Genomic DNA, 127524 nt, shown 5'->3' on the forward strand with positions numbered 1-127524 from the left:
CTGTGAGTTCAAATCTATTTCGATCCAAAACTTTTTTTCTCAAAACATGTTCGGTATTCTAAATCGAAAGATGTAATATCGAAGTCAATCAAATATAATATATCGAATTCAAAACATTCAATTAAGAATCATACAATATTCTAGGAAGAGGTATATATAACAATAAAACACTATGTTTCAAGTTCATAAATCAAGAATAATTCAATTTAAAAATATTTATAAATGGCTGATAAACCTAGAAAAAAAGTTACATTTCTTATCTTGCGAACACAATCCAACTAACAAATCCAAGTAATTCCAAAAATCCTTCTCAGAGCCTAATAGCCAACAATTATTTTTTCCATTTAAAATTTTATCATAATTATAAAAACCTTAAACTCCAACATTCTCACAGGCAGACCAAGCGCGAGTGCTCGACACCCCACTCGATGAAAATCATCGAATTATGCTCGAGCTAGGGCATAGATGGTTCAACATATATCGGGGCGATCAAATCTAATAATGTTTGGCAGGGGCTAGGATGGGGCTGACACAATGCCCAACAATCCTAGATCAGGTCCCTTCACCAGGGTCAATTCAAAGTCACTGTAAAGAGTCCCTACTGGATCCGACTACCCTAGAGAGAGTAGAGAGAGAAAATTTAATAGAGAGAGAAGTTCCATAGAGAGAATTTAGAGGGAGAAAGATGGAGAAGAAAGAGAATCTCAGTTCAGGTTCAATTAGAGGTCACGAGTCAACCTCATCAATAGCATAGATCAATCTGGATTGTATCTGGTATGAGTCAAGAGAGAGAAAGTCCAATAAGAGAGAGAAAAGAGAAAGAGAGAAGATGGAGGAGAGAGAGAAGAGAGAGAGGTTCTCTCTTCCTCTTCTCCAAAACATGGGATCCACCCCTCTTCTTTCCTTCTTGATCTGACCCAAGGAAGGCCGCGGTGGCTAGAGCTCCGACGACGGCAGGAGGCGGCGAGGCAGGCTCGGCCAACCTCGGCAGCCAGCGGCGGCGAATGTACAAGGTCGGTGGCGAGAGAACATGGGCCGAAATAGAACACCCTATTTCGGATCAATTTCTAGAGATTAACCGGCTCAAAACCATGATAAATCACGGCTAAGCACCAAGAGAGGAAGAGAGGAAGACGAGGAACACTTATCTCAATCTCGGCGAGGATCCGACAACTTCTTCCGACGACAACACGAGAAAGATGATCGACAGAGAAGCTTGGAATCGGGGCTCGATCTCGATGAACTCGAAAGAGGAGGAAGGGGTATTTAAATAGATGATCCCGGCCTTCTGGCCAGTATTAGAATTGTGATGAACTTTCGATTATCACGATAAGGAAGGAGTACTCATCGCGATCGGAAGGGAGGAAGAAGACTTCAGCTGGAGTCTTCCTCCCTATTGCCTCACATGCGTCGCACGTGAGATTGGCCCAAATGTGGGTCGGCTGGTCAAGTGGACTAGGCCCAATCCACCAGGTCTCATAGTATAGATTAGATCAATTCTAATTTTATAGATACACCAAACTCCAATTAGAATATGATATATAGTACAACCCCACAAGACTAATGGAAAACTTCCTGATTAAGTCCAGCTTGGAATGTTGATAGTTATCTATAACGAGGCATTACATGACAAGCATACAAGTGAGAGGCTTTGTGTTCTTCCCCAGCCAACCGACAAGGTCTCATTCCCTTCTACTGCGCCTCTTTGCAACAGCTTGACAATGCTTCCAAAGCAGGAAAGAAACAATCCATAAAAGAAAAAACAAAAAAGAGAAAAAAATCGCACAGTCATACTTTCATCATAAACAAGTACGAGACAGCTCTTGTAATCACATGATCTTACAATCCCCTTTTAATGTAACACATGATTCTAGTTGGATGGCTTTGATCCCATGTGACATAAGATGCTAAAACTTTCACATCTGAAATGGATTTATAATGGAAGTCCATTTAATTATTAGTCTCCAACATTTAAATTGAGTAAGATTATAAATGAAAAAAAACTGGAACAGGATAATGAGAGCAACAATCTAGAGCGGATCCAAGAAGTATCGAAAGAAGATATGCAAGTATGTCCCTCTATAACATACGCTAGTATTTGGCATGCACAGTACACGTGGCCGAATTGATGGAATGAAGTAGGGAGAAAAAATGGATGGTCTTTGAGTCCAAAAGTATCTCTAGGGAAAGTAAGAAGGAAAAAAAGCCATTCTAATATATAACGCTAGCTCTCCCAAACAGTCTTCTGTTGTCAGCTGCTCCACTCGGTTCCCCATCCCACCTCCTTGTTCTATTTTCAACACCAGGTACATGGGATTGCTGAATTTCTTAGAGCGTATAGCTAACAGTTGTATTTTTAAGGTTTCAGACCTTTCCTTTAGCATTTATTATTTATTCAGATAAAACTCAGTATTTTTTCCTGTCTTTCCTTATTTATTTTAAAAAACACATATCTGACATTTTAAATGCAGTAAAAAATAAGATTTTTTGTGGATTAGTCCATGAAATCTTTGACATTTGAAGTTTCAAATCTTTGACATTTGAAATTCCTTCATTTGAAATCCCCGAAATCTTGCACTTGATATAACCCTCAGTTTAAGTTAAATAGATGATAATCAAATATATTGCTTATATCCTCCAAGCAGTGTTATTAATATCTTTTGGATATATTTCATCAAAAAAATATCTTTTGAATTTTTTTCTTTATTCCTCATACTTAATTGATCTTTAATGTATGCTCCTTCGTTGTTGATCCCCTACCGCCAAAAGGTCAAGTCTTGAGCCTCACTTACTGTTAAATCAAAGGCATCTTTGTCCTTCTGCAACTATGGTTAATCTTAACTTGCTCGTAGAATGGGTCTATTTATACAAAACAAGAAAATAAAAATTCTTATAGAAATATAGAAAGATGGGTATCAGTATGCAAATTTCTAAGATTTCAGGGACTAATTTGTCAAAAAAAATTTAAAGAATTTTAGAATTAGGCCTGCAAAGCTTGACTCGGGTCTACCAAGGGTGTTATAGTTATTTTCTTCTCTCCAGTGGAGCTGGACGCATACAGGTGCTGAGAGAGAGAGAGAGAGATTGGGGGGTGTGAAGCAGTGCTATGTGAGATATTTTCCATTATAATGGTACTCGGAGGCTTAACTCCGCCGCCAAATTTTACTTCAAAATAACTTCTAATGCTGAAGTAGAGCTGAGAGTCCAGAGTATCTCAGACGATATCTCTCGTCAATTTTGTGTTTTTCTCGCGGACGCTGTCGCCTGCATTTCCTGTGCCAAGTGCTAGTGTAAGTAGTGCAGTCCAAAACGAAAAGGGGTAGAGTGGAATTAAGAGGCGGAGACACACACAAATACAAGGGGGCGGGAAGCAAGTGAGCGCTTGGTGAGAGAAAAGAGGAGAGAGAGGGAGTGACTTGGGATGCGTGCCTAGTGCGCTAATTTTCGCGCGGTGGGTGGGGAATTTCCCCAAACACCTGGTGAGTGACAGAGAGGGAGGGAAGGGGGGGGGGGGGGGGTCGGGGTTCCTCCCAGCACTTCCGCTGGTGCTGCTTCCCATCCTTGGGAGGATGGCGACAGGGACCCCCGGTCCGGAGAAGCCAGGAACGGGCAGGGGTGATAAGGGGGCGCATCAACAGCCGCGTGCCGGTGAGAAGAACCGGTCCTGGGCGGATGTGGCGAAGGGTCACTCGAAGATGCCGAGCTGGTCCAACCATCAAATCTCACCTGCGGAGCTGGAGAGCCTGAAACGGCGATTCACGGACGCGGTGGACATCCCGTCGGAGAAGATGGAGCTGGCTAGGGCGGCTTGGCGTGATACCGCGGTTATCATGCGTAGCCTGGGGCGCCGGGTTCCGGTGGAATGGATCAGCCGAGAGCTTCGGACGGTAGGGAAACTCGACTACGACGTCGAGGACTTCACGATGGCGGAAGAGACGTTTGCCTTCCGGTTTCGGTGCGAGAAGGATCGGGAGGCTGCCATGGAGGCCGGTCCCTGGCTGGTGGCAGGGCAACTCATGGCGATGGAGCGATGGAAGCCTAATTTCGTGCCGGGGGCCAATAGGCTGAGGCGGGCGGTTATCTGGCTACGGCTTCCGAGCTTGCCGATGGAATATTGGAGGAAGGAACTGATCTGGAGCATTGCGGAGAAGGCAGGCCGGCCTCTGGCGCTGGACAAGGTCACCGACCAAGGCCGGAAAATGGGGTTTGCCCGTGTTAAGGTTGAAATGGATGTCGGCGAACCATTCCGGCCAGGGACTTTCATCCAGGTTGGTGCAGATTCTCATTGGCAGGCTTTTCGCTATGAGAATCTGCCTGGTTTCTGCTATAGGTGTGCCAGGCTGGGGCACGGTGAGGGTGCTTGCCCGTTTCCTCCCACAGATCCGGCGGTGTCCGGCGAACAGGGAGAGTCTTTTCCCCAGGATCAAGAGGCGGAGTTGATGGAGGGGGCCAGGCTGGGTAGCCGGCTGCCCTTCGGCCCCTGGCTGTCTACATCAAAATTGTGGCAGCCGAAGGGGAACAAGGCGAAAGGGAAGCAGGCCGTGGTGCCGGAGGTCGACAGTACGCCGGTGCAGGAGGCTTCCGGGTCGGGGCCAAGGTCCCCTTCAGCTGCGAAGGCCCTCCCCGAGTCGCCCACGGATACGGATGGTTGGCAAAAGCCAACCAAGGTAGCGAGGAGGAGATCGCCGGAGAAGGAAGAGAAGGAAGCGGCGGGCGTGGGGATGGTCACTGAGCCAACTCTAATCGGACCGGAGTCCGGGTTGAACTCGGAGTCTAATCTAATGGGCCGAGCGGAACCTAGGCGGGTCGAGGCGGTCGGGCCGGATCCAGGCCCATCAGCGAAACTTAAGGATGGATTGGGTCAGGCGAGAGCGGGCCAGGCTAGTGCAATTGGGTTGGCCCGTGGAAAGGGGCCAAGCCCAATGAAGCGGTCTCGCAGCCCGCCCAAGTCGTCCAGGGACCCGGGGGCGCGACGGAATGCTCCGGATCATCTCCCTCGGTCAATGTCGTCGTCTTCCTTCGACGATCCGAAGTTCCGACGAAGGGAGGAAAGAAGAAGGCACTTCCGGAGTGCCTCCTTGCCGCCGGTGAGGCCCCCAAGCCGGCCGGCCACGAAGGGTGGCTCTGTAGCTGCGGAAGCTACGGGGTCAGCGGCGGTCGCCTCTACGTCGAGCAGCTCCGGGCCGGTGGTGGTGGAATCGGTTCCTCAGCCGAGGGAGGCTGTGGCTGGTGGCGGCGAGAAGACACCGGCTACAGGGAAGACCCTGGAGGTTGGGTCGATGGAGGGGCTGTCGGCACCGGCAGTGCAGAGTGGAGCAACCGCGGGTCTATTAACAGAGGGGTTGTCAGCTATGGGTGAAGTGGTTTTCTCTGTGCCGATGGAGGCCCCCCTTGGTGTACCAGCGAAGGTGGTGATGAGAGGCATTCCAAGCAGCTCCGGTCAGGGCTCTGGTTCCCCTATTCATACCCACGAGATGGTGGTGGACTTGCTGCGCACTATGATTCAGGGTGGTGGGATGAAGCTCGTGGATGACACAAGGGGTTCACAGAGTGAGGTTAGTCCAAGTCAGGGGCGAGCCTCATCCTTAAACCATATTGATAAATGAAAATCCTAGCTTGGAACTGTAGGGGGGCGGCCAAGCCTTCTTTCTTGACGACGTTCAAGAGATTAGTTCAACTTAACTGTCCCGAGGTTTGTTTTATCTGTGAAACACGAATTTCTGGAGAAGGGCTGCGCCGGGTGTTGCGGAGGTTGGCTGTTGATTGGGAGTCCTTTGTGATCGAGTCTCAGGGCTTGTCCGGAGGTATTGTGATGCTGTGGAGGCGTGGAGTGGCTTCAATTGATGTCTTTTGCAATTGCCAGCAGCAGGTTGTGATGGTCATCTCGGAACCGAATGAACCCCCATGGGTCCTATGTGGGGTCTATGCCAGTACTGATTACCGTACCAGGAGAGTCCTCTGGGGTGAGTTGACATGCTTGTTGGCCCAGGGGGTGCCGACTATGGTAGTGGGTGACTTCAACTGCATCCTTGGCCCCTCTGAGAAACGAGGAGGCAGAGTCTATTCTGATTCAGTGGACAGGAGGGAGTTTCGAGAGTTTCTGGATGCGTCTGGTTTAGTGGATCTTGGGTTTGCCGGACCGCAATTCACATGGTGTAACAATCAAACTGGACGATCGAGAGTATGGGAGCGGCTTGACAGGGCCATTGCCTCCCCGGACTGGATTCAGCGGTTCCCCTCCTACCAGGTTAGTCACCTTGCTCGGATTGCATCAGATCATTGTCCTCTTTTGATCTCTACAGCTTCAAGTTCTAGTTATCATAGTCCTTTTCGCTTTGAGAAATTGTGGTTGTCTTATCCCCAATCTTGGAGAATAGTTAGAGAGGCTTGGGGCTTACCAGTACAGGGAGATGCTATGCAGAGGGTGTCGCGGAGATTGGAGCTCACCGAGCGCCGTCTTCGCAGATGGAATAGGGAGGTAGTGGGTAACATATTCAGGAGACTAGAGGAGGTGGAGGGTAAGATTGCAGATTTTCAGGGGAGGGAGGACCATGAGGGGGAGCTGGAGGAAGGTGAGATGGCGGACTTGCGACGCTATTTGGCGTCACATCATTCCTTGCTGCATCAGCAGGAGACAATTTGGCGGCAGAAGTCGAGGGTCCAGTGGGTCAAGGAGGGTGATAGGAACACTAGCTTCTTCCATCGATCGACGGTTATTAGAAGGCAAAGGAATATGATTCGGTCGTTGAGGGTGGGGGCAGGACAGCGGGTGGTGGAGGACAGTGCAGTGAGACAGGCTCTGTTTGAGTTTTTCAGATCCAGGTGGACGGAGGTAGAGGGGCCCTATGTGATGGATCAGCTTCCCAGGCCGGCAGTCCGGGTTGAGGAGTCAGAAAATGCAGCATTAATCCAGCCAGTGTTAGATAGAGAAGTGCAGGAGGCAGTTTGGGCCCTGGGGGAGGACAAGGCACCAGGTCCGGATGGATTTCCGCCCTTCTTCTTTCGGAGGTATTGGAGTATCATTAGGAGGTCAGTGGTGGAGGCAGTGCAGTTATACTTCTCTCGAGCGATGATGGCAGAGGACTGGCAGGTCACTTATATCACCCTGATTCCGAAGCGTCAGGATGCGGTGGAGCCGGGCCACTATAGGCCCATTAGTTTGTGTACTACTCTGTACAAGGTAGTAGCGAAGATCATGGTTGGGAGAATGAGGGCCTTGTTGCCTAGCATGATTAGTATGGAGCAGGGGGCGTTTGTGGGGGGACGGAGTATATCGGATAATATCTTGCTAGCACAGGAGATGATGGGAGACTTGAAGCGTGCTTCTAGGAGGCGGTGTTTGATGGCTGTGAAATTGGATATGGAGCGTGCTTATGATCGGATCCGCTGGGACTTCCTCAGGCGTGCTTTGGAGAGCTTTGGATTCCATCAGACTTGGATTGACTGGATCCTTGGCTGTGTGCAAGGGCCTAGCTTCTCCATCTTAGTCAATGGTACTCCATCCCCCTTCTTTCGAGCCACTATGGGGCTTCGCCAGGGATGTCCTCTGTCCCCATACCTGTTCATTATTTGCTCTGATGTACTGTCTCGTTGCCTACATGTAGCTTGCGTGGACCAGGGGTTGGCTGCCTATAGCCCAGCCCCTGGTGCCCGGCCCATTTCTCACTTGTTGTTTGCAGACGATTGCTTGCTGCTTGCTAGGGCGAGAGCGAGGGATGCCCGGACCCTTCAGAGAGTGTTGACTGAGTACTGTGCGGCATCTGGACAGAGGATTAATCTACAAAAGTCGTCTATACATTTCAGTCCGAGCACGGAGCGGAGGGTGCGACGGGAGATCAGGGGGATATTGGGGATGCGAGAGCTGGAGGGGGCATTGGTCTATCTTGGAGTCCCGATTACTGGGAAGAGGCTGCGGGTGACAGAGTGCTCCTCATTGGTGCAGAGAGTTCAGAGTAGGCTTGAGGGCTGGAGGGCCTCATCGCTTTCTATGATGGGCAGGCTGACGCTGGTCAGGTCAGTGCTCTGTTCTATGCCGGTTTACATTATGGCTCACACAGTTGTGCCGAAGACGGTGCTGGTGGGGATTGAGCGGCTTATTCGTAGCTTCTTGTGGGGCTCCTTGGGGAGGGGCCACGGGGTGCATCTGGTAGCCTGGGAGAGAGTTTGTCTGCCTCTGAGCGAGGGTGGCCTGGGGGTACAGTCACTCCTGGCGAGGCGAGAGGCACTCCTGGCGAGGCGGGCGGTGCAGTTTGTGCTGGAGCCACAGGGTCTATGGAGTCAGGTCATGATGGCGAGATATGGTCGAGCAGGCCTTGTGGGCCAGGTGGCGGGTAGTCGGAGGTGTTCATTCATGTGGCGGGAGGTTGGGAGATATCTGCCTATGGCTCAGGCACACTCCAGGTGGCTGATTGGTGACGGTCGGACTATTGATGTGATGGAGGACCCCTGGGTGGATGCCCTCCCGCTGAGCTTGTGGCCGACGATGATCAGAGGTGAGAGGGCTGCGGGGCTCCGGGTATGTGATCTCCTCGTGCCAGGGGTGATGGAGTGGGACGAGGACAGACTGGGCCAGTTATTTGGGGAGCACTTAGCGGAGCGGGTTCGGGCTCTTCCCGTTCCTGGATCGGCAGGTCCAGATGTCAGGGTCTGGAGCACTACATGCAGGACCAGAGTTAGAGTGGGTGATGTTGCTCGGGTGCTTCTGCAGGAGTCTGAGCTGGGTAGGGACTGTGCTTGGGTATGGAGGTTTGGTCTACACCAGAGGGTTGCACTATTCCTCTGGAAGGTGGCCTGGGACCGACTGCCGACTAGTTCAGAGCTGAGCCGACGGGGTGTTGGCATTTCCCCCCTGTGTACGCTCTGTGAGGTGGAGGAGTCAGTGGATCATGTTCTCTTTCAGTGTGGTCGGGCGAGGAGGACTTGGAGACTGTCAGGATTACCAGCGGACGCTTGGAGCCGGAGGGAGTGCTTCCTGGAGGAGGTTCGGAGCTGGTCTAGATCCCCACAGATGCGCTTTGCAGCCATCAGAGCGTCATGCATAGCTTATCAGGTTTGGTTGGCCAGGAACGGCCGTATTTTTGATGATATCAGTCTGTCCCCGTGGTTTGTGTTGGAGCGGGCCCGAGCACAGGCTGCGGACTTTTTCCACGCAGATATGGACCATGGACCTTTGATAGTTCGGGACACCTGGGGCTCTCACTCTGCTTCGGCAGCTCCTCATGTGGTGTTTTTCACCTGGGAGCCCCCACCCCCGAGCTTCCTCAAGGTTAATTTTGATGGTTCAGTCCAGGAGGGTGGTAGGAGGGGTGGAGCCGGGTTCGTCATCAGGAGCCCAGGGTCCAGCATGGTGGCAGCTGGAGGCTGTCAGATCTTCGACAGCTCGGTACCAGGGGCAGAGCTGCGTGCGGCTTGGATGGGGTTGCGATTTGCGCGACTTGTCCTTCGGGCGAGCTCCATCATCTTGGAGGGAGACTCGGCCACGGTGATCAGCTGGATCCGGAAGGACTCTCTCAACGAGAGGGGAGTTCATCCATTGCTCCGGGATATATGGTTGATGCTGAGGGAGGGGGTACCATGGCGAGCTGTGCATGTATACCGAGAGGCCAATGGGGCGGCGGACTGGGTGGCGGCGTATGTTGCGAGCCACTCAGGCGGCTCCCTATGGGTTGGTGAGGATGATTTGCCCGGTGCATTTCGGGACATTTTGTATGCTGACTCTTCTAGGTGCATTCGTACCCGTGTAGTATGAATCACCGTTTTTAGCAAAAAAAAAAAAATACAAGGGGGCACAGTATTAATAAATAAATAAATAAATAAATAAATAAAATGGCCCACAAGAAACTAACATTATAATGTAAGTGGTGAATACTTCCTCCATGGTAATGTACTCCGCTCCATCAGGTACCTGACTCAACCTGACCTCAATTGGGCAAGTTTTACCTGACCTGCAGTGGATCAGATGCGGGGATGGATAATGGCGAGATCCAACATGAATCCGAACCAGAGATGTATAACCCTTCATAAATCTTCTCTTCGAGATAAAATTAATACTAATTTGTAACAATTTATTTTTGTAGCTTTATCTAACCTGATCCATCTAGCTTGCTCCGTCAAACTATACCCGCCCCATCTTACCTCGAGGCAAGTAGGGACGGGCACGCATAGTTACCGGCCCATATCCAACCCGTGAAAGCCGGAGCAAAAGTGTATCAGAAATGCACCAAGACCATAAAAATAGGAGGAATAGACAGATGTGGACCGGAGCCCTTGATTATGTTCAACAACCAACATCACAGTTTGCAAGGAGAGGAATTTATGTGGAAGACAAGCAACAACTACCTCCAAGACTGTAGCAGCCCCCACGAACCCAAAAGAGATTCAGGCCCCCGTCCGCCCTCACATGGTGCAATAAAAACAGCACCAGATCTGCCTCTACTTCACTCCCATCGGCAAATGGCAATGGCATCAGCTCCAGTAGAGGTTGGCATGCGAGGGTCAATTGGAAATCTCGTCTCCCAGGAAATTGAGTACTTCAGAAAACTTGATGCCGTTCATAGGGAGAGCTCCCAGAAATCAGAAGCAAAGCTCACAGATGTCCCCTCCACCAGTGGAGGTTCCAGCCATTTCAGTAGGACGACCATGAAGAAGAGGCAGGCAAGTGGAGGAAAATTCCTACCAAGCATCTGTTCTATGGTGGAGGTCACTGATGCCAGCTTGAGAATTGTAGGCAGAAAGGATTAGACAACTTGGCGAAGCTTTTCTTCAGCCATCTGCATTATTATATGTAAAAATTTTCCAGTTTATTGTTGCTTGGATTTCTATATATGTTGAGTATGTCATGGCCCGGCATTGGTACTCAATACCTATCTGGGTTCGTTACTTTGTTTCTTCACCATTACACTGCCGCTGCTGCTGCTGCTGCTGCTGCTAAGTCTGAGATTCTACTTTAGCTGTGATGCTTTAAAAGTAGGAGTCCTGGTCGGATGTAGTAGAGATCAGTGTAGAAAATAAAATTTGTATGTTTTCAATTCCAGTTTTAAAATCATTTCCAACTTTTCTGGCTTGAAGCTCAAGAATAACTGAACAAGAACAACCAATGATTTAAGAATGTGACGATCATACTCGAAAACGGGAAAAACAACATGAATCTGTTTTCAGATGGTGAAACCTAGAAGAATAAAAATTAATGATGGATAGAAGACAAGTGATATTCAAAAAGGAAGGTGTTAAATTTAAAATTTGATGCATCAGAACCCAAAATGGATTTATTTAAGAATGGAAACAAGCTATAATCAAGCAAGCGGTCATGATCATAAGCACAGGAATTCTTTCAAAAAAAGCACCAGAAACAAAGAAAAAAGGAATTTGTATAGGGAATTGTCACTGATAATGGATAGATTAGGTTGATGAAAAATTTTAATTCAAAACCATCTCTCTTCTTCACAAAATCTGCAAATAAATTGGAGGCTCGTGATCCATATGTCCGAATATGCACTGCAATTATTATAAGAGGACCACATAAGCAAAAAAAAAAAAGAGGAGAATATTAATTGCTTCAACTACATAATGTTATTTGTAAATAGTTGGTTGAAGTAGGCAGTAAAAAATATCATCCAGGCACGGTAGAACCCAGTCCCCAGAAGTCATCTTTATGAGAGAAACTGACTTCATGGTAGCATCTAGTCCACATAAGTCCTCATGAAAAGAAATAGACTGCATGGATTTTACTGCCTCGAAGAATACAGAAAAAAGATTCATACAATTTAGCTTGAGCTAACAATACTTTATTATAACAGGAGAAAAAAAGTATACATAAAAAAGGCATGCACAATAAAGGATATCCCATGCTATTATTCAAATCCAGTATTTGAATCCAGCGACGAAGTGACGGAAACACATACTTTCCGAGTTTATTTTTCTTCGTATGCGTTTTTAGTGAGGGTTAGAAGAGAAAAACTAGGAAACTCAAAAATTGCCAATATGGTCTAAACTTCGCCAGCAAATAAAAGGCATACTTCACAAAAAGAAATGGAACATAATGACGGAGCAATGGTAAGCCGAAGATAATGTCCCATCCCATGGCAACCAAAAGACTATGATTAGGGAAGTGAAGATAAAGGATATCTTAAGTCGTCATTTATCTCCAATCTCTTATACATTACTGAGATGAAGGTGATAATAATATCACCACTTTATGAACTATTTTTCACCTCCATCACCATCTTGAAAGTGTTGGCTACAATTTGAAACTACGATCAAATATTTGAGAAGACAGGATAAGAGCACATCAATGAAATGAACCAAATGAGGGACGCTTAGAATAGGATCCGTATGGCACTGACAATTAAGTAATGTACAGGTGCCATGATAGGACGTCATGGAAGTTGCAACATATAAGAGCTGAAATGCCTGTTCATGATGTTGTATATAAAAATATTATGCGGTGTGATAGAGCATAGAAAGAACTGGAAGACTGCTTTGCAAGACAGAAGTAATACCCACAAACAGACCAAAAACAGATCGCCTAATTATCACGATCACACTACCACAATGGTATCTATCTGATCCAAGAAGGTTTGCCAGATAGAACATTGTTTACACTTCAATTTAATCACAGTGTTAAACTATGCAAGTGAGACATGCATTAATATGTAGCAAAATTGCAACAGGAAAATGTGTACTCATTGAAAGTTCCAACATGCACAAAATCGTTCAGCAAATTGTTTTAGTAGGAAGAAGGCGCAGAAGAATGACATATAATTCACAGATCAGTTTAAATACAACTCAAAGCAACATTGAAAAGCGCAGCTCTTGCCAGACTACTTGAGTTTTAGTTTCTGCAGTTCCAATGGTGTCAAAAATTTGGAACTAATTTGAGCAATTTTGACTGAAAATACAAAAAATATTAAGAATTTTTCAGGAAAAGAAAAAGAAAAATAAAATTGGTTAACTAATTAAAATATCATTTCAACGTGTGTGTGTGTGTGTGTATGTGGTTTAGGAACTTTAGCTGTATTCTTTTAGTTTTTTCTCATCAAAACAATAAAAAAAGATTTTTTTAAAGATAAATTGTTCAAAAATTCTAGTTTACAACATACTATATCATTGCACTGTTAGTATATATTAAGAGAAATGTCTAGTGAAATTGGAGCCCTTGAATTACCAAACACTTTTTTCCAAAAATTTACTTTTCCTCGAAAGTGTTTTAGAATCTAATGGTTTGGAATATTAGATTTGTAAAATTACCAAACATTTAAACCAGTTTGGCTTGGGTTTCGCTTTAGTTATGGAATTTTGGACAAAACACCAAATTGTGGATCAAACTATATCTATAAAGGTAAAATCCCTATAAAAAATTTTAAATATAAATTATACTCTAATGCTAAAGTGTTTGTTGATACATACTACACTTGTCTCATATTGTATGCACCATGTAGACCAGAAGATGCTTAAAATTTTCGATTCTTAACCTAATATTGTTATTATGGGGAAATGGTCACTCACCTTGCCCTATCATAGGGCGGAAGAGGAGAGGAGGTATAGTGGGGAAACAAGCACTCACCTTTTTCCCTCTCCGTATAGTGAGGAGAGGGCAGAGGGTCTTAGTGTGACATAGGAGGAAGAAGAAGGGCATGAGAGACAGTGGTGGCGCTCTCGGGAGGGGAGAGAGAGTCGCACGAGGAGGTGGAGGCTGGAGAAGGAAGGAGGTCGGACAAGATTGGAGGTGGAAGAGCATGGAAGCTAGGAAGAGCGAGTGGGAGGGAGACGGAGCGAGAGGGCCAACTAGGTGGGGCCGTTGCAGTGGAAAACCAAGAGAAGGAGAGAGTGTGTGTGAGAGAGAGACTCCCCATAGAGCACGGGACCACTTAAAGCAGTGCCCGCGTTGGGTCCGCCACGGGTCCACTTAAGGTGGTGCCTGTATGATGGCAGCCTGGGTCATGATCCAGTAAAGCTGGGCCATGGGCCTGGGTATGTCCAGGATTGGACATACTAACCCTTTTGCTGCAACACTTGGTCGAACTATAGATTACAAAGGTGGGTCATCGTTGGCAACAGACGAAGGCAATTCAACCAGGTCCTGGCCAAAGACCTAAAATTTGGCCTTTCCCACAAAAATATTTCTTTTGAAGATGAGGAAAGATTGCAGAGAGGGCCCAAGGGATCTTGGAACAAAAAATAGGGCTAAGAATGAGGAAGCTTGAGGGGTTCTCCAAAAGTTGTATATATTTACTTTCCTAAGAATCCTAATGTGGGTGAGGTCATCTCAATACTGTTGAGTTATGAATTAAAATCTGGCTTCTTGAGCCATAACAATTGAGCAGCCTATGGAAAAGATTTGCAGAGATGAAAGTAGGGACCTAAGAGGTTGAAGGTTGTGATAGGAGGACAAATGCACTGTCCAATTTATAGCTAGGTCATGCTCCACACTGAGGTGTAATCTGAAGAAATTTGTACTAGTTACGAGATATCTGGAGATCAAGTTGCAGCAGTTTTCAAGAGGTAACATATACTATGCAGATGCATGGCCACTATAAGGGAGAATATGTGCTTTTGCCTGATTTTTATGCATCTATAGAGATAAATTTAAGATGTGGGAATACCTACATACGTAATTATTTGAAAAGTTGGATGTCGGTATTTTGCACAAAGTACAAACATACTTGATATAAATCACCCTTTCCAACCAACAGCTAGTGGGATGTGGGAGGCATTTTTTGCACCACATCCTAGCTCATGATGGCACCCGGGTGACATGTGCACGCCTAGCCACGTGGTGAGATGGCCAAGATAAACTATTATGAGTAGGTCGAATGGAGACCAATTGTCAGACTTGAGACCAATTAAGCATGATCATTGATTTAATAGAAGATACAAAATTTGGCTATTGTGACAAATATAAGTAGTTGAGTGCAGTTGATGTCAGTTGCCAGAACTATCTAGAGTAGCGGCTAGAAATAGGCTAACACCACTAGAAGTGGACAGTTATTACATCATTTGTCTTCTAGTATAAATAAGAGAATATAATATGAACAAAGATCCTTTAAGTTATTCATACTTTTGCATTTAAATTTCTTGCATTTAGTTTTCCAGTAGACTCTAATTTATGTTAGATGTATGCCCTAACATAGTTTTGTACTTGACTTTATTATTATTGAATAATAAATGGGCATCTTTTTATTCATATTATGTATGTATCTATGAATCGTCCAAGAAATTAATAAGATGATGATACATGTTCTCAGGAGTTGAGAATTTGAACCATGTGTCATTGGTGATTAATTTTTGAATGCTCCTGATCGATGGATCATCACGAGGACGGTGATTGATCCAATGAGATTAGTGCACAGATTGCTTTTTTTTTGGATAGACGAGTCTCGAGTCCACAGTGTAGGGACACTGAAGTGATAGTATAGGTGCTTGTTAGAGAACAAGAGTACTGAGCGTGACCAAAGCAAAAAGTCACTTGGATGTCTATCCACTTGTCAGTGACTTACTTGATGTTGTAGTAGTATGACTGGACCTTTGACCTGCAGTGCTTTAGCTATTCACAGTGAAGTTGCTGTAGTTTGACTGCACATATACATGGTCTCTAGCCATATGAGTCCTTGTGGTGTAGATTGGCTGCAGTAGGTTTACTGTAGGAGTAGGGTATGCACCTACATGGAATCTATCGATCTTGGTAGAAAAGGAGTGATCTTATGTAATTTATAAGACTGAGTTCGTAAGACCTTGGCCAGAGCAATATGTGAAGTGGAAAAGGAGTTTTCCACTCTTGAACTAAAGTCGAATAAATCTTGACATACGACAGACGAAGGGGTTTGACGAGTTATCCATGACCTCCATCTTGTAGGGATCTACGATAGTAGGACTGTATCATACAATAACTACACCTAGAGGTTCATTCATTTCATTCTACTGGGTTGCCACTACATGCTGCTAGGTTTCACTGGTGGATGGTGAGACTCACAGGAATTATTTTGATGGTTAATGATCCTTAGTAAGATGAGTTGGAATTGTTCCAACCCATTGAAAGGAGTTTTCAATGTTGTTGTAATAGAGATCATAATATATCTCACTACCAGACAGAATAGAACCTATGTGGTTACACACATTAGAGGTATGACCGATCCGATGGTTAATCAATTGGTTTAATCCACTAAGAGTTAGTGAGTTGAAGAAGGAATAATTGCAATTGGATTGCAATTTGATTGAATCAGTTGGACTTAATTAATTGGGTTTGATCTTATTAGATAAGGTTCAAGAATCCTACTTGGAGTAGGACTCAAATTATTAGAGTCCTACTTGAAGTTGGATTTCTAAAGTCCTAACTGGATTATGACTAAAATTATATAAGTCCTAATTGGATTAGGACTCCTAGAGTCCTAATTAATTTTGATCTAATAGATAAAGATGACTCCTAATTTGATTAGGATTGAAGAGTTCAATTGAGTCATGATCTGCTGAGTGATTGTTGATCCCCTATTTGATTTTGATGAGCCCAAAACACTTGAGTATATTTGATATTGTACTAATGAATTCAAGTGAGTGTTTCAGGTAAAATACTTTTAAATTTGAAAGAATGCCTTAGAAAATGGTTCAAGAAATTTAAGTTGAGTTTTACTCATGTTTGGAACCATTAAAGCATTTGCCTTGCACGCGAGTCGAATCCTACAATTCTCGAGTCGACCCTGGCACAAGATTACTATCTCGCACTTCCTCGAGTCGACTCCCAGATGAGGCGAGCCGACTCTTACAGGAGAAACAGAGATCTGATTTTCAAGTGTAAAGCGCGAGTCGACTCCAACTGTTCGCGTGACGACTCTTACAGAAAAGTCAGAGAGCAAGTTTTTAAGACACAATACTTGAGTCAACTCTAACTGTTCACAAGCCGACTCTTATAGAAAAAAACAGAGAACGAATTTTTAAGCTACAGTGCGTGAGTCGACTCCTAAAAATTTCGAGCCATCTCCCGCAAATTGAAGCTGCAAAGTAATTTCTTCGGGACAATGCCCGAGTCGACTCCAACTATTCACGAGTCGACTCCTACAGAAAAAGGCCGAGAGCAATTTTGCACAGACCAGAATGCGAGCCGACTCCGGAATTGCTCGAGCCATCTCCTGAAAAATAGCTGATAGTTCACATTTGAAGATGTCGTGGATGAGTCGACTCCCGATTCCTTCGAGTAGGATCGACAGAGAGCCTATGTGTAAAAGTCCGAATTCGAGTCGACTCCAGATTTTCATGAGGCGTTTCTTGTTTCAGCCGAGCCGACTCTAAGACGGGCGAGTCGACTCCGATCCCAATGGATACTTTGTCAGGACGCGCAGTTTTGTGAGAATGGCTCTTTTCTCCTCTCTAACGGCTAGTTTTCGAGGAGATAAGTTATAAAAGGTGGTTCTAAGTATTAACAACAGTGAGAGAGAAAATCCATTGAGAGCATTCAAATCTATCAACCACCAATGAAGAGTTAGAGCCATTCAAAGCGAAAAGAGGAGTTATTGCATCCCAAGCAATTTCAGAGCACTCCTCACATTAAAGGCTCATTGAAGTGATCCTCAACTACTAGCGCATTCAAGAGAGGATTCAGTAAAGGAGAAGCAAAGTCTTCCATCGGCAAAATCTGTTTGAGGGCTTTCTCCTTTACATTTTGTTTATATTGCTATATCTGCTTATCTAGAAGCTTGTAATCTTTAAACTTTATATCTCTGTTATTTGTTACTTGATTCAATCAGGAGATTGAATCAAAAGGTTAAGATTTGTTGGTGAGCCCGCAAACCCAACTGGGTTGTTTATGAGCCGGAAAAACAAACGAAGAGGTTTTAGTTGGTGATCCAGGAAAAACCGATTAGGTTCGTTGTGATTCTATGAAAACAACAAGTTGGGTTGTGAGCTTGTAAAACAACCAGGCTGTAATCTTAAGATTATAGTGAACTCCCAAAAAAAGCTTGGGGAGTGGACGTAGGAGCAAGGGTTGGCTCCAAACCACGATAAAAACTTTATGTTTGTATTGTGATCTATCTTGCTTTACTTCTTTACTGCTTTCTTATAGATTACTCAATTACATTTGCTTAAAATCAAGAAAGCTTTCATTAACCACATTAGATAAAATTTAAAGAATCCAATTTTAATTAGAACCCAATTCACTCCCCTCCTCTTGGGTTGTCTTCTGGGCAACATGATCTAATTGGGTTCTAATTAGATTAGAACTCTTATGGATAGAGATTCAGCCACCTAATCCTTTCTGGAAAAGAATTAGTGCACATAAGAGGAGGGGGGTGCGCCCCTCCTTTCATTTTTCTTTTGTGCAGCACAAGAGGAGGGGCATACACCCCTCCTTATGAGGGTTAGACGTGTGAGCTCCTAATTTTTAGGAGCTCCACACACCTAGGGCTTCCATGATAAAAGGAAAACAAAAGGGGGCCGGCCCCCTGGGTCCTTGTTTTTCTTTGTAGCGTGCGGCCTCCATCCCTCTCCCCTTTCCTTCTTCCATCCGCAAGCAAAGAAGAGAAAAGATGAAGGGCAGCTTCCTCCTCTCCCCGTCTCCCTCTTCTTCCTCTTGAGATCAATCAAAGAGTTAATTGTTCAAGAGAGGATTTCAGCTATCAAAAGCTATCTCTACAAAGGAGCTAGCACCCCAGGGAGATTCAAAAGTTTGAATTGGTTCTCTTCCTCGTGTGGATATCCGTAGAGACCGGACGTATGTGCGGCTTCAAGCGAGCCTTTCAACATTACTACGATCATCAGATTGCGGTGAACATCTACCCGCACAAGGTGAAGATCTGATCTTTCTTATCTAATGCAATTAATCCTAATCTATCTACCAACGGTTTTAAAATATGTTCATGCGATGAACGGATCCGTGCATGCTTCTTCCGTTGCGGATCTAATTTTCTGCGGCATGCATAGTTTCCCAAAAATTTATCCATAGGAGTAGCAATAAAATACATTATAGCCTTGACTACACTCTCTCTTTTCTCTTCCACACAGGTGGTTCAATGATAGTAAAAGTCTTTGAAGGTTTAGATACTTGGACCCATGCTGCTCTCGTCATCATTCTTTCATCATCCCCTTTCAACTAATTCGATATTGGTGGCACACTCATGTATAATTGAGCAATCAAGATTGTTACCCCCTCATCCATCCTTCTCTCTCTCCCAATGGTCGAAAGAGAAGGTGTAAATACTTGCAAAACCTAAAATCATTGGAAACTTCTAAATTAAGCATCATTTCATGTCCCCCTTGTAATCAGTCATGGAAATGTTTGGTGGTGGTCTAATCTCTTATGATAGTGTAGGGTTTGGATTTGTCCTTCAATCTTGTTCCAGCACAACTTCTGATGCATCCATGACATCTTCTATCTTTGATGGTTTTGACACCCCTTATTTCAATATTTTGGGACACTCGATCATAGAAGTTGACATTTTAGTCTCAAGGTCAGGAGACTATAGGGTTAAGCATTTTTTGATTTTGGCCTCCATTAATTCCTATTATGTACTAATAGTTGATGGGATCCACATGCTCAACTCAATTTAGTGGATTTATCTTTTAGGTAAGAAAGGAATATTTATTAATTCTCTAAAACTATATGCATCATTAACTACAACAAAGTATTCTTTTTCCACAAGTTCAGATGAAAATACTCCAACATATTGACAAAAAATATATTGCAAAAGTAATTCTAAAATAACACATTTTTATCATTCAAATATGATGTGTATTTGATGAGTCATGATTCTATAGTCATCAGGAGTGGACTTTCATTGCAGAGATCCTCAAGATAAACATTTGTTGGTTAGTTTAAGCCCTTGGATGCAAAATTGCAGTCCATCTTATTGCTAAAGCACTCACTAGTAGAGAGACCTTCTCACCACCCTTGTCATTGATTATATTATTATTAAGTGTGATGGCTGGATGTTAGTCTCCCTTTTAAGCTATTGGTGGTCTAGTAGTCCATGGTTTTTTCTATAATATTGCAAGATAATTACCATCTAAAAGAAAAGTATGAGGAAGTCATCTTCCAACATGCTTTTCAAGAGTGAATTTGGTTGTTGACATAATAGCAAATAATGGAAGATATGGCGGATGTCATGTAAGGAAAAACATGTACCCTATAAAATATATTTTGTCCTCCATTTTGATATACCTAGGGCACAACAAGACATATATGTAATAGGCTGGTATTTGGTCACCCGCTTTTTTTTATTTTTTTTTATATTCTTCAGAAAACCTTCTATAATTATAGTACATATTTGACATTAATTCTTTGTTTGTTTCATAATTAGAGTACATGTTTAATATTAACCTTCTGTTTGGTACGAAGGAAGGACTGGAGAAGGGATGGATTGAAGGAAGGATGGATAGAAAAGAAAAAATGGATAAGGAAGAGGATGGATGGGAACGATTCTCTCCTTAGTTTGGTATATATAAAAGGAATAAAAGCGATGATGGATGATATTTGTATGATAGTTTTACTAAACTACCTTTTGAAAAGAAAGATTTGGCATGAGTCACTTATCTTTTATCGAAAAGAATTAGTGAGAGGTAATTTTATCAATGTAGAAATCCGCCCCTCATATCTCCATCAAATCCTTTCTTGTATCCTCCTTATTTGAGAGGATGCAAATTCATGGGCCAGGTTGGATAGGCAATCCCTCCTTTTTATCCATCCTTTCTAAGATTTTTTGAATGAAACAGTGGATGGGGCCATCCATTCTTCCAACCCCATCTATCCTCCCTCTCATGACCCCAACCAAATATGGGGTAATTGGTGTACACATTTCTATTATTGCTTCCATCTAGCGATCACAATTTGGATATATTAAGCATATCGAGAAAGATTTGGATATATCAAGAAATTTGGGATGCATTAAGAATAAGTTTCAAACCCCTTAAAGAGCAATGAATGTGTAACAAACTCAATGATATAATCATATTAATGTCTAAGATCCCATAGTAAGCAATATATTTGGTGCTAAATGGATATTGTGGGCATCTAATATAATTTAGTTAGCTAACTTGTCTTGAAAAAGAGGTTCAATAGAGAAGAAAGAAAATATTTATTATTCTCTACTAAGAACCAACCTAAAAATGGGTAAACATGGAAAATAAAACAAGCTTTTTCTATGAAGTTAAAAGCCTTTTGGTTAAAGTGACACGAGAAAACTTTGAAAAACTAACGCGACTCTTGGATGAAAATGAATCTTAATTATTACAATGGAAACTATAAGGGTACATCTCTAACCCACAAGATTCATTTTTTATCTCTAGTCCAAACACACGGTTCCACTTTATTTCTAGAATATCCTTTCAGTAGTTCTCAAAACATCAAGAATCGATCTAGGAGCGCTGGCTTTTACGTGCATTTGCATGTGGTTGACTCCAATGAGAGCTTAAAAAATGCTGGAAAGTTCTCTTTCTAGTATTGTAAGGATTATAGACTTAATCAATGAGTAATAAGCTCTATATTATTCTTTGACACTGGAGCATTTAAGGTTCATCTACTAGATGAGTGAGTTTGAATCCCACATATAGTTTTCAACCCAAGTTCAACATCTCTTTGGCATCATTCTTATTAGAAAATAGACCTTATATTTGTTTATCAAATGAGAGAATAGCTTGTATTATCAATAGCATCATTTTTAAGGTTTATATTGCCAATGACACTTAAATGGCTCGATCAATAAAACCGCACAACCACTATTTCTGGTGGATGCTATTGGCACTTGATTTCTCCTAATGGAGAGGAACTACCTCAAGTTATTGCATCCATTTGTTCCTAGCCAATGCCATATAAATTTAAATATGATTATAAATTTCTATATTAAGAATGAAATAAAGATGTCACATGAATCTCAAAAGGTTCCATGCATGGTACATGTGATCATTAATTTCACTTGGCATTGAAATTGTTAGAAGAGGAAAGCACATGGAATTATTAGATAATATGAATGGAGACAAAAAGATAAAACAGAAGCACAACTTTTCCTAAGAAAAAGGTTAAACATAAATGCAGCGTAGGATATGAAAATAAATAGTTTGTTCATGCATTCCACATTCTTCTTTGTAACACGAGAAAGCAATGTACCTTACCCTAGTCTTATTACAGTTTTAAATAGTTTTTTGAACTATAAAACAACTACTTGAACTTTGAAAAGTAAAAGATGATAGAAGCAAACAAAACCTAAAGGCACCGCTTACAACATGTCCAAGGGAACACGTACCCATGATAATACATCCACTTAACAACATTGATTAGAGAAAAACAAAAGAAAGAGGGGAAAAAAAGAGAGGAAAGATGTGCAGAAGATCAAGACCATTCTACTATCCATCTACTTAATCTAGGAACCCTGTCATCTTGAGAACAACGTTCCTCATTTTAGTGAGATCTCTCCCTTTAAGGGTCCTTCCAACACCTTCAAGCATAGAGAATGATGGTAGTATGTTTCTCGCGACTCTTCTCATCATCAATTCATGAGGAGGAACCTTCTCTTCCTCCTCTTCCTCGCAATATACACCATGATTCCAAGGAGAGCCGTTCTTTCCATGGATATGAGGCCACTCGGGAATTTTGATAGGAGCTGAATTCAACTTCTGACGAGTTCCACTTTCTCCCTTAGTACAGGCATTGGACCTAAGGATCATTCTAGGGGAAGAGGTGCTAAACCTGGAGGTTGAAGCCAAAGAACAAACGTTGGCCAGTTCAAACTTTGGGGCACTTTCCTCTCCGAGCATGTCCCATACCTCTCCTTCTTCAAATTCTTCATCATGAATTTTTCCATCTTTCCAATAGCCACCTGCCATATATATGCAACAATAATAAGATGAATAAAGGAAGAAAAGAAAGTATTTCTTTGAATCTCTCGATTTTCTTCAAAATCCCAATGCTCACGACCTTGAGGTTATCTATCTCTAAGGTAATCATGAGGCCTCCAAATGGACCATTTTATAGCTATCCTGCAAGCCACAAAAGGACAGAGTAAGTTCATCGCAAAAGATAGACTGAGGGTATTTAGAGTAAAATGTTCCCTGCATCTTTTAGTAGGAAGATTTCCGTGGGTGGGGCTGATTTTTCTTTATCAGCCCACAGTAATGGGACATAGGGAATAGAAAAGGATTTCAAGCAAAACTAGTGGGATAGAAAACTTAACATGCTTTATTGAGTAGCACAAGATTGAGATTTGACAATCACGAGACCTAGGATGACATGGTGGGTTTCTCTCTATATTTAGCATGATCACTTTATATTGATATTTGTCTAGTATTAGTTCTTATTATCTATGCAAAAATTATTTTTATATTTTGAAAATTACAATGCTTCTAAAAAAGTCATATCTTTATAGTATATATAATTCTTCTTTGTCGTATTCGTTAACTAATAACGATTCCTGAGATCTAGCGAGTGTATAGGGTGTGCCAAATGTACATGCTACCGACATTCAACGACTTAGGAGCTGCACTTTAGTCCATGCCTAAGGTCGATAAGGATTTAGTCGACTTTAGGTTGACGACACCTGTAGGTGATGCAAATATTGCCCTAAACCAATACATCATTATTAAATACCTAATTGAAGTTTAAACTTAACAAAAGTGATGTACATTGGTCCAGGCCAGTCAACAAGATTCCAGATGAAACCAACATTAAAAAAAAGTACGGAAGAACTTAGATATGAGTTGGGCTTGGGTTGGATAATAAACTTTAAGCTTGAACGAAAATTGAACCGGGCTTGAGTCTAATAGCTGTGTTGGCATTTTTTTCTATCTCGTTTGGGCGAGCACCAAAAAACTTAGAGTCCCAGAAAACTACGTTAGATAGCAGAGAAAGGTACCATCTTCCACAACAACAAGGTTAGTGTGCAGGGCATGCCACCGGTATCTGACCGGTAGAAAAGGTGATGATGAGGATCGAAGAAAGGGTAGAGAGTAGCGTGGGTTCAGGTGCCTTAGCCTTCAAAGACTTTCGTCACCGTCTTATTACTATTCAAAAGTAGATAAGGAGGTGTAGCGCTAGGCTATATATACTAGGAAGCTAAGTTATACCTACTTCTAGGATAAAAGTTAAATTGAAGCTAAGATAAAATATAAAGATTCATTGGATTGATCGTCGAATAGTCCTTATTATAGAGTACAATCATATTATTTATACTCAAATAGAATAACTACCTACTCTGACAGCTATTATCAATATCTGGCTTCCACCTCTGGCAATTTCGGTAGTCGATGCCGATTATCTTTTCACTACTGTACAATCATCAATATTCATTAACTGTCAAACTGATATTCATATTTATCGGCTTATGATCTATCATTTACTTTCTTCAATCGATTTCATTGGCCCTTTTTTCCTTAATCGTTCCCTAGCAAGGTCTTCTATATTTAGGAATACCATTGAGACCGATTCATCCGGCCTTGTAGTTGATCAGTGCTGTCTTGATCATTCGGCTTGCTTATAACAGAACCTTCATTTTTTAACCTATTCCTTCTTAATTGGAATTTATCACGGCTGAACTCTATCAAACTTGTTAAGGGTCACGTGACTTTTATCTATATGACTTCCTCCAACTTGGTCTATGTGGTGCCACATATCACTACTTTCTAGATTGTTGAGATGTGGAGTAAACACTTAATGCAGTTTAGTCTCCTATTTGTATAGATATCTAAGTTCCAAAAAAATGGAGGAGACATAGTTGATTAGCTGAATGAAGATAGAATTAAGACTCTGATTTACTTATTTCTTAAACAATTGAAAAAATGGAGTTGGGAGACACCATTCACATGGGTTCTAGCTGGATGATGACTATAAGATGATGGCAACTTTCCATAGTTGTTGAAGTGAAGGCTCCATATTGACACCTAGGTTAATTTGTTGTTACATGTACTAGCTCTACAATGAGAATATGTCAAATTTGAAACTATATTGTCATGATTAATGATGTTTCTTCTATGCCAAAACTTCATACCAAGGTGTAGTCATTCTATATGAGTTTAACTAACAAGAGTAGTTGAAAATTTGTAGTTTGCTAGGCTGCTCACCAAAAAAGGCATGTGAAGAACCTTTGCTTATTTCACCAAGGTGAAAGGAAAGTAAGAATGCAAAATGATGCAAGTTGATTTTAGTGCATTTTTTAGATGATAACTATGAGGGCCGATTTGGAATTAAATTGAGCAGGCCTAGAGTAGCATCGGCCTAGACAACCAGCACTTGTTCCCTATTCAAGTTAAAGGAGGAGATAAAAGTTGGCTCCTCTCTGAACTCTATTAGAGGCTGAAAAACCCTAGACTCCATGACTATTTAATCCCCTAAACGCCTCCTCATGAATCATAGCCGACCACTCCCTCTCTCTTCTCTCTCTTTACCAGATTTTCTTCTCATGTCGCCACCACTGTTCTTGACAAAAATTGTGGCCCAATCTTTGCTAGAGCCAACGTTCCACTGCCTCCACTTTGTTGATTCTATATCTCCTTAATTGTCCCTATTATGAACCTTCACTGTTAGCCTGTCTCACTAATGATGTTCTTGATTTTCTTCATGACACCTTCCCCTATTTCGTGGTTGCATGATGCTGCCTTTATTTTAAAACAAAGGATCTCACTCCATTACTCTTTCTCTTCCCTCTACAGCCACCTATCTTTATTCTTTGCACCAACATCAGAGCCTTATTCACCGATGAGTGAGCCAAGGCTTCAACTTAAGGCCAAGCCACCACCCATCAGTTAATACCCCTTGTCGGCCCTATTTTTTCTATTTTTCTTTTCCTCCAATCATCTACTATGGCCAGTGCCTTTGCCTATCCTCCGATTGTCACCCATCACTGCCACCATCGAACCTCTGCCCTCTCTTCCTCCCCTTCTCTTGTTCTGTCCCCCTCTTGTTCTCTCCTATTCCCCTATTTTTTCTTTAAAAAAATAACCCCACCCACTCTCTCATGTGTCTCTATTTCTCTCTCATTTTCTCTCATTTCTCTTTCTCTTTTCTCACTTGTTTTTGGGCAAACCTAGTAAAGGGTTTCTTCCACTCTTTTTCTATCTATGTGTTGCCTTTGCTCTGATGGGACTAGTTTAACAATATGGCCGATCATTATCCAGATAGACCAATTCAGACTACTGGACATCACCACTTGGCTAGCCTTATCCTTCATCTATCTCTTCCTCACATTTTTCCATTGTTATCCTTGTTTTCTTTGTAAATCTCCACTAATTGATGGTCTTGGTTTTATGAAGGGGTACGATATCCAGACAATGAGAAGCTTAGCATGGAGCTTTATTTTACGCTTTAGTCCCTTAACTGAGGTAAAACTCTAATCTTCTTATATATTAATGTTGATGAATAGCATAGAGTAGGGGATGGAAAGGATTTTTGGATGATGAACTGAGCTTAGGGACGTGTTCCTAGGTTTGGGCTCTATTACCTAGAGATAAGGCCACTGATTTGCATATATGGGATCGCCATTCTTGGCCTAGAAGGATCTTAAGTTGTGGAATCCTGAGAGGGTCTTGCAATCAAATGGATATTCCATCTCTCTAAAAGTGAAGAAAAGTTGGATCAAAGGAGGTGTCCTTTAGAGTTCTGGAGGGGAGCCTAATATTTTTGAAGTAATTGTTTTAGGTAGTATACAACCCTGCTAAGAGAATTTTTGGATCCTATCAAATATTTAGATCAGTAAATTCCTCTATAATCCTAGTATTTTTCATGAATTCATGTAAACTTTTAGAAAATTTATTTCAAAACTTGTATATTGATCAGCATGCTTTATCCTAGTTTGAAGTAAATATCTTTAATTTAAAAGAATAATCGTTGTGAAATTATACCCTACACAGAGTTACTTATATAATATCTTGAATATAAATATTATTATGCTTGATTTTCCTTGCATAAGATTTGATTTCAAAATATGGATCAAGCATGTAATGAGTTATTTGAGCATAATCATGGGTATGATGATTGATTTGCACAATGGAAATGTTTGAAATAAGATGTTAAACCCTATTTGGAAAATGCATGGACATTTGAAAGAGATATGCTCACTATATTAGTAAGAAAAGCAATTTTGTAGTGGATTTAATGGTTATTCTCTATTAAGTATGATATAGGGCTAGCCAACACGACTGATCATTAGCCACACATATTCAAAAACTAATTTCTTTGGGCCTAGCCAGTCGAGCTAACATGTTTAGAGTTAGTTTTTTTGAGCCTAACTAATTAGGGCTAATCACTAGTATATGCATCTCCTGCATGACCCAAGTCAGTTGCACTAGTACCATGTTCAATATTTGTTGGTGTTCTATCTCTATCAAGGCATGCATGATCTGATCTATAGCTATAGTATTAACTCCATTTCCTGCATCCAAAAGAAGGCATCCTTGGCCTTGCATAAGACCTCCAAGCTATCCACCTCTTCTTGGACCTACAAAAATTGTGGAGCTCCCACCCTCCTATAAAAAAGTTCCTTCACAGCTTATCAATTCTATTAATAATCCATGAGGATGACAAGGAGAAGAGAGATAATACAATGCGAGTTAGATAAGACTACATTAGTAAGAGTGAGTCTACCTCTACTAGAAAGTAAACTGCTTTTTGTCTAGAAAGTTTGCACTCCTATCTGTTAAGAATAGAAAAGCAATCCTCTTTATGAGTCTGGAGATGATAGCCATCTGCAAAACTTGCACATTAGAGGATAACAACTCTCCTCTTTATGCAAACATTAGGCCTCCAATGAAGACCAAATTATTTCATAGAAAAGCTACCAAACTTCCATCATAAAAATTTTCGTTTGATTAGATTATAACCAAGAAAAACTAGATTGGATTTACAAAAATTTACACTTCAATATTTACTAAGTAACAAATATAGGACATCTGTTCAATCCTACTAGTATAAAAAAAAAAAAATTGATTGTTGATTTCCTTCATGTCCACTCAATTTTCTTTAGTTTACATTTCATAAAAAGAGAGAGTTTGGAAAATTAAACAAACAAAGCAGGCTTTGTTGATCTTCAAATGCAACAATATTTTTGCTACATTTCCAAAGGACCAACCTAACAACCTCGGAAACATTTAACTACAGATATGGTAAATAGATCATCAAACACATTTTTCTCTAAAACCTCTTGCAAAGGCCTTAATTTTGGTATAAAAAATGATATGATTTTAGTTGGCCAAAAATAGAACGATAGAGGTTATATTTTGTTGTTGTAACATTGTAGTCAAATGAAAGGTAGATGATAGATATGTGAGATTAAGATATGGAAGTAATTTTACAGCTTTGTTTATGTGAAGGATAATCTTTTTGGCTATTTTCAGTCAGGGGTGGAATGGCTTTGCCAAAGGACACATTTGTGATTGGATGCCACCTTTGTCAATGTCACCTTTGTCATGCCATCTATTTGAGGAAAAAAGAAAAATGATGATATCCAATTTACAATATATAACATTATAATTAAATACTCATAAATGTGTTGATGAATAATCCACAATAGCTTGAGTAATAAATGCCACATATGGCAAAACATATCTATATATCTATATATCTATATCTATATATATGTATGTATATATATGATTACTTGCTAAAGTTCAAGTAAATGGATTCATCTTATTTGAGTGATGATCTTGTGACAAATTTTGATGATACTTTAGATCTTAATATCCCCATATTCTGAGTTAGCTTTGGACTACCATATGTCATGGGCTTATTATTTCCTCAAGCATCCATGAAATACTTAAAAGCTTTGCTTATTGTAGTCATTTATAAGTCAGCCTTCCACTTAAGAATCTAAAATTAGAATCGTTAGAAAGAGAGCAGAAGAGCACACAAGAGAGAAATAGAGAGTTTGGCAAAATGGAGAGTAGAATTCTACTAGAGAACTTTTACGACTCTTTGCTTGGTTGTTTTGGTGAGACCTCGCACCCCCCTCCCCTCTTTATAATCTCTACCATGTATGATGAATGATTGGGCTTATATACAAGTGCCACAAATCTAACAATAGAGATCATTCTGTCTCCATTTAAAAAGCCTAGAAAAATATCTAGTTTTCTTATGTTAGTAACGTCCTCATCATGTCTTCATGAAATACTATAACTACCACCTCTTGTTATCCATCTACATCTTTTCTTTGCTAGCTTTGTCGAGCTAGGGTCATGCCATATGCCATTGCTTGTGCCAGAAATTATCCTCGTTGAGTGCTGCTAGACTAAGTCCTATAGCTAGTCACAATCTTATGATCCACCTTCAATTTAGAAGGAAGCTTTTCCAGTCGCTTCGGCAACATCATATTCTTAAGCTCTTCAAGTACTTTACCTCTCTTCTTAGGAAGCTCCATAGAGTTCTTATTAACACCATCCAAGGTTGTTCTATCAATGCAACAAAGTAGATGGCTTCTACCTCCTTTACTTTTTATGATGGAGAGAAGCTTGCACTAGTCATATTAGCGGTAGAAAAAGTATGGGAAGCTAGGATGGTATGGGCTGCAGCATAAGAAGCTACGGCATCACAGTTCAGTTAGAGACAAAGGCCCCCGCACTCTCTAAAAACAACAACATAACAGAGAGAATTCCCGATGTGGGATAAACGCTAAGTCCAATCCTAATTGCGACTTTGGAAGAACCAAGACTAATGAAAGCAGCGAAGGTAGCACCACATGTAGAACTAGGTTTGGACATTATTGGCACTATGTTATAACCTCTTTCAAATATGCACACTAAGTTTTATTGAGGAAATGACATCATATTACATCATATTGAATTACCTCAGAAACTCTATGCCTACCACTACATCAAAATCATCTAAGAGAACCACCATAGTCAACCTTACAGCTCTAATTGCCTAGATACAACTCCACTCCATGGGCTACACCATCAAGGGCTTGGCTTCAGCATTTACTATCATCATCTAGCCCTTTTCCTTCCGTACTTTGAGCCCAAGCCCCTTTGCCTCATCCATCTTTATGAAGTTATGCCTTGCACCGTGTCAACCATCACACCCGAAACGTGTCACCAACGAATATAAAGTGAAACAATGAATAAACAATAAGTACAATAATTGCTCTTTAATGAGTAGAAGTAAAACTAATAAAGCCTGTTTAGATTTGCTGGAAGAATCTCTTTTTGATATGCAGTGGAGATCTTTCATCAATGTTTTAGAAGTGGTGGTTGTGCTTGTAATTAATGCTTTTCAATATGTGAGGCTCTTTTTTTTTTAATGTGCTCAATCTCTTCTCTCTTTTCTTCTTTATTTTGATTTTGGAAGCCTTTGTATGAAGGAGAGATGCTAGAGGGTAGATTCAAGCCGTTGAAGACTGTTGGAGAGTGGTTGGAATGCATTTTTTTTCATCTATTTGTGCTAAAAAACTGCCCATTATAGGTGATACAGGATAGAAAATCAATGCTAGGCTGAAGCGTTAGGAGGATTATTTGGACGAAGAAATTTCATAAAATCAGGAGTAGATAGCGATGGAGATGGAGTTGATAACTCCTGATGTGAAACAGGTTGTGATCAATAAAAACTGCAGCCGTGGAGCGTTGGATCAAGAGAACGCGCCCAAGAAAGAGTTAAATCAAGTCTAGAGTATTTGTTATGTTTTGACTTTGAATTAAGTCGGGAATTAGTTCCCATGTTTGCTTTGTTTCTGTTTTAAGTTGGGTCAGATTTGATTAGTTTTAATTCTAAATTCTGGTTCAATCTCGGTTGGAGTAGGAGTCCTATTTGTTTGGTTCAAGGGTTAGGGTATGCATAGCCTATATAAGGCGTTGCTAAAGGTCTTGAGTCCTTCTTCTTGATGTTATTTTTCAGCCGTTATAGAATGAAAGAAAGAACCAAAAAACTCTGTTTTGGTTTTCTGAATTTCAGAACCTGTTTCATGCTTTGTTTTGGGATTAGCAAACAAAGTCTTGGCTTGAGATCTTGAGCAACATTGAATCCCCTATTTTGAAGCTTTGATTCTGGTTTATTGCGGAAAGATTTAGCAACAGCAACATCTCTGTTTTAGGTTCTGTTTCTGGTCCTGCAACAACAAAACCAGTTCACGCTTCCTTCCGCATCAATAGGCATGACAAAATAGAGGGATTGATCCTAGAGTCGACTCCTAAAGGAACCAAAAAAAACCCTTCTCTCTCTTTTCCCTATGGCACATTAGGGGTCGACCCTAAGGTTAGTTCCTGGGGCTCGATCCTGGGTCAACTCCTCACCTATGCTAATCACCTTCCAGATGCCAATCTGCTCCTAAGTTTCAGAGTCCATCTATAAGTCGACTCCTAATCATCTAGAAACGACTCTTGATGCCTAAAATTCTTTTAACCCTCTGTTTTGACCTGTGGGCATCCAGAGATCGGCTTCTGGCAAACTAAAGTTGACTCTTATACTGTAGAAGCCTCCGAACGACTTCAAACTTCTTTCTATCTTTAAGAATTCGATCCTTCTCCATACTTCTCTAAGTGTTGAAACTTCTAAAGCTTTCCTGAAAAATAAATTAAACTACTCCAAAACACCCAAGTATAAGTAACCTACTCAATAATTTTATAAGCATCAAATTAGTCCCTTGGGTTAACACTTGGTCACATGCAATTAAACCAAAAATTACAAAGTTCTCAATGGCCCTCCTCTTGGAGAGGACTCCTTGGGGGAACCGTCTCTCTTTAGATTCTTTTGGATGCTCCATGCTACTTTTTAATGTGAGGTCTAAGTTTATCTAGGCTTAAAATGGAGGATCTAGGCTTGGAGATGGTAGAAAAGTGGTTGGATCAAAACTTTTGTGGGTTCTTTCATGGTAGATATAGGATTAGACGGGCTAGAAGAAGGCTACAAGGAGTCATGATACAGGAATCCCCCTGGGACGTCCAATTCTTTAACCTATTTATAAACCAAAGAAAGCTAAAAGAGTTCCACTTCTCCTCTTGGGAGGCAATTTTGGGGGTATGTAGCTAGGATTAGGCCTTTTAAAGGCTTCTTGAAGTCTAAAGCTTTAAATGATGCCAACTTTCATGTTTTGGTAGGTTCCAAAAAGTTGCCATGGATCATGGCTCGTGGAAGATCTATTTCTAGTTTTAAGTGATTTAAGCTGATCAAATTGTCAAATTTAAAAGTTGATAATGACAAGGTTTGGATGTAGAGACAAAATATTTAAACCTTATCAACTAGCCTACTTTGAATTTTCGAAAAATAGGGATGATAGAGAGCTCACATTGGGCCAAAATTTTGTAGGACCAAATTAGATATCTATGAGTATTCATGATCAAAATCTAGCACCAACTAGAGTTCCTTTGACTTATATTCAGATCTGCTCTAATAAGTTCCTCAGTAAGACTAATTTTGGTCTAAATTGATATATTTACTATTTAAATGCTCACAATATGAACCTCATAGAATTAACTCCAAATGGACAACTAAGGTTGAGGAATTACTCTCTAGGGTGCAGGTTTGACAAGGCTTGGTATTTTTAAGAAATTTTAAGACAATTAAGCATGAGATTAAACCTTTGTTACTTTTATAGTCTCATCAGAGCTTTTGGATAATCCATAGTATCCATGAGCTAAGACGGTACCTAGGGTTGTCTATAGCGTATTTTCTTTGAGATCTTATATTTGAACCTTGAAATACCATCCCTCTTACATCTCTCTCTCAATAAATAAATAAATAAATAAATAAATAAATAAATAAATAAAATAAAATGATAGGCATAATGGAGATATTAGTTTCTTCTTTAAAATCAAGTACAATATAGATATTACTATATTACATGGGCTGAAATGAGATAACTCAGAATTGACCAAAATAGTTTTGAATTGATGATGTTGATCCAGCAAAAGCTAATGGCTCTAAAATCATGGCTAGGCTCAACTCTTTTTGCAGGTCAATTTACATGTCTTAAGTGTCAGCTCGACCCATTTACATCCCTACTTACTATATTATATAATTGTATCTTCTATGATTCAATTATTATGTTAGGGACATAGACAATATATGTATCTTCTACTTATTATACATATATATATATATATATATATATATATATATATATATATATATATATATATATATATATCAGATTTTGTACATCAAAGAATTAAAAAAAAAATCATGTAGGATGACTATTGCAACCATACTGAAACCGAGCATCTATTTAACCAAGCCAGGTTTGCGTCAGTCTAGGTTCTTGTATCAAGAGAAAAAAATCCAAATGGAGCACGTTTTGACATGTCTTTAGGCTTCAAAATTATAGGCCCAACCTTTTATTAGGGAAAAATTGAGGGCCTAGGCACGACTTGACTCAACTTAGATGAATTAGGCTAACTGGATTTGGCTCAACCTAAACCAGGCTTAACTAGGGGTGGCAATCGGATCGGATTGGATAAGATACAGATCAGATCAAATATATGATAGATCAAAAATTTATCAACCCAAATTCGATCTAATTATTAAATGGGTTAAAAATCTATATCCAAACCTGACAATTTTCCTAAATAGATAATCTAGCTTGATCTATAATGGATTGAAACAAGTTAAACGAGTTAAGCGGTTAACCATGGCTACCCTTAAGCTTAATTTGTGTGTGTGCATATGTGTGTGTGTGTGTGTGTGTGTGTGTGAGAGAGAGAGAGAGAGAGAGAGAGAGAGGAATGTTCATCAATTAGAGGGGAGGGATCGCGCCCGGTTATTGTTGCTTGTTGTCGTCGGCATATGAGGGAGGGAGGAGGCATCATTTAGAGAAGGGATTTTTTTTTTTTTTTTATCGAGTTAGGCTGGAGTACAAGTTAGCAAGCTAGAATGTAGTTTGATATTTAATTGGGTTTGAACAGCTTGGCCTAGCCTAAGGGGCCAGAATTCTTAGCCACAGCTCGCACAAAACCGAGCCATCTGAGCTAACCAAATTTTGCACACTAATTATTTAGGTTATTTTGCATAAATGTGTATTGACATCTTCAACTTTGCGCAAAGCTATTTTTATTTCTTTTTGCAGTGTCAATCTTTTTTTAGTTCTTCTTACCAACTTACCATACCTCACATAGCGTATAAGGCACAGATCTAGGAAGACCTCTAGATATATTATACTCTACACATACTTAGACTAATAAAATAGACTAATAAATGCATATATTTAGGTTAAGTATATTTAACAGTCTATTCATATTTAAAATGACAGTTGCAATTATTTAAACTATCAAAAACATATGAAACATGCACTTAAAATAATTGATGCATTATAAGCGGTACGTATGGATTGAAAATATATAACCAGTAAATATATATAGTGTTAGGAAAAATTTAAATGCGCACGCGGCCCGAAATTTGGCCGCGTGCGCGTTTGAGAAAAAGGTAACGCCAGCGGGCGTTACGCATTTGAAAACGGATGCGTTTGAAAACGCGTCCGCAAAAGACCAAATTGCTCTTGTAAAAACTCCTATTTAAACCCCTTGATTTCATCTCTTTGTTAATACGAAAAATTTGAGAAAAATAGTGGAAAAAAATTCTGGAAAAAATTCTTCTTCCTCTTAGCCACTTCCAAATTTTGTTTTTACATTTTTATTTAGTTTATTTAGTTCTTTTCATTCCATTCTTTACTGGATCTGCAAGTCTGATCGGGTTCGCTTTGACTTCTTCCGAGACGTGCCGAAAAAGAAGTTGTAGGGTCGTCGTATCTCCGAGAAGGATTGCCGGGAGACCCGTACGTGGGGACAAATACTTCTTTGGGACAGCGTCTACGCGCTTCGACCTATCTTCAATCAGGCTACTTTCTTCTACTTTTGTTTTTAATTTAATATTAGTAGATTTGTAGGATTTGAAATTTTATGATATAAATTTATTAAATGCATAGATTTATTTTGTGCTAGAATAGATCTATTTTGCATTGAAATAGAATTATTTGGATGCCGAATAATATGCATGTATATTATTCCCTTTAAGATTTTCCATTAATTGAATTAATAGATTTATTGTTTATTTATATGATATATTGCTAACAATCCAAAGAAGTATCTCTTTTTATTTTTTGTTAGTAATATATAATTCATTAAATTCTTTATTACAATTGTGGCATATTAGATTTTAATTGCAATAATTGTCTTTGCTAGCACATCATTAATAATAAATTATTCTAAAGAGGTAATAATTTGGTTAACCTTCAAGAGGTTTATTATACCTCCATTTGGACTCCTCAAGGAGTAATTTCCAGATGCCATTCAAACAGAAAATTCGGAAATTGGTTGATACATAATAATTAATCTATTAAATTGACTTATTAGATCTCAATCAATTATTTTAATAAAGGAATAAATCTTATAATTCATTGAATTGACTTATTAGATCTCAATCAATTATTCTAATAAAGAAATAAATCTTTTAATTCATTGAATTGACATCTTAATTACAATAATTAATTTGCTACAAAATTAGTAATTAATTATTCTAATAAGAAAATAAATCAATTCTAATATATATAATTTATTGAATTGATAAATTAGATTTCAATTACAATAATTGTTTTGCTAGAATTAAATTTAGTAATCAATTGTTCGGAAAGATCAAACGAAAAAAATTCAAAAATTAGTTAATCTATTTAAATTTGCATTTAGGTTATTTTAAATATTGAATTTGTGTGATTTCTAGTGGTTATATCCACTAACTAATAGTGTCTAAGAAAAGCTTGTCAAAAAGGCATACGTGCCTAAGAAAGGCTGGTACTTAAGTGAGCCTAGTGCTCCACCACCGATCTGGAGCTGATCTGGCTATTAGTTTTTTTGGATATATCAATTAGACATCCAAAGATCAATATAAATATTAGTGCAATCTTTTGACATAGATTTTTTGCCTTTAATCAGGTTACTGTTTCTATTCTGTAACTCTCACCCTAACCCAAGTCTTGAACTCCATTAGGATTGAAGAGCAACATAGGCTCAGAAATAATACCTCTACTAGACCCAAGAATAATGCATATAATGTAGAGGCTCCTCCTAAGAAAAATCAGAACCGACCCTTCCGTAAGAATTTCAAGAAGAAACCCTACAACCCTAGAAACCCTAACCACCACTACAATGGGAAGCCTATTCAATCCCAGGAGCAGAAGAAGAAGAAAGAGGAAGGTGGTGCTCGTTTCTGTTATGTGTGTGGTCGGACCAACCATTTGTCTCCCCAGTGCTTCTATAAGAAGACTGCACCTCTTCAATCTAAGAAGAAGGGTCCACACACATCCAGTGCTCAAGTCAACATGGTGACTTCCGGCGCTGGCTCCTCTGAGACAGCTTTCAGGTCTGTTTCCTTCACTCCTGAAGTTAACATGACTTTACAAGCACTTGATTGGTGGATTGATACCGGAGCTGGTATTCATATTTGTTCGGATCGCTCCTGGTTTTCTTCTTACCAGATCTCAAGTGGAGGAACTGTGATCATGGCAAACAGCTCGGAGGCGCGTGTGTTAGGAGTAGGACGTGTGGACTTAAAGCTTACATCTGGAAAAGTCCTGTCCTTGCACGGCGTCCAACATGTTCCAGTTGTTAGGAGAAATCTCATTAGTGGTTTCTTGCTTGTCCAGCAAGGCTTTCGTCTTGTTTTTGAGTCCAATAAGGTTGTAATTTCTCATGGTGTAATGTTTATTGGAAAATGATTCCTTAGTGAAGGATTGTTCAAGTTGAATGTAATAGCTCCTTCAATAAATGAAAATCCTTTGATTATGAATATAGAACTTCCTTCTATTTGGCATGGTAGATTAGGTCATGTAAATTATAATTCAATTAAGCAACTTATGAACCTAAACCTAATACCAAAAAGTAATCTCAAGAACCATGAGAAATGTCAAACTTGTGTAGAAGCCAAACTCCCTAGGAAGCCGTTTAAATCTGTTAATAGGGATTCTGATCTATTAGAATTGATCCATAGTGATGGTTGTGACTCTGGTAGAACTTCTAGGGGAGGTAACAAATACTTTATAACATTTATAGATGATCTATCGAAGTTCTGTTACATCTACCTAATTAAAACCAAGGATGAGGTGCTCAGCAAATTTAAAATTTTTAAGATCGAAGCTGAGAACCAACAGGAAAAGAAAATTAAAATCCTTAGATCAGATCGGGGAGGTGAATATACATCAAATGACATAACTCAATTTTGTGAAGATCATGGAATCATTCATGAAGTGACTGCTCCCTATTCTCCCCAATCAAATGGAGTAGCAGAAAGGAAGAATAGGACTTTAATGGATATGGTTAACTCCATGCTTATAAGCTCAGGAGTACCAGAGAATTTGTGGGGGGAAGCTTTAGTTTCAGCCTGTTATATCCTTAATAGGATTCCCTCTAAAAATAATGATCTAACACCATATGATGTTTGAAAACATAGAAAACCTAATCTTAGCTATTTGAAAGTGTGGGGGTGCTTGGCAAAAGTTAAAATACCTGATTTTAAGAGAAAGAAAATAGGGCCTAAAACAGTGGATGCCATATTCATAGGTTATGCAGCCAATAGTAATGCCAATAGATTTCTAGTGATAAATTTAGAAGAAAGTGATATTAGTAACAACACCATCATAGAAGCCAGAGATGCAACATATTTTGAAGACACCTTTCCACTTAAGACTAGAGTAGATAGTGGTATAGCTAGTAGCTCTAGTAGAATAAGGACAAGTGAAGTAGAAGTAGAAGCAGAACCTAGAAGGAGTAAGAGATCCAGGGTAGAGAAAACATTTGGAGATGACTTCTATACTTTTCTTATAGAGGACTCTCCAACTACCTTTGAGGACGCAATGAAATCCTTGGATTCACCTTTTTGGAGAGAAGCTGTGGACAATGAGATGCAGTCAATTATCCAAAATCATACTTGGGAATTGACTAATCTTCCTCCTGGTTGTAAAACTATAGGGTGCAAATGGATCTTTAAGAAGAAACTTAGGCCTGATGGCTCTGTAGATAAATTTAAGGCTAGGTTAGTTGCCAAGGGCTTTACTCAGAGACCTGGGGTAGATTTCTTTGATGTTTATGCACCTGTAGCTAGGATAACTACTATTAGGGTCCTTATAGCATTAGCCTCCATTCATAGATTAGTGATTCATCAGATGGATGTTAAGACAACTTTTCTAAATGGAGACTTAAATGAAGAAATTTATATGGATCAACCAGAGGGATTTAAAACCCCAGGCCAAGAAAATAAAGTTTGCAGACTAGTCAGATCTCTTTATGGTCTTAAACAAGCACCCAAGCAATGGCACTTGAAATTTGATGAAACCATAATGACATTTGGATTTGAAATCAATAGCACAGACGAATATGTATATCATAAGAGAGTTGGACACAAATTTGTGATCTTGTGCCTTTATGTAGATGATATACTGATCTTTGGGACAGATCTTCAGATAATTGATGAAGTAAAACAATTTTTAAGTCATAAGTTTGATATGAAAGACTTGGGACAAGCTGACTTAATTTTAAATACCAAAATAATTAGAAGTGCAAAAAGTATTGAGTTATCCCAAAGTCATTATGTTGACAAGATACTTAATAAATTTAATTATTCCGATTGTCAGCCTGTCTCTACTCCATTTGATCCCTCTACTTATCTTAAGAAGAACTTAGGAACTCCTGTCCTTCAAAGCCTATATGCTCAAATCATAGGCTCACTAGGATTCCTAACAAACTACACCAGGCCAGACATAGCATATGCTGTAAATAGACTTAGTAGATATACTATTAATCCAAATAGAGATCACTGGACAACATTAGAGAGAATTCTTAGGTATCTTAAGGGTACCAAGTCCTATAGTTTGCACTTTAGTGGGTTTCCTGCTGTTCTAGAAGGCTATAGTGATGCCAACTGGATCAGCGATACCTTAGATGTTAAATCCACCACAGGATACGTCTTTCTTCTAGGAGGTGCTGCTGTGTCTTGGAAATCCACCAAACAAACCTTAATATCTAGGAGTACCATGGAGTCCGAACTGATAGCTTTAGACACTACTAGCACTGAGGCTGAGTGGCTCAGAGATCTACTAATAGACATTCCTGTAGATGAGTCACCTTTACCACCTATCTCCTTACATTGTGACTGTAAATCTGCAATAGATAAGTGCAACCAAGAAAATGCCGATGTAAAAATGAACAGGCACTTAAAAGTGCGTCATAAATCATTAAGATATAAATTGAAAAATAATGTTATTGCCTTAAATTTTGTTAAATCAGAAAATAACTTGGCTGATCAGCTTACTAAAGGCTTGTCTAGAACAGTAGTTCTAGAGTCGTCGAGGGGGATGGGGCTTAGCCCATAAAGATAGATCACCACGGTGGGAACCCAACCTTAAAAGGTTCAATGGGTAGAAACAAACCGGAGTGTGACTAAGAGGAGCACTATTTCATGTTTTCCTCATCCCTATGGCACTAGTGCTCATAAAAGCAAGCGGTAGGATGAGTTCGTTTGTATAACTCTTAATGAGTCCGAAATCCAAGAGGCAGGAGCTTCCTTGCTAGCTTCCTTATTAGGACTCACCTATATGTGCAGTCGTGAGGCCGCGATTATGGAAAATGGGCGATTCCCTAAAAAGCACATGATAGATATCTGCGCATGGCCATAACAGCGCAACCCGCTTAGAACCCAGATCGGGCTATATTATGTGTGTTGTTGATTTAATCTGAGCCATGGACCGAGGTTCAAGGTTAAGACCACCTTGGCTCCACAGATGTAATTAATTGTTACTAAGTGAAGGTTCAAACCGAAAAGTACCTACACCTATTACATAATATAAGATATCCAGCATTTTATTTTGATTTTAAAATTATTTAAATTTTTGTGGGGGATTGTTAGGAAAAATTTAAATGCGCACACGGCCCGAAATTTGGCCGCGTGCGCGTTTGAGAAAAAGGTAACGCCAGCGGGCGTTACGCATTTGAAAACGGACGCGTTTGAAAACGCGTCCGCAAAAGACCAAATTGCCCCTGTAAAAACCCCTATTTAAACCCCTTGATTTCATCTCTTTGTTAATACGAAAAATTTGAGAAAAATAGTGGAAAAAAATTCTGGAAAAAATTCTTCTTCCTCTTAGCCACTTCCAAATTTTGTTTTTACATTTTTATTCAGTTTATTTAGTTCTTTTCATTCCGTTCTTTACTGGATCTGCAAGTCCGATCGGGTTCGCTTTGACTTCTTCCGAGACGTGCCGAAGAAGAAGTTGTAGGGTCGTCGTATCTCCGAGAAGGATTGCCGGGAGATCCGTACGTGGGGGCAAATACTTCTTTGGGACAGCGTCTACGCGCTTCGACCTATCTTCAATCAGGCTACTTTCTTCTACTTTTGTTTTTAATTTAATATTAGTAGATTTGTAGGATTTGAAATTTTATGATATAAATTTATTAAATGCATAGATTTATTTTGTGCTAGAATAGATCTATTTTGCATTGAAATAGAATTATTTGGATGCCGAATAATATGCATGTATATTATTTCCTTTAAAATTTTTCATTAATTGAATTAATAGATTTATTGTTTATTTATATGATATATTGCTAACATATAGTAGTATATGGTGTGCTGTTATACATACGTTAGGATGCCTATTTTTTTACTAGCGATCATAAAAGAATTGATGAACAAATATTTTTAAAACCGGACCAGCCGACAAACCGGCAAGCTTCCGATTCTCAAGTTGATCGGTCAGGCCGCATTTCTTCCTCTCTTTTTTTCTAATTCTCCTCTCCCACTAATCTCGTAGGCAATCTAGAGAGCAAAAAAACATTCCTACCTTGACCCATTTTTGCCATCCTCTTTATCCTCTCTAGCATCATCTAATTTTTTGAAATCTAGGCGAGTTTTGACTACTCTTAAAATATTCTTTAAGCCGGACTACATAAGTAACTAATGGTCTGCTCTGATTTCCATAAGATTTTCCAAGCCACCAAGATGGTAGCTTGGTGGTAAGGAAACTTGGACTCCATCCGAGTTGTCCGGATTCGAAATTTACGGGTGTTGATTAAATTCGGAAACCGCATGCCCCATGTTCGGATGGCTCTATGTAGATATATTTTTTTCCATCAGTACTGAGATAGCGCTGGGGTGACGTACTCACACGTGAATGGTCCAGTGAAGTTTCACACGGGTTGGAGAGGGCACAAACTTGCAAAAGATTTTCCAAAAAAATTGTGATGAGCTATTGATCCCCCCAAAAAATATATTTTTTAAAAATATGAAAAATGATTAGTTATTTATGCAAAATTGCCTCCTTTTATGTGTTATTTTTTTTTAAGAAAAAGAGGAAAAGAAATTGCCTGATGATGTTCGGAGATGCTGACTGTTATCCTGAAACCTCAGGTTCATCCCCTCCGGCTCCGGGTGTCCTGTCTAAACTAGTCATGGCTTCCCTCGCCAGCCTCCGCCCCTTCCTCCTACTCCGCCGCCACCTCTGCACCACCGCCGCCGTCTCGCTCTTAAACCCCGCCGACCCCTCCACCACCGCCCCGCCCAAGTCGAAATCTCTTGCGGCTCTCTCCCTCCTCCAGTCCGAGAAGGACCCCTCCCGGATCCTCTCCATCTGCTGCGCCGCCGCCCTCTGCCCCGATTCCCACCCCGACCGCGCCGCGCTCTCCCTCGCCGTCTCCTCCCTCTCCGCCGCCGGGTCCCTTCCCTCCGTCCGCTCCCTCCTTGACGGCCTCCTCTCCTCCCCCACCTCCGACCACCTCCGCCCCCACATCATTGTCCTCTTCGGCCAGGCCGGCATGCTCCACGACGCCTTCCGCACCTTCAACGCCTCCGCGTCCCCCTCCATCCGATCCCTCAACGCCCTCCTCTTCTCTTGCATCCTCTCCAAGAACTACGCCCAAGTCGCCAGGATCTTCCGGGATTTCCCCTCTTCCTATGGTATCATCCCCAATCTCAACACCTACAACACTGTAATCAAAGCTTTTTGCGAATCGGATTCGTCGAGGACCTTCTATTCGATCTTGGATGAGATGGTTCGGATGAAAATTAAGCCAAATTTGACAACTTTTAGCATTTCGCTTGCTGGGTTTTACCGTGAGGAGCGATTCGATGATGTTAGGAGGGTTCTGTGGTTGATGAAGAAGCATAGGTGCCATCCGGGTCTTTCAGTTTACAATGTCAGGATGCAGAGCCTGTGCAAGCTCAAGAGAGCTACTGAGGCCAAGGAGTTGTTGAAGGAGATGCATTTGAGGAGGATGAAGCCAAATTGGGTCACCTATGACCATCTCATACTGGGTTTTTGTTTTGAGGGGGATTTAGAGGAGGCGAAGAGGTTCTTTACGGAGATGCATAGGAGAGGATTGGCTCCTGAGAGCAGTTGTTACTTTAGTCTGATATACTATCTCTGCAAAGGAGGGGACTTTGGAGCAGCGCTGGAAGTTTGCAGAAAGAGTATGGAGAGGAATTGGGTGCCTCGCTTCTCGATTATGAAGATGCTTGTGAATGGGCTTGTGAGCATTTCGAGGGTCGAGGAGGCTCGGGAAATTATTAAGAAGGTGAAGGAGAAGCTCTCAAGCAACATTGAGATGTGGGAAGAAGTGGAACATGGCTTGCCTCAGTAGCCTGCCAGGAAATTTTGAAAGGTATGCCTTGCTGTGAAGATATTTAGCAGTAGAATGAACACATAACCATTTTTCAACAGAATATTTCTTTTTATGCAGCAATTACTGTTTGAAAGATAAAATATTGGTTAATTGAGTTTATAGGAACGAAATGATCATGAGGAACTTCCTTTTTGTTGTAGGTATTCTTTTCCTGTTTCATAAATATTGTATTTTCTTAGAGTTGTTTTAGAGTATGAAAGTTTTTTGAAAGATAAGGGAAAGCTTAGGCGTCTAATTCATTTAGTGAATATTACAAGTTATACTGCTTAACTGTTTATTTGCTTGATTTATTTTGATCACACTACATTTAAGGGATTGGCTGATTCAAACTTGATTGCTCTGAGCATTACCTCATGGTTGTTTTTTTTCCCTGATCAAGTGTAAAGGTTAGACGTGAGATATTGCCAATGCTTGTGCAGACGGATTCTAAGAGTTAATGGTCACAAATTTTTAGCCTTTAGATTGGTTATTTTGCCATTGATTTTCATTTTTAGTGGGTTTTCTGGTTAAATGGTGGCGATTAAAAGGTTAGAGATTAATTTTTAGGGTTAGATGAGTTTCTAAAAGACAACAAAATAAGTTAATTGTTAAATAAGGAAATTAATTTGGTGGAGCCCACTGAGAGGCCAGTAGTAGAAGAAAAGAGAACTTAGATGGTGGATGGGGTGTTTATATGCCCCTCAGCCTCAATAATCTCTCTTCTCTATCTTATTTCTCTTGGATTAGCCAATGTAACGGTCATATAGCCCTTCTAGAAGGTGCTTCATAGAGTTTTATGCATTAAAGTATCCTATGCTTTTTGTGGATGAGGATTGAGTATTTGAAAATGTTATGAAGCTTTTATTGTTCTTTAAAGCCATAGATACCTTCTTTTCCTCTTCTTCGCCTTCAAACATTTATGCGTAAGTACCCATCCAAAACATCTTCTGCATCGAGACTTCATATGTTGCTCTTCTCCATGATCTTCCCCTGCTCCTGTAGCATGCTCTTCTTCATTTACTTCTCCATGCTGTTCTAGTATAGTTTTTCACCTTTCTGCTGATTTTCCCTCTCTTTTTATGGTTATTCTCCCCTCCTCTCCGTTTCATTTTGGCATTGGTATTTCCTTCTTTTTCTCATTGGTATCTCCCCCATCGCCAATGGTTTACTTTAGCTTTTCTCTCTTGGGGCAACCAAGGTTTCTACTAAGGAAGATCTTTTGCAAAAGTTTTCAAGGGCTTCTTTGTCAACCTGCTTCTCAAGGTGTCACTCTCGAAGAAGATTGTGTTGTTTAAAACAAAGACTAGAGGCATTCCTTGGTTGCCAAAGTTATCACTAATAGAGCTGTTCATCTTCCAGCTCTCGTTCTTCCTCGCTGAAGGCTTGAAAACCATTGTTGATGTGGAGGCAAAGATCTTGAACTGATCTGGTCATGTAATAGCAATTTTGAACTGTTCATGGAAGACTGTTTGAACTGCCTACACTACTTTGTTCATTTACAGATATCTGATGTTGTTCGGCAGCAGAACTCCAGAGCTCATTCTCTTGCAATATTTTCTTTTAATCAGAATATTCAACATCTTGTGATTATCCTCCTGAATTTCCTTCATTGCTGCAATGCTCTTGTACTTTTTTCTTTATCAGAAATTAAAATTACTTATGGGCTTACTTAAAAGAAACATTTATGTTTGTCTACCCATCTTCTTCCTCCTTTCCCTCGCTCTTGTCATTAATATTCCTATGCTTTCAGAGGCCTATTGCTATGATCTACAAGATTTCAGATCACATCTAGATTTTAGTTCAATAGCAAAAAGACTAATTGCAGCCTATATATGTAAAGGGATTGCTTTGGTTGCTATTTGATTGCAGATTTGAGATGTTAGTGAGTGTGGAGGAACATGAACATAATTGACAACATTAATTTTGAAGATCTCAAATTGCTATTTTGATGAAGGATCTGAAGGAATATGAATATATCCATCAACATGCAGACAAATTTCAAAATTTCAATCTGATGATCTCATGCAGGACAACCTAAAGGGAAACACTTGATGTGGAGTCCTAAGATGATGCAGTTGCATGAAAATCGATAGATGATATTAAAGTGGAATATTAATTATAAAATCAGCACTGACATGGAATAAGATTTTAGGTACAAACTATCACCAAGTAAAGAATCTAATAGGCAATGCAAATGAGTTAACATGACCTATTTGATGCTTCTGAGTGGAAGGGCGATTATCAGATTAACATTATTCAAGAAAATAACTTACCGATCTACAGAAGAAAACTAATAGCGATGGAGAAATCTGGAAGATTCCTATTTGATGGAGGTTGTTCAGCTTTGGATGGTCTCCTCTATGCATGGAGAAGTCCTTTTCAATCCCAATCGGCAGGCTATGTTGATGCAAGAGCAGTGGAGCCAACCATTTTGGATCAACCCATTTGAGATCACGCTATATATTTAATCCAAATGGGAGTCTAAAAATCAAGTAATAAAAGTCTATTGAAACAACATCTATTAGATATTTAATAAATTGTGGTTAAATTTTAATTGTTTTGGTTCTTCAATACATCTTTTAGAGTTTCTAAAATTTGGTTCATGTGTTGCTTGGAGTTTGTAAAAGTAACTATTGTTTGTGTCATTTAGAAAGTTGTAATATTAAGGCTAGGTAGTAGAGAAAGTGATGTAGCTCCTCAAAAGACTGGAGATTGCAAGTTTTAACCAGTATTAATTTGGTTTCAGATCGGAAGTTAGATCTGAATTCAAAATCCTTGAATCTGTTCTTTCAACTGCTGGTATATTCAGCCTCTCATCTGATCTCAGATCTGTCTATCGATGATAATCTGTCTTTTAGCTGCAGCATTTAGCATAGTAGACTGAGAAGATAGTAGAAAAGAGGGAGAAATAATAGAATAGATGAATAAGAAGATAGGGAGAAGAAAGAAGGCCTACAGCCTCTTGTAATCTCAAAATAACTCACATGCAAATTCCCAGAGACCTCCTTAAGCAGCAGGCTTTAACTCTTTTAAGGAGATTTGACCAATCACCGATTCTAGTTTGTAGGACTCTTTTAAATAGAAAATAAATAGACTCTAAACTGCTACGTAGAAGCCCTATCAGATGATCGCTAGCTGGTCAAAATTTGACAGCAGATATGACTCCTGACCAAGAAAAGGAACTAGAGAACTATGACTAAAATACCCGAATAAGTTCTGCTACTGTTCACAGGACCGTAGCGTGAAGAATAGCTAGGGTACTATTAGGTTCAATTAGGCTTTTTTGCTTCACCAATTCACTTCTGTTGCACATAGGCTTGTCCTTGAGCTTGAGTAGATTTGCTTGATTTCCCTCCTGGATACAAGCCCAATATGCCTTTACCTTGATGAAGTGCTGTTTTGCTGGCTATTCTTGATTTCTTCTTCTTGTTGGAAGTCACAACTGGTGGAAGTAGGTTGGAGAGTCAACTATGTCATTTGTAGATAAAACTGTGGTGCTGGCTTCTGCATCGTCCTGAGCACCATAGTCGCACGACAATGTTCACCCCAATAGAGTACGAGTAGCAACATGGGAACTGCATCACTTTCTCTGTATAGCCATTCTCAATTAAAGAGCTAACCAAACATTACTGTTTCACAACAAGATGCTCATGGTCATTAGGCCTTGTCGATAGGGATGTTCTTTGTGCTCTCTTCAAGTTCTCCTCAACCAAATCGATGGGGACCATATTTTCTGTATTTGCATCATCAAAGATGAGATAGCAGTCTTCCTTTGCATGTCATGTGCATTTTGAAGATGGTGGACGTCTGCCAATCATGATTAGGTTTGCTTCTGTGCATGAATGACCTTATGTATGAAAGACATCTCATCTCTAGTATCTTCTTCAAGTGTCACACATACATAAAGAACCTCTTTCTCTTCTTCTTCCTCAATACTTTGCATCTCTGGGATTTGTTTCATCCGGTATCAACTTTTTCTTAAGATATACTCAAAATATGTCCAGGTCCTGCACAATGATTACACCTGATGCTCTCTTTCTTGGCCGATCATCTGAATTTTTTGGAATTGTCCTTTGGAACTGTCTTTATAGTGATAGATCCTGTTTCAACTGAAGGGCCTTAGTTGTGGAATTAACTAAGAGTCTATTGCTGGCTTCCAATCACTATTCATTGATTTACTTCTCATCAATTTGCAAGCCATTTGAAAAGCTTCTTCCATTATCCAAACTTGAACAGTCATAATCTCATGCTGTATAGATTGCTCCAGACTTGCATGATTAACAAGCTACGAGGACATCTTTTGACTCATAAATCCCAGTACTGGTTATCAAGTAAAAAAGAAAAATTGGGAAACTTACAGCGACACCCCTTCAACTTTTCACAATTTACACTTACACCCCAAAACTTCTAATATTTTCAATTAAACTCCATAACTTAGGTTTTGGTTGCAATGTGGCCTTGTTGTCCATCTCCATGAGAATTCATGAACATGTAATTGTCATGTGAGATAAGTTTAGACAAAATTCCATCTATATTCTTGTCCTCTGGATTAGAAGAGGAATTGTGTTTTGGCGAGAATAGAAGGCGATCACGTAGCGATCATGTAACTCGTTCCGTTCCTCATTTTTTCCTTTTCTGAGCAGGGGCTTCCCAATTCAGTTGAGTCCAGTCAAGAGAGAGAAGAGGAGAGAGCAGAGGGAGAAGAGAGGAGGAGCGAGCGGAGGGAGAAGAGAGGAATCTGAAAATCGTCTATGGCTTTAAGCATGAAGTTCGCCCAAAGCTCCGGCCAAAGTTTCCGCCAAATCCTTTTTGTTTTCTGCAGTTGTGGGTTGAGAGCACCATTGAAGCCTCATGGACCACAGCCAAATCTCGGATTCAGTTCTATGGGTGTTCCATCTATGAGGTAAGGAGTTTGCTGCATTTAACTAATTTTCTAAGCAATAACTATCACAAATGTCTTAAATATAGTAAAGTAGACAAGAAGAGAATGTGGATTTTTTCAATGGCATGATCCTCCATTCACCATGTTCCATAGAGGTGATCAACAAGTAGATGCAGAAAAATGAGAATTTGGAGAATGAGATCCAAGCTTGCTGATGGAGGAAAAAATACTTGACATGGTGCCTAGTTTCTTCCTAGATGGTCACTGGAGGTTTGTTGGCATCGAAATGGAGCGCCAGGAAGTGGGATGGGAGGGTTAATATAAAGGTTTTCATCCCATAAGTAGCTGTAGATGTAGCAGTCAGAGGAGGGGCCAAATGTAATTTTTTTAAAGTTTTGGGGTACTATAAACTTATGGGATCTGTTTGTAATATTTTAAGAATGCAGTGAATGAGAATGTGTGCGTTCTGGTACTAACTATATTCTTAACTCTGATGTCTAAAGACAAGAACAACGTGTTATGTCTTTTCTGACACCGTGAAATCACATTTCAGCCGTTAGCGAACCCAGGTTGCTTTTGGAGCCCATATATATATATATAGTAAATTTTTGGGGTCTAAGTGTTATTATTGTAAATTTTTAGCATTGGTCTATAATATTTTAAGAATGTAGTGAATGGAGATACTTGCTATCTGGTGCTAGCCATATCCTTAGCTCTCATGTTTATAATGCTTTTTACATAGTAGAATCACATTTCAGCCACTAAAGTTGATATTTAATGGCACTAACCATCTAATACTCAAGCTAATGCCTAAGGGCATTACAATTGATGCTGAAGGGTATGGAATCACATTTCAGTTAATGGAACGAGGCTAGTGAATGACTTAAGCTGCTGATATTTAAGTTTCAGCGATACAAATGAAATAAACTTAACATTTTGCAAACCAAGCTGCTGAAACATAAGTTGATATTTAAATCCTAAAAATTCTGTAAACCAAGTCAAGCTGCTGAAAGTGTCACATTCAATTGAAATAAAACTAGAAGTGCCATATTCAATTGAAACAAAACTGAAAGTATCGCATTCAACTGAAACAAATAGCTGAAAGTGTCACATTCAATTGGAACAAAAGTATAAGATTTAGCTGTGCCATCACATTTAACCGAAACAAAAGTCTCACAAGACAAATAGTTGAAACAGAAGGGTCGCAGTTCACATTCACCATTACATGAAGGCATCACATTCACCATTACATGAAGGCATCACATTCACCGTTACATTCAGCTGTGCCGTTAACCAAAAACAAAAGTATCACATTTCACATTCACCAATACATGAAAGTGTTATATTCACCATTACATTCAGCGGTGCCATAAACCAGAAACAAAAGTATCACATTTCACATTCACCATTACATGAAAGCGTCACATTCACTATTACATTAAGTTGTGCCGCAAACCAAAAGTATCATAAAGTGTATCAAAAGGTATCAAATGGTATCACAGAGTGTGCCATTCAGCTGTACAAAATGGTATTAGAAAAAAAAAAAAAATGGTACAAAGGAGTATCAAATCCTCCATGGCTTACAAAATGCTCTACCTCCTTCCTTGAAAACATGATAGCTACTGCTGAATGGCAACAGAGGTTTTCGGTGAGATCAAACTTCCAACAGCCAAATATCTCCTTTCTAAGAACTACAAAAGTATCATCTGGATGATCAACCTCGAAATTGCCCCATCACCCTATGTAATGTGGCAATCCATGGCATGCAGCTTAGCTAACTCAACTTTTTTCTGGATTTTAGGACATATTGGACCCAATACCTCTGCAAAGCCTGTGTCTTAGCTTGGAAGCGTTGCATAAGAAGCTTTCTTATAGTCTCTAGTAAAGTTATTATAGGCCTGTCCCTAGCTTCCATGATATAACTATTGAAACATTCACATATGTTGTTCAAAATCATATCACACCTATAAAAAATTTATACAACAAAGCAACAAAGGTTAGTACAATATGATTGGTGAGGCCAATATGCTAAGGGATACAATTAAAAAAGCCTCACACTTTGGTTTGCTGAATGCATGTCTACAGCACGAAGATAAATCCTGACTAAGCAACCATTCAGTGGCGTTTGCATTCAAATCAGCCATAGCTTTCATTTTAACCAAAATTCAGGGACAGTGCATGCCCTTGCTGCTACATACGGTTTATCTTTAAAGTTTCTGCCCTTCCACTGCTTGCTAAAGTTGGCATGTAAATGCCTCGCACAAAACCTATGATTAGCATTTGACATGATGGAGTTAAAGGTCTCCACTACATAACAAACCAAAACAAAGGTTAGTACTTTATAATTGGTGAGGCTAATATGATAAAAATGAATAACTAAACCTCAACTTCTGCCTATCTGATATGACATCCATCCTTTTTTTTGCACCATCCCTATATCTCCCAAAAGATTGGTAATAAGCCAACTCCAGTTGTCCTTGTTCTTGGCCTACACCACTTGCCCACGCAATGTGAAATATGTCATCATTCCCATCTCCCAATAGATACCAAACCCTTTAACACTCCAGTTGGCATCAGACTTGATATCCACCATGTACTTCCGACTAAGTCGTCTGGAGTTCATATTGTGGTTTTTAAAATGCTTGCCACAATTGAGTAGGCTGAAATTTCTTGATTTGATATGTCTCTACTTTTTGAGGGGAGAGGCATGGATCCTCCACCCAAAATTCTTCTTGCACATTACGGTGACTCTGGCCCTTTTGTAAACATAGTCAAAGCCTCTTGTATCAAATATTGCCTAGGTGCCTTCCTAAATACATGCACTGAAGCAAAAACATGCCAAACTTCAGCCATATAGGCCTGCCAAAATCAATTTCCCCATTGAACTCGGAAGAACTAGAATGCTCCAAGCCTTCTCCTTTTGAAGAGCTACAGAAGCTTTTAACGTTGTCGCTATCAGGTGACTCAGATTTCCTACCAATCAACTCATCATCTGCTTGTCTAGTTTCTTCCTTACTTTGTCCTCCAATTTCTTCTCCGTGTTGCTTCTAGACCTCTATCTCGGCAATGGAGTCATCAACATAATACTCAAAGAGGTCATCACCCTCCTCATCACTTTTCTCGAAGTCACTCAAGGACAAGTCACTGCCACTGCCACTATTTTCTTGCACTTCTTGTAGAGGTCTCTTACAAGGCCTTCTTCCCTGTTCATGTGTTACCTCACGTCCTTCCTCTTCAATATTCGCATTTGCTAAACTCTTCTCTTCCGTAGAATGCTTTAGAAACCTATCTTGTGGTGCAACATGATGAGCACCAGCTGCTTCTTCGTCCTGCTGGGTGGATGAGAGCGCGAGAGTTTCCTCCACTAGATCCAAATCAATTTCATCCACACCATGCTCCACGTATACTGCTATGTTGCTTAGGCTTCTGTATCCTCCATCATCTTCAACTCATCCATATCATTATTAAGTGTCCTTGGTCTCTCTTCTATTGACTGCCCAATGAGTATATAATACAACTATTCAATCTTCTGGTGACTGAGATCCTTGGTCTAGTTCTCTATCTCAGTCATGCTCATCTCATCTCAGTCACAATTGTCATAGTACTTGACAGTCCCACCCACAAACTGCATTGTGGGGAGAAACAAAGGCAACCTCCATGGTGGATCTCCAAAGTGAAAAGCTCAAAAGCCTTGCTGCATTCATACTAAAACAGTGTTAACAGATATGGAAGCCAAGTGCGCAATGCCATGCAGTCATGTGGGCAATGCCATGCAATCATGTGGTCATATGGTGATAAAGCCATAAAGTCTAACATAAACAATCATGTGGTTCCCAATCATATGGTCCGCAATCTATCTCTTCTTATGAGATCATGAACTCAATTGAAAAGTATGGGTTATTTAACTAGAAGTCAACTTATTGTGTATGCTTATAATACTGCAGATTGATGTTACTTAACCTAGTAGCACATTGATTGAGGAATCTTAGAAAGATAGCACCTTGATTATGCAACTTTTGAGGGATAATCTCACCTCGTGGATCTCTGACATTCTATAGGATGAAGATAATAGTTTGTTGCGGGGATTGTGCTCCCTGCAGGTTCTTATTTGTTAGATCAGTACAATGAAGATAAGGCTTTTCTATCTCCCAACTAGGAAATAAGGGTGAACATTAACTACGAAGATAGGGCTCCAATTTTTAAAACTATCACATATTCAAATAGTCTAAACAACAAACCGAGCAATAATTAAATGCAGATATACAAAACCTAGAATCTTCTTACCTATTTGAGGGTTTCGGGAATAGCCTTTGACTAGAGCACGTCGGCAAACTAGTGGGGCACAACTTCCACCTCGGTTGTGGAGATGGAAGGAGTGGGAGGAGGTTATCTATTAGGGAGAGGGATGGAGTCGAAATGGAGAAGGAAATGAGAGCACGCAGAGATGGAGGAGGGCTTAGTTAGGCTGAGAGGGTTGTGCATCGGATGCTTGTCCAGAATGGAGGGGGAAAGCAGAGGGATAGATTGGGTGCCTTGTCGGAATGGAGGATGAAATAGTAGGGATTGGTGGGGCATTGGCAGTGATTTTGCCCCTAAATTGAATTTTAAAATCCAAGGGTACATTAGTCATTTCGCATTAGAGCTCGGGTGGACATCTAGGGTACATTGCAAACAATTTGTAACTCTTAGGGTCTAATTGAAAAAATTAGAATATTTGGGGTATAAGTAGATCTCACTCGCAAGATGCTATGGAAAAACTGAAGGGGTGCCTCTATAATTTTTTAAGAAAAAATTGTATGTACTCTAAAACAATCTTATCCTTTTGAGCGTGCATAATCCATCGGTGAAAATGTACAGTGCGATATCTGTTTCTTCTCAGCCCATGTAGCTACTTCTTTAAACCTCCTATTGAGTTCTCTTTGTCATCCACACCACATATAAGTTGCACCTTTCAGCTTTGTTGTTGCAAATTGCACTTTTCTTTCACTCAGTTAGTGCCAATTAAAGATATTGTCACAACTAGACAACCAATCAAAGAAAACTCACGGGTCCATAGTTACCTGAAAATCAGGCACATCCAACACTACACCCTTATTAGGCATGTTGCAATGCTTGACAATTCATGCATACATCGCTACATGATGTGGCTTTCCAATTGAGAAATTTTCATTTATGTGTTCGCTGATCCAAATTTTTGCAATGTGCTACTTGTTATCCATGCACTTCAAACTCATATTTTTGCTTTCCCTGATTTTAGAAGGTTCTAAATTGCTGGCTTATGATATTATTATCAGCATATGACTGATTTTGGGAAGAGAAATTAGCTTATTTGTTTCCCCAATATTTGAATCAAAAGTAGATTTTTCTGGAATATCCGAGGGCTGTTTTCCAATTGCATCATGGGGCTTAATATGGACATTATTTCCAATTTTGAAGAAGAGGGCTAATCTGAATTACCTTTGTCCAATTGCTTTAGGATTTCCATAACTTCATCAAATCATTCGTCCATCTTGTCAATCCCTTGCTCCATATTATCCATCTGCAACGTAGTTGCTTCTAGTCACTGCTGCATATTGCCTATTTTTGGCCCCAATTTCTCTAGTGCATCCTCATGTTGTTGCAGTCTCATCACATTCTGCCTTATCAACCATTGCTGCTGCTTTTGAATGAACTGTCAGTGTAGGATCTCCTGATGCTCTATTTCCAATTCTGATGTGGCCTATTGGAGGATTGTAGACTGCAAGGTTTAAACCAGCAGTAATTTGATTTCAAATCCAAAGTTAGATCTGGATCTGAACTCAAACTTGAATCTGTTCTTTCGATTGATGGTATAAACAGCCTCAGATCTGATCCCTTATCCCTTATTCAATGATAATTCTGTTTTTGTTTTTCTTTCTGGTTACGGATAATTCTGCTGCTTGGCAGCAATATTTAGCACAGTAGTGTGAGAAACATGTTGAAGAGAGTAGGAGAGAGAGATAAGTATAAAAATTGATGAATAAGAAGATAGGGACAGGAAACAAGGCCTGTAGCCACTTTTAATCTCAAAATAACTCATGTATAAATTCCCAAAGACCTCTCTAAAGAGCCAGCTACAAACTCTTCTAATGATGCTTGACCGGTCACTGATTTTACTTTCATTAGGACATATTGAAATAAGAAATAAACTGACTGTGATCCCCTTTGGATAAGCACCAGCCAGCCTATAAATTTTATTGCATGTAAGACTCCTAACCAAGAAATAAAGACTATAATATTACAACTAAAATGCCCAAAAATAATCCTGGTTATGGCTCATGGTGCTATAGCAGGAACAGTACCCATGATCAGTAGCTAGAGTACTGATGGAAGTCATTGGGCTTCTTTGCTGCACTAGAAGCAAATGGTTAGTGAATCAGTGAAGAATGAAGAATTGTTATATTTGAGCTATCATTTAGTGGGCTCTAGCCCTAGATTTCACTGCTTTCCTTTGCTCTTTTCCGCTTCTTTGCTGCACTAGAAGCAAATGGTTAGTGAATCAGTGAAGAATGAAGAATTGTTATATTTGAGCTATCATTTAGTGGGCTCTTTTCTCCTCTTTTTTGTAAGTGTTTGAATGCCTAGAAATCTGGCTGATTTGAGTTAATTTGTTTTATTCTATATCATTTTTGTGAAGCCATATGAGCCATGTTCATTTTGAGGTCATTCAATTTATATGTACATGAAATGGCTGTTGACATATTGTTAAATGTATGACATATTATCCTATTTTTAAAATCTGTATGATTCACTATTGTTCTAATTTCTTGCATTCTGTTTATTCGTGGGAAGCTCATCTCCCTTAATAAGAAGGTTGACTATGTTTATCAACTGACCTTTCTGAATATTTAACCCCTGAGAAAACAAAGAAAGTTATCTGATTTGATTTAAATATATATTTTTTTAATTCCATTCAAACAGTAAAGAACAAAGCAATGAAGTAGGGTTCTGACTAAACTTATAAATTTGGTTCTCTAAAACTCGCGTTTTATAAAAATGACTTCCATAATATGTGACAGCCAAGTAACTCCTTTAAAAATGACTTCCCCTTGTCCTTACCCTTCCCTTCAATTTGATTAAAACATGTATTTTATTTACTTTCTCACTGATTCTACATCACCCTATGCACACAGCATTTCCACATGCTCCTCTAATTTCATGTGATCCATCATTCTTAGGTGGTATTATGTCTCTGCTGGTGGCATCATCAAACATGCCCTGAAGTTGAATAAGATTTGGCAGGAACATCTTTATTTTTTGAAGATTTCACTCTCATGAAAAGCCTTGGAGGAGGTAGATGTGATATGCCTTCTGCCTCTTCAAACAGATGATAAATGACCGTGATAATTTGAATCAATCAAAGCTCTCCTGGCAGAGCCACATGCTGCTATCATGATCCAGAGACACCATTTTCTGAAATCCATTAGGATAACAAACAAGTGCTTTCGGTAATCTAGGGCCTTTATCTTTCAAGGAGAGCATTATAGATAGCAACACATCATTTCGATGCTCTAAGACCTTGTGGGTACATGGAATAAAGGGTACTCTGAGCCATTGATTTTGACCTCCAAGGAAGGAAGCCTTTACCTTCCTTCATAGAGCATAGCAAGTCACCTGTCCAGGACCTGCATCTCCACTATCTGCAATCCCCTGGCCCCCTTGGCATCTGCATGCCAATCTTGTGCGGGCTGAATAAGCGATTCAGTTGTCTGGACTTTAGACCATGAAACATTTGTTGACTGGATCACTTCACTCTTCCTGGCATCAATAAAGGGATGGAAATGCATTTCATGAAAGCTAAGCTGAAGATGCCAGAAAACCGGTGGATGCATCAACATGACGCCAATGGTCAATCCAATATCGAGAGGTTATTATTATTTGGGTGGTGATTATAGAAGAAAATTGCAGCTGATTCTGCTTGTTGATCACACCCAGCAGATGTATCTTATTACAGTCCCTGTCCAATTACTGCTTGATGGAAGTTGATAAGAAAATTTTTCAGGGCTACTCATCATTGGGACAAAAGCATAATCTTTTAGGATGTCAAGACTTGGTTTAAAATTGGATCTGAATTTTCAGGTGGTCAACTGGTTCTGTTAACAAAGTTGTCCACAGTTGTTGCAAGACACATGGGTTTAAGTCTCACCTGCAGCCCTGAAAAATTTGTTTTCTCAATAAATTGGGTGGGGGATAGAAACCTCCTTCCATTCGATAAAAAAAGGTTTTCAATTCAGCACATATCTGAACATGTCAGTAACTTTGATCATTTGAGCCAAAACCAATATTGGTACATATCCTTGTTAGAGGCTCTTTTAGAGAACCTTGGTCATGTTCTTTGAATTTAAAATAATAATTCTGGAAATGAATATAGATTAAAATTCTTTGTTACATATCTTGAGTTAGACGTATGCATTTTGTTATAACATAGATATTGGTAATGATTTAACATATTGGAGATGTTTCGTTACTGAAATTGCATAGGAAGAAAAGAATTGTAGCATTAAGAATGATTTCAAAAGTATTGCATTTCTAAAGCATCATCTAATTAAAGAGAGGGTACGTACATAAAAGATTTTAAGGCCTATACCTTCCTAAACATAACTGAAAGTTGCACATTGTTAAGGTGGCATGCATAGGTACTAGTTTTTCGTTCCAGTTTTTGAGGTGCCCATGTTGATGATAATGGTAAGGATAATAACATGCTGATAGTCAACGCTAATTGTAATGTCACATTCCATATTCTGAGAGAGACATGTCATCATATTCTCATAGGGCAAATTGGTGTCCTCTGTTCTGAAGTTTATAACTGCCATATTGTTCTGAAGTTCATTAGCTCTAGTTTACTATCATTAAGCATGCATGTTGTATACCTAGACTCTCATGCACCTAATCCAACCTTTCCTCCCAGGATTGCTTAAGCATGCTCACGAGAAACTAAGTATTTAAATGTTTATCCATAATAAACCTTGTTGACATTTTTGTTGTAGCTCTTGGATTAGGTGACCAACAGAATGGATGAATCTCGTTGGTTAAGTCACTGAAGGAACTGAAGTTGTATCTTATAGATATAATCATTTGGGTTATTATGTTGCTTTATTAGGCCACTACTTTTTATGTGTGGTGAAGACAAATATCTTGATGAACTGGCTTTCTTGTGAGCTTTTGACCCGGGATTTAAGCAGAGGACACAATAGACAAAAGATGCAGGGGTAGTTTCAAGTAAATGATCCATGCTTGACTTGAAGGACATCATCTGAACCATGTTCTAGAGCCATTTGTTTGGTGAGACTCTGAAGGTCAGGCGTATGGTAGATTGGATGCCTATTGACTCATTTGACCCCCCCCCTCAACATAGTTTGCAGTAGTCTCAAGAGAATTTAAAAGTGTTCATTTCCAGGAAGGATCTTTTAGGAATCTGATTAAGTAGCTTATATATGTAACATCTCACTACACCAAATCTGCTTGCTCCTTGAACTCATACTTTACATTTTCTTTTACTTTCAATCAGTCTTTGGTGGAATATTTCTTAGTTAGATAATGATTTAGGAACGACTCTTGTTTAGTTAATCATAAGCATTCACTGTTAGGTAAAACTCGGCATATGTAAGGATAAACTCATGAAATTTGGCTAAAAGTAAACAAAATAACAAGAAGAAAAAGGAGAATAATTACAATTATATTATTGAATGAATTAATTTAAATAATCATAATTCCTCTGCATTTTCTTGTTCCCAGTAATAATTCTGAAAGTCCTCTTATTGTGAATTTTGTAATGAAATTTTGAGAAAATTACAGTTTCACCCCTTTAGTTTAGGCGTTTCCAACACACCTCCGTCTCCTTTAAAACTTTTTCTGTTGGATCCTTAGGGTTACCCAAGTGATGGAGTGCGGTTCTGCCTTTCATCTTTGTTAGCAGAATGGTGGCATGTGACTATTACATAATATCACAAATTTATTGTTTGACCAAAATGCTCTTGTCATCATTTGTTTGGAGGAAAATTACAGTTTCACCCCTCTTATTTGGGTGTTTCTTACCCACAACCCTTCCTTTTAAAGAATTTTCAATTTGGTCCTTTGAGTTACCAAATTTACCCAATGTGGTCCTATGGCTCATGAACCGGCTACTTAGCTTAGCTCACTATTTTAAAAAACAAAAATGCCCTTTCCCTCTTCAACAGTAAACATTCCATCTCCGATTTTATCATTAAACCAACTAAACTTAAATCACATTCTATGTTAAAAATTTATATCAAAGTATTTTTTGGACTCGATTAGCTAATATGATCTGTAAACCTAGGATTTATAATTAAGATGCATGCGGGGCTCAATGCATATATCCTCTGTTCATCTGCTCATGCTTTAATCTTGTTTTTTGTGCGTGTGAACTGTAAACCCGGTTCATTGGAATTTAGGAAACCCGGTTCATTGGAATTTAGGAAACCCGGTTCCTGCCTTGATATTTGCATGTAATGCCACTAAAAGTCTCCAATCATTACTAGTCAAGACCCTTTAAGAGAATATTTTACTCTATGCATGTGCTTTACTTTGTGCATGTGTTTTACTTTGCACGTGCGTTCGTTGAGAGACTATTTTAAGAACATCAAACTTTTGAATATTTTAATTAGTAAACTAAAAAATTGCCAATAATTTAAAATTTTGAAAGTTATATAAGACATGTAAAATGAATTTGGATTAAAAATATAATGAAATAGTTAAAGCTACCTCATAGATTTGAACCTTTATTTAGTGTTGGCATAGTCCATTTGCAAAGTTCTTGGCAAACAAAGACTTGAACTAGGCTCTTTGCATTCGTACAAATTGCACATGCCACATTCAAGCTATTTTTAGGTCCATTCAGCTGCCTTACAATAGTACCTTGGTTTCTTGTGAGTACTCTAGAGATAGCCTAATTTTATAGGATGTGCCCCCACAACTACACTCATATAGGTGAGTCCTTCAATGGTGTCCCCAGTGGATGAAGACCCAACATAATTAGCCACGAACCTAGTAAGGATAGTTACCTTCCCCTTATTATTGCATTAAAAATCACTTTTACTAGAATGAGACTATGGAGCAATTATCTCTAAATTATATAGTACTTCTCATGTCATCCTAAAATAACTTGCTATTACCTATTGAACATTCTCCTTGGGATCTCTAATCGGTAAGGTTGGGTTGCTATTATTGGATAATCAATTAATGGACTTCAATTCCATTCCCTTCTTTAATTCTATAGCCTTTTTGCAAGTCTTTTAGTTAGTGGAACTATCATATTCTTAATAGACCTAATGTACTCCAATGTTATTACTGCATATTTTTTGAAGATGCCTTAAAATTTTTAATCTTAAGTATAATTATCTCTTGGATTTATTGGAGTGCTTCCTCGTAACCTTAGTTATAGCTGCTTAATTATTACAATATACGGATATAGCAGAAATTGGTCTTTCCATAAGTGGAATATCTGCTAACAAATTTTTAAGCCATCTGCATGTTGTCTAATACTATCAAGTGTCATCATTTTAGCTTCCATAGAAAATCTTAAGATACAAGTTTGCTTGGTTGATTTCCAAGCAATAACGATTCCATCGAATGTAAACAAATATCCACTATTAGATTTTGAGTTCTCGAAACCAGTAGTTTAATTTGCAACACTTTATCCTTCCAATATAGTGAGATAATCATATGAAGTAATACCTTTTAAATATATTTGTACTCTTTCAAATACACTCTAATACTATGCATAGGAGAACTAGAAGAACTAGTATACCTACTAAGCCTCTTTGCTGGATGAACAATAGTTGGCCTAGTATAGTTCATAACATGCATCAAAGAATCGATAGTTTGTGAATAGATTCCTTGACCTACAGGTTTTCCCTTATTTTTACTCAATTTCATATTAGGGTCCTAAGTTGTGATTAGTATGTACAATCAAATTTATAATTTTTTTTAACATTTTATCTTTTTTTTATTTAGTATGATTGTATAATTGTAGTCCTTTATGTCAATCTTGTTAGTTTAATTCCTAGGATTACATCTTCCAGTCCTAAGTCCTTTATATCGAAGTTACTCAACAAGAAAGATTTGGTGTTGTTAATAATTTCCATGCTAGTTCCAAAAATTAAAATATCATCAACATAAAGACACATAATAACACATGAAGCATAATTTACCTTAGTATATACATATTTATTAACCTCACCTATAGAGAAACTATTAAATAAAACTGCTGAATAAAACTTTTTTATGCCACTGTTGTGGTGTTTATTTTAGCCCATATAAAGATTTAAATAGTTTATAAAGTTTATATTCTTGACCGCATACAATAAACCTTTTTGTTGATCTGTGTGCATTTCTTCTTTAAAATGATAATTAAAGAATGGTGTTTTTACATCCATTTAGCAAACTTCTAGATTAAATATAGAAGCTGAAACAATTAAAGTCATAATAAATATAATTTTAGGAACTAGAGAATAGGTATCAAAATAATCAAAACTTACTTTTAGATAAAACAAAACCTTAAGCAACCAATCTTTCTTTAAGCTTCTCTACAAATCTATCTATCTACAATCTCTTTCTGAAAATTCACTTACAACCTCTAGATTTGTACCTTTCATGTAAATCAGCAAGAATTCAAGTTCTGTTATTCATAAAGATTCTATTTCACTATTAATTGCTTCTTTTCAAAACATTGAGTTTACTGAATTAATTGCATCATGATAACTCTTTGTATCATCTTCTACCAGAGAGATATAAAAATCATCTCCAAAATTCTTTTCAATCTTCGGTCTCTTAATTCTTTTAGGTTCCTTCATAAGTAAAGAATTAGTATTTTGATTAATATCATTTATATTGAAATTGCTACTGGAAGGTATATTAGAAGGTTTAAAAGATTTCTCAACTCTATCCTTAAGAGCCATAATATTTTCAAAGAAAACATCTCTAGTCTCCATTATTACCATCAATTTCATTAATTTTTTATTTTGTGGCCAATACTCTGTAGGCAGTAGTACTATTTTGGTAATAATGTATAAATACATCATGTATAGTTTTGGGACATAATTTTTCTCTTCTTATTTTCAAAGATTTTAACCTTAGCTAAACACCCCCATATTGTAAGGTGATTGAAATTAGATTCCTACTTTTCTGCATTTTATAGGGTGTTAGATAATCTAAAAAGAAAGAGCAGGTAGACTTGTATTAGTACATTCAATATATGACTAAATAAAATAGATCAATAAAGAGTTGGAGTTCTAACATTTAAGCTTTTCAAGTGAGATCCCATATTTTACCAAACAGCAAGTACGGGATAAAATATTTTTTAATTTATTAAGAATCTCAAAAATTTTAAGATCTTACAGAATTAAACGTTATCTTTTTTTTTTTTGCACCGGCATCTTATGACAGTCAGATATGAGCACGCCAAAAAACATCAAAATGCAAAATATAGGTTAGTCTCCCTGAAATAGCTTCAGAGCCATTCTAAAAAAAAAGCCTCGAAATAATGTGCGGCAAAGGAAACAACATAGCCTACCGGACTATTTGTTTCCAGATGTTATCCACTTTTTACTGCCATCAGTTGTTGCGGTCTATTGAAGTATGAACGCATGGGGATGGCATTCACTTTGGAAGCAGGAAAGGTACCGTGCATGTTTGTCTCCTCCTGAACTTTGTCGCCGTCCGCCGTCAATCGCTCCGCCCGGGCCAGGATTAGATCCGTTGGCTATCGGACATCTCAGCAGTGCAACGAAATCCCAATAGCAGATCGTCCATCAAGATGCGTGTCCACTGCAGTGCATTCCTTGCCCACTCCCCATGCAGCGCCAGGCCGCACCAGCGATGTGTCCGACAGGCACCGGGACAAATCCGGTCGCGATCGTCGAACGCCAGCGCCCAGTCAGCAGCCTCGCGCTCGCTTTCACCGTCCCACCGCCCGAAGAAGAGTAGGTAAAGAGTAATGATGGAAACATAGGGAAGAAAGGAAGGAAGACAAGACCGTTAGGTCACCCTCGGCGAAGAGGCTTCTCCTTCTATTTTCCTACCTTATTTGGCTTTTCGCTCGTTGCACACAGGGGAGAGGAGAGAAGGGAGAGAGATGAGGGAATCGTTTTGGGTTCGGGAGGAGGCCTATGCGTTGAGGTCCTGGTGGGATGAGATTAATGAGTCGGACAAATGGCAGGATGTGATCTTCTACTTCCTCTGCGCCGCCTATGCCGTCGTCTCGGCCGTGGCTCTGGTTATTCCTCTGTCCTTTTCATCTATGGATGTTTTATGAGTTTAATTTAGTAGTATCTTTTTTTTTTCTTTTTTTTTTTTTACTGGAATGGCTTTATGTGTTGGAAACATTTGGAAAGGTTGTCTCTTTCTGTCATCAATTGGAGTTCTTTGGATTCCATCATTTAGTCTAAGGAGAATGAATACGTTGTCTTCAAATTCTGTTCTGCTGCATTATTTTCCTTGGAAACAATGAGTTTGTTGACATTGGTTGTCTTTTTCTTGCCCATGAATAATATGTTATTTTTAGAGTTGACTCGTATCTCTTGTTTGGACTTTGTTTTTTGATGTCATACTCTGCCATTGGTGAAGTGGCTTTGTGATATCAGTATTACTGGATTTTGCAGAGTTCCTTTTTTTTTTTTCCGTTCTGTCATAGGCTGGACTTCTTTTGCTTTATTCTTTTAGGTTTAGGAGGAAAAGCTTCTGTCATATTTTAGGTTCTGCTGTCGCATCTTCATTGAATGCAATGGATCTGTTGTAACTTGTGAGAATTCATCGACATATTCTTTATTCATGGACGCTGGTAGTATATATTCGTATAATATTATGTTTCTATATAATTTAATCACATCTCTTGGTTGTACTTAGTTTGGGGATTTGTATGTGACTGATTGAAAGAAAAAAAAAAGTGAGAAATTCATGTGGATTACGGCAAAAGAATGCTGATTATCCTGAAATATTAGTCAAGTCTTTAGAAAAATTATGGTGCGCAACTGTTTGAAAGAGAAACTGTGAGAAGCTTATATGGGATACCAAAAATTCTGCTGCTTATCATGAAATATTGGTTTGATTGTTTAGGAAATTTATTGTGTGATTGCTTGAAAGGGAAAGTGTGAGAAATTCATGTGGGATACAGTAATCTTGTTCCACTTATTCTAGAAATATTATATTGATGCTTTAAGAGGAAGCTTTGTCAGTTTGTGAGATTTTATAGGTCCAGATGTTTCTTTTTAATAAAAGTTTATAGAAAATCATTATATTAGAAAACATGAAAAACTGGAAATGACAATACCGGCTTTTTATTAAGGGGATGAGAAAAAAGCGTATCCATTGGAAAGTCAATTGTATAAGAGAAGAAATAAGTAGATATCATAAACTTATAAAACCAAGTTATAAAAGTAAAGGGTAGAATGCAAAAAGCTTACCAACCTTTCTTGCTTCAAACTTCTCATCATGCCAGATGTGGATTAATGCTTTTAGTGCGGACCGGTCTTGCTAAGTGAGGTGAGGTTAGTTATGCAAGAAAGCTGTAATGTGTGCGAGATTGTGGGCATAGTTGCAGAAGTAAGTTCATGTTAAGTTTTAGATGTCAGGTGTTTGTTGCCTGTATAGAGTGACATGCCAAGAACTAACTACAATGGTTAGGCATGGGTTCCAAGCAGTCCTACTCCAAGATACAACAATTACTTTGTTGAATACTGCACTCAGGCGAGGAAGCTGATCCAATTGCTATGCATAGCAATCGCCTTGAAGAGATGAAATTGTTTATTGGATGGAAAAAATGTAGTCAAGCCAAAAATAGAAGGCTCAAGAGATGAAATAGTATTCTAGATGGAAAAATAGTATTGTAACTGGGAAAGCCTTCTCTCATACTCATAATGAGGATAGTTGAGATAAATAGCCATAACTATAATATCCATATTATCCACTCCCCTTTAAATCAAGAGGTCAATATGGGTGTGCTAGGCTAACATTAAAAGTCTCAATGGGATAAAAGAATGAGCTAGGATAAGTCAAATAAAGAAATTTAAAAATAATTAAAAATAATAAATATCATTAATAATGAAATTATTAAACAAGTTTTAACAATTCCCATCTTTTTTTTTGCAAAAGGAAATAATTGAGCAATGTTATATACCATGTTTTTGATGACGTGTCTTTTAGACTTGAACCTGCATCTGGCATTGACAAGCTTCCATCACATAGGTCTTAACTGACTTTTGTCTTGAGCTTGGAACTTACATGATACATAGTTTGAGCTATGTCTTAATGGTCATGCACATGTATCACAGTTTTCATAAGCACTATAGAGCATCACCTTGATTCCCATAGGCTATGAGCTCACAAAGGATGCCTTGCAACACACATTCTACCTTAAAACTATGGGCCTCAAACCAAGTTCCGCAATCTTAGTACAGGGTACCATTTCGATACCTTACTGGTTCGGTACAGTACGCATCATGTACCAAAATAGTAACCACTTTTCTCAATTTTATCTTGGTACGCCTCAGGTCGGTATGCTTTGATACGGGTTGATACGCACCTCAGTATGCCTCGATATAGGTTGGTATGCACCTCGGTATGCCCCAGTACAAGTCGATATGCACCTCAGTACGGAGTGATACGGGGCGGTAGAGGGCTTGTACTAATTCAAAATTGAGTTTCATACCAGTTTTCTCATGATACGGTACGGTATGCCCCGTACCGCTCGATGGATCTTGCCTCAAACTCATTCAAAGCTTAATCTCTTCCCTGAACCACAGCAATCGAGCACTAAAATCATGAGCATGGGTATATGGAATTAAACTCTAACTCAGTGTTCTTAGTACTAGCGGTAGGGGGCTGTACGACAGACCTTGTCTCAAACTCATTCAAAGCTTAAGCTCTTTCCCTAACCACTGCAATCGAGCACTAAAATCATGGCCATGGGTATATGGAATTAAACTAACTCTATGTTCTTAGTACTCAATCATCAGCTTGTTTTATTCAGTGAAATTGTTTCTTGTGATCTCTAGTCAATAGGTTAGGTTGCTAGTTTTGGTGACTAAATGTGGGTCTTGATCTCATCCTCCTTACCATATCTTGGATTAGACTTTGCACTTTCCCTTTAGTAAGAGGAATTGTGATATTTTTAATAGATCTAATATAATTTAAAGCAGCAATACTATTTTCCTTTTGATCCTTAACACAATAATATTTTGATTCAACCCCCATTAACCTTACCTATATTTGCTTAATTATCGTAGTGCACTGATAAGGCTTGAATTGGCTTGGTCGATAATGGGAGATATGTTAATAGATTCTTAAGCCTTAACTCCACTTTTATAGCAAACTGAGTAATAAAATTTTGCGTAGCTGGTCTCCAAGAGACAACATTACAACTAAAGTGATTACATATCTACTTTTAGATATTCTATCATTTGACTTTGAGAGTGGTTAGCATCACTATGTTCTGTGGTGGTGTTTGGTTCTAGAAGAGGTGGGAGGGGGGATATCCCCCCCAAATGTGGGGATATTCTTGCCAAATGCCAAAAAGGGCATACCATGAGGAGTTATAAGTAGGTGCATGTGGTATAAGTCTATTTCACCAAAATAGTGGAATAGACAAATCATAGAACGGGCTTGCCCCTATTCCTTCAATTACTATTTGGCCCTTATCCACTCTATAAATACTCAAAAAAGTGAGAGGGCAATTTGGTCTTTGTGATAAAATCCAAACTATTGCAAAGTTCAATATGTATTGATGCACCCTATTCCCTCCACTTATTCCATATACTTATTCCTTCAAACAAACATCAAAATGGACCTATTCAACGAAATAGGCCTATCCCTTCAATAGTATAAGGGACACCCCTTCCAAATTCTATTCCACAACTAAACACATTGTTCAAGAACCTAGAGTCAGTAGTATAATGGAGACCATTATCATTAGACTCGAGTTTGGCCTTAATACTTTGTCTAGTGCACTTAATGGCTGGTTAGGCCTAGAAATATATTTACTTAATCTACAAGCTATATAAGCCAAGGTATGCCGTGCCAGTACCAGGCCCTATACCGATTGGCCGGTGGCACGGTTCGGTACACCCCCATGTTGGGCTCGTGTCGACACAACAGAGAGGGCAAGGGAGTGGGAGAGAGAAGGAAAAAAAAAAGAAGAGAGAGAGGAGGGAGGGAGGGTTGCTGGAGGGGCCCCGAAGGGCTAGAGCGGGGCCTCCATCCTTTGGACCCCTATTTCGTTCGAAACAGGGGTCTGTTGGGGCTTCTTTTTTGTTTTGAAAATTTTAAATAAAGTTAGCAAACTCCATTAAAATAAAAAAATGGCCCTGACAAATCCCTATTTTGAACGAAATGGAGGTTCGGAGGGCGAAGCCCCCACTCCGACCCTTCGGGGCCTCTTTGGCACCCTTTGCGGGCCTTCGGTGGCCTTCCCTCCCTCTTTCTCTCCCTTCCTGCCCTCCCCTCTCTCTTTTCCTCTCCCTCTCCCCCCTCCCCTAGTTTGCCGGGCGGTTCGGGATGGTTCCACATTTTTTGTTATAAGCAATATAATCTCAGTTTACTGTACCTAATGATTAAATCTTTTTAGCATTTTTTAACATCATGACATCGACTTAGCATCATGCCATTTTCATTTATGAATAATTTCATTTTAAAAATAACATTAGCTTCATCAAGATCTTTCATTTCAAAATCACTAGATAGGAAAGATTTTGTTTCATTTATTATATCTAGGTTAGTGCCACAAATCAGTATATCATCTACATGTAGACCAAGGATTACCCCCTCCTCACCATTAAATCTAGTGTATATACGTTTTTCTAAGTATATGGTAACAAAACTTTGAGGCAAGATTAGGTGGTCAAATACTGCCTTGTCATAGTTGATGATACATGAATTCCTAACTGTAAAGCACCTAGACATCTAATGAAGTGTCAATCATTTTCTCCTTTTGCTTTAATGTTACTAGTGCGTGAATGTAAGGCTTATTTAATAAAAGGAGTGCTATTGATTAGTTAGACTATGCTAGTTATCAGTATAAGATATATACATTGTTGTTCATTTATACAAAATGTACTGTATGGAAGTTTCCTATGTTGAGATTTTTGGTGATTAAAGCATTGAACACTTGGCAAACATGCAGAATTGGCGCCCACATTAAGTTGTCTAGGTTGCATGAGGGTCTTTCTGGTACCTTACAGTGTTGCTAATTTGGACTTCAGTTTGGATACCATTATCTATTTTGCAATCCACTTCATGTGATATTAAAGATAATCTCCAAAGTTTTAAATACCAATACCAAAACCAGTACTATTTTTTCATCGGAACCAAAACTGACAGCCTCCAAAAAATTGAAAACCTATTGATACTAACTGGTACACTAATGCCGGCATGCACTAGTATGCACCAGTACTAGTACAAATCGATACACTTGGAACGTATTAGTATAGCTGTTTTGGCATCTTAGCACCTGTTTCGGTGCTTGTTGTGCACTAGAATGGCACAGTACTGGTCATACCATCCAATTTTGGCATTTTCTTAAACCATGATAATCTTTAATAATCTTGTTTACCCCCCTCTTCATAAAATCAATCTCATTGAACTCATTGATGATCTGGAAATTTGCATCATCCTTTTCAGAAAAGGTCTTTTCTCTCCATACTAAAAGGGGGATTAGAGAATGAATAAACCGGTGATATAATCACATTGTAGCTTGTACGATTTCAGGAATATAATAAGAAGGTCAATGTTTAATCTAGCATAATGCACATGTAAAATCATTAAGTTTTGTGTTTAGTTTGAGTAATGTGTGGCATTTTATGAAGCATCTAGCAAACTTAAATGCCTTGATGTGTGTGAAGTATCATGTAACTAAGCAGTATAAAATATTACAATTGTGAATCCACATCATTTAGCGTAGGCTGTCTGGAATGATTTTTGCATCAACTAGCTTGAAGATCACCGTATTGATTTGTCAAAAATTGAATGAAGAGTTATGATAGAATAACTTTTGAAAGGCTAGAAAAAGCTAGGAACTCTTGCAGCAACCAATATATACGATACGGATACTGATGATTCTTTACCATAGTTTATGTCTCTACTGTTGGATTCTCGCTTGTTAGCTTTGAGTGCTTATTTCTACATATTTGAAATGATATATTCTCTTGCAAGAAAATTTTTGTTTCTATTAAACTCAAAGATCAAATTATTATTATATTCTTCAGGTTCAACTAATCCGAATTCAGCTACGAGTCCCTGAATATGGATGGACAACTCAGAAGATCTTCCATTTTATGAATTTTGTTGTGAATGGAGGTGGCTTTGGCTTCTTGATTATTTATTTGTCTTTGTTTCATTTCATAATTACTGATTGTGGATTTTTGGATGCAGTACGTGCTGTTGTGTTTGGATTTCACACCGATATTTTTCTATTCAGACCAAGAGTAAGTTGTTTTAAGATAGTTTGATCTAGTAAAATTAGTCTAGATTGCTTAATTAGAATTTGGTTGGTGAGGTGCTCATCCACATGGACACATTGCCTTCGAATTATTTAGTAAAGCAAATGGAGTTGGCATCATCATGCTTGCTAGTTCTTTTTTTTTAAAAAAATAATTTTCCTTTTGTTGTGGATGAGAATGTAAATATATTAATTGATATACATAGTTGAGATGAAGGAGAAATTTTGTATAGTTTAACTTACTAAAAGAAACAAGTACCAGTTCCAATACATGTGTGGGAACTGGTACGAGCGCATGTTTTGGCCTATATCATTTGTGTGTTGGAAAGGTCTTGAAAACTTATATAAGGCTAAGGAATCCGAATAATTTCTAGCTAAGCTTTTCTAGAGAGATCTTGGCTTTTACAACATGGGTCCTTTCACATCCCTTATTTAATCTCTAGCATCCTCATCAAGTCAAGGATCCAAATCCAATCAAATTTAATCATAGACACCATAATTGGCCTAAAGTCAGCCTCAAAGGGCTTGTGCTGGGTTGTCCTCTAGTCCACATAGACCATGAACCTGGTTTGCTCTGATACCATTTACAACAACCCATGTTCTCATCCAAAAAGCTAGCTACTAGGTATTATTTCGGTTCTTTAGCCTTGTATATGTACCCAGGATCTATCCATTATAAAGCGAGTGAAATTAAACACATGCCTACGTGAGTCCACATGCAGGGCCAACAAACCCAAATAATAACTTTTGGTTAGCTTTTTTGAGTGACATTTTGAATTGCTATAAATAATATCCTAGTGAACCCAGTCCATAGCCCATGTATGGCTAGGGGGTATTGCAACATGGGCTCTTTTGGAGCTGATGACTGGCTGATCATGGTGTTTGTGATTGGATTTGACTGGATCTAGACTCTTAGCATGGAGAGGATGCAAGGGTTTAAATGGGGGAGTATGTGAGGACCTGCATTGGTTATGCATTGGGGAGATCTAACGTATTTATATAGATCTAAGAAATCAAAATTGAGAGCTTCTGTGGGCTTGTGTTTAGTCCTACATCGATTGTACCCTGGAAAGATCTTCGGTACTTATATGATGCTAAGAAGACTAAATCTTACCTTCTAGCTAAGGTACATCGTACCAGCCTAAATTGGGTAGTACGAGGCGTACCATACCGCACCGGTTCAGTTTCGACACTCTGTACGGGTGGCGTACTGACACTCGGCACGCCAAAAAATTTTTGTACCGAACCAACACTATGCTCGTGTGGCACCGGTAAGAGGTCTAGTATCGAGATGGCGAACCTTGCTTGTAGCAGCCTTTTTGGCGAGTTTCTGCCTTTTCTAGGTCGTTACAAATGATATTAGAGCAAACTAGGTCCATAGCCTATGTAGACTAGAGGACACTGCAACACAGATCCTTTTGGAGCTGATCGTGGCCGATTGTGGTATTTTTTATTAGGTTTGATTGAATTTTTTGGGCCCTTTGCTTGGGGAGGATGAGAAGGCTTAAATGGGAGAGTATGTGAGTGCTCATGCGAGCGGATGCTTATTCCCATATAGATTGTGCATTGGAGAGATCTTTAGTACTTATAAAAGGGCTATGAATCTAAATATTACCTTTTGGCTAGTCTTTTTGGTGAGATCTTGGGTTCTAATCTTCACTGCCTCCATTCAAGACACGATTGCATGGTTCGTTATATACTCCTATTTAAGCCTTGGCATTCTCATTTGGCTAGGCATCTAAATCTAATCAAAATCCAATCACAAACACTGGGCTTATCCTATGATCAGTCCAGATCTTGGGTACTTATTCAAGGCCAAGGAACTCAAAGTGAGAGCTTGTGCGGGCTTGTGTTTACTTCCATACGGTTTGTTCATTGGGGAGATCTTAGGTACTTATACAAGGGCAAGGAATCCAAATGTTACATTCCGGCTAGCTCTTTTGGGCAAGATACAGAGCAAACTAGGTTATAGCCAATGTGGATTAGGAGGCACTGCAGTACAAATCTTTTAGAGCTGGCCACATGTTGATCATGGTATTTGCTATTAAATGTGAATGGATTTGGACCTTTTGCTTGGTGAGGACATCAAAGCTCAAATAGGAGTATGTGAGAGCTTGTGCAAGTGTGAGGGTTAAGGAATCCAAATATTACCTTTTAAGTAGCCTTTTTGGATGAGGTCTTTGATCGTTACTATGGTGTTGGTATGCCTGATATGGTGTTGAGTTTGGCGTATCGAGACTTGATATGCCCCACATACCGACCCTCAATTCGGTAATACAGTATGGTATGTCGGCATGTAGTTGTATGCATTGGTATCGTGAACCTTGGTTGTTACAAATCACATACTATCCCAATTTAAGATACATGCTTGCATGGGTCTTTATATACTCCTCCATTTGAGCCGTAGCATCCTTGCTAGTCCAATCAAAATCTAATCACAAGCACCATGATTAGCTCAGTGGCTAGCCCCAAAGGAGCCTGTGCTGTAATGACCCCTAGTCTACATAGGCTATTGACTAGTTCCACTTTGATACCATTTATGAAAATCTAGGATCTTACATAAAAAGCTAGTTGGAAGGTATTATTTATGTTTCTTGGCCCTATATATTTATCTAAGATCTACCTTTTACATGATTGAGACTAACACATGTCCGCATGGGTCCGCATGTAAAACACGCTTCTGGGTTTTAATATCTTTATGGAATAGATTTATAAATAACTCCCCATCAACACTTTCTTACATAATCAATCTTTTATATGATTTTTTTTATATTTAATATGTTTGCAATTTTGTGCAAGTTATAGCTTTAATCAATAATCACAGCTGAGAGAAAGCCATAAATTTTATGCAAGTAATTGAAGCATATCAAATTTTGTGCAAGTAACTGAAGCATATCTTTGTGATATCTTGATATGCTAGTATGCATTGACATGGACCAACTGATAGTCAAGCTATCTGGTATTGATGGGAGATCCCCATATTTTGAAAAGTCATGTTGCAAATGATACTATCTTATGCCATGGTAGCAGAACCAACCACTAGTTAAGTCCTTACATGGCTGAAGACTTATTATTAATTATTTTTATTTATTAAATTCTTTCTTGGTTAAAAATTAGCTTGTTAATTATAATAATATCTAAATTGTTTTTATTTATTTTAATTTTTATTAATTTATTTTATTGATAAATAATTTCGGTGCAGGATTCTTTTCTTAAAAATGGTTTATATTGAATTCAATCATTATGACTTTAGAAGCCTTAATGCATGATGTTCTATGATCATTGGAAAGACTCTTTTCAATCTTGCTATGATCATTGGAAATGACACTTTTCAATTTTATACTTAAATGAATCTTGTTCTTTATAAAATAAGAATACAATCATAAGGCTTATTTATGATGTCTAAAGCTTTGAGATCACCGCATTTGGGAGACTGTTACATCCAACAACAGATATTTACAACCTGTATTGCAAAGGTAACTGATTATCCTTTAGCTGAGACTGTTAGGAGAAAAAGATGAGGAGGCTGATTGACTTAACATGTGCATGATGATGTTGATTCATTTCTATACTAACCCTGCTGTCCTAAAGGAAATTCTGTGGAAATTTAGTTATTGCTAATAGAATATTTTTATCTGACATGTGCAATATCAAGTCAGGAGAATACATTTGCATGAACTTGGATGCGGAAGTGGAAAGGAAGATCCCTTAGAAACAAACAAACCCCACCCACTGACTGAACCCCACCCCCTCTTTCTGAGCACACATGCTATACTTATCGAACTCTACCACATCACACTCTAACCTAAGAAAAATAATGAGGCAATTGCTAATGTTATGTTAGATTTGTTTGCTTTCTGTGGCTTCTGTTGAAGTGAGCATCTCTTTTTCCAATATTAATGCACAAATTGAATATGTCTGATCCTCAAGTTCAACTTGGGTTGTAGAAATTTACAAGCTAAAATTTTTGAGCAATTTGATAAAGTTTTAGGGGATACTTCGAGATAGGAAAATAAATTTGCTGCTAATTTTTACCCAGTTATCATATTGCATGCATGGAAAAGAGGAATAGATAAACTCAGACATGCTAAAGAATAGGTTCAGCTTTTAATTGTGACTAGAATGTAGAATGTGCAGTGCACATTGCAATATAAAGAGGAAGTAGTTGAAGGATGGCTGAGATCTCATCTAATGTTAAAAGGAATGGAGGAGAGTCTATCTCGTTGCAAAGAGATGGCTGCAGCATGGGGCTGCAATTTTCTTTGGTTATATGAGAGTCATGGGGACCAAAAGACAAGGAGACCTCAACACTTTAGTTTTATAATGTATGTGCGGTGCACATGGCAACATAATAAAGGGGAGAGCATTTGATGGATGACTATGAGTGACTGATCCATCTAATATATAAGAGAGACTGAGGAGAGTTAGTGTGTTACAGCTTTGGAAAGAGGTCTCAGTGTGGGGCATGATTTCTAGGTCTTTGCTTTTCTGAGAACAGCATGTGAGCCATGGAAACATGGAGGCAAACGGAGAAAAATTTACTTGACAGTTGTAGTTATACTACAATCTATTTTTTTTTCCATGATCTTTTGGGGTGTATATGTACATCTAAATTTTTGATTTTAATCTTTTGTTTTCTATCAGGTTTATACAATTTATTTTCCATGATACAAAATTTGCATCTTATTTTAACACCAATAAGTTAAATTGTTTTTCCACTATATGTGTAGGATGGAAAAATATTGATCTTAAAAATAGTCAAATGGTTATGTTGGCTAGCCATGCCTTGGTACTTTTTAAAATTAGTTTATTATCAATCCTCTGGTGATGTCCTTTAATTCTTTTAACTACTACAAATTTTTATGGATTCGAAATGTTCGCATGTGAATGGATCCTATAAAACAAATGTTTTACTCTTTTGTAAACTTTGTTTCATTGTTCAATTAACCTGCATTGTTGTTGAAATTTTCTTGCTGAAGTATATATTTGATTGGGAACTGATGCTTGCTGCAAACAGGTATGTACTCTTGTGTTATTGGACCTCCCTGGAATATTGTTTTTTTCTACATACACACTACTTGTACTATTTTGGGCTGAGATATATCATCAGGTAAGTTTGAAGCACAGTTCTGAATTCATATTAGTAATCAGGAGGTTAGTTAGTGATTATATGCAATCTGAAGACAGGTTCTTTTAGCATTCTAACCTTTAATGGAAAAATAATTTATTGTCAGGCAAGGAGTCTTCCGGCAGACAAGCTAAAATTCATATATATCTTCATTAATTGCGCGGTATATATCATTCAGGTATTTGTTTTGTCATTTCAGAATTGTTTTTACCAGTATGTGTGCAAATTTTTGGGATTAACTGACTGATTAGGCTTATGTGAAGGCATAAGCTTCACTAATCCAGTCATATGTGGTCTACTATTGGTTATTAGATGATATAGGCATCAAAGAAGGCTCTTATATAGACTAACTAGTGCTACAGCTTAATGTTTCATTCAATGAAATAGTTTCTTCTTCCTCAATCTTTGGATGGTACGGTATGCTGAACCATCCCAAATCTGGTAGTTCGGACTGTACTAAAACCAGATCCGTCAAGAACCAGGATGATTCGAGTGGTTGAGACGGCTCAGTCCCTTGAAAACCTCCCCAACCCCCTAATGTCCCCCGACCCTCCATTCTCTCTCTGTCTTCTCCCTCTCTCCCTATATCTCCCCCCTTCTGCCATGATCGGAGCTTCAAAGTTCTGCTACGTCTGTCATTGGTGGCTTGTTTGCTTGTCTTGCTCACTCAGTTACTCATCCCGCTCCTCTTTGATGTCGATCGATGCTGACTGATGCCGATCGATGCTGACCGATGCCCAAGTAAGCCCCTTGTCTCCCTCCCTCTCTCTCTCGCCCTCCCCTCCTCCTGTCTTCCTCCTTCTACTTCTCCTCTTCCCCTCCCTCTCCCTATTTCAGTATGCCTAGGCATGGAACGGTAGAAACCCGTATTGTACCAAACTTGTCGCCAGCTGGTATGAGTCCTGGTACTGGTGTGGCGGACCCTGTTGGAAGGAGAATATACTAGCAGATTTGCAGCTGAAAGAGAACTCTAATGGCAGGCTGGTTAAGTTAGCGAAGAGTCGTGATATTGCCGGCAGAAAGGATCCGTCCTATATAAATTAGATGTGGATGCTGGTAGCTAGAATTAGTCTAGCTGCTAGACTAACATGATAAACCCCATACCAGGAGCTTGCTCAAAAGAGAAGGGTGTTATCATAACAAGGAAAATGTTACTTGTCTTTTACTGATAGGTTAGGGGAGGCAGAAAAGACTGAAGTCCAAATATACATTAACTCGGTTCCAAACAAATTATGATGAACGTGGAAAATGTACCAGTTTTCTAGATGAGATAGATTGTGAAAAGACAAAGCATTTCCAGGCACAGAATCCTGTTAAGAGCTTTTAGACAGACAATTTTATCAGATTTTTCTTTTAGAATGAAAGGGTATTAAAGGAGGGGGCATACTTAAGTTAGTAGATGCTAGTCTGAAGGGGGATTATAGAAGTATCTCCAAGAATGCAACTCCAGTTCTCTGTTAAGTCATGTATGGAAACTGGAAAGTGTTGTGGAGCAGAGGTTTCTTTGTCAGAGTGGAGCATAGAGAGGTACAAAAGGGAAGAACTTGTGGCTGGTTCTGTACTAAGTTTCAACTATTTAAGGAAATACTAGTTGAAGGTCGTTAGTATCTTTCTCATTTAAAAATAATTATTGCTGGCCAGTGTATTAGCTAATATTTGACAGTGCTTGGAAATTGTCCTAAAATAATAATAAAATATTTACCTATGATAGGATCCATATGTTCGTAATGGCAGTTTAACTTTACTTCTGGAAATGGCTCTTACATTAATGCTAATCTTAAATTCATGATGGAACTTGATAGCTTCAATATGGTCATTGACTGCTTACATAACTGTCATTGCTGTCCAATCTTGGTGTCACTTTTAATCCTTTTATTGTCTCTATCATGATGTAACCATACTCATGCTAGTTGAAATTTTGCCACATTTTATAAATTTATTTTATTCGTAGGATGACAACCAAGGACCTTTATATGCAACATATTAATAAATAAATTATGCACAGAAATGCAGCCAAGTTGATAGAATATTCCAAACCTGAATGAGTAAAACTAAAACTCATTATTAGTGAAACACTTTGCAATTTAAAATGGTGCTCACACTGATCACTTGTGGATCAGATCTGTATATGGATATATCTCTGGATAAATGATAATGAGGTTGTTGAGTCTATTGGAAAGATCTTTATGGCAGGTAACTTTTGATTTCATGCACAGTTGTACTGCTTAAAAGGTTCCTTATATAGTATTCATTGTTCATTTCACAATTGTGCCTTTTCTTTTTTCAGTTGTGTCTTTTGTAGCTGCACTTGGTTTCTTGATATATGGAGGAAGGTAAAGATTTTAGTAAGGTATTCATGTGGACCCGAACATCACTTGTCTTTGATGCAGGCATTTTTCATGGTAATGTTTGATTTTTGCCTCAGGCTGTTTGTCATGCTGAGGCGATTCCCAATAGAATCGAAGGGGCGACAAAAGAAACTGCACGAGGTCTGTGATTCTTTATGATTACTTACATATTAAATTGACTTGATCTCTTATAATGATGAAATAAACAACTACCATTATTCGTCTTCTTTATCACTGGAAGACAGTAGCTGTGCTTTTATACAGTTTGTTGTCTTGATATGCTCTAGAATATGGAAAATCAAATAAAAGACTGAAAAAGAATTAAGAGCAAGCAATTATTCACTTAATGCTTTACTCTTCCTAAAATAGTACCCCGAGTATGATTTGATTATATTTTTGCACAAAAATGAACTCACTGTTTGGCAACATTTGTTACAAGTTATATCTTGTCATAACCTCTCTCTTTTATTGGCCGCAGCAGGCTTTCACCAATTATGAAAGCACATGTTATGCACTCACCAGCTTTGACTGATTAAATGACCTGATAATGGTCCTGGTCAGCAGGTTGAGTGGATTATCAGTTTCTGTGGATTATCAGGATACAGGTCAGGCTTGGACTGGGCTGGCATTGGCCGTGATCCAGTGAAGATAACTTCAGATCTACAAGTCTGGCCCCAGCATGTACCAAGGCTTGATTTTGTATATCCCAAACTTGTCTTGAATGAGGACCTATTTTTGGTTTACTTATTTATGATTGATACCATTTCTTTTTCATTATTTCCTTTGTTCTTTTTCTTTTTCGATTTTTTAGGTAATTTACGCTGCTAGTTTGTTATTAACAATTTGCTATCATCATTAAATAGTTCCGTAGATATGGTATCAATTATATGATTGCGAATTTTCATTCTTATTATTCATCATCTGTTTCTTTTATTTCTCTGCCAAACAAATGAAATAATCTGTGAACTCTTATCAAATAGATATTGATATTGAGTATCATATATCATTAGTTTTGGAGTCAATTGGTTTTTATGTACGAAGTGATTATTCCTAAATATCATAAGGAGTGTATGCTTTTTCGATTGTTATAAAATTAAAAAAACATGGATTGGGCCAAAATGTGTAAGCATTGGTAATTATTTTTATCTAAATCATGACATTTCAGTTCTGTGAATCTGAAATAATTGCTTTCCAACTCTAGCATATATGAGTGACTGGAAAAAATATGTAGAAGCAAGGCCCTATGTGAAACTGGCATCTATGACTACTTTGCAGGTTGGATATGTTACAGCAATCTGTTTCACCTGCTTCCTTATAAGGTGCATTGTGGTATGTATATTTTTCAGAATACATGAACATTTGCTTTCTTGTTTTGCTAGTATGAACTTTACAAAAGCATTGAGTTTCATTTCACGAGAATCAGGAAACAACAGTGAGGTGCATATTAGTTGCAGGATAAATGTTATGAGCTAATGTATTGTAGTATATTTCATATGAAAAGAATCTTTATTTTCTTTTTAAGTTAGTCCTATTTATTGTTGAGTCACTTTATTAATAGGAGGTAATCATGTCATATGTTACGCATTGTGCTATTCTTATTTTACTTAACATCAATTACAAAGACTTGAGAGTTTCTGATCACTAAAGAAGACTCGAGATCATTCTATTCTAAAAGACTGTTCAATTAGTTTATCCAACTTCGACATTGTAGGTGATGGAGATCCAACATCAAGTCATAATGTATTAGAGTGCTGCAGGACTAATGATTTTCTTATATTTAATTTTAGTTCTCTATTTGTTCTACTTTCCTTTTATTTCTTTTTTTTAGTTTTTATTCAAGAGTTGAGATAGAGGTTCTTAAAGCTTATTTGATAGCTTGATGGGCTCATTTGATATTGCAGTACTGTTCATGTGATATTGTTCATGCTACAATAAGCATGAACAATAACCACCAGAAACTAGATTGGTACTGTTAGTATGATAGACGTGTGCTAACCCAGCCCATTAGGGTGTGTTCTGGCCCAGCCCATTAGGGTTTTAGACACGCATGTTAGCAGTTTACATGCACAAATTAGCCGCACAAAACAACCATAAATTTGTAAAGTAAGAGCTATGCACATCTGTATAATAATTACCGTAAATAGCTTCTCATATTTAGAGAGATGTGATAGCTGGTAGGAGCACAAAATCAGGGATGTATCTTCTCATATTTAAAGAGATATGATGAACAAAATCAGGGATGTATCTTTCCATATTTAGAGAGATATGATAGCTGGTAGGAGCACAAAATTAGGGATGTATCTCTGTATAGTTTTCTATTTAATGAAAGGCACTCTCACATTGAGAGACATTTGGCAAAATTGACATGGTATCAGAGCCATTTGTGCTCTCTGAGTTTTCTGATTTTTTTAGCTTTCTTTGGTATTTAGTCCTAGATATCTAGGGCTCTTGGGTTTCAGCTTTCTCTGCAGCGTGTTTTCTGGATCTGCTGCAATATGTTTTCTAGTGCTCTTGGTCTTTCGGATTTTCTGGTTTTCTTGGTGCTGTGCTGTTTGAAAATCCTTGTGTTATTCCTGTGCTGCTGTGTTGTGAATTGATGGCATTCTTTCACCATGTCAGCAAGCAATTCTGATGCTTTCAATGCCCAATTCATTGGTAAGAACTATTCTGCCTGGGAATTTTAGTTTCAAATATTTGTCACAGGGAAGGATTTGTGGGGTCATATAGATGGAAATGATCCGCCCCTACGGATCCTACGAAGTTGGCTCAATGGAAGGTCAAAGATGCTCGAGTGATGACCTGGATATTAGGGTAACTTCCTCCAATAAGTGCACTAGATCTCTTACTAATCACTCTGGAAATTGTGTAATTACTGAAGTGTGCTACAAAGTTCAGTAAGTAAACCCTTACCATGATCAAAAAATTTAAGTGTCTGCAGGAATACATGACTTCAACATAAAAAATGATCAAATTGTCAACGATAAGCTGGAGTCAAAATTCATTGAAATTATTTTGTTATGAAATTCCCAGAAGCAAAGTTTTCAATAAGAAAATAAGATGTCACAACAGGTTCAAACTGAAGTTTTGAAAAGTATCCAAATAACCTACACAAAATCACAAGTCAAATATATGTTCAAAGTCAAATGGGAAAACACAATTTGTATTTCAAAAGCTCTTGTATTTCATGTAATTTTCATATTTTCTTAGAAAGTTTCACTTATACCTTGAGGTCATATGAATACCGACTATAGACTAAGAGACAAAAAATCCTCTTCAATGAACTAGAAGAGGCCACATAAATGCTCACTAGGGAACAGGTAAACTGGATAAGACCATATAAAATCCTCAAGGTCCACATATACTGTCTGTCCAAGCATCCACCTATATCCTTATAAATAATTTGAATGAGTTTGATACACCAAGCTAGGGGTCCAATAAGTTTTTCATTTTTGTTATATTTCCAATCTATAAACTTTATAAATGCCTTACAAAATAGATATAATATGCGCCAATGAATGTATCTGATATAGGAGTTCAAAAGGAGATGGAATTTCAAGTTATAGTGCATATATACATGTGTTCCAAAATATTAATTTGAAATCTCATGAAAATTCAAAGTTTCCATATTAAATTCTAAATGTAGCTTCAAATTGATAAAGTACCAAATTTTTATAGAACGAACAAGGCAAAAGTCATTGCCACATCATAGGTCTTGAATCATGAAAAAAAAATGTGGAGCTGAAGCCAATTTTGGACAGTCCTAAAGCTTAAAAGAATTCCTAGGTTTGAAGTATATGAACTTCAAACCAAGTAGAAATTCAAAACATGAATACATTCTGAGCTTTAAAACCTGAAGTTTTTTGTAGTTTTATAAAACTCTTAGGTTTAGAATTGGCTATTCAAAAGAAGCAGCTCCAAAAACACGACTTAATTTGAGGCATGGAAAGGTTACATGGGAGGGAGATCATAGCTTTTTGGAAAAGATGATTTAGCTTAGGAATCCAAAATAATGTATAAAATTATATCAAATGGATTCAATAACCAAATTCTAAATCCATGGTCATGGAGATAGGTTTACTTATACAGGGAAATCATAGAAAAGGACCATATGGTTAATATTTCAAACCATACATAACTCGAGACTTAATTTATGGGACTTAAACACTAAGCAATCTTAAATTCTAAGACATGGTGAGAGTGACTTACCTAATCATGCAAAAACCAAATTCTTTTCTTCTCCTCCTAGCCAAACTAACCTTCCTCCCTCCCCCTTGGCTTCCCTCCTTGCCTTTATTTCTATGCAAGGTGGGGTGGTTCAGATTTATGTGGGGCCTACTTCACTATGTTGGTTCCCCACCACCTAAGTGGGTCCTTCACAAATGACACCACGAGGTCAATTGCCTATGTAGGTCGGTTGCCTAAGAAAGCTAATTTTCTTAGGTTATATAACTGGGTGTTAGGGTAAGTCAATCAAGCTTAAGCCTTCAATAAATAGACTATTAAACAAGAAATATGTCCATAGTTAACAAATAGAAGAAGACTTACTTACATGTAACCCCATTTTAGTAAATGTCCTCACCTTCCTTTTATTTTCATTTCCATAAATAAGGAAGGAAGTATCCCCTATTTGAATTCAATAAAAGTAAGATTCTATTTCTTCAAGAATAAAAAGCTGATTACCTAACTTTATTTTAAAATCTCAATTTTTGGCTCCAATTCGGAATTTCAACTTCCAAATGCTAAGGTATTTCTCAGATGTTTTCATAAGTCCTATTGTACCTAAATAGGACTAAAATCTAAAAGTCCAGTTAGAAGAGCCTTGTAAGTTAGTCTTCAAAACATATCACCTAATGTGGTACTTGAAAGCACTTTGAACATTCCACAAACTGTACATTCTCGAATCCATTCATCGAAGATTTAAACATCAGACTTGTGTGTCTACCTTGTTTTAGTATTGAGCCTAGCCTTTAACAATGAGAAATATCTTAATCAATTTAGCCAATGAATGAAATTACTCCTAATTAGCTTAATAGAAGCAATGTATAAGGAACCAATGATTTATTATGTACCACTTGGCTCATAAAAGTTGACCCTGGTGTGGTACTGGGGCATCATGATTCAAGCCGGGCTACATGAACCATAGTTGAGCTACTCAAAACAACCCAAGATTTGTAGTTCGGGGGTGGATCAAGGTGAATTCACCTTTCAGCCACTCCAAGCCAGGCCAATGCTTTTGTGGTGGGCTAGCTTGAGAATTGCCTATTTGTAACACCATATCTCACACCCCGAACCTAACACCCAAGTCCAAAATGCGACACGGTCGCACACTCCCTAAGGCAGAGCCCTAGAGAATATGCTAGGCTTGAGATGAATAAAATTCACATAATACCAACAATTATAATTAAATCATTCTAGTAACATTAAATCATTAACTAGGTCAATTACAGATTTTTTTATGTCCATCAGTATCAGCAAAATAAGAAAAATAACTAACTGATGACTAGCTATACGAACTTCACGTCCCTTCCATTTGTAACTATGCCTCCTGTGACTCTAGAAAAAAGTAAGAAGAGTATGAGCTTTTCCAGCCCAGTAAGAATCCCAAATCGCTGCACCATAAGTAATGAAAAAATAATCAATTAACAATACCAGATAAATGTATATCGTATTAATACTCAAAAAGCTCATAAATAACATGCACTTAAGTTCTCATTATCTTTTTTTCAAAGGAGCATAATATATATATATATATATATATTCAAATATAACCAATTATTCAACAACAGTTTTTTATGTCATGTAATCAGTTTCTCATTAACTTGATTTCTAGGTTTCTCATTGATTAACTTTCGGCTTTGGACTAACCTATCATGGGATAGCCTCCATGGGCTTACATGTGGAATCTTTATAGGGCTATGGACTGACACATAGGGATAGCCTCTACGAGCTTATGCGTGGGATAGCCTCTATGGGCTTACGCATAGAATTTTTATAGCACCATAGGCTGACACATGGGGATAGCCTCCATGAGCTTGTGGGTGGAATAGCCTCCACGGGCTTATGCATGGAATCTTTATAGTGCCATTGGCTGACACATGGGGATAGCCACCCTGGGTTTACATGTGGGATTTTGCAGTCTCGAATTGGGTTATGATTTTGGTTAGTCCAAAGTCGGAAGTTAATCAACGAGAAACTTGAAAATCAAGTTAATAAGAAATGGATGACATAATATAAGAATCTATTGTTGAACAATTGGTTATATTTGAATATATATATATATATGCTTATTTGAAAAGATAATGAGAACTTAGGTGCATATTATTTATGAGCTTTCTGAGTATTGATACGATATTCATTTATCTAGTATTGTTAATTGATTATTTTCTTGTTACTTATGGTATAGTGGTTTAGAATTCTTACTGGGCTGGAAAAGCTCATACTCTTCTTACTTTTTTTTTCGAGTCACAGGAGGCATAGTTAGAATGGGAGGAACATGGAGTTCATACAGCTAGTCATCAATTAGTTATTTCCCTTATTTTATTAATACCGATGGACATCGAAAAATCTATAATTAAACTAGTTGATAATTTAATATTAGTGGAATGATTTAATTATAATTGTTAGCATTGTGTGAATTTTGTTCATCTCAAGTCTAGCATATTTTCTAGGTCTAAGGCTCTGTCTTAGGGAGTGTGTGGCCGTGTCGCGTTCTAGACTCGGGTGTTGGGTTCGGGGCATGATAGAAGTGGTATTAGAGCTTAAGGTTATGATCTCTAGGGGCATGGCAGATATGGTATCAGAGCTTAAGTTTAAGATCATTGGGAATTGTGACAGAGTGGTATCCGAGCATAGGTTTAAATATCACTAGGGATTGTGATAGAAATGTATCAAATCTTGAGGTTATGATCACTTGGGACATGACGAAAGTAGCAGAAATAGATTCAGTGCTTAGGTGTAAGATCACTATGCATTTTGATAAAATGTATGTATTGGGTTTGGTTTACGATGAGTACAAAAAGACTGGATGATTTGTCTCTAATCATGATAAGAGAGGTTTGACCTAAGATAAGTGTAGGAAGGTTAACCATGGCATGTCAGTTATACCATGTTTAGATGTTGTTTGAATGACCTAGAAGTTCAAACTTGATTTGGGTGTAGATGTGATTGCACTTTTAGTTTTGCTGCTAATTATTAGAGTGGAGTTTGTGCATGGATTTGTCATAGTATTGGAGTGAGCTAAGAAAGATTTTTCATGATATTAGAAAGGAATGTCCTTCAAGGTTAAATCTATATGTGGATTATATTTGGAATTGTTATGTTTGGATACTACAAATAGGTGTATTTCTATTGGTGGATTTAATTTTTAAGGCCATAGAGTATTCAAATTGGTGGAGAATTCTAGTAAATTGATTTCTTATATTTGGATCGGGCTACTAGATTTTTTTCATAATTATTGGAGGCTATTGGATGTGTTGAATTAAACTCAAGTCTAGGTTTATGATTTGAGCATGGATCTTTTGTTATTGTTGATGAAGTCACTAGTAAAATATCATATTGGGTAGAGGTGCTTACATGAGTTATCAAATATAGTATTGCTGATAAATAATAAGAATCTTGGTGAAGAAAGAATTGGAGATTAATAGAGTTAATTCTACTCATAGTGATATTGGCTTAGAAATTTCTAACCCATTGAGTTTGGAGTAAATCCTTTTGGAAGGAAGATCAATGTAGATTGTCATCAAAATGCTGAGAGAATCCAAGGTTAATTCACTTTAAATTAAACCTAGATATTTTGGATTCTAAAAAGGTTGTGGAGATCATTCAGTGATCCTAAACTTGACTAATGGCTTGAGGGTTAGTTATGGTAAGTACACTCTATATAAATTGAGAACAAGAAGATTTAGAGGTTCTGCTATGGTTCTACTGAAAAGAAAATAAAATTTAAATTTTTTAGTCCCAATGCAAAATGATATTTTGGTCAGAAATTATTTAGTGGCCTTATAGTGTTTGTTGGGTTAGATCAGAGTGCACAGCGGAAGTATGGCGGTCTGCTTTATTTTAAAACTGGTTAGGGACATTAATTCTTTGATCCGAAAGATATTATGATAGAAGACCTAAGTTAGGAAAGGAGAATATCGTGATTCTTTGGCTACTGAAGGTAGCTATGCAATTTTCACCAGTGGGTCCTATTTTTGGTCATTTCAATTTTAACGTTAATCGATTGATGGTTCCATGGTCAAGCTTGGACATGAAATATTTTAACATAGATCCCCTACTCCTAGCTTTGACATTGTTAAGGGGTTTGAGGATTTCCTAGAATAAAAGTCTAATTATTAAATCATGGGCGAAGTTAAGAAAAGAAAGAGGATTATAGATTATGAAGAGCATTTGATGCTAATGCTTTTTCTTATTTCTGTTAAGCCAATTATAATCTTTGTGTGGAATTAATCAAGAGCAATTAATTTCTTGGGCCGAAAAAATATATCATGGCATTTAAATCCAAGGTTGGAAGGTTGGTGTTTTTTTGAAAGAGATCAAGAGAACCTGCTATGAAGTATAGATGAAAGGATCAAGTTTTAAGATGCTATGATTTTTTATGTCATAATTATTATATCAAAATTTTGTGAGCAGGCACTCTAAGAGGAAGACTATTGGAGAGCTCAAGGATGAAATAATAGTCGAGTATTTTCAAATTTTGAGCCTTAAGTAAGTTAATTTCAAGAACGAAATTATTTTAAGGGGGGGAAGAATGTAATAGCCCAAATTTTTTTGGGCTCGTGGGCCGGCTTGGAGTGCCTCGTCGGACTGAGGCAGAAATCCTTGATTTGCCAATGTTCTATGAGCCCTCAAACTCCCTTTTTCCTCGTTGGAGTCGGGGAGGAAGAAGACTCCGATAAGGAGTCTTCCTCCACGCTCTCACCACGTGCCACGCATGCAGAAAGGCTGGGCCTGGCCACTCCGAGACAGCCCACGAGCCCAAAAAAATCTAGGCTATTACACCATAGTAGAAGGTTGAAGAATTCTACAATCTTTTAAGAGATTAGACGGTCAATTACTTGCATGCTCAATTGCTGATTAATTAAACTTAAGATACCGTAGGACCCCATAAAATTCAACTTTTTTTGACACTAACTGTTCCTTGTTTCCTTCAGTGTAGTTGCTACGGTGACTAAATTTTGAAAATAAAGAAACCTGCCTTCGTCTTCTTTACCCAAAACTTAGTTGTAGCATTGTGGAACCAAGATCATATCTGGTAAACAGATGTTCACCTGTATACAAGATCACTCTTGTATATAAGCTTGGAAGGATCTACCAAAAAAAGAAAACAAAAGAATGTCAGTGTAAATCTTCACCAGCTGGTGAAGACTGGATTCTTCATGATTGCTGCTAGTCTTTTTACGTCTTTTTCAGGGTTAAATTTCGTTGTTCAAGTAATGGGAGATTACCTAAAAGCAAATAAATCTGATGAATCTGGTAGCATATTTAGTTCATTCAGATTTCTTCACTTCAAATATTCCATTATGGTTGACTTGCAGCATAGATTGTAAGGCCAACAACTGCTAGATGTTTTCGTTTCAAATTAGATTCAAGGGAAGACACCTAGAGATTACCCAGAAAAGGCAAAAAAATGCTACAGCTATACAAAATGATTGCATCAAAGGGTTCTGTAAAGCTGTTCTCCTATTGTTTTCTAGCTCACTAATTGATCACTTTTTGCATTGTATTTGTTCTTGATTGCAGGTTGGATTATCTGCATTTGATTCCAGTGAATCTCTAGATGTTTTGGATCACCCAATTTTGAATTTCTTCTATTATATGGTAAATTACATACATAGTCTGTAGGATTCTTAGATGATGGCTAAGCGTTTTCTGAGTACTAAACCTTTAATTGTATAAATCAGCTGACCGAGATTCTTCCTTCGGGTCTTGTTCTGTACATACTGCGCAAGCTCCCTCCAAAAAGAATCTCAGCGCAATATCATCCTATCCGCTAAGAAGGTGTTAGTATCCCTACCGGATGTTTTTTTCTTGAATATTTCATGGCTTACTCCAAAATGTGCTGGAGGCCCTTTGTTTCTACTTATTCGAGGCTCATGATGAAAAATATGTTTGGTGTATAAGCACCTTCAATTACTTACCGCCGCATTGAGGTTGTGTTCTGTATTATTCAGATGCCTTAGCTGCTTTCAAAGAGGTAGTCAGTAGTGATCATGCATATTGCATAGAAGTTGTCTTCTTTTCAAATCTTCATTCAAGGGTGTAGTGTATCTGGGGCTTGAAGTTTGTCAGCTACATACTATCAGTGCATAAATGAAGTCAATGAAGTTCAACAGCTAAAAAGAATTTCCCGTAAGAATGCCTGATAAGTATTATTATAGGTTCTGTTTTTTTATTTATTAATACAGATCTGGTTCTTGTTATCAGCCTTGTTTTATTTATAACTAATTTTAACTTGTATCGTAGTAATATAGTCTTATTGTTCTCTGATAAATTAGTGGGTTTTCCCGCACATTTCAATAAAAAAATACAGTCATATTGAGCCTGATAGAAATAGGCAATATAGATACAATTGTGAAAAAACAGGTTTAACAATTTCAATTACTCTCACAGTCCTGGTTCCTGGAGAAACAAAGTTATGATGGGGTTAATCTTCAGCATGAACTGCTCTTTATTGTCAATAAATTTGTGAAAATGAGCTGGTGGATTACTTTTAAAGAAAATTAGAAACCCGTCCCTCCCAACCCAACACGTGCACGATGAAACACCTTGACTTTGTTTTGCTTGCAGAAAATGAAATAATTTGTCTTGTACTAACCATGCAACAAAGTTTTTTGAGCATTCTATAATTTGCTATCACTTGCAGGCAGATATTGTATCAGAAATGCTTGACCCACATCATGTAGGAGAGAAAAAAAAAAACTTCGCATCCTGCGGCTAGAGCTGCAGGAGGTGATCATGCCATTTGCAGATCATCTGTGCCTGGCCTTGCATGCTGAATCAGAGCCTCCATGAGCCCCGGTCGATGCAGTGTGCAGGGTCCGGCATGAGCACAGGGCAAATGCAGGGAGAGAGGATCTGGATTCATTGGTGGCCGCATGAGCTGTTAACGTCAGAATCCTCACCATGCAGTCTCTGAATCTTCTAACAACCTTTAAGCCATCAACAATGGAATCTGCGAAGCTGCTGAAAAATTTGAAACCATCTGCAGCTTTGCTAGTGCCATGATTGTGATTGGGTATCCCTGCAGAAATGTGGCATTGGCCAAGGACCTGTAGAACATTTGGCAATCATGATATCATGGTGAAGAAAACTGTGTCAATGAGATCTCTGTTAAAATCTGGGTATCTTCCATTATGGGTCTGACTGGTGTTTATATCAATCTCTCCTGAAAAGTAACGTGAAACTCTGATTTCTAACCATGAAGCTGGCCAACAAATCTCTCGTTTTCTAATACACCTTTCTGATCCTACTAAAACGTGATATAATGCACCAAACAACTACTGCTACTAATATAAAATTCTCTCGTCAACTTCAAGCCCCTTTATCAGAAACACAAATCACCAGCAGGTATCTAAGAGCATCTAAGTACTAAACTTTTTTTTACTTTTTGGATTTGTTCACATGTGAAAACATGCAAACTTAAGTGAGTAATACGATTAGCACATGCCTAATGGTGGCATCTATAATTGCAAGTGAATTGTATTGACGAGCTGCCCGTGTAGAAACAATCCAAAATTAAACCAATCCAACCAGAACCCAATGTTATTTGGATTAAGCTCACCAAAAACATGACCTACTTCTGGTAAGCATTAGATTTGAATCTTTAAATTTATAATCAAAACCCAACTAACTGAATCGATTCAAAAATAGTATACTATATATTTCAAAACCCTTTTGGAATATAAGAAATTAGTTTTCTTTTAGATTAGTTTTCTTTTTATGAATATAAGAAATTATTTTTTTTTGGTGAAGGCCCGGTCCAAACCTGATCCACTTGATCAGCCCGACCCATTGCTGGCTTGCACATGATTTAGGCCGCAAGTCCATGTGAGCAATGGTTCACATGGCCGTGCACCCTTCCATGTTTGAGTTGGTTTTTCCTCTATATAAACACCTCCCCACCCTTCTAAGCCCTCCACTGATGGTCATCAGCTCTCCTTCTTCTTTTTTCCATTTCACGGTTGCCCAACACTGTGCTCAGTGGAAATCGGGGTTGCCAACGCCTTCGGAGCCGAGGTAACATTCTGATCTTCCTCCCTTTTCCTTCTTCTTCTTTGGACGACTAGAATTCATGGCTGTCGACTGAGAAATCGGCTGAAAACCACTCGGAAAAAAGGATCTCCTGTTTTGCTTTGTTTTTCCCTCTTTTCTTTCTTTTTCTAACCACTGTCGCTGCCCGCGTTCATCGCCGAGAGCCTTGGCCCCTTACATCACCCTAAGCCAGAGCTGGACCCTCAGCCGCCAGCAAGCGGGTTGGGATCCGAGAATGACTGAGCCAATAAGCCCTCTTCTCGACTCTAATTTTGGGTTCGGCTAGCCGGCCGCCGTCGCCGGCTATTCTCCGCTGTTGCCACCCCCTGCCAACTGCCACCTTGCCGAACCTCCACAATCACAACCACCAACTACCTCCCTTCCTCCTCTGTTTTCCCAAGAAAGAGGAAGAAAGAAGAAAATAAGAAGAGGACAGATAACTATCTCATATTTTCTCTCTTTTCTTTCTCCATCTAAAAAGACCCATGAATCTATGAACCGAGTCCCATCAACTTGATCTACAAACCCGAGTTGCCCCTGCAAAGGGCCCTGATCTGCCTTGGTGCCCGGGCTGCCTACTAAATCGATTACCCCGACCCAGTTGAATGTCTTTGAAACCTCCAATGACAAACCATATTGATTGATCTTGGCCGGCTTGAGTCTGATTCATTGAGCCAAACATCTAGACCTGACCCGCATGAAACAACCATATGCTCGGTCAAATCTTCTCTAATTGTATATTTAAAGTTATTATTTAGAAATTAATTTTGCTATTAATATTTCAAATAACTCTAGCAAAGTCCCCTAGCGAAGTCTGACAGTCTCAGACAAAAGAAGTAAGTAAATCTTATACTTCTTACTAGTTTTTGAATTTGTAAGTAATCCCGACACTCCTTATTAGCTTTCAAATTTTCACATATTTTTCATGCTTATGGTACTAGATATTGATGATATATGTTTTCTTAAAATTACGAATCAAGCATATGATATTATGAAACTCATAATTTTTTACCATGCGCCAACTGTTGCTGGAAATTGGACCCGGAGACGACCGTCGGCAGAGGAGGAGGAGCTCCGGCGAACACTGGGGGGCGGCGATCCGTCGGCAAGCGGCGTCCTCCGTGGGGGGCCTGCAAAAGAAAACCGGTGGCCGGGATTTCCGGCGCCGGCCCTCCGATGCTTAAGTCAGAGAGGGGGCTTAATTTTTTTTGAGTAGGAGAGAGGAAGGAAGGAGATATATTCTGCTGGGCTTTTTCTGAGTCCAACCCCCCACTGAGGAGGAGGGGTTTCTTTTTATAGGGGGGTCGGATTACCTGTCATGTGATGGGGCGAGGTTGCCGTACGACTCAGCACGTCGCTTGAGTTGGTGCGCGACCAGGTGAATTAATGCCTTGACGTCGGAGGCAAGGTCGGGATCAGAGAGTTGTCACGGCTGACTGAACGCTGCTGAGTTGATTTGCCGTGGAGGACCGAAGATCCGTAGATGATAGGAGCCACGCGCATTAATTGTTGAGTGAGCCGGAGATATGCATTAATTGTTGAGTAAGTCGGAGATATACATTAATTGTTGAGTGAGTCGGGGGTTTGCAGAGATCATGCGCATTAAATGCTGGAGGCGGTGGCAGGGTATGGCCCCTGACTGGACTTCAGAAGAGTGCAACCGCGGTAGGTGGGCGGCGAGGTCGGACTTCCGAGGTCAAGAGCCCTAAAGCTAGACGCTTGGTGGGGCGCCAGGTCGGGCGTATTAATTGTGGAGCAAGCCACCTATGGCGTGATCCTGCGTCGGTCCGTAGGGGAATGTACCCATAGTGGACAGTTGGTGGAGTCCGACTCCTGGGGTCGGGCGCTCTTAAGTCGGGCATCAAGTTCGGCCGCCCGAGGTCGGCCGTCATCCGGTCCCATACCAGCAAGGTTCTCATGTACTCGGGGGAACTTGCATTCCCTTAACACTACCTCCCGACTTCCGAGTTCGAGCTGCTCGTAAGCTCGGACGCGGAAAGTAGTAGTCTTTATTATGGTCGCAGGGATCGAGGAGAGTTGAACTATGCCGGCGCCCTCACACGTCCCGAAGCTTTTATAACGGAGGGGAGGCGGGGGGTTGCGCCTCTTGACCCTTCGTTGCCGTCTCGTATGGTGAGCTCATGATGGGGTCCCAGGACCTGGTGGGGCAGCGCCTTGGTTCCGTATTCGAGGCGTCCTTCCTGAATAAATACGCGGTCTCAATCCTCGAGGCGGACACGTGGTGTGATCTGGATGGAGGATGTTTATTGGATCGAACGCCTTGAGGTCGGATGTTAGATTAGCTGTTCGGGGCCTAAAGCCAAGTCGGTTGTCCGGGGCTGAGAATTAGGCCAGTTGCTCGAGGGCAGACGCACTTAGTCTCATATCGACCGAATGGGGACTTGGGAGGCTGAAATTATGTCGGTGCTCCGCACGTCCCGGGGCTCCTTTAATGAGAGGAGCGGGGGCGGCGCTTGCTCGCCTTTCGAGGCGATCCGGCGTAGCAGGCCCATGATGAGGCCGCGAGATCCGATGGGACAGTGCCTCGGTTCTGTATTCGAGGCATCAGCCCAGAATTTATGCGATGCTCCGGCTTCCGAGGCCGATACGTGGCGTGATCTGGACGGGGGGTGGAAACCAGCCCTGTCGATCTGGGCTGTTAGAAAGGTTTATATAAACCCCTCGATCTGGCCCTAAGAGAAGTCTTGCTTAGTCGCCTTCTCTTTTTCGCCGTTTCTATCCTCGTCTTCTTTCTCAGTCACAACAGAACCTCTCCGGCGGTGCTCGGAGCGATTTCCGGCGATTCCTCCCATAGGTTTTCTCTTTGTGTTAGCTAGGGGGTCCTCCTTTTTCCTCCTTTTTCCCGTCTCCTTCGTCTTTTGGTCATTTTTCTTTCTTCCGAAATGGGTCTTGGTCCGGATGAGGCTGGATCTAATTTGTCGGGGGAGGAGCTGGAGTTAATCCGCTCCCGGTTCTTTTTCCGGCCTGGGTTTCGTCTTGAAACTGCGGGGCGGGAGGACAGGGTGACGCGGCCGCCCCCAGGTCGGATCGGGATTCACCTCGAGACGCTCTGGGCCGGTTTGCGGTTCCCCCTTCATGAGTTTGTGAACAGCATGCTGGTGGAGTACCAACTCGTTCCAGCTCAGCTTGCTCCGAATTCATGGAGGACCATAGTCGGATTTTTGTTCCTTTGCCTTGCGCACGGGATTCCGGCTTCGGTGAGAATTTTCCGCCGGTGTTTCCTATTAAAACGGCGGATGGAGAGTGGCTATACTTCGCCTTTCGGGGTGGTATGTCATTTTTTCAAGGTGCTCCTTCCTCTATCCATGAGTGGAAGGGAAAGTTTTTCTTTCTTGCGTCTGAGGTGCCATGGGGATTCGACCCGAGGTGGGGGCACCCCCGGCTGAAGGCCCTTAACAGGCTATCCGAGCCCTCGGCGAGCGATTAGAGGGTCCTTGATGCTATGCGGGGCCTCGAAAAGGGTTTCAACCCGACCGACCTCCTAAGAGAGGATGCCTTGGCGAGCGTTGGCCTGAGTTCGGCGCGTCCCGAGGGTAAGAGCAGTCACATTGTTTTGTCTTTGCCTTATTCGTTTCTTTCTCTCGTTCTTTTGATATTGGTCTAACACTTAGAAGGATTTCTTCGTTTCAGACATTCCTCACATGCCGACCAGCAACACATCCCTCTTTTCTTGGTTGAAGAGGCGAGAAGCCGAGGCCGGCGAGGCTATTCCTCGGCCCCGAAAGAAGTCCAAATCGGGCGTCACTTCTGCCTCTGCCGGGATGGGAGGCCCGGAGGCGGGAACCTCGGCAGCCGTTCGAGGGCGAACATCAGCCGCCGGGGACGTGGGCTCGGCGGCCCCATCCTGTCCTGCCCCCGTCTCCTAGCGGGAGAGGCCGACGATCATCCAGCTGCGGCGCTCGGAGCCCGAGACGAGCAGGGGCCCCGAGGTCCCGAATGCCGCTCACCCCCAGGCCCCAAGTTCGGGCGAGCCGAGCTCTTCGAGGGGCCCAAGGGGAGAATCGGCCGAGCCAGGGTCCCCACTCCTTGAGGGGAGCTCGGCCTTCCACGATGCTGATGTTGCGCGTGCGGTGTTTCGGCGCGCCATGCTTCCAGCGGACCGGGCCGAGTTCCGGAACTTGTCGCTGGAAGAAATTGTCGACAGCACTTACTGCAATACTGTTCGGGTAAGCCATTCTCTTAATTTTACTTCGGCTACTAGTTTATATATATCTTTTACTTATGATTGCTTTCTCTCTTTTTTTCCTGCAGCATGTTCATGAGGTCGACACCCCGATATTCATCGCCCAAGGATGTCAGGAAGAGACTCGGCGACTCAGCCGGCAATTGGAGCCGGTCAAGAAAAGGGTCGCCGAGCTGGAGGCCGCGCTAGCAGAGGCCGAAGCGCGGAGGGAGGCAACGGAGGCTGGACAACTGGCCATTGTCGAGGAGCTCGAGGAGGAGAGGGCTGCTCACTCCCTGACCAAGTCGGCCCTGCGCGCTTTGGAGGCGCGTCTGATGGAGGTCCAATCTGAAGCTGCGGGCCTGAAATACGAAGGCGGGGTCTTGCGGTTGAAGATCGAGCAACTTGAGGCCCAGGAGAGAAGGGTGCTCGAGCGAGCCGAGCATGCCGTGGACTTCTTCAAAGATTCGGAAGAATTCCGCGACATGCTGGAGGAGGAGACTGTGGATGGGTTTCTCCGCGGCTTCGACAATTTTCGGAGGCAGATGGCTCGGTTCTGCCCCCAGCTCGATCTCTCAACGATCCGTCCGAGGATGGGGTTGAGCGCCGACTCCGACGACGACGTTCCTGCAGCCCTTGTGTCCGAGGAGAAATTTGCCGAGGCCGAGGCGGACGCAGCCGCGCCGGTGGTGATGGAGGCTCCCCCTGGAGAAATCACCGAAGACGCTCCCGAGACGCCCGCCGAGGTCCCTGCAGCAGACCCCGAGCCCGCGTCCGCTGAAGGCCCCCAGGTCATCGCCATAGATGACCCCGAGAGTGACGCCGGCGCGACTGCCGCCCCTTAGGACTTAGATTCTTTTTCTCTTTTTCATTTGTTTTCTTTAGTTGTAAGCGAGGTCGATGCTTCAACTTATTGTTCTACCGATCCTCAATTTTGTATCCTAGCCTTTGGGCTGCTTATTAATGAAAACATGTTTTTTGGCTATGTGTTTTGCTTTTCTTTCCTCCGACTTGTTCAAGTATTCGAGTTTCGGTTGCGCTGATTAGGGGGACTTCGAGCTCGGACTCTAGGAAGATTCACCAAGTCTTGGAGTTCGAATTTGAAGCTCGTAGGGGTCGTCGGGTTTGGCTTCTGGATTTCTAAGGCACCAGGCTCGGGCCTCGGACCCCCAAAAGGGGTATTGTTGGACCTGCATGGGTCACTACTGGGGTATTTGGCCAAGCTTTTGAGTTCGGCTTTTTCAAGCATAGGTCCATAAAAATGTTAGGGTTGATCCCTAAAAGGGGATCGTGAGTCAATAGTCGAACTGTCGTCGGGGCTTTCATGGTTGTTGGCCTCGGGCTCAGTCGAGGTTCTGGTGAGCGGAGTCGGAACCTGTAGAGAGTGCCTTGGCCCTCTTGAGCTCAATCAGCGCGCCCATGGTCGAGGTCGTTTCCGCAGGTTAATGTCGATGTCTCAACGTATGGGGGCTGAATCGAGCCCTTATGCAGAAAGGTTTGTATGAATTGGGGGATTACCAGTAAGGGAAGCGCGCATGAGGTCGGTGGGACCTCGGTCTTGGATCAACTCGGAGGGGCGACCCGGCCTTGGCCGGGATGAGGTCCCGATCTCAATCGGGATTTTGCTGGTAATACATAGGTAGATGAATATAACAAAGCGGGTGTCAAGTGGGATATACCTCTTGCACCTCCGAGATCGAGCGCTTTGTAGTGGAGTAGGTCGTTTCGTTTCCTGGCCGGCCTTCGGAGTCGCCCTTTAGCTTGGGGTCTGTTTCAGGAATAACAATCGAGCCGGGAGGTATTGCCGTTGTCGAAGGTTTTCACGAACGTTGTTCCGTTGTTGCTGTCGAATGTCCCGGAGGACCGTCAAGGCACTGTCCCGGTCTTCTTAGGTTAAGAGAGCTTGAGCTCGCCATCGGCCTGGCGGTACTTCCCGAGGTCGAGGTAGTTTGGAACTCTACGGTCGACACACGGGGCATTCCGACCTTGGTCAAGGTATCGAGCGTGAGGTCGAGGAAGCTTGGGCTTGCTATCAACTTGGCGTCGCTTCCCAAGGTCGAGGGAGTTTGGATCTCTACGGTCGACACTCGGGGCATCTCAACCTTGGTTGAGGGATCATACACGAGATCGAGGGGTCTGAGACCGCACTGTCGACCCGCGATGCTTCCCGAGGTCGAGGAAGTTTGGGACTCTACGGTCGACTCTCGGGCATCTCGACCTTAGTCGAGGGATCATACGCGGGGTCGAGGGGTCTGAAAACGCACCGTCGACCCGCGTCACTTTCCGAGGTCGAGGGAGTTTGGGACTCTACGGTCGACTCTCGGAGCATCCCGACCTTAGTCGAGGGATCATACGCGAGGTCGAGGGGTCTGGGAACGCACCGCCGACCCGCGACGCTTTCCGAGGTCGAGGGAGTTTGGGACTCTACGTCGACTCTCGGGGCATCCCGAACTTAGTCGGGGTCTCGAGCATGAGGCCGAGGGAGCTTGGGCTCATCGTCGACTTAGTGGCGCTTCCCGAGGTCGAGGGAGTTTGAGACTCTACGGTCGACACACGGGGCATCTCGAACTCAGTCAAGGAATCTGAGGATCACAAATGTCCCAAGATTAGGAGAGACATAACATAATCATTGCGAGGAGGTAAATCATTGTAAGGAGGAGACGGAATTCATGTTCCTGATCACCAGGGACCCCTTAGGGTTTCACTGATAATACATCCGTAGATTCTCGGAAAGGAATTCCAGCTTCGTGGAATAGGGGTTCCTTCGAGAGACTCCAACTTGTACACTTCGGGTCGTTGTACTCAGGCGATTCGGTACGGTCCTTCCCAGTTTGGAGCGAGCTTTTCCTGCTCAGTGGGCTGAGAAGCTTCGGCTCTTCTGAGGACGAGGTCCCCTACCTTGAAGAGCTTGGGCTTGACTTTGGAGTTGTAGTATTGGGCCGTTTTCTGCTGGTACCTTGCCATGCGGATTCGGGCGACCTCCCGTGTTTCTTCAATGAGGTCCAAGTTATTTCTGAGCCGAAAAGAGTTGGAGTCGGCGTCGTAGTGCTCCACCTTCGAGGATGGGAGGCCGATTTCCAGCGGGATAACAGCTTCCGTCCCGTATGCCAGGTTGAAGAGGGTCTCGCCAGTGGGTAATCGGAACGTAGTCCGATAAGCCCAGAGGACGTTGTACAGGTCCTCGACCCACTGTCCTTTGGACCGATCAAGCCTAGCCTTGAGCCCCTGCAAAATGGTACGATTTGTTACCTCAGTTTCTCCGTTTGTCTGGGGATGGGCGACCGAGGTGAAGTGGTGGTCAATCCCGAGTTCGGAGCAAAATTCTCTGAAGTGGATGTTGTCGAACTGACGACCGTTGTCAGATATGAGGATACGGGGGAGTCCGAATCTGTAGATTATGAACTTCCAAATGAAGTCCCGCATTTTTTGCTCGGTGATCCGGGCCATAGGTTCGGCTTCGACCCATTTGGTAAAATAGTCGATGGAAACGACTAGAAATCTTCTTTGCCCTGTGGCTAGGGGAAAGGGCTCCAGGATATCAATCCCCCATTGGGCGAATGGCCGGGGGCGATAATCGAGGTCAGCGGGGCCGAAGGTCGGCGCTGGATATTGGCATTCCGTTGACACCGATCACACCTCCGGACGAAGTCCGTTGCGTCTTTCTGAAGTGTGGGCCAAAAATAACCTTGGCGCAGAATCTTATGCGCTAGTGCTCGGCCTCCCAGGTGGTTTCCACAAATTCCTTCATGGACCTCTCGCAGAGCATAGTCTGCCTCCGAGGGGCGGAGACATTTAAGGAGAGAAGAAGTAAATGACCGACGATAGAGCTTATCCTCATATAGCACGTACCGGGGAGCTTGACGCCTGATCCGGCGAGCCTCCAGCTCGTCGTGAGGGAGGGTCCCATCCTGGAGGTAGTTGATGAACCCGTCGATCCAGCTTGGCTCGATGTCGATGCACATGGTCGGTTTAGGTTCCTTTGTGCTGGGTGTTCGGAGGTATTCGAGCGTCGTTGCCTTGGAAAGCTCACTCATGTGGGAGGTTGCCAGCTTTGACAGTTGGTCCGCCCTGAGGTTCTCCGTTCTGGGGATATGCTGGATGCTGAAGGAGCCTAGGGCGGATGTAAGCTCCCGCATTTTTTGAAGATATTTCTGCATTGACGGCTCCTTTGCTTCGAAATCTCCCTGGACTTGGCTCACTATTAGTTGGGAGTCACTGAAAGCCTTTAGGTCTTCTACCTTCAGCTCCTTTGCCAACTTGAGTCCGGCAATGAGCGCCTCGTACTCTGCCTCGTTGTTTGAGGCTGGAAACTCGAGGCGTAGGGCCTGCTCAGCCACCACCCCATCCGGGCTGGTGAGGATGAGTCCCGCTCTGCTACCCCCCGAGGTCGAGGAGCCGTCCGCATGTAGGACCCATGGCAGCCTCGGGGTCTCCTCTGTGGGTGTGAGTGGCAGCTCAGGGTCGTCTGGCAAGGTGCACTCCACGATGAAATCGGCGAGTACTTGAGCTTTAATGGCTGGCCTGGGCCGGTATTCAAGGTCGAACTCCTCGAGCTCAACCGCCCATTTGGCAATCCTTCCGGCACGATCCGACCTTTGCAGTATTTGCTTCATAGGCTGGTCGGTCAGTATGGCTACGGTACGTGCTTGAAAATAGGGCCGGAGTCTCCGAGCTGAAATGATCAGGGCAAAAATTATCTTCTCAAGCTTAGAATATCGAGTCTCAGGATCCCTGAGGACCCGGTTAGTATAGTAGACCGGCTTCTGGAGCTTGTCCTCTTTCCGGACCAGGACTGACCTCACTGCGACCGGGGAGACGGCCAGATACTAGTAAAGAACCTCGCCCTGCCGAGGCTTAGTGAGTAACGGGAGGGAGGCCAGGAGGCACCTGAGCTCTTCAAAGGCCTGCTGGCATTCCTCCAACCACAGGAAGTTCTTTGACCGCTTTAGGATCTTGAAAAATGGAAGGCAGCGCTCGGCCGACCTGGAGACAAACCTCCCCAAGGCTGCGACCCGCCCAGTGAGCCGCTGCACTTCCTTAACTGTCCTTGGAGGTGTCATTTCTTGCAGTGCTCGGATTTTCTCAGGGTTGGCTTCAACTCCACGCTGGGTTATTATGAAGCCCAGAAATTTGCCCGAGGTGACTCCGAACGCGCACTTCGCAGGGTTGAGCTTCATTTGGTGTTTCCTGAGCTTGGAGAATGTTTCATTGAGGTCAGCTACATGGTGTTCCGCCGCTCGGCTCTTCACCAGCATGTCATCCACATAGACTTCCATATTTTGGCCGATCTGATCTTCAAAGATTTGGCTGACCAGCCTTTGGTATGTGGCTCCGGCATTCTTCAGCCCGAATGGCATTACTTTGTAACAATAGGTGTCCTTATCAGTGATGAAGGCCGTCTTCTCCTCATCTTCTAGCGCCATTCGGATCTGATTGTATCCTGAGAAGGTGTCCATGAAGGTCAGCAGCTGATGTTCCGAGGTGGAATCGACGAGCTGGTCGATGCTGGGAAGGGGAAAACTATCCTTCGGGCAGGCCTTGTTCAGGTCGGTGTAGTCCACGCACATGCGTCATTTTCTGTTAGCCTTCTTTACGAGGACCACATTGGCAAGCCAATCTGGGTAGGAGACCTCCCGAATGAAGCCGGCCTCAAGGAGCTTATCCACTTCCTCGGCTATTGCTTGCTGCCGTTCCGGGGCAGAGCCCCGTTTCTTCTGTTTTACAGGCCTGCAGGTCGGCTTCACTGGAGTCGGTGGACCATGACCTCAGGGTCGATTTCTGGTATGTTGGCGGGCGACCAGGCGAAGACATCAACATTGGCCCGAAGGAATTCGGTCAGGCGCTTCCTTTCGCGGGGGCTTAGGCCAGAGTCGATCTGCACAGTTAGCTCTGGGCAATTTTCTTGTAAAGGGATTTGATTAAGAAGCTCACCGGGCTCTACTTGCTTCTTCCAGAGGTCATCCCTCGCGTCCAAGGTTTCTATGGGTAGCGTGCGGCCCATCGCCTGAGTTGGCACCTCGGCTGATAGTTCTTGCCGACTCGACGTTTCAGTTGGTTGCTTCGCTTTGCAGGTCGCCATGTAGCACTGTTTGGCTATCAGTTGGTTCCCGCGGATCTCGCCCACTCCTTGGTTGGTGGGGAATCGCACGAGCAGGTGGCAGGTCGAGACCATGGCTCGGAGGGCATTTAGCCCGGTCATCCGAGGATAGCATTGTAGGCTGAGGGTAGGCGGACCACAAGGAAGTCCGTCCTCACGGTACTTTCTCGGAGGGCGAGGCCGACCGTAACAAGAAAGCTGACCTCGCCCTCGACCGGGACCGAGTCCCCGGTGAATCCGACCAGCGGGGTATTGATTTTCCGAAGCTGGCTTCCCGTTGACCCCATTTTTTGGTCGGCGTGGTAATACAAAACATTAGCTGAGCTTCTATTGTCAACTAAGACACGTTTTACATCAAATTTATTTACAATCATGGAGATGACCACAGCATCATCATGAGGGGTCTCAACCCCTTCCAAATCCTCGTCCGAGAACGAGATGGCTTCAAAAGTGCGCAGGCGCTTTGGGGGGATTCCTTCTTGGGCTGACTCTCCAGCCGAGGTTCCTCCTCCAATTACATTGATGGTGCCAGCGATAGGCTTGTTGTTATTCGGATTTTCGGGCGGTGTGGCATTTTCCACTGGCCTTCTTTCCTCACGTCGGTTCCTTACGAACCGATTGAGTACTCCGCGGCGAATAAGCGCCTCAATCTCATCTCGGAGCTGAAAACAGTCCTCCGTGTCGTGCCCGTGGTCTCGGTGGAGGCGGCAGTACTTTCTGATATTGCGCGGGACTCCTGTATCCCGCATAGGAGGCGGGGGTCGGAAAAAGTCCCGACCTTCAATCTCCATCAAAATCTCGGCCCGGGGTGCGTTGATAGGAGTGTAGTTTTCGTACCTCCCTGGATGCATCCGGGGTCGTAGTGGGGACCGTGGCCAAGGTGGGGACCTCGGCCAAAGCTGTCCCCGTTGTCGAGGCGGGCTTCTCAGCCGGGGAAGGTTCTTCTCTCGGCGGGGGGACCGGCTTCTTTGACGGCCGCGCTCCTCGCGACGTTTCTTCTGCTTCTTCGAAGCTTGTTCGGTTGTACCCCGCCTGGAGGCAATAGCCTCCTCGGCCTTCGTATACTTTCGAGCTCGAGCCAGCATTTCGGTGAAGTCGGCAGGTGATGACCCAAAGATTGATTTAAAGATTGATTTTGATGATCACAAAACCTTGAAGTATAAATACTAATGTTTGTGTTGCAAGAAGAAAGATTATTTATTTTGCAAGGAACATAGCAAGTTGGAAGAATTCAAGAAGGCCTCCAAAGCTCTCAAGAAAAGTTAGAAGAAAGCCACACCTCATTGGCCCAAGATTCAAGTTCAAAGGCTTCAATTTAGAAGAGCAAGTTTTAAGAAAAATTCAAAGGAAAGGCACTCGAGTCGACTCCTACAGTTCCGAGTCGACTCCAAGGAGCAACAGACAGCCGGACAGAAAAGATTCATCTCAGAACCTGTCAACGAGTCGACTCCTGAAGAGCGCGAGTCGACTCCGATGTTCACCGAGTCGACTCCAGGGTAGTATGAGTCGACTCCTAGGAGTCACAGGCAGAAAAGTCAGAGAGCAGTTTTCGGGTCTGAGATTCGAGTCGACTCCAGTGGAACGCGAGTCGACTCCGATGGTTGGCAGGTCGACTCCAAAGAAAGCAAGAGTCGACTCTCAGCGGTACATAAAGAAAAAGTCAGAGAGCATTTTTGGGACTCTGAGATTCGAGTCGACTCCCGCATTGCACGAGTCGACTCCGAGACACCGCGACCCCAAAGAAGACAGAAGACTAATTTGCTAACTCTGAGATTCGAGTCGACTCCCAGACAGCTCGAGTCGACTCCAAGGCAGCACTTCACCAAAGACACAGAAGACTAACTTTCAGAAACTGAGAGCCGAGTCGACTCCAAGGAAGTTCGAGTCGACTCTAAGACTGGACGAGCCAAAAGACAGAGGATCGGGAGTTCGAGCTCTGAGATTCGAGTCGACTCCCAGGACAGTCGAGTCGACTCGAGTGGACAAAATTCAAAATTGGATCCACGGACTTCAGTGGAAGAGCCGACTCCAGAATTGCCAAGTCAGCTCCAGAAGTTGGCGAGTCGACTCCGGGTTAAGTCGAGTCGACTCCCAGTCGAGGCAAGCACATTAATTCAAATTTGGAACAGTGGCCGAGTCGTCTCCGGTAAAACACGAGCCGACTCCTGCAACAGGTGAGTCGACTCCTGATCGCGCGAGTCGACTCCGATCCCAACGGTAATATTGTCAGGAAGTGCAGACTGTGTCCAACGGCTCTATTTTTGTCTCTAACGGCTATATTCTTGTTTCCACGCCATCTAAAGCTATAAAAACAAGAAGAGAGCTAGGAGAGAAGGAATGGAAGTGGGAGAAAACATTTAGGGAAGAGATTCCAAGGGAAATCTCCGATAAGCACAATAAGGGCCATTCAAAGTGAAATAGAGAGAAGAAGAGCTTCCAAGTGTATCCCAAAGCTTCCTCTCCATCCGTGTGCTGCCGCGGTGATCCTCTACTTCGTGCCAAATCAGAAGAGGGTCAAGTAAAGAAGAAGTCGAGCTCCTCCATCTTCAAAACTCGTTTGAGGGCTTCTCTTTACTCTATTTGTTTATATTGTTATATTTGCTTGTTTAAGAAGCTTTGATTTGTTTTTATTCTTTGTTTTAATATCTTGTAACTTGATTCAATCAAGGGATTGAATCAAGGGGTTAAAGGTTTGTTGGTGAGCCAAAGGGAAAACCAACGGTGTAAGGTTTGTTGGTGAGCCAAAGGAAAAACCAACGGGGTTTAGGTTTGTTGGTGAGCCGAGGGTAAAACCAACGTGTAAGAGCCGAGGGGTTTAGATTCGAGTCGACTCCCAGGACAGTCGAGTCGACTCGAGTGGACAAAATTCAAAATTGGATCCACGGACTTCAGTGGAAGAGCCGACTCCAGAATTGCCAAGTCAGCTCCAGAAGTTGGCGAGTCGACTCCGGGTTAAGTCGAGTCGACTCCCAGTCGAGGCAAGCACATTAATTCAAATTTGGAACAGTGGCCGAGTCGTCTCCGGTAAAACACGAGCCGACTCCTGCAACAGGCGAGTCGACTCCTGATCGCGCGAGTCGACTCCGATCCCAACGGTAATATTGTCAGGAAGTGCAGACTGTGTCCAACGGCTCTATTTTTGTCTCTAACGGCTATATTCTTGTTTCCACGCCATCTAAAGCTATAAAAACAAGAAGAGAGCTAGGGGAGAAGGAATGGAAGTGGGAGAAAACATTTAGGGAAGAGATTCCAAGGGAAATCTCCGATAAGCACAATAAGGGCCATTCAAAGTGAAATAGAGAGAAGAAGAGCTTCCAAGTGTATCCCAAAGCTTCCTCTCCATCCGTGTGCTGCCGCGGTGATCCTCTACTTCGTGCCAAATCAGAAGAGGGTCAAGTAAAGAAGAAGTCGAGCTCCTCCATCTTCAAAACTCGTTTGAGGGCTTCTCTTTACTCTATTTGTTTATATTGTTATATTTGCTTGTTTAAGAAGCTTTGATTTGTTTTTATTCTTTATTTTAATATCTTGTAACTTGATTCAATCAAGGGATTGAATCAAGGGGTTAAAGGTTTGTTGCTGAGCCAAAGGGAAAACCAACGGTGTAAGGTTTGTTGGTGAGCCAAAGGAAAAACCAACGGGGTTTAGGTTTGTTGGTGAGCCGAGGGTAAAACCAACGTGTAAGGGTTCGATTGTGATCCCGGGAAAACAATCGGGGGTGGTTCTAGTCGGTGAGCCTGGAAAAACCGACCGAGTTCGTTGTGACCTCGTAAAACAACAAGTTGGGTTGTGAGCTTGTAAAACAACCGGCTGTAATCTGTAGGATTATAGTGAAATTTCCATGAGGTCTTGGGGAGTGGATGTAGGTGCTGGGATGCACCGAACCACTATATTTTTGTTGTGTTTGTGATGCTCTTTGTTGACTGACCTCCTCACTCACTTACTTAGATATTAAGCTTGCTTAACTCTTCTTCATGCATCCTTTAGTTGCAAGCATAATCAATTTACTCAATCATTAAATTGGATAGCATACTAGGGCAAAATTAGACTAATCTTTTATTGAACCCGCTGCTTAATAGTTGATTAGATTAGAATCATACTCTTGCTAAGGTTAAGCTTCACTAAGCATCCATACAACTTAGCATAATTAATCTAAAAGATTAGAAGTAGTTTAAAAGTTTTTAAAAGACCCAATTCACCCCCCCCCCTCTTGGGTTGTCACCTTGGGCAACAAGTGGTATCAGAGCAGGTGCTCAAGATTAATTATTGATCTCACGATCAAGAGCCAAAGATCATGGCAACTCAAATAGATAGTTTTCTAGGAGAGGGACAGTTAATTGATAGGCCTCCACTGTTTAATGGCATAGACTATACATATTAGAAAGCACGCATGCGCATTTTTATTCAATCACAAAACTATTATTTATGGAAAATCATAATAAATGACCTTCATACACTCTCTCAAACTATTAATGAAAAGGACTTAGCACAATTGAATGCTAATGCTATGAACATATTATATTGTGCTATTCATGAAACGAAGTTTAATGAAATTTCTGCATGCTTATCTGCTAAGGAGATCTGGGATACTTTAGAAACTATTTATGATAAATCTCAGATTAGCTCACATGTGCTTCAATTGCGTACTAACAATGAGATTGCAGAATCCTCCACAGTAGCCGAGTCGACTCCCAGTTTGTCCGAGTCGACTCCTAGAGAAGAACAGTCTGAAAGGCAGAGACACAGTCTTGAAGACCCTGTGAACGAGTCGACTCCAAGTAGTTCCGAGTCGACTCCCAAGCTAGCCGAGTCGACTCCAATAAGGTCCGAGTCGACTCCGAGGCAAATCAGCTTCCTAAAGACAAGGAAAAAGAGGAAGCAAGAAGAAAGGAAGAAAGAGATAAAAAGGAAGAAAGCCTTGACCAAGAAAGAGTCAAGCCAAAAAATAAAGGTTAGGAGCAACAATGATGATATTAGCTCCAAGAAACTACAAGAGGTAACTGACTTGTGCTTTATGGCACAAGAAGACAAGGTAAAATCTGAATCTACTCTTACCTCAAATGATTTTCAAGAAGAATTCTCTTATGATGAATTATTAAATGCGTTTCATGATTTGTATAGTGAATATAGAAAATTAGCTGTGAAGAATAAAGATCTTAAGAAACTAAATCTGAAAATATCAAAAGAAAGAAATTCTAATGATGAAATACAAGATAAACTAAACTCAGAAAATGAAACCTTAAGGTCAAATTCAGAACAATTGATCAAGAAAAATCAGAACTTAATTAAAGAAAATCAAAACTTAAGTAAAGAAATTAATCAATTAAAATCTTGCATTAACAAATTCACCGTAAGCTCAGAAAGATTAAAAATGATGTTTGAAAGCCAACATGCTGATTTTGATAAATCAAAATTTAGCTTGACTCCTTCACTTAGCCATAAATCTCTAGAGAAAAAGGTTATCAATTTACCAAGCAAACCATTAAATAAGATAACTTATTTCAAAAATGAAAAGGATGGGAATAACAACTTTACCTATCGTTCTAGTATAATTAAATCAAATGGTAAAGTTATTACTATTAAACAGATATGGGTTCCAAAAGGAACCATATGTCCTAACTCTCAAGGACTCAAGCAAGCTTGGGTACCCAAAATGAGAAAATGAGGATGTACACATAGGTGTACCAAGGTACCTATGGAACATAAAGAAACTTAAAAAGTTATTAACAAAAAAAATAATAATGAAATCAGTAATTCTTGCATCTCATCATTATTTGTGCTTTAGTATTTGATATGATTTGCTAGTAGTGATCAATTTTGTGATATAGAAAATACTTTTGGAAATATAATCAAATCTCTTCATTTTTTAGTATACTTTACTCACTATTGGATAAGTTGCTAAATGATTAATCAATTTATTAAGAATAACTCTATGAATTCTCTATATGCTTGATTGAGAGTTATTATCCATGGCATTATTGTTTATTGATCATAGATATGATAATGTGTACTTGGTATGCTTTTGAATATATGCACTATGAATACCAAGAAACCATCCTTGGCATATAAAATCAACTCATGCTAGTATGTACTTAATCTCAAAAGACCTTGCCATTGGCTTACTTAGATTATCCTCTTAAAGGTCAAAGTTTTACTATGCATGCTAACTAAGGAAACAAACAAAAAAATTTTTCTAAATCTAGAGATGTTGTTTCCAACACTAATTTTACAAAAGCTTACATTAGCCTTGTTCTTGGCACTCAAATTAAAATATTTTCTGCATTGGCACAAACTCACAAAAAGCGATCAAATGATAAAGGTTTGCAAACTATGAAATCACGGCATAGTGATTGAAAACCAATTTTGTGTTAAGTTGTGCACAGAAAAATAATATTTTCAGCACCAAGGACACCTTAAGTAAAATAGGATTAATAGAACTCTTGAAGAAATGAAAAAGACAATTGTGTATGATAGTCATCTACTTAAATGATTTTTTTTTAAAAAAAAACTATCATCACTGCTTGTCATACATATGATTTCTATTAGATCTATTTTTGATGAAAACTCCTTTTGATCTTCTGAAAAATGGAAAATGAACCATTGCATATCTTTCATATTTTTCAGTCGTACATGTTATGCTTGATATGTTCTTATGAAAAATAATGCCAAATCTGATAGAGATATGTCTATCCTTGGATATCATTCATCAAGCAATGCATATAGAATATTCAATGAAAAGATTTTAGTTGCAAAAATATCAAGTCGTCTTATTCTCTATGAGACTAATGATTTATTGTCAAGATACTAAGATCAAATTATATATGGTTAATCTTTTACATATAACAATCTGAAAACTTGTTAATAATTATAACAAAATTGAGTTTTTCAGAAATGCACTTAATGAAGAAAAATTGATAACTACTAAAAGACTGAATCAAGAAAAGATGAAATAGATCTTGATTCTTGCATGATTAAAAGTAAAGATCACCACTATCATTTGCTTGACTCATGAGCTTTATATTCTGTCAAATGAATGTGTAGAATTCACTCCTATGTGGTTATTTCATTAAAAAGTAGATCTATGTCAAATAACCACCATATTTAAAAATTACACATTACATATATGATAAAGCAATATGTGATTTAAAACAAGCATCAAAAGCTTGATATATAAAAGCTTAGGTAACCTTGTTGATAGAAAGTAATAGTGATAAATCTATGCATCAAAAAGAAGAATCTATGATATCTTGCTTGCTCATAGCACACATTGATGGCATCATTTTTGTTCTACCAATGAAAATTTATATGAATAGTTATATTGCAAGGTGAGTTTGAAATATGATGAATGAATTAACATCTTCTCTCAAACTCCAAATTAAGACAAACAGGAAAGGGAATCTTCATTGACCAACGTTAGTCCACAAGAAAACTCTTATAGAAGATTGGCGTGAAGAAGGTATATCTATGACCCCATCTTGTAGAAATTGTAAAGGATGAGCAAAGTAGATCTATTGTTTAAAGCTGTATTGAAGCATGATAGAATAATTATTTTATCATACAGCTAGTAGACCAGATTGTATGCTCATTATGTGACCTTGTGCAAGACTTCAATCTAACTTTAATTAATCATATTTTATTGATAACAAATAAATCATAATCTGAATTTTGATAGAAACAAATGTTTAAGATAAATTGATTAAAACATAGTTAACATATCTTATTGATAATTATCTTAAGCAAATAGAATCTAAACTAAATTGACTTGAACTATCTTGGTTAATGAATCTATCTCTTTAGTTCAAATGATATGTGCTTGCTTATATTTAGGCAATCTCTTGAGTAAAGTGACTCAACATGCAACTATTGTCATATCTTATATTGAGTCATCTAGTTAAAAAATATATATGTTGGATGAATGCTTTGTATCTTAAAGAAACTAATGACCTTCCTTCAAGAAAGAAAAAATGAGAAATTTCAACTTGAAGGATATCTTCATGTAAGATACACTAAACATTCACATGCAAACAAGAGAGAGGATCTTCTTCAGCCAAAAGTTCACACATAAGAAATCTAGTTTGGCTTGAAGAACATATAATGAATAGGTAATTTAGATACCTTTCTCACAAATTAGTTGAGCAAAGTCAGTAACTTAAATCTTATTATGGCATGATTAAATTCTTTAATTATTAATTTTTGATATCATGTCTATATGTGTATTGACTGACTTATACTTTTAGAAATTATTTCATGGTTTGCCCAAACTAAAATATATCTTTGCCTATGTCATAACCATGAAATACACAAGTATATGCTTAAAATGTTGATGTAAAATAACTTGTGAGAAGTTATGAATCCTTGAGCATAATGAAAATGTTGTTTGCATGATATACATATATATGATACGTAAGATTAATTCTCTATTCTGCTCTCTCATGAAAATTACTTGAGAATAACAAAAAGAGAGAGAGATAAAGAAAAGAAAATGGATATTATTCAAGAGAAGTAAAATCCAAGTAGAGGCAAACACTTCAACCTTAAGGAAAAGCAAAACAAACTTAATATATTCGACACATTTGTGAGACTTGTGTGAGCATTCTTTTGGAAGGGATAAAATCCATAATTAATTACACTTAAACAGGGAGGTTTTGAAGTAAACATTTTAACCTTTCTATATTGCTCATCATAGGGATGGTGCCAATGGGGAGGCTAGTGGTAGTACCCGGCACTATTTGACCCAACTATTCGGTGTAGGGCATATTAGGGACGGCACAAGAGGGAGGCTAGTGGTAGTACCTCGTGCCCCTTCCCAACTCCACCGGATAGGGAGCAAATAGAGTATAGAGCATAAGAAAGTTATAAATGAAAAACAAAGTAAATGAAAGTAGAATTAAGTCAAATTTTTAATCACTTGAAAACACACTTTAAAGATGAAATCATTGCAAGATTATATTTAAATAGGGGGAGTTTATTTGAAAAGAATTGATTTTGATACTTGACATGCTTGTTCTTAATATTTTAATGTATGACTTAACACACACTATATTTTGCATGTGGCATGATATTTTAAATTATGGGTTCTCAATATCTTTTGTAGTTCTATAAATATATACATTTCAATGATCATCTATATGTTTTTCTCTCCTACATTATTAAAGACTTCCATCAATAGAGTGAATGATTTTAAAGATAGAAATATTTCAGACCACTCAAATGATTCAAAAAAAAAAATGCCTTTGAAAGAAACTGAGCTTCAAATGAATCATCTTATGATTAATATTTCTATACATTTTCTCTAAGATTAAGAGAAAGCATAACTTGTTCTTAAAGGATTAGAAAGGGTGATTGCTATAAATTTTAAAATAATTCTAGATCACTCTACATTCTCAATATCATAGAATTTCAGTTTTATTCACGCTTGTCATTAAAATCTGAAATTCAACAAAAGAAAAGAATGATTAAAGAGGAATGCAACTTTTGAGGGGGAGATTTAGATATCTTATCCCAAAAATTACCTTAATTTGAAGCATACCTTGATTTTTATGGATTGATTTTGATGAACCTCCTTATATTACAATACTTGCTTTAATTATAAGTTTATACCTTGAGATGAGTTCTATAAAGGTTGTCTTATCTCATACCTTGAGTCTTATGAAAATAAGCTGAAACTTATAGAAAACATATTTTTGAGATTGACAATTTTATTGAACAATATCTTAAAATTCTAAACTCTTAAATGGAATGATCAATTAAGGGGGAGAAAGAAAATTTTTATGATACACCTTGAGGCATGTTAATTGGTTAATATATCTTCTGCACAAATCATGAACAAAATTGCAATTCAAATAGTTGATCTTAAGAGCCTCTAATTTAATAAAAAAAGGGGAGAATAACGTGTTAAATTTTCTTGAGTATCTCGTAGAAAATCTATTTTGGAATTCACTAATAACTCCTAATTGGCTTGCTCTTTAGAACTTCAATATTGTGCCAATTCATATTTTTATATATGTATCAAATCGTGCTTTCTTTGAATATCATTCGTGGTACTTCTTGAATTAACTTAAGAAAGATTCCACCTACACTTGATTAGAAAACTATCTGTGGTATCAAATTAGAAAACTTCTTAAAATCACATTCGATGTGTTCTGCTCTGAAATTATCTTAATTGTCTCTGATCTATGCTCATTAATCTGATTCTAATATTATTGCCTTGAGTTATATGATTCATATCCTTGCAATAATTTGACATGCAAATCAGAGTACAATAAGAAAAAGAAATATTTGAGTATTCCTATCTTTGTGCTTAATGTTTCACTATCTTTTTGATGTTGTCAAAAAGGGGGAGAAATATCTAAGTATATGCTCATAATGCTTTGTGTTTTGCATTGAACACCAACTCAGCTTAAATTGAAATATGTTGATTGTGTTAAGCTGATTAAATCTAAAACATTATCATGAAGTATGTTTTTAAATATATATGTTTTCTACTTCATGCAACTTAGCTATGTATTACTTCTAGAACACAATATATTTTATATTGCATATACTCCAAGTTTTGTCATCATCAAAAAGGGGGAGACTGATGACCCAAAGATTGATTTAAAGATTGATTTTGATGATCACAAAACCTTGAAGTATAAATACTAATGTTTGTGTTGCAAGAAGAAAGATTATTTATTTTGCAAGGAACATAGCAAGTTGGAAGAATTCAAGAAGGCCTCCAAAGCTCTCAAGAAAAGTTAGAAGAAAGCCACACCTCATTGGCCCAAGATTCAAGTTCAAAGGCTTCAATTTAGAAGAGCAAGTTTTAAGAAAAATTCAAAGGAAAGGCACTCGAGTCGACTCCTACAGTTCCGAGTCGACTCCAAGGAGCAACAGACAGCCGGACAGAAAAGATTCATCTCAGAACCTGTCAACGAGTCGACTCCTGAAGAGCGCGAGTCGACTCCGATGTTCACCGAATCGACTCCAGGGTAGTATGAGTCGACTCCTAGGAGTCACAGGCAGAAAAGTCAGAGAGCAGTTTTCGGGTCTGAGATTCGAGTCGACTCCAGTGGAACGCGAGTCGACTCCGATGGTTGGCAGGTCGACTCCAAAGAAAGCAAGAGTCGACTCTCAGCGGTACATAAAGAAAAAGTCAGAGAGCATTTTTGGGACTCTGAGATTCGAGTCGACTCCCGCATTACACGAGTCGACTCCGAGACACCGCGACCCCAAAGAAGACAGAAGACTAATTTGCTGACTCTGAGATTCGAGTCGACTCCCAGACAGCTCGAGTCGACTCCAAGGCAGCACTTCACCAAAGACACAGAAGACTAACTTTCAGAAACTGAGAGCCGAGTCGACTCCAAGGAAGTTCGAGTCGACTCCAAGACTGGACGAGCCAAAAGACAGAGGATCGGGAGTTCGGGCTCTGAGATTCGAGTCGACTCCCAGGACAGTCGAGTCGACTCGAGTGGACAAAATTCAAAATTGGATCCACGGACTTCAGTGGAAGTGCCGACTCCAGAATTGCCAAGTCAGCTCCAGAAGTTGGCGAGTCGACTCCGGGTTAAGTCGAGTCGACTCCCAGTCGAGGCAAGCACATTAATTCAAATTTGGAACAGTGGCCGAGTCGTCTCCGGTAAAACACGAGCCGACTCCTGCAACAGGCGAGTCGACTCCTGATCGCGCGAGTCGACTCCGATCCCAACGGTAATATTGTCAGGAAGTGCAGACTGTGTCCAACGGCTCTATTTTTGTCTCTAACGGCTATATTCTTGTTTCCACGCCATCTAAAGCTATAAAAACAAGAAGAGAGCTAGGGGAGAAGGAATGGAAGTGGGAGAAAACATTTAGGGAAGAGATTCCAAGGGAAATCTCCGATAAGCACAATAAGGGCCATTCAAAGTGAAATAGAGAGAAGAAGAGCTTCCAAGTGTATCCCAAAGCTTCCTCTCCATCCGTGTGCTGCCGCGGTGATCCTCTACTTCGTGCCAAATCAGAAGAGGGTCAAGTAAAGAAGAAGTCGAGCTCCTCCATCTTCAAAACTCGTTTGAGGGCTTCTCTTTACTCTATTTGTTTATATTGTTATATTTGCTTGTTTAAGAAGCTTTGATTTGTTTTTATTCTTTGTTTTAATATCTTGTAACTTGATTCAATCAAGGGATTGAATCAAGGGGTTAAAGGTTTGTTGGTGAGCCAAAGGGAAAACCAACGGTGTAAGGTTTGTTGGTGAGCCAAAGGAAAAACCAACGGGGTTTAGGTTTGTTGGTGAGCCGAGGGTAAAACCAACGTGTAAGGGTTCGATTGTGATCCCGGGAAAACAATCGGGGGTGGTTCTAGTCGGTGAGCCTGGGAAAACCGACCGAGTTCGTTGTAACCTCGTAAAACAACAAGTTGGGTTGTGAGCTTGTAAAACAACCGGCTGTAATCTGTAGGATTATAGTAAAATTCCCATGAGGTCTTGGGGAGTGGATGTAGGTGCTGGGATGCACCGAACCACTATATTTTTGTTGTGTTTGTGATGCTCTTTGTTGACTGACCTCCTCACTCACTTACTTAGATATTAAGCTTGCTTAACTCTTCTTCGTGCATCCTTTAGTTGCAAGCATAATCAATTTACTCAATCATTAAATTGGATAGCATACTAGGGCAAAATTAGACTAATCTTTTATTGAACCCGCTGCTTAATAGTTGATTAGATTAGAATCATACTCTTGCTAAGGTTAAGCTTCACTAAGCATCCATACAACTTAGCATAATTAATCTAAAAGATTAGAAGTAGTTTAAAAGTTTTTAAAAGACCCAATTCACCCCCCTTCTTGGGTTGTCACCTTGGGCAACAGCAGGGAAGTTCTTCTCGATAGAGAAGAGGAATCTGTAGGAACGAGCCCCAGTTTTTAGTGCCAGCATGGCTATCGACTGGTCAAGCTCGCGAACTTCCCACGTGGCGGCGGTGAAGCGATCAAGATACTCCTTGAGAGATTCCCCCTTCTTCTGCTTGATATGTAGGAGGGAGTCCGATGTCCGCCGCTGGCGCCGGCTGGCAGCAAAGTTGGTGGCGAACTGCCTGCCGAGCTGCTCGAAAGAGGATACCGTGCTCGGCTTTAGTCCGGAAAACCAAAGCCGAGCTGTCCCTCGGAGGGTCGCTGGGAAGGCCTTGCAGAGCACAGCCTCCGAGGACCCTTGCAGTGCCATGAGAGCTCGGTAGCTTTCTAAATGGTCGAGAGGGTCGGTGGTTCCGCTGTAGGGCTCCACTTGAGGCATCTTGAACCTCGGGGGGACCGGCTCGTCCTCGATCTAGCGAGAGAAGGGGGACTTGGTGGTGAATTCAAAGTCCCCCTCGTGCCTTGCCTTCCTGCTGTGGAGCGCTTTAATCTGGCGCTCCAGATTCTCAACTTTCCTGTCGAGGTCCCCAATCCGGGGGATTGTCACCGTAGTTTGCTCCGGCTCACGGCGGTCCGGGGCCGACTCGGCTTCGGAGAGCTGCGGTCCTTTGTCTAGGCTTCTCCCCGGTAACTCCCTCTGGGGGGACACTCGCTCTTCGTTGTTGGCCCTAGAAGAGCCATGAAGGTTCTGGCCTTGGAGAATCAGGCCGTTCGGAGGAAGCACCGGCAGGATCTAGGCCTGCGGGGGGAGCGTAGGTAGGACTTCCTCCCGCCGCAGGCCTTGGACGGCGGCGGTCAAGGCCTGGACTTGCTGCATCAGGGCGCTGAACTGTTCCGGTTGAACTTGAGGAACCGGATCAGCCGGATAAGGCGAGTTCTGGACGGAGTGTCCAGGACTCGGCGGAAGACGCCGGGAAGCGTTGGAGGCTCCCTTACTTCTCAACTTCATGACCGCGACTCGGGCATTTCCTCTAGCGCCAACTATTGCTAGAAATTGGACCCGGGGGCGACCGTCGGCAGAGGAGGAGGAGCTCCGGCGAACACTGGGGGGCGGCGATCCATCGGCGAGCGGCGTCCTCCGTGGGGGGCCTGCAAAAGAAAACCGGTGGCCGGGGTTTCCGGCGCCGGCCCTCCAATGCTTAAGTCATAGAGGGGGCTTAATTTTTTTGAGTAGGAGAGAGGAAGGAAGGAGATATATTCTGCTGGGCTTTTTCTGAGTCCAACCCCCCACTGAGGAGGAGGGGTTCCTTTTTATAGAAGGGTTGGATTACTTGTGATGTGATGGGGCGAAGTTGCCGTACGACTCAGCACGTCGCTTGAGTTGGTGCACGACCAGGTGAATTAATGCCTTGACGTCGGAGGCAAGGCCGGGATCAGAGAGTTGTCACGGCTGATCGAACGCTGCCGAGTTGATTTGCCGTGGAGGACCGAAGATCCGTAGATGATAGGAGAGTGAGCCGGAGATATGCATTAATTGTTGAGTAAGTCGGAGATATACATTAATTGTTGAGTGAGTCGGGGGTTTGTAGAGATCATGCGTATTAAATGCTGGAGGCGGTGGCAGGGTATGGCCCCTGACTGGACTTTAGAAGGGTGCAACCGCGGTAGGTGGGCGGCGAGGTCGGACTTCCGAGGTCAAGAGCCCTGAAGCTAGATGCTTGGTGGGGTGCTAGGTTGGGCGTATTAATTGTGGAGCAAGCCACCTAAGGCGTGATCCTATATCGGTCCGTAGGGGAAAGTACCCAAGTGGACAGTTGGTGGAGTCCGACTCCCGGGGTCGGGCGCTCTTAAGTCGGGCATCAAGTTCGGCCGCCCGAGTCGGCCGTCATCCGGTCCCGTACCGGCAAGGTTCTCATGTACTCGGGGGAACTTGCATTCCCTCAACAGTGGACAAGGCTTAGATAAATTCACCAGTTTCAGCCTTTTGACTCTAGGACTTTCCATCCTATGACATCAAGGAACATTTTGACATTGGTCTCGTTAGCCATAGCACCTTGAAAACTCTTGAATATGATTTTTTTCTTTCATAATTACAATGCGAAGCCTATTTGCCTCTTTCCTATTTTTAATAGTGGATTTCTTGCTCGGTAGAACTATCTTCCGTAAGCTTAGGGGATTCATCCTCAAGTAAGGCAATATCTAATATTTAGCTAATCCTAGGGCTAATTCTACATCTCTTTTCCATCCCTTAAAATTATTTTCAGTCAACATTTCAATGGTGCAAATTTGTTAATGCACAACAATGTTGCTAGTAGCTGAAAAGAAAATCAACATGATATTGATTAGTCATGCATAGGTATTAATGATAATCCACAAGAATATGTTGAGGAATAAACTTTAGCAATATTCTCAAGGCTCCAAGATGTATCACCATATAAATACCATGGGCAGAATATAAAGGACATATCCCAATACCTCCATACAAGTCAATAGTAAGCATGACTCTTAGAAAACCTATCACTTTTAGATAGATAGGCCCCTTTGGACCAATTGAACAAAATCCCCTTACTAATGATTCACACTACCCCTAAAATTAATACACACAGTTTATCCTTTTTGGGTAGTTAATTGTATATGCTATAATCATAGAGCAGCTTCCTAGAATCCTTTATCAAAAAAAACTTCATGAAACTCAATAGATGAAGCACTTTGGTGATACCACCTACGTAAAATAGGAGTCTCCAGCTGAAACTATAACAGAACTTTAAGGCCGCAGGTATATAATTATTCATTGTGCATAGGGGACTCGAGATTAGCAAGATGCCATGCACACGGGACTTGGGGCCAGTGGGCCAAGCCAACTAATTCTTTCGACTTCTACAAATTGGGTTTCACGATTCTTGGTCCTATGAAGTCATGTTGATGAAAGAACGAAAACTCTAAGTTGTTTTCTGCATTTCGTCAATCGTGAAGAGATTAATTAATGAAATTAAATTTCATCCTTTAACCCTAATAAAATATTTTTGAATAAAATTCAATTTTAATGTTTTAGTCTTCTAATCCTAGTGTTATCTGAAACCTTATGTAAGAATATTGAATCATCATACCGAGAATTAAAATACCACAAATATATTATTTATTGATTTAGATATAAGGAAAACGGCCGGCTCTTCGTCTCTCTATCCTACTTTACATTGTCATACAATAGGATAGATAACTCTCTAACTCATATAGATAAGCTTAAATCAGAGTTGGACTAGGATGGAGAAGGGACCAGGTCCAAATAAGGTAAAAATCTAGTTATTAGATCCTTCTATTAAGGTGCCTAAATAACCATATCATATTCTCATATATTAGAATATCAAGAACGCCGAGAAGGACCATGGCCCAATAACTTATTGATCACAATTTTTATTTGGGTTCATACCAATTTAAATCATTTTCAACTCATTTTCCGCAAATAATATGTGATATGCAATAAATGGCAGCCCACATTCCTTCATAAAAAATCTTACATACCATACCACAGTGCGTTATACAAGTATGCATTCAATGTCTTCCTCACAGCAAGGATAAATGGAACAGTAGAGTTGATCATGATTTGGTAGAACCTTTTCACCAAGAAAACTTTTGCAAGGTAATCTCTGCCAAGCCACTTGCCACTAGAAGAATTGCACCTGTGCTATCCTAGCTAGCTTCCAAATCCAACTTAAATCAACTTTCTTTATGCTCTGTTTTGCTTGAACTTCCTTAGCATGCACTTAGGGAAGACCGAATTCATAGGTTTTTATATTACATGGAGTAGGCATCCAGATCAAAAAATTATTATTTATCCAAGAATCCGGAAAATCCTTGATACTCTGACATTACCCAGATTCGAAATGAAGCCTTCCTTGATAGCATTACCCCCTTCACATATTGCTTTTCAAATTGCAGCAGCTCTTCTAATGGAAGCTTTCTTTGATCAGAGACCATCGAACTTGTATTTGGATTGAATTACTCAACATCATTGGTTGTTAGGATTGAACTTCTGGATTAGAGCAAACCTCCTAGATCTGATATCATGAACTCGAATTCCACCTTTATAATTAGTAAAATTTATTTCCACTAGTTTAATATTTAGTAGTAGACAAAATAAGTATGCCAGTATCAATCATAGTAATAGCATTGTATAGAATAATAGCGTAAGGACTGAAAAATGCCTATCATGGTGAAAAATACGAAAAATCCTCCTACTATTGATTCAGGTTGGACCTTCTATTCTTGGCAACCATGGAACTTGATGGGAAAGAGCATTAATATTCTTCTAGTGGTTAGAAGAATTACCCTAAATCAAGACATATAGATTCCTTCGTAGGAGTTCTATGTATTATAATATCTCAAAATTATGCCCACTAAGAGTTGTGGGTCTTAACGAGATCATCTTTCCTATCGGTCGACTTATTTGCTTAGATTTATGTGCTATCGATTGATCCCTAAAACCCAGAATTTATATAAGATGACATCTTCTTAGGCCGCGTAAAGCCCATGTGCATGGTGACATGAGCTTGGTTTGTATTCTGGTCCTTGCAAGTCTCATTTTCTTTTGATTTTGTCTTTGTAGCTTGGTAAGCATTACCAACTCTATATCCTTATTTCTTAGTTATCTAATTATCAAGGCCTATTGATCATTTTTTTTCCTGATCTCTTGGGATGTCTATTTCCTAGACTCTACCTTAAATATTTGGCTTAGGGTTGTATTTACAGCTCAAATCAAGTATCTTGCTATTCTTTTATAACTAAAATATAATAATTTATAATCAAATAAAATCATTTAGATAAACTAGAAGAGCTAGCATAAACTTGAATTTTCATTCAAAACTTTTAACTTCATCCAAATAATTGATCATATTTTAAAAAGTATTGATATACTTGAAAGCACTATAAATAAAATTAACCAAAACAAATAATGAAATATAAATGTTTAAATATAATTAAAGTAAAAATAGATAAGAGAAGATGTAGTTGTTGTGATGAAATTGAGGGTTTTGTTTAGATTAGAGATTTTAATGAATTGGAGAGTGAAGGACGAGATTTTAGGGGTGCAAATAGGTCAGGTCGGACCGGATCATGAGTGACCCCGACCCAACTTAGTTTTTGTTCAGCTCCTAATGTTGGGAGCAAACTAACAAGCTCCTTAGAAACCCATATCTCCTTCCTGTTTGCCTTGAAAACCGGCCATAAATTCACTTAAAAACGGCTAATAGTACCACGACCAACACAAAAAAAAAAAAGAAAAGACTCTTTTTTGCTTTTCCTTTCTCTCTTTCTCTCTCTTCGGGTCCACTCAGGTCGGATCGGGTCGGGTCGGTAAATCCAGACCCAACCCAGAAAATGATTCGGGTCCAATTCGGATCCTAAAATTCGGATTGGGTCGGGTCATGGGTCAACCCGACCCATTTGCGGCCTTAATCACGCCAGCACCCTCCCCTAGCCCGACCGGGGCGACGACTCCAGCCTCGAACTCAAGATCTATATCTGCGAGGATTGCGACGAAATCCAAGATTCCAACGAGAAGAAATCGAAATCAAAAACGAGCAAAGGCATTGAGAAATCTAAGGTTCATACCATCTTGGGTGGAAATGTAGTTCACTTAGCCATAGCTGAGGGAGTGCCCGGTGGCGGAATCACGGCTGACCCGGATGAATGTTAGCACTCTGGCGAAGGAGAAGAGCTCGAAGATGTGCACGTCCGTCACTGCCTCGTGGAAGTCCCTGATATAGAGTGCTGGCATCGAGGCCGTCCTAAAAAATTGAACGAGTCTAATTTTAGAACCTGACCCGCACTACGAGTCATCCAAAATAGGTTGAGTCAGGTCTAAGAGGAGCGGGTCGGGTCACGGGTCAACCCGGCCTATTTGCAACCTTAAGATTTATATGATTCGATTTTTTGGATAAGTGGGATACCAGGTCGACTCGAGCCCATCTTTTTGTTGCTCCAAATTACACTAGGATCATATATGCGATGGGACAGGTTGACATACAAGCTACATTGGGTGGGTTAAAAGAATTAAAAGATCCAGATCCGGCCCAGAATTTCGATTAGGTCCGAGTTCTAACCCGAGCCAATCCATAAGTTTCCAAATATTAATCAGGCTAGGTGTAATCAGGTCGGAACCAGGTTGGTCATGGTTTAACCCACTCATTTGTAGCCCTACTTACTCTCTAAAGATGCAAATTTCTCTTTAAGAGCTGTTCTTAAAATCCAAAAAAGTTTAAAGGCTTGACCTTTTATTTATTTGTTGCCTTTTCAGGTACGAGGATTGGAAGTCCTAGTAGTGATCCTCCGAAGACATAGGGAGGCAACAAGCCATCCAACGGGTGAGGAAAAGAATATCCAAGTGAGGAGGAGATCGAAAGGATACGGAAGATGGCAGCAGGATTGGGAACACTAAATCTGAACAAGTTGAGTCAAGGGCTGAATCCCAATATTAGAGAAAGACCAGTATGAAATATATTTCCTTTCCTATTTTGGGTTTTGCTTTTTTTCTATATATATAAACTCATAGCAGGACTTTCTTTCTTAGAGGGAGTCGTTCCCATGTCGTTCTTTTCCTAAACGCTTCTGGATTTCCCTTTCCTAAAACGAATCGACTTTATAAGGATACTTTCATGTCTACGTCAGATCGTATCTCATCCTACGATCTAAGATTGCACAGAATACTCATATCGTCAATCGCAAACCATCCATCCGTCCACGTAACAACAGGGCAAAGAATGGAAAGAAATTTATTCCATTCATGACGACAAACGATGCATCCTGCGAAGCCAATATATTCTCCTTTCCATCGTCTCTTCTCTGCTATCTTGTAAAGGGAGTTTTATCGTAGGGAGAGCGAGAGAATATCTTGTAAAGGGAGTTTTATCGTAGAGAGAACGAGAGAAGGAGAAGAAGATGGATTGGGATTTGATGGAGTGGATGATGGAGTGGAAGAGAAGTCATGCTGTCGAGAACGCTACTGCTGATAACTGTTTGACATCTGCTACTCCTAGCAACTATGATAACGTCCCCAACAAAGTTTGTAGTACGGGTGGAAAGGTGGGACAAGGGCTGGTGGAAGAACATCAAATAGTGAAGAGTGCGGATGGAAGCCAGGAGCTGAAGGAAGAGGGGGAGGAGACTACTGGAAAGGTGGGACGAGGGCCGGTGGAAGAACATCAAATAGTGAAGGTGATGACGGACGAGCAGGAGGAAGCGCTTCGACGGCAGATCAGTGCCTCCCGAGCCATCAGAGAGAGCCTTCTGGAGTCATACAGGAGAATTGCTTCCGAGTATCTCTCCCAGCATGGTTTGGTTCCCTTTCTTTCTTCTTTTTATTATATTATAAGTCTGGTTTTAGACTGTCATGTAACTACTGTTTCAAAACATCGGACTTTGAAGCATACTCATGTCTTGGATTGGTTTAGTTTGGTTTATCTTCCTGTTTTGAGATGGTTTCTTATTAGAATTTTTTTTGCGCTTATGATTTACAAATTATTTTGGTCAGTGGATGATAGATTTTTTTTTTTTTTCCGGCGAACAGATTTTCTATGGTGTGCGGTTTGCATCATAGGGCCTGCTCGATAGTCTCTGTCAAAAGATGGACGACCAACAAATGATACATCTTTATGTGTCATATATATTATATCTTGTTTGACGGCTAGTTATGGGACCTGCAGTGTAAACAACGTACAATAATAATCTTGGGTCTTTTTTGGGAGTTATCTTGGATTTTTATTTTAATCTATTGTACCGGTGGTTGTAGTTGGTGGATTAGAGTATGTATTTAGCTGTTGCTGTATGATTGAATATTTTTCTATTATTATTATTTTGCGAGTCCGCATGCCACTTACATAATATGTTATTCCTCTACAATTAAAGTCTTACACTTGTATAAAACAGTGTTCTCGGATATTCGTGTTTCTTTTTGTCTTTTTAAGAACCGGACATAAATGTCTAGTCCAAGATATTTATTTATCTTTTTGACATAATTTGTAAATTTCAGGATACATTTTCTATGCAAGAGGTCTATTTTGACCGATGATCTTTATAAAAAAAAAATAAGTTTAATAAAATATTATCTTTTGGTGATGTAATTATCCGATAAAAATAAATTTTCTATGAAAAAATTACTAAATCTAATAGTCTGGCGAGAGCTAATTTACATCGTCCAAAATTATATTTTCACTAATAAATTTTTTTTAATCATCAAATTTTTTATCACTATTTTTTTAGTGCATCTATTATATATAAAAGAATCTATAAGAATGCAACGAAAACTAATAACCTCCACAAAAATTGGAAGCATCTCAATGTAGGAAGTGCGATATGCCCTAGTTTCAAAGGCACATCATGGCATAAGCAGAATACAATTCCAAGTTTTGGATGCGAGAAGGACCCTACACAATGAAACCCTCTATATAATAAATATACTAGTTAATAGGGGAGGAGGGGGAGAGAGGAGATCGTACTATTGTTTTTTATATGGACATCTTTGTATTTTTTTTTTTAAGTGTAGAAGACTCCCAATATTAGAGAAAAACCAGTATGAAAAGGTATTGTTTAGGGCAGAAAAGAAGATTATGTCCTAGCAAGAGATATTGTCCGCTTTGAGAAGCTCCCCCACCATTTCAGGACGGGAAGATATTCCTCACGGCTTTGTCCAAAGGGCGTCTCCTGAGGGAAAGGGATGGAAAACCCCTTATAAGCACAATCCTTTTCACTACCCAAGCAGTACGGACTAAAAAATTTGTGGCCCGTCTTTTACCACCCTAACAAGTATATATTTATTAGGGATATTTATTTAATTTATTTTTCATGCATGCTAGCAAAGGTATATATCGCTATTAGAGGTCTTATCTTTCAAATCTCATTTGTTCCTTTCCTTCGCCCCCACTCGTTCTCTCTGATCTTTTATGAAAATTTGTCTATATAGAACTGTTAAATACTAGTTCGCAACAAGAAATTCTGCATAAATTAAAGCTAAAGTACTACTCATTTATTAGATTTCTAAGGTCAAATATCATAGCTAATAATCTTATGTCTCCGCTAATCTTTTATCTATCTCTTTAATAGCTGTTCTTAATATCAAAAAAAAAAAAAAAAACTTTAAAGGCCTGATTATTTATCTCTGGGACTTTTATTTACTTTAAGGTACGAGGATTGGAAATCCAATACGATCCTTTGAAGTCAACTGAAGGCTGTAAGCGATCCAATAGGAAGCAAGCGATGGAGTGCAACCCCAACTCAAAACGCTGATTCTTGACAAAATTTATCATTCAGAAAAAGTATCTCCAAACAAGGAAGAGATCAAATGGATTACTTCTGAACTCTCACAACATGGTGAAATTACTGTGTCTAATGTCTACAATGGTGTTCAGAATAGAAAGAACACGTCGGAGAACGGAAGAGGGTTAGATGAATTGGTACATAAGATCAAATCTGAAGTTGAGCCAGGGGCTGAATCCTCCAATGGGAAGAAAATCCAGTTAGAGAAAATAGATTTTTGACAACAAACAGTATCTCAGTACTGATGCCCATTTCTTTCAACCTCACAAGTCAACTCTGAGATGCATTTCATAAACCAAGAGTTGATATAGACATGAATCCATCAATTGACAATTTATAGTTCTTATGATCCTAGCCAAATTCCTGTCATTGCAGAAAACTCAGCAAGTCCAAGTATTTGTCTTATTTCAATAAAGCTTTTACAATGTCATTGAACCGGCATTTTATGTTGCTAATCAGTCTTCTGAACTTGACTTGAGGAATACAGGTAACGACTACTTGATGGGAGACATATAAATACCAGAGGAGTTTGGTTCCTTCGACCCGCAGATTGGTGATGATTTCTTTGAATTTGATCCACAAATTTGCTGATCAATCTTAATATTACCTAGAGTTTTACTGCTTCTCTATGTTTTGTTTTAGTTGATTTCCAAACAACTGATGTCTGAATGATGCGTAGGTTACAATTGGGATGCTTTTTTATTTTGCACTGATGTCTGATGTCTGAATATTTGTTTTAATTTTATTTCGGATAATAGTGAAGAGCAGTTTACTCAGTCATAACCAGAATTAAAGATTTCTTTCTAGTATCTCAAATTGTGCAGCATTCATTGTGTGAAATTAAAGCTACTTTTTTCTTCTATTTTTTGTATGAAGAAATGAAAAGAACCTTCTTACACTACAAAAAAGAAAAACCTTTTGAGCTTGATTCAATATCAGGAGTATTGATGTTAAGCCTAGTAGATACTGGACCTTTGCCTGCAATCATTTTTTATTTTTAAGAACCATGCCTTCATTTTTTAACCATGACAGGAGAAATTTCTCCGGTAAAGGCTTCCTCAACCATGCAAAAGATCCCACGCTAACCCACGGACTAGTCCGAAAAGAACGGCCCGAACACAGTCGCGTCCCAAAGCAAAACCTAATAGAAACAACCATAGCCACTGGAGAACCATAGCAAAACTAAAGAGCCTAACGCTCTAACAACGAACATCGAACACCCAAGAGAACCTGAAAGAAAGACAACAACGAAAAAAAAAACTCTCACAAAACAAGCCTAACACCATGGGTCATATTCAAAGATATAAAAGACATTAAGGACATCTTTGGTGTTGCTTTTACTTTGTGAGAAGTAGGAGTTTGAAGCTAAGCTTTCCAGCTAATCTTTAAAGCACTTTTCTGACTTTTTCTTCTAATAGAAGTAAATGTTAGGCAATAGCAATTGTCTATAGTCACAAAAAACTCTCTCCACAAGAATGCAAGGTATCTCACCACGAAATCATAAGCAAGCAATGAAATATATTTAAATAATCAATGTTTCGAACTTTAATTTAAATAAATAGAATTCAATTTTAATATCTAATAGAACCAATAATTTTTAAAAGGTCTTATAGTCAAATTCTGATCTAAATTAAAGATATCAAATTCGGCCTCTAGCCACACTCCCAATCATAACCTTGTGCCATCTTAGTTCTCAAATTTGAAAAAATATAGTAAGATATGGAATAATAAGCTAGACAGGCCAGTAAATAATGAACACTTTGACCAGATTAATTAAACAATAAATTAAATAATTATTTATAGAAATAAGCATATATAATCATTAATTCAAAATAAAATTTCAACATACAGCATTATCAAAATATTATGGCATGCCAAATTCAAATTTCATTCATAAATCTAAATTTCTTCCAATCATCGAGTTTATCTCATCAACTATGAACTATGACCATATTTTTTCTGTGATAGGGTCATAATGCTGCATACCTTCTTGCGGTATATCGCGCATCATCTTGCAGCAAAGTCTTTCAAAACTGCGTATCTGATTGTGATATGTTGCAAATCGTTTTGCGACATAAACCTTAAGTTCAAGACAAATCAAGTGGTAACGTATTAACCCCTATTGGTGGGATCATTAACCTAGTGACATTAAGAGTTCAAACAATTATGCAGTTCATATCTCAGTTCAACAAAAATACAAAAAATCATGCGATACCTTAATCAATCAAACAAGTTCAATATTTCCAACCATACATCATCATAATATTCCAAAATAAAGTATATTCAATAATAAAACATCGTTCATCAAATTTGTGCATCATGAATAGTATAATTCAAATTTACTAATTATAAAATCCTATAATTTGCCCGATAAATTTAGAAAAATGGTCACATACATTCCTTACAAGCAAAACCAAATTAAAGATCTAATTAATTTGAGAATCCCTCTAAGAATCTAAGACTCCGGTGAGCGCTCAACTAAAATCTCTAGTGAGTATTGTGAGCCAAGATCGTTGGACACCAAGAGAAGAAGAAAAAAAGAAATCGATGGTGTGCTAGCGGTGGTGATCGATAAAATCTGTCGGTGGTGAGGTAAAAAGAGGTGTGGGAATTTTTAAATAGCTGTTGGAGGCTAATTTTTTTCTAGTTTTTCAAAAAATCGAGATGGAGAAGGAGTCCTCCTTCTACTCCAAATCGAATAAGGCTCTATCCTCTTTTTCTTTCATCTCCTATGCCAACTCTTCATTTGGACTGGTTTAGTGGACTAAGCTTAGCTCCTTATTAGTTGGGATAGATAGGGGTGGCAATTAATGACCCAACCCATCAACTCGACCCATGAATGACTTGCTTTAAGTAGGTTTTAAGTTTTACATAAATGGATTTATGTCATAAATGGGTCAACCTCTCTAAACTTGTTATTAAATGAGTAGGGTTAAGATTTAAACTTTTGACCCATTTAACCCATTTTGACCCGTTTAATAATTAGATCGGGTTACGACTTGACCGTTTAACCTGTTTGAAATCTGTTTAACCTGTTTGAAATCTATTTAACCTATTTGAAACTTGGTGTAACCCCTATTTCTGATCTATTAACCCAACCTACTTAATCCGCTTAACTTGTTTAAATCAATTTAACTTGTTTAAATCAATTTAACTTGTTTAAAACTCATCATCCCGCTTAAGCCATTCAACTTCTTTAATAAATGGTTTATGTGGGTCGAGTCAGGTTAACTGTTTAATAAATAGATTGGTCTCAAAATTAAGATTTTGATTTATTTAATAAATAGATCGATTTTGGTTGATGAATTTTTGATCCGATCCACCTCCAACCCAACCCGTATCTAATCTGACCTAATACGATTGCCACCCCTAAGCGTTATAACCTTGTCGGCACTTTCGTGATAAAAGTCACAGAATTTTACATGATAGCAACATGGAGATCCATCAGCGGTCCCCACAAAAGGCACTCCCTAGGACTAGGCTTTACCCCACAACCACGAGACTCGCAATGTAGGCAGCTTCGACCGAGCGCAGAGCCACCATTGCCCTGTTCCTCTATTTAACCATAGTTGCAAAATAATAGCTTGTAGTTTTCTCTATTTAAGTGTCTTATGTCTTGTGAATCTATTTAAGTTGACTCACAAGACCCAAAAAAAAAATCATAGAGCAAACTACATGCTGTTTTTTTTTTTTTTGACATGAAAGTCTATTGAAGTTGTTCCTTCAAAAAGAAAGAAAAAAAGGAGTCAATTGAAGTGAATTCAATGAAGCTTGCACTTGTTGACCCACAACAGAACAATATCATAGTATGTCAGAAGCATCACAGTTAATTCAGCAAGCAAACTCAAATTCAGTTGAAACTTTATCTTAAGTAGTTTGTTTACTCCATAGAAAGTCCAGATATAAGGATGAGAAGGATGAGCATTGCATCTACCAACCTGTATAGATGGTGATAAATATACAGGGACGGCATGGGACAACAAATGATCAATAATTTAACTTATCCGATTTGCCAGAACAGTCTCGAGTCCCAAATCCAGTCACTGGTCAGAGAGCATCATGTAAAGCTTAATCTCAAAACAAACACACTCATGCAACTGAGTTAAAATATTACAATCTTCATATAACCAAATAAATTTTTTTGTTTTTTATTCGTTATATTTTATGAAGGCCTGGAGTACAAATTTTGCTTCTTAATAATCTTCTCCTCTTGCAAAGGGCAATGTGTTTGATGGAAGGTGGCGGCAATCCATCCAATGATGCAGGCTGAACCATGATCATTTATAGCGTGATTGCATGTAGCATATACATGCCGATGCAGCTTAGATGAAACTGGCATGCGTGGTTCTCCTTGTGTTGCTAACTTATTGACCGCAATCCAGACAACGACCTTACCAATAATTTATTTGAGGTCTAATGGCGCTCTTGCTAGAGAATAGAAAAATTTTATATTTCATTCATTTTGGCCTCTTGCCACCGATCCCGATATATTGAGTACCTCCGTGGATCTACAAGACAATAAACAAGAGTGGGAGTTCGCCAAATTGGCTCCGACCAGGCCTTAAGTTAGAAATAATTTTAATGGAAATGAAGAAGGAGAAAAAAAAAAGGAACAAATAGATAGAATCTCCTCTAGTTAAGGTGATTTTTCCATTACCTTTTTAGGGAGGGCCATTGGACTTATTTATGGCTGAGGTCGGACTTATTCTGGGATCATATCCTAACAAACTTAGAGTTATACGGCAATAAACTGCTGACGTAATATAATAACTTTGGAGACGTGCTGTAACAATATTAAGCTACTTCTTTTGCATGGAGGGTTCTACTTGGCTCAGCTTAGTAGCCAAGGTAATTAAGTTGAGCTAAAAGGCACCGACCTCAGACGTCGGCCACTTTTAGTCTTCTCGACCTAGCCTTTAAGTTAGCTAGAGAATGCCCCATAGAACTTCTTGAAGAATTTATGCATGTTCCTAGACTACCACATGAGTTGTGAGTTGGACGAATCTTATTTTGACATGCCATGTCACCGTGTTCATGAAATACCACATCATGGCCAATTTTTTAGCCATTGACACCATATTCAAAAAAGATGAAAAATTTTCATATACTTGATTCATTTTGGCCTCTTGCCATCAATCCCCATACGTTGAGCTGGAATACCTCCATGGATCCGCAAAACAATAAACAAAAGTGGGTGTTCACCAAATTGGTTCCAACCAGGCCTTTTGATGCTTAAATTAAAGAATTCTTTGTGGGAACACAAAAGGAGAAAAAAGAAACAAATAGATATAATCTCACCTAGTTAACATGATTTTTTTGTTACTCTTTTCCGAATAGCCTTTAGGCTTATTTATAGCTAGGGTCTTAAATCCCAACAAACTAAGAGTTATATGGTAGCAAACTATTGACGTGACATAATAACTTTGAAGACATGCTGTAACAATCTAACACGTGGTAGAATTATATACAACTTTGAGGCAAAAAGACCAAACTACTTTTGCAGGGAGGGTTCTGATTGGCTCAACTTAGCAGCCGAGGTCATTAAGTTGAGCTAAGAGACATCGACCTCAGAGATCGGCCACTTTTAATCTGCTCAGCGCAGCCTTTAGGTTAGCCCGAGAAGGCCCCATAGAACATCCTAAAGAATTTTTTGATGTGCCTAGATTACCGCATGAGTCATGAGCTGTACGAATCTTATATTGCCATGTCACTATATTCGTGAAACACCACATCATGGCCAATCAATTCGTTACCCAAATCTCATATTTTATGCTAGTATCTGAGTTCATGATTCACTAATCATGCACAAGAGGCTCAGACAAGATGTACGAGTCTTGGCCCCTGCTTTCTTCAAATCAATTCAGACACCATATTCAGGCTAACATTTTAGACATCATGATTTGACTAAAGAACTGGGTTCACTAGCCCCTCAATAGCATTTATATCTTGGAAAACATAGATGTTTTTGTACATGTGCTCATGATAACCTTCATTTGGCATTAAAGAAAAGAATCAAGTTACAAAAAACACATCCTGATGTCTCTCTATGTAATGAGGTCTCGACTACATAAGAAAGGAAAAACTTGTATCTGATCAGTACATGCCATGTTTTATTTTTCCGTAAGGAAAAATTTTACAGAGCACTCTTGACTTACGAGGGCATCATAGCCAAAAGGCATCCTTTCGCTGCTATCATCCATTTACAAGTTGACTGCTGAGCTGACACCATAGGTATTTACCCTGGAACAACCTGTGGTGAATTCAACACATGACCGCTTCAGGAGACTAGAGCCAAACCAACTTACCCATAAGTAGTCAGTCAGGAACAGAAACCGCTAGTAGGGATTCTACAAGGCTTTGTAGAAGCATCATTAGTCTATATAGCAGGAGCAAAGAACTATGTGAATTTCTGAAAAGGTATGTGTTTAGAAAACAATGTTATCATTTTGTTAGACACTGCATCTATAAGTGATATACAAATGGTGCCTACACACACCAATGTATTTATGAAAAGACATACATTTAGTGCCAGAAAATGCTCTCACTCTAATAAAAGGCTATGTCACAGCAAAAGAGCTCCTTGGCACATGAATTGAGATGGGTCATGGGTCTTAACAAAAACTACAAAACGGAGTCTGAGAAAATTGGTTTTACAAGCTCACAATTTCAAGCTTATTTTAACCACAAATTACCTCAACATCATTAGCCTTTTTTTTTTTGAAAAATAAAAAGAGAGCAAGGACATGCTGCAACAGGAAGCACATAATCAAAATAATTTAGTGGCAACAAAATTACCAAAACATTTCAAGAGCCATGGAAAAATTTGCAAAGGCATGATTATTTGAGTGGAATGAAGTTGTACAAAAGAAAGGATGCAGTTCTTGATTATTGAATTTACTGATGTCAGAAGCATGATCAAATGACCACCTTTCCATATCAAAATACATCAATACTTGCAGATGAAAATGATTGTAAAGTTTTCCAATGAAGATTTTAGAAAATAAAACGCTTCGCTTCCACTCAGTAATGAGAGGATTTATCTTAGCAATATATAGGATTAGAATAAGAATAACCTCAAAGGATGCCCAGCAAAGCAACCTGGAATATTATCCTAAAATCCTGATGTTCGATCAGCCAGTATGGCTATTCCCAGTTTTTTGTATGTTTGTATAAAGTGCAAAAGAGAAACTTGTAACAACTTCCTTTTTTCAGTATGAAAATGGCGCTCTCAGAACTCTGCCAAAGTGTACTCAGGACTGCCTCCTGACCAATATTCTCATGGTCCGTAAGGATAAATTTAAGAAAAAAAAAAAGATTTGGAGTTTGCCATAGCTGCACCATTTATAAAAATCTTTCCACGACCTATGGTAATCGATTATCATATGCTGCAGCAAAAAGAAGTAAATTAAAGGAATAAAATAGAATCTCGTGTTCTGACTTCAACATGCACGCACAAAATCTTTCTACAGTGAAAACAGTGAAAAATGATCTCGAAGACAAACATCTACTTTGGAAAAAACAAGAAACTGCTAGATTTTCTTG

The 127524-nt window shown here is 39.9% G+C and overlaps 2 protein-coding genes and 1 non-coding gene across 17 annotated transcripts; 2 read left to right on the top strand and 1 right to left on the bottom strand.

The window, feature by feature from the left end:
- Positions 1–12119: 12119 nt before the first annotated feature.
- Positions 12120–12229, bottom strand: LOC113461241. The gene has a single exon (XR_003383378.1). It is a non-coding gene; the product is annotated as a small nucleolar RNA snoR97 (small nucleolar RNA).
- A 28992-nt stretch (positions 12230–41221) lies between these two features.
- On the top strand, positions 41222–55664 carry LOC113463634 (pentatricopeptide repeat-containing protein At1g61870, mitochondrial-like). 3 transcript variants are annotated; one of them, XR_005508305.1, is made up of 3 exons: positions 41225–42519; positions 47163–47422; positions 47555–47877. XR_005508305.1 is itself a non-coding variant. In XM_039118942.1 (2 exons), exon 1 carries the CDS (start codon positions 41230–41232, stop codon positions 42496–42498), a length of 1269 nt encoding a protein of 422 aa, XP_038974870.1. In that variant the 5' UTR covers positions 41222–41229; the 3' UTR covers positions 42499–42519; positions 54598–55664. The 3 variants fall into 3 exon arrangements, 2 of the variants coding, with proteins under 2 accessions (XP_038974870.1, XP_038974869.1); XM_039118942.1 differs by lacking the exons at positions 47163–47422; positions 47555–47877 and adding an exon at positions 54598–55664 and having other exon boundaries at positions 41222–42519; XM_039118941.1 differs by having other exon boundaries at positions 47163–47877.
- A 5710-nt stretch (positions 55665–61374) lies between these two features.
- On the top strand, positions 61375–86761 carry LOC103720929 (tobamovirus multiplication protein 1-like). Of its 13 annotated transcripts, XR_005508307.1 has the most exons (14): positions 61375–61652; positions 67633–67723; positions 67799–67851; positions 72883–72975; positions 73100–73171; positions 75114–75186; positions 75281–75326; positions 75419–75482; positions 75906–76040; positions 76617–76670; positions 78045–78152; positions 83973–84047; positions 85083–85160; positions 85244–85291. XR_005508307.1 is itself a non-coding variant. In XM_039118944.1 (13 exons), the coding sequence occupies exons 1-12, from the start codon at positions 61512–61514 to the stop codon at positions 85334–85336; spliced, it is 993 nt and encodes a 330-aa protein (XP_038974872.1). In that variant the 5' UTR covers positions 61376–61511; the 3' UTR covers positions 85337–85340; positions 86206–86761. The 13 variants fall into 13 exon arrangements, 6 of the variants coding, with proteins under 6 accessions (XP_038974872.1, XP_038974873.1, XP_038974871.1 ...); XM_039118944.1 differs by lacking the exons at positions 78045–78152; positions 83973–84047 and adding an exon at positions 86206–86761 and having other exon boundaries at positions 61376–61652; positions 85244–85340; XR_005508306.1 differs by lacking the exons at positions 78045–78152; positions 83973–84047 and adding an exon at positions 86206–86680 and having other exon boundaries at positions 61377–61652; positions 85244–85691.
- The last annotated feature ends 40763 nt before the right edge of the window (positions 86762–127524 follow it).

Source organism: Phoenix dactylifera, unplaced genomic scaffold, assembly GCF_009389715.1.
Source record: "Phoenix dactylifera cultivar Barhee BC4 unplaced genomic scaffold, palm_55x_up_171113_PBpolish2nd_filt_p 000451F, whole genome shotgun sequence".
Taxonomy (NCBI): Eukaryota; Viridiplantae; Streptophyta; class Magnoliopsida; order Arecales; family Arecaceae; genus Phoenix; species Phoenix dactylifera.

Bases quoted from the DNA above. Each gene is read 5' to 3' on its own strand.
- LOC103720929 (XM_039118944.1), top strand. From the start codon at position 61,512: ATGAGGGAATCGTTTTGGGTTCGGGAGGAGGCCTATGCGTTGAGGTCC. The intron at 67,724-67,798 runs GTGGCTTTGGCT...TTTTGGATGCAG, and splicing joins GAATTTTGTTGTGAATGGAG to TACGTGCTGTTGTGTTTGGA. The intron at 76,671-85,082 runs GTATGTATATTT...TCTTGATTGCAG, and splicing joins TCCTTATAAGGTGCATTGTG to GTTGGATTATCTGCATTTGA.
- LOC113463634 (XM_039118942.1), top strand. From the start codon at position 41,230: ATGATGTTCGGAGATGCTGACTGTTATCCTGAAACCTCAGGTTCATCC.